The sequence below is a fragment of the Xenopus laevis genome, chromosome 8L (genome assembly GCF_017654675.1).
Source record: "Xenopus laevis strain J_2021 chromosome 8L, Xenopus_laevis_v10.1, whole genome shotgun sequence".
NCBI lineage: Eukaryota > Metazoa > Chordata > Amphibia > Anura > Pipidae > Xenopus > Xenopus laevis.
The window spans coordinates 6,991,186-7,135,364 of record NC_054385.1 but is presented as its reverse complement, the minus strand read 5'-3'; the positions used below and the strand labels follow the sequence as shown (position 1 = coordinate 7,135,364).

At 40.4% G+C, this 144,179-nt stretch overlaps 3 protein-coding genes and 1 pseudogene across 8 annotated transcripts; all 4 read right to left on the bottom strand.

Annotated features, from left to right (window-relative positions):
- Positions 1 to 32,445: 32,445 nt before the first annotated feature.
- abo.4.L (ABO blood group (transferase A, alpha 1-3-N-acetylgalactosaminyltransferase; transferase B, alpha 1-3-galactosyltransferase) gene 4 L homeolog) lies at positions 32,446 to 47,424 on the bottom strand. 4 transcript variants are annotated; one of them, XR_005963220.1, is made up of 8 exons: positions 47,170 to 47,424; positions 43,030 to 43,105; positions 40,542 to 40,595; positions 38,451 to 38,507; positions 36,519 to 36,554; positions 35,853 to 35,987; positions 32,548 to 34,188; positions 32,446 to 32,488 (listed from the first exon to the last, which is right to left on the bottom strand). XR_005963220.1 is itself a non-coding variant. In XM_041572392.1 (7 exons), coding segments are annotated over exons 1-7 (1,050 nt in total). In that variant the 5' UTR covers positions 47,171 to 47,424; the 3' UTR covers positions 32,446 to 33,497. The 4 variants fall into 4 exon arrangements, 2 of the variants coding, with proteins under 2 accessions (XP_041428326.1, XP_041428327.1); XR_005963221.1 differs by having other exon boundaries at positions 33,063 to 34,188; XM_041572392.1 differs by having other exon boundaries at positions 32,446 to 34,188.
- Positions 47,425 to 87,986: 40,562 nt separating this feature from the next.
- On the bottom strand, positions 87,987 to 124,022 carry abo.2.L (ABO blood group (transferase A, alpha 1-3-N-acetylgalactosaminyltransferase; transferase B, alpha 1-3-galactosyltransferase) gene 2 L homeolog). 3 transcript variants are annotated; one of them, XM_018229525.2, is made up of 8 exons: positions 123,934 to 124,022; positions 97,775 to 97,913; positions 94,965 to 95,037; positions 93,477 to 93,545; positions 92,549 to 92,614; positions 91,441 to 91,476; positions 90,361 to 90,495; positions 87,987 to 89,189 (listed from the first exon to the last, which is right to left on the bottom strand). In XM_018229525.2, the coding sequence occupies exons 2-8, from the start codon at positions 97,806 to 97,808 to the stop codon at positions 88,487 to 88,489; spliced, it is 1,116 nt and encodes a 371-aa protein (XP_018085014.1). In that variant the 5' UTR covers positions 97,809 to 97,913; positions 123,934 to 124,022; the 3' UTR covers positions 87,987 to 88,486. The 3 variants fall into 3 exon arrangements, with proteins under 3 accessions (XP_018085014.1, XP_041428324.1, XP_041428325.1); XM_041572390.1 differs by lacking the exon at positions 123,934 to 124,022 and adding an exon at positions 108,009 to 108,200; XM_041572391.1 differs by lacking the exons at positions 97,775 to 97,913; positions 123,934 to 124,022 and having other exon boundaries at positions 93,477 to 93,964; positions 94,965 to 94,984.
- LOC108698212 lies at positions 112,354 to 113,564 on the bottom strand (annotated as a pseudogene).
- An 11,603-nt stretch (positions 124,023 to 135,625) lies between the features above and the next one.
- On the bottom strand, positions 135,626 to 143,910 carry surf6.L (surfeit 6 L homeolog). The gene is made up of 5 exons (NM_001088413.1): positions 143,840 to 143,910; positions 140,746 to 140,848; positions 138,201 to 138,374; positions 136,847 to 136,926; positions 135,626 to 136,328 (listed from the first exon to the last, which is right to left on the bottom strand). The coding sequence occupies exons 2-5, from the start codon at positions 140,837 to 140,839 to the stop codon at positions 135,651 to 135,653; spliced, it is 1,026 nt and encodes a 341-aa protein (NP_001081882.1). The 5' UTR covers positions 140,840 to 140,848; positions 143,840 to 143,910; the 3' UTR covers positions 135,626 to 135,650.
- Between the last annotated feature and the right edge of the window lie 269 nt (positions 143,911 to 144,179).

Genomic DNA, 144,179 nt, shown 5'->3' with positions numbered 1-144,179 from the left:
GGTCAACGTATACACTACTACAGCAGTGGATACGGAATATATTATTGCTGCTTGAAAAACGTCACTCAGGTGGTGTTTCTGGAGACGGTATTATTATTGATATTTAGACAGAATGTGAAAAAGCTCACACAGCTAGATGGCAGTTGTTTGAAAATGAAGAACACACTGGGCAAACAATGCCTACAAGGTCAACGTATACACTACTACAGCAGTGGATACGGAATATATTATTGCTGCTTGAAAAACGTCACTCGGGTGGTGTTTCTGGAGACGGTATTATTATTGATATTTAGACAGAATGTGAAAAAAGCTCACACAGCTAGATGGCCGTTGTTTGAAAATGAAGAACACACTGGGCAAACAAATTGAAACAATGCCTGCAAGGTCAACGTATACACTACTACAGCAGTGGATACGGAATATATTATTGCTGCTTGAAAAACGTCACTCAGGTGGTGGTTCTGGAGACGGTATTGTTATTGATATTTAGACAGAATGTGAAAAAGCTCACACAGCTACAGTTTGAAAATGAAGAACACACTGGGCAAACAATGCCTACAAGGTCAACGTATACACTATTACAGCAGTGGATACGGAATATATTATTGCTGCTTGAAAAACGTCACTCGGGTGGTGTTTCTGGAGACGGTATTATTATTGATATTTAGACAGAATGTGAACAAGCTCACACAGCTAGATGGCAGTTGTTTGAAGAACACACTGGGCAAACAATGCCTATAAGGTCAACGTATACACTACTACAGCAGTGGATACGGAATATATTATTGCTGCTTGAAAAACGTCACTCAGGTGGTGGTTCTGGAGACGGTATTATTATTGATATTTAGACAGAATGTGAACAAGCTCACACAGCTAGATGGCAGTTGTTTGAAGAACACACTGGGCAAATAATGCCTGCAAGTGCACTACTTTGGTGCACTACTATGAAGAACAGCAAACAGCACTGTACACGTTAAAGAACAGTAAGATAAGTAAAATAAAAAATTATATGTATATTAAAAAAAAAAAAATTCTCGGGTTGGTGCTGCTTAACTACTAGGAGCAGCACAGTAGCACACCAGTCCCACTCCCCAACACTGCTAGACTAATAGCACTGGGCTCTTATAGTAGCAACTAGCAAAGTAAAAAAACAAAAAAGAAAATAAAAGCAGTCCTTACAAGGACTATTGGGTTATTACAGCAGTCAGCAGATGAGGTCAGAAGAGATCAGTGCCCACAGCAGGCAGCTACATACAGAGCACTGCAGTAGAAGGTAGATTACTAGCCAGCAAAGCTACCTAACCTAAAATGTCCCTCAAATCCCTGCAGACTTCTGTCCCTCCAATACAGAGCAGTATCAAGTAGATTACTAGCCAGCAAACTTACTATCAACTGTCCCTCAAATCAGTGAAATCACTAACAGCTCTCTCCCTACACTAGCTCTTCCAAGCACACACAGGCAGAATGAAAAAACGCTGCAGGGCTTCAGTTTATATATGGAAGGGGAGTGGTCCAGGGGGTGTGGGGGTGGTCCAGGAGGGAGAGCTTCCTGATTGGCTGCCATGTATCTGCTGGTCTGGGGTGAGAGTTCAAAAAAAAGCGCCAGGTAAGGTGAACCCAAAATGGCGAACATTCGGCGAGCGCGAACAGTCGATGTTCGCGCGAACAAGTTCGCCGGCGAACAGTCCGCGACATCCCTATCTATCATTCCTGAATGATTGGGATCTAGGGTTTTCCAAATAATGGAACTTTCCGTAATATGGAGCCAAATAAGTGAAGGCATAAAACATTTAACCCCTCCCTGCCAGTGGGCCTTTTGGAACCCATGCATTTGAATAGAATGTGCAAGTGTACAGTCTATATTGTTAGCACACTAAGGGTTAAACATAAAAAGAAACAGCATTAGAATATTTTGCCATCAACGTGGATTATTTTACCATCAATTTAAATGTACTGTTTAAAGTTAAAAACTTGGACTAACAGCGTTTTCACCAGTTTAACTGTTACCTCTCTGAATCTGACATTATAAAATAATGAATAATAAAAGTGCCCTTCCTGTACTGGACCCAAAGAAAAATCATTTCTATTTCAATTTTAAAATTTCCGGAAGCGGTGTGAGCCTTCAGCGTTCTTATTAATCCAGAATGCTTTCTGGATAACATATAAACATTAGATAAACCTAACAGGCTGGGAGACTAGAAGACAGATTTATTTTTAATTTGTATTAGAATAGTAGCGGCAGGGCTGAGCTAAGTTACATGAGTGCCCAAGGCAATCCACCTTCGCCGTGATATGCAGGGGATACAGGTGTGGGGAGAATGCAGAGAATTGTGAAAACTAAGCTTCTCCTGGGCTGGACCCTGTACTGGGGTATGTGCCTCTTCTGCCTACTCCTAGTTGTTTGTGGCTAAAGGCACCACCCCATCCAACAATGAAACAGGGGCAGAACTACTGGGGGTGCAATAGTGTGATTGCATCAAGGGTGTGCGGGACCCAGCTGCTCTGACTGCACCCAAGCCCCTGTGGTGATACGTCCGTTACTGCAATGAAATGTTGCATTTTTTGACTAAATCACTTTGTCCCAGGATTTCCATCCTGCCCTGCCAGTTTTGGTCAATGCAGCACCAGTTGGATATCAGTCATTCTGCATGTATTGACATACACGTGGGCCCAACATTCTCAAATGAGCAAAGATGGAACTGCAAAAGGCTTCTTACATTATTAGAGTTAATGAATATAAAAGACTGTGAAATGCAAGATCTATAACAATGTGAAATAATATGTCTACATCCCCAACCAGTAGCTCACAAGCAACATGTTGCTCCACAACCCCATGGATGTTGCTCACAGTGGCTTCAAAGCAGGTGCTTATATTTGAATTCCTGGTTTGGGGCGAGTGTACTGCCAATCAGAGCTTCCTGTAGCTGCCAGTCCACATATGGGCTAGCAATAGCCAATCACAGTCCTTATTTGGCACCTCCCAGGAACATTTTCCATGCTTGTGTTGCTCCCCAACTCTTTATACAATTGAATGTGGCTCATGGGTGAAAAAGGGTGGGGACCCCTGGTCTAGATCATGTGATGAGACAATTACCTGCTCACAGATGATGATGTTGTAAAAAACATTGGGATACCTGGGGCAGGGCTGGAGCCTTAAAAATCTTTTGAACAGTTATATGTGTCCCTTGGGTCAGTCTTTGGATGGGCTTGTTTAGACACATACAACACTGATTGCCAGATGCTTGCTCCATGTTGCAGTCTATAAGCGCTCTCACTGGGGCACTATTTGCAAGGGAAAATTCGAACAAGGATGCCAACTTGACCCATGTCCCTACACAAGAGTTGACAGGTATAAGGAAGTCTTGGATATCTGCCATGGGTTCTGTACTGTGGCCAAAATATGCAATCTGCTGTGTCACATATATGGTTGCCACCAGTCCAGTTTCAATGTTTTAAGTAACCAGGTACTCTCTGTTTATTATGAGCTAAGGAGTCCGGACAAAAGGTTGGACCTCCAAGACACACTTGATTCATTTTGCTTCAACGCTTATGTAGAGGAGTCTTTGCTTTACAATTCTTTTAAGTGATGATAAATAGCCACCCCCCTCTTTTTCAACCAGCTGTAGAGTGTGTTCTGATCACTTTGTTTGGTGCTAACTACCATTATGTAATATTTTGAAATACCTGACAAACATTACCGGATTTAATCTGAGATTTGGTATCAAAACAAGAGTGACTGAAGTTTTAGCTTTGTCCTGAAATTATTAGCCACATGAATATTTAACATTGATCCCATCAAATCTGAATGGATGTGAGGAAGTAGACCTTCCTCTGTAGATACACCACTGGTGAGAAGGACAGCAGATCGCACTCACCTTTGTTCAGATTTGAGGGGATCAATGTGTCTTAATTGGTTGTGTTCCAATGGGATAACGGTTCCCCGACTGTGGTCCATACATAATGTAAAAGAAGCTAGAAAGAATATCAAATAAGCAGTGACATCCATCTTCATATCAGATGATTGCTTTCCATGATTATACCATGTGGGCACCATTTGGTTTAAAGTTATGGTTCCTTATCTTTTTCTCAGGGGTTGGTTGGATTCCACACATGTATGATCTAGAACTCAATAAGCCAACACTTCTATGTAGAGATCCAACTCCTGTCCTTGTCACTCAAGTTGAGAATGACATAAAGTTGCCCTTTTTAGTTAAGGATTACAAACTCCTTGTGCCAAATTGTTATGTATTTGATATACAATAAACCCAAAATAATTTCTGGGCAAAACAAATAAAGAGTTAACGCTTACCTTGAATTGTGATTCTGATTCATGGCAGTTGTTTAGATATATTGTCCATAATACTTCCTTTGTAATGACATGACATGTATTGAAGTGGAGGAGTCTGGAGAAAAGGGTTGTTGAACTGTAAGGTGCTGCCACAGTGGAAACAATGGAGGAAACTGGAGCCAGTAGTTTCTAACAATGAACTGCAGGGTTTTTATTAGCAGAATTTGGGTTTTCCTTGGGGCACTGAACTGGTTGAAGCAGTAAATATGTTTGAAGATGGTAATGTAGTCTCAGCAGAGATATGGATTCTTTCTCGCATAGTGGTTCGTTATAGGTTCCTCAGTGCCTTGCATTTAGAAGAGTTAAAAACTGTGTCCTTCAGCACATGTCTTTATTTTCTCTGAGGTCTGTGTGCAAATTTACATGTTCAAACACTGCCAACTCTCTCTCTCTCAGGGACTGATAAAGGTGCACGTGTCAGTGCTGGGCCGATACATCTCAGTGAGAATGTGTCATTCTGGCTTTATTTTTTCGTTTATCTGCGCTGGTTACCCTTTAATGCTGTTACATGCAGAACTAGGTTTGACTTTTCCTCACCTGCTTTCGCCAGACTTGCCTCTAGTGGTTTTCCAGTTCAGGTCATTGCACTCCTTTCTACATGCTAAAGGGTAATAATGTCATTCTAAGCAACATTCCATTAAATATTAACATGCATATGTTGAATATAATTGTAATTGAAAGCAGTATCCGTCTGGCTATTCTTTGCACTGCTGGTTCCAACTTCAGAAACAATGTAAAAGAGACCAGTTGGACAACACTGGCTTGCTTTCATCTGCAACTTCTGAAATTTTCTCCTTCTTTTGGAAACCAGTCCTGGTTGTTCTATTACAAAGTCCTCTTATTAGAGGTGCTGCCAATGCCAGGGTGGACCATATGTAGACCAGCTCAAAACCCATGGGTCAGGAGAGTTTGGGCCAGCAAAATATTACTTTAGTGGGTAGCAGGCCACACTCTGCCAATGACCCTTCCCAACCACAACATCAGAGTGCTGCTATTCCTCTGACATCTACTGGTTGCTTAATGATATATTTGCACCTACTCGTCCCCTTTGTCGCCCCCTTTGTGCCCTAGTAAACCATAATCATGGCTTGCCGGGTCCAGTTGGTAGAGGGCAAGGTAAGGTAAAATGGTGTTGACATGCACATCACTACCAGTTTGACCCCTGGTTCTTTGGGTAAACTGACAACTTAACTGACACTTCCAGCTAACGCAGTTTGGCAACAAAAGGAATCCACCCAGGAGGCACCTGATTTATTATTTTTATTTTTTTGGCTTAGGGCAGTCTATTGTTGGGTGATTGGCACTGAGTAGAAAGAACTATGCTTATATTAAAGTGGACCCGTCACCCAGACATAAAAATCTATATAATAAAAGTCCTTCTTAAATTAAATATGAAATCCAATTTCTTTTTTTTATTTAAGTATTCATAGCCGTTGTAAACTCATTTAAAAATATCAGCTGTCAATCAAGTATTGCCTACCCCACCTCTATGCCTGGGCATAGAGGCGAGGCAAGCAATTACTTTCACTTTCCATTCAGCACTTCCTAGATGTCACCGCTCTCCCCACATTCCCCCAGCTCTCTTAACGATTTAATTGTGTAACCAGTGCATGGGGGTGGACATTGGGTCCCTGTCCCCTGGTGCACAAACAAGATTCTGAGATGATACAAGGCTTGCCTTAATAACAGTGATGATTTGGTGCTTTAAATAAACCTGGAAAAATTGGATCCAGTTATGTCCTTGTGGGTGGTAACTCCACCTAGAAGAATGCCATACCTGGGTTCTGCTAACTGATGTTAGGCAGCACCCTTAGGGGATGCTGGGAGTTGTAGTCTGTTCTAAATCTAATTCTGTGGAAAAAAACAATGAATAACTAGACTTTATGTTTTTATAATTATTTTTGTATAGTACACTGTATAGGATAATACACCCGTCTCCATGGTTTCCAAGGAAGTGTATTGCATTTGGGAATAGCATACTTTTAATAAACATATTTCGAAACTGCTTATCACTCATTGACCCACTGAACCCCTTTTACCTCTTGGATACACCCCTTTCCACTATATTTCCACTTTATATTAGTGCCAACCTGCATTTCCCTGTGGGCTGTTGTTGGGTGCTGTAAGTTGTTATTTGGCTGCTGTCATCTTGCCCTGCTGTTGTTATCATACCTTATGTGGTGTTTATACAAATGGCCTGCAGGTGTCACGGTCTACACGAGTTGCTGTGCATACCCTCATCCTCGGCTACCCAAAACATAACAAATGGCGACAAGGATGTCTCTTCTACCTCTACAGCAGCCTGCACTTTTTCTTCCAAACCCTGGTGAGTCTACCATACCTTTTAATGCTTGGATTCGTATGTTTGAAAATTACATTATTGCTGCTGACCAAGGGGAGATTTCTGCTGCTAGAAAGCATGCTTTACTTATTCACTGCCTGGGAGCAGAGGGACAGTGTATATTCTATACATTAGCATTCCCTGATGATACTTATGAAACTGCTCTTACTGCTATAAAGAACTTTTTCATGCCAAGAGTTAATGTGGTTGCTGAAAGGTATAAATTCCGCCAACGTGGACAACGTAATGGCGAATCCACAGAACAATTTGTAGCAGCTTTGAGAGAGCTCGTTGTTACCTGTGAGTTTGGGAATCTAACAGATGAAATGCTAAGAGACCAAATAGTGGGAAAAAAACAAACTCACCTCTCATTAGAGAGAGACTGCTCCTAGAGCAGGATTTAAAGGAGAAGGAAACCTAGTCGGCGCAAAAACCCTCCCCCCTCCCATGTGTTGCCCACCCTCCCTCCTCCTCCCTGGCCTACCCCGCTGGGCAAATGCCCCTAACTTGTTACTTACCCTTCTGTGCAGGTCCAGTCTACGGAGTTCACTGATGCCATCTTCTTCCAAGCGATCTTCTTCCTGCTTTGACCGCCGTTTGCGCCGTAGGAGCATTGCGCCAAAAGTCACGAAGTGAAATCGGAAAACTTTGTGACTTTTGGCGCATGCGCAGTAGATCCGTACCGGTGAAATGCTCCTGCTGCGCATGTGCCAAAGCGCCGGTCAAAGCAGGAAGAAGATCGCGTGGAAGAAGATGGTGCCTGTGAACTCCGTGGACTGGACCTGCGCAGAAGGGTAAGTAACAAGTTAGGGGCATTTGCCCAGCGGGACGGGTAGGCCAGGGGGAAGGAGGGAGAGTGGGCAACACACGGGAGAGGGAGAGGGTTTTTGCACCCACTAGGTTTCCATCTCCTTTAACCTTTGCAAAGGCTATTACAGTTGCTAGCCAAATTGAAACAGCAGTGGCAGAGGCTAAAACTCTCAGTCAGGGAACTGCTGGGAATGTACAGACTGTGAATTCAGCACTGTGGCCTAATAATGCACCATCACAGGCAAAGTACAGTGCTAAGGAAAGGGATTCACCTACACTGCAAAACCATACAACAAATACAAATAGAAAATACTGCTTTCGCTGTGGTTCAACACAACACACTGCAAATCATGTTATATGTCCTGCAAAAGCTTTACGGTGCTGCAAATGCACAAAAGTAGGACATTTTGCAAAGATCTGCCATAGTTCTGCTGAAGATGTTCATGAAGTCATTACTACAAATGTCACAGTATTAAGTGTGGATAAAGCTGGTACATTTATTCCAGACAAGTTTATATGCACTGTCAGTGTCAGTACTGCTTCTGCTGACAAGGGACACTCCATTAACCTGATGCTTGATACAGGTTCAGCTGTTTCTATACTACCAAAGGATATTTTCTTGAAATACTTTGCAAAAGATCTGCTTGTTGCACCTGCCCTGAAACTGGTCAGTTACTTAAAGGATCCAATCCCTGTGCTTGGTTGCTTGCCATTAACTGTTCAATTTGTATCAAGTACTGCAAAATGTGACTTTACATTGTGAATAAGGGAACTGCTATACTTGAAAGGGATCTCTTTGCTGCATTAAACCTACAATTAGTTGATGGTCTCATTGCTACAGCACCAGTGCCTGCCACACAGCCAGTGTCTAAAATTTCACCACAAAGCAACACTTCACAAAGCTGTGCAAAGAACTTTGTATACAAAGTTAAGTTGAGACCAGATGTAAACCCAGTACCATGTCTTGATTCAGCATGGGAAAATCTTGCTATTGATATTGTCGGTCCTTTTACAGATGCTCCTATAGACTGCAGATTTGCTATAAACTTGGTGGACTATTACAGTAAATGGACAGACATTGCATTTGTTTCTCATATAACATCAGCTACAGTAGTAACATTTCTGTCTACAGTCTTCAGCAGAGAAGGTAATCCAAAGCAGTTAATATTAGACAACGGACCACAGTTTGTCTCCTTTCTGAGAGAGAGGAGTATTGTGCATAGGAAATCTTCAGTGTATTACCCACAAGCAAATGGAGAAATTGAGCGATTCAACAGAAGTCTGAAAGAAGCACTACAGACAGAAAATCTTACTGGGAAATCTTGGAAAGTATTTATAACACAGTTCCTACATAACTACAGAGCAACGCACCATGCAACAACCCAATCATCTACAGTTGAATTATTACATGGCAGACAGATGCGCACTAAGTTATATGTTGCAGACATCAAACTTCCACAAAATACCGTGCCTACAAAATCATCTACTGCTGACATTGTGAAACGTCAACAAGCCAAATTCAAGGCTTATACTGACAGAAAACTTGGTGCAAGAGAAATGTACTTTCAGCCTGGATCTTTAGTGAGGATTAAGAAACCAGGAAAACTGAAACAAGGACAATCTAAACTTACTACACCACTTGAAGTGAGATGCCAGCGAGGACCATACACATATGAACTGTCTTATGGATGCATATGGAATGCAAGTCATCTTGCTTCTGTTAGATATGACTTTGGAGAAGCTCCATTTGATGAAGGACATTTTCCTACTCCTGTTGCCAACTGCAATAGGCCTGAGGAAAGTGAACCTATAAAGAGTACAGAGAGTATCAGAAAACTACCTGCATGGACCAATGACTATGTGATGTGAATAATGTATATTATTGCTTTAAGATGCATTGTTGATTTTCTTTACATTTGTCCAAATGCTTTCCTATTATAGGGGGAATATGTGGTGTTTATACAAATGGCGTGTAGATGTCACTGTGCTCAAGACATACTGCACATATTTCCTGGAGAGCTTAAAAAGTGAAAGTTACTATTGTGTAATGCTTGCATGACTCTGCTAATAGAGTACTGGGTAGCCTCATCCTCGGCTACCCAAAACATAACATGGTCCTTTGGTCATTCGGCCTGAAGGGGGATGCCTGGAAGGCTCGAAAATGGTGATGGCATTCACCAAACATTACCCTTGACTTGTGTGTTTTTTGAATAAGAGGATGGCCAGCTCTGGTAGCAGGTAAGCAACAGAATCACTGTAGGGTTTACTGTGTATTACATTAATTAAGGCTGCTATAAACATTTCCCATGTATCCCAATTTCCACAGAACTGGGCTAAGGACCAAGTCACGGGCCAAATAAGGAGTTGAAATAATAGGAAATTGGCATGGTTTGGGGCATATTAGCGTCATGTCTTGCTGCAACAAGCGCAGGCCCTGGGCATAGCCAAAATGGGAACTCCCTATGAAATGCAGCTGTTGGAAGATTTGATGACTAATAAATATGTTGGAACAATTAATCTAGAGATTTATAGCCACTGATTAAAGAAAATGACACATACTTATCTGTATATAATCAGTTGAAATAAATGCACATAAACATCAATACATAATTTCTAGCCTGCCTGCATATTGAGCCTATAGATAACCATTGTTACATGGTTAGCAGTGTTAGAAACCACCAATCCTCCATTGCTCTCTCATAGCCCTCCTGTTTGATAATCCCCAAGGGGTGTGACTAAAGCAGCTTCAACTGACATCGATTGAGGGTGCAGTTAGCCCAGATTAGACAATAATAATGTAAACCTGTTCAATGATCATTTCAGTGGGAGAGTATTCCCTATGTATAAGTAGGGCTTAATAATGATGGGCGAATTTGCGCCGTTTTGCAAAACGGCACCGGCATCTCGTTTTTGACGCCGGCGCCCGTTTTTGACGGTTTTTTTTTTTATAGACACGTCTAAATTTTTTTTTGCCGCTGGCAAATTTTTTCTGCGAATTTTCGCGGGCGTCTCGCGAATTTATTCGCTGGCGGCGAATCACGCAAATTCGCGCTTGCCGAATAAATTTGCCCATCACTAGGGCTTAATCCACTTCATGCTTTATATAGTTTATATTAGTAGCAGACTGGAGTCATAAATATATTAACTATACTGCGCGGGGAAACTGCATCTTGTAGAAGATTGTTGTGAAATAAAAGTTTTTTGCAGGTGTGGAAGGGTGCCAGGTGCAAATTGTGCCCCAGGGATTGCGGAGCTGTAGTTACATCTCTTCCCAAAGTGGTGCCTGTAGAAAGGTCATTTATAAACCACTTGCACCAGGACTACTCCATCAGGTCAGTGACCTTGGTTCAGGTGACCACAAGCTAAGGTCCAAGGACTTTACATTTGCCACATACTCTTGAATATTCATTCTCTGCAGGCTGTGCTTCTTACTTCTGGTTTTCTAAACAGGTTCAGTGAGCCACCAAAAACAGTGGTCCCCAACCTTTTTGGTCCTGTGAGCCACATTCAAATGTAGGAAAAAGAGTTGGAGAGTAACAGAAACATGCAAAAAAAGTTCCTGAGGGTGCCAAATAAGGGCTGTGATTGACAATTGGTAGCCCCTTTGTGGACTGGCAGCCTACAGGAGGCTCAGTTTGGCAGTGCACCTGGTTATTATGCAACCAAAACTTGCCTCCAAACCAGGAATCCAAAAATATGCAGCTGCTTTGGGGTGATTGGGAGCAACATTCAAGAGGTTGGTGAGCAAGATATTGCTCATGAGCTACTGGTTGGGGATCACTGCTCTATAATAAGACTGTCCTCCATATCTGTTTGGAGGCCAATATTGTGCAGGACCTGATTCCCCTTAGATGTTGGTGAAAAAATTGATTGCCATGCATTCTTCTGGTTTTATTGCCTGAGCATATCCTGACGAAGGGAGGTTGTACCCCCCGAAACGTTGATATTGGTGGTGAATATAAATATAAATAAAAGAAAGGGGGTTTCCCCACTGCAGAAAAACTGGTGTGTGCGGATCCATAATCGTGGAATTTTTATTGCCTGAGCAACACAGCATTGTGGGACATAAAAAAAATTGTGGAATATGCATTCCCCCCCCCCCCTTTGTACTTTGCCCACTCTTATGATACCAAATGGATACCCTGGTGATTCAGCACAGTAAATGGTACTGAATTCAATCAAACCCACAACTGCTGCAACATTGTACATAAAAGGACAGGTGGTGGGAACACTAACCCGTGCAATGGACCAATGGGGCCACTTGGGGAGGTCAAGTCATAACTTTGTTGGGGACATGGAAAAGTGAGAAAGATAATAGCCGGAGAGCACGTAAATCTTCATTTAAAAAGTCATCTCTTTATTTGCAGACATTTACTGCACAACATGTTTCGTCTACAATGTGAGGTGAGGGGTTAAATAGCTTGTTGTATCACATGCATAAAATACAGTGATACAACAAGCTATTTAACCCCTCACCTCACCAACAACTGCATACCCGCTCCACAGTGTGGCCAGGTAATTACAAACATATTAGAAATTATACTAGTAGATAGCACCAACAAAGAGTTGCAATTGTATTGTAGCAAAGATAGAACATAGTCACAATGTATACAATTGTTTATAATGGTAACAAGGTATTTTCCTACCAGTGCCAAGTCATTCTCAGTATTATTTATATGTGTATGTTATTCCAAAGTATATCTGAAAAGAATGGAATTTCACTTGTAAGCAACAATTACAAAAAGCATTTATAGCTCATAGCTTCGTTCATTCCCCTAGGTTCTACCATGTTCATTCTATCTATCCATCTTGCCTCAGTTTGGAGAAGTAGGTGTTTTCTATCTCCCCCTCTTTGGAGTAACTGAACCTTTCCTAAAACCAGCCACCTTAGTGTTGCAGGATTATGTTTATGCAAATAATAATGTTTACCGACAGGTGTGCGAGTTTTTTTGTTGTCTGGGTTGTAGTTGGAAATTGAGTATTTATGTTCCCTGATCCTGATTTTAATTTATTAAAATTAATTTAGTTTCGATGTTTGCCCAATGTACATTTTCCCACTGGGGCATTTTAGTGCATAGATTACCGAGTCATGGAAAAGTGTCGACATCCTTGGAGAGTGACCAAAACCTCCACCTTTGGGTGTTGACATCTTTGCCTCGGGACAATTAGGGCTCATCCCGTAAATATTTCCAAATTCCACCAGTGCAGTAACCCAAAGCAGCCTTAATCAAGCTAGAGGAATTGGACACCGAAACCAAATATTTAGGCTGAAGGAGAGAATCAGTATGCATCGCTCCACAATTAGTGCAGCTTTGGACCCTAAACCGAAACAGGCAAATTCAAAAGAATCTAAACAAGATAATCCTAAACAACCAGTGGCCCAACATTGACTATTAGCCAAACACCCAGCTTCCGCTTTTATGTGTATGCCTATCGATTGTATTTCAGATCCAACATGAGGTGAAATCTTCCTCCATCTTGCTCCAAAGGGAAGCATCCAAACTCAATTGTGTTACCCCCAGGGGTCTGAATAGCTCATGGTCTTGTGAAGGAAAGATTTTAGCCATAACATCAGTTAGTAACTTTAAGTGACTGCAATAATGAAGCGCAAGAAATGTTGTTTTGATAATTATATTATTATTATTATTATTATTAATAAATATGGGAAGTAAGATGACATAACTTGACACCCCCAGTTACTAGTACGACCTGTAGATTTGTTTTTAAACTAAGGGACGTGTGTAATAAAATATATAGTTTTTAAACTTTCTGAACTAATATTAGCACTTTGATCCCACCAATACAATGGAAGTAAAATAATGCACACTATCATTAAGTATTTGTGGAACTTTTAATACAGCAGGCACTTTCACGTAAATTGAACCTATAGCACACGTCACTTTAATGGTTTTAAAAATCGTAACCATAGTTGCTGATGTCACTGTTCACTCAGGGTAGAAGTATTTGATTGGAGTATCAGCATGTTGCCTTGAGAAAAGTCCCAATAGGGACCAAAACGTCACGTTGATTTTAAAAATGATTAATACAGTACATGTACAAAACCTAAACCCTTTATCTTCGGTTTCTATGGTAGTACAATGTTGTGAGTCAATATTTGTTATTCATCAGGCTATTTATTCAGTTCAGCCATTGAATGGACAACAATGACAGTATAAAACTTCCTCAACATTTCAGTGATCACAAAAGAACATTCACAGATATATTTATAAACCAAATAGAAGAACAGTATAGTCCCTTTTCCATAGTGAAGTCAAATTGTTATTAAAAAGAAAAACCATTGTATGTGTACCTCCACAGAACAGGTATAATGTACACGTGTATAGATGGATAGAGGTAAATGGGGCATCCCAATAAGGAAAGTTCCCTCCTTGGTAATGTAGTGCTACTGGTTGTGTATTTCTGTTAAAATCGAGCTGGAGAGGTTTAAATGTTCTGGTAGTGTGTGTTGGAAAACTCCTGAGATATTTTCCATCTCAAGTCCATCAAGCATGGAAGGTGACCCTGACACAACATGTAACTCCTGAGGTATTTTCCGTCTCAAGTCCATCAAGCATGGACAGTGATCCATCAGGTAACAGGGAGGGCATAGTTTGTTTCATTGGCCCTTCAGGGAGGGTTAAAGATAAAAATGGTTTATAGCACTGGTTAATCACCCCAGAGACCCCAAGTGTTTGAAAATAGAGAGAAGGTAAAAACTTATTTCCAAGATAAAGCTACAAGTTAAGGGAAGGCAAGGCTGAGAGGAAGACTTTGGAATGTCACCATACAATTACGAGAACCACAAAAGATTCTGATTAATTTTGGACCCAAGTTTAGGGTGTATGTATACATAAATATTGCATGAACAGGTAAAGGGAGAGGCACAGGGCAAAGTTTGGAAACAATTTATTTAACCCTCTTGAATTTCCTGTATTTCTAAGTCATGTCGCCATCTTTTATCCGCAAATTGGTTAAATGATGGGGATAAAGTCACTACCCATAAAAATTAAAAGAACAGTGACACCAACAAATGAAAGCATTTAAAGTAATGAAAATATCATGCAGTGTTGCCCTGCACTGGTAAAACTGATCGGTTTGCTTCAGAAACACTACTATAGTAAATATAAAAAAAAAAAAAAGGCTGAGCAATGGCAAAAATTGAAAAAAAGGCTATATGGCACAGGATAATTAGTGGATAACAGATACCATTATGTTCTACAGAGCTTATCTGCTATCTACTGTGTAACTTGAATAGTGTTTCTGAAGCAAACACAACAGTTTTACTAGTACGGGGCAACACTGCATTATATATTTATTATTTTAAAACAAATTAAATTTTAAAGGATACTTATCCTTTAAGACATGTCACATAGGAGTGCCCTAAAGAACCATTAGTTGGTTCAGTAAAGCTTAATTAGTCACACATGTACAAAGAATGGGTAGGAAGTCTTTAAACTTACCCTTCTTAGTCTACTCATTCAGTTTATTATCTCCTACAATTTACGGCATGACTTCAAACAGAACTTTTTGTAAAGGGCAGGCTGGGGCTGGCAGTAGTACTGGAAGAGTTGGAGCGCCAAAGGCTGCCCACTAACCCCTTGTAAAGTACAGCATGCACTATTTGATCATATATATATTTGTAATTTACTGGAGCTGCTTTATGGAGCACATTAACCAGGTATTGAGAAAATGCCATCTTTCTGCTGGGTTCAACTGCAAACTTAATAAAACTTGGGGAGGCTCATTAATTAAAGGTTGAATTTTAGTGGCAGTAGAACTTTTTGAAACCACGATCAAACTAATTTCTTCTAAAACCACAAATGACGTAAAAGTTATTAAAAGATCCAAATAGAAAAAGAACAGATATGAAAACCTCCACTGCTTTTATTCGACATTTTTGTACTAGAGTTTTTCACGCTTTTTACACTTTGAATTTTAGAGCTTTAGAGAAATAAACAATTTTTAGAGAAAAAAAAAGTGATTTGTGAAAAAAATAGAAATCCTAATATTAGTAAATCTGCCCCTTAAATATATAAATCATTTTGCATGTTGTAGCTTTATCCAGCTGCCTTGGTTTCCTTATGCACATACAAAGTATAAGGAAACGAGTTTTTCCTTATCCCCATTTTTATGCTTTACACAGGATTTTTAATTATTAAGCCTACAGTATTTTGTGCCATGATTGGAGGGTTTGAATTTTTATTTTTGTATAATATATTTATGACTCAAGTTATTGTTTTTTTTAACCTTAATCTGTAAGCAATATCTGAAAATTGCATTGCAATTTCTTTTTGTCTTCTAGATTTCCCTCTAGAAGACAAAAATAATAAATAATAAAATATAATAAAGAAAACATAGAAACTTGTGCTATCTAAGGTGTGTCTATTAATCTGTATGGCCTTATAGATATTGCCTGTGTACTTTGTTATGTTTTCTGCACCAGAAGGAGATGAGGGCAAGGTAAATGTTGGAATTTGCAGTTACTGCGTGTTCCTGGTTTTGGCTATATATTGTTGCCATGGCAACCAGATGGTATCATGCGCTTCTCTCTTGTTTTCTCTAGTAGCTGCTATTTCCTCCATTTGTTCATGGGCAGAAATTAATGTGAATAGTTCCCGTAGAGAGTGTTCTGTTTTTAGTTTCCATTTCCTTGCTATAATTGTGATTGCTGCAGTAAATATTTGAAATAATAATTTACGTTGTGGAGGCTTTACATTAGGTGGAAGTACATTTAGTAGTGCTATTTGTGGCTCAAAAAAGGGGTATAATAAATAACTAAATAGGTGTTTTTTTTTCCCCCACTAGAAATTCAGATTTTATAATAACAAAAAAACAACTCAAATTTTTAGAGTTTTTGTATACAGACTTTAATAAACAACCCCCTTAGTGAAAGAGCCGTTATGGCTAAATAAGATTGAGACCTATTTATCAAAGGTCGGATTTTAGAATTTTTTTTTTTTTACAACTCACAAACTCTAAAAACGATGAATGTCCTGACATTTATTAAAAGATCCAAATAAAAAAGGACAAATGGAAAAGAATTCTCTAAAAGAAATATGAATTTTTACAGACAATTCCTGGCAGAAAATGAGTCTAAATTGATTTAAAACAGTCCAGTCCAAACAGAAAACTCTATTTTATGGTGTTATTTTTTTTTTCACATGTCAAGAAACAACTTCAGGCACATCTACCATTGACTTCTACATGACCTCAACAGATTTAAAATGGTGTATTTTCGGATTTTAAGCAATTTCGTGGAGAACTGGCAAATCCACTACTACACTGGTAAGGTTACATCAAATTGTCAGTAGAGGGCGCCGTTCCCTTGGCAGTTGTGCTAGCTCTCCGTAAACAATCTACTAAATCAATTCAGTTTCATGAAACCAAACCCTAGATTCCATGCCTAATTGGAAAGGTGGTGTGTATTATGCCACCCTTGTAGTATTCACAGATTAGGAGCATTTAAAACATAACTTTAATTAAGGCGAATATACTGCAGTGCATTCTGGGATTAATTTAAAATTCTGAACCTGTGCTATTGACCTAAATAACGCCTAGGGATAAATCCTTCAGTGATCATTTTATCGAAAAAGATGAAGCAAATGTTGAAGGTGTGAAACCTTTAGTTACTCGTTGTAGTGAATATGATCTGACACATAAGTATTTCAAATTGATCCCAAAATGTATTGTGTAATTTATTAGCCTTAATAATAGTTACTGTTTAATAGTTTCTGGAAATGGTGCAGAGGGTATGGTTTCCCGAAACCTCTAATCCCTTGATTTGGATAATCCAATTCACTCAAACATGTTACAGGTCTGAAATTTGGGGTGAATGTTACCCTATGTAACCTTGTTATGAGCTAAGGGGGCCAGTCTGAAGGCCAGTTAGGGGGAGATTTGGGGTGAGTGTTTATTTGTGCTCTGGGTACCCCCGGAACTATAGCAGGGTGACTGTTACCCCAATGTTTCTATATATCTGTAACCTTGTTATGAGCTAAGGGGGCCCAGTCTGAAGGTCAGTTAGGGGGAGATTTGGGGTGAGTGCTTATTTGTGTCCTGGGTACCCCTGTAACTATAGCAGGGTGACTGTTACCCCAATGTTTCTATATATCTGTAACCTTGTTATGAGCCAAGGGGGCCCAGCCTGAAGGCCAGTTAGGGGGAGATTTGGGGTGAGTGTTTATTTGTGTCCTGGGTACCCCTGGAACTATAGCAGGGTGACTGTTACCCCAATGTTTCTATATATCTGTAACCTTGTTATGAGCTAAGGGGGCCCAGTCTGAAGGCCAGTTAGGGAGAGATTTGGGGTGAGTGTTCTTTTGCTACTCTCTATGCTACACCATCACATATCCACTGCCCAAACACTGTACAGACCTCTTTATATGACCGTATCATTTTAATATACCTTTGAACATATGGTGTAATGGATAACTGACCCTCTCTCTTTCTTTTAAAATTCTTTATTGAATTTTCATGAAAATACAATAAATTAAAAATATGAACAATCATATAATGGAATAAAAGAAAAATGAATAAAGTTCAAGAAATGTTTTCATGTGAAATAAAACAATAAACATGAAATGACCAAAAAAAAACAAAACGACCCATACTTTTTTTTTAAAAAAAAAAAATTAAGACATGGCAAAGCAGTAGAAATAATTTTGACAAAATTTCATATAATAATGACAAATTAAAATTTATGTGAATGAAAAGAAAATATAAAATTACCAAATTCGTTCATTAGCGAACATCTTGCCCCATCAATTTAAGAATTAATTCTTTTTTTGAAGCATCTAGAGATGAAATATACAGGGACCACCTGCATTTAAGTTTATTTCTCTGAATATAATCATCCATCCTAAATCTAAAAACCTCCTGCATTCATAACTTATGTAAATATGAGAGCACATCTTTCAAAGAAGGGGGTTTATCTTTAATCCAACACAAAAAAAATAGACTTTCGAGTAGCAGCAATAACCAGCCAACTGACCCTCTCTCTAGATAAAAAAACAGAAGGCCTACGTTCCTAGTACATCTCATCCCTTTCATGTTGCACAAAAAGAACAAACACAAAAGGTGGAAAAGAGCTGCCAATGTATGCTGTGCCCTAAAGGTATGATGGTATCCTGAACAAAGATAGAGCACCTGGCATTCACTGCAAAACATTGCCATTCATAGCAAGACAATAAAAGGCAAGATAATATTTTGTATATAGATACATTTCCACCAGCCGGCAGATTTTCCCATGTCCAACTTCGCCCTTGATTATTTTTTTTTTAACCCTACTCCTGCAATTTTCCCCTCCACAGACACACCCATTACACATTTTAAGGTTATTGTACATATTATTTTGTTTATGCTGGTCTGTACTCCGGTTCGGACCCTTGAAACAACGTAGCAGTCAGTTTGTTTTGATCAGCCACTAGTTCTACATTGATTCAGGAGTCACAATCAGGTGTGCAGAGAATTTAAACAAGCATTCAAATGAGGCGATTGCTCCATGCACATTGTCCTTTATAAGTAATTTGGTATCTGTGCAAGTGCATACAGTTTTAAAAAGAGGGTTTTTAATTTAAAGGTTTATGATTATAATATTGCCCAGCCACTGTACTCTCAGCAAAATAAACCCCATATGGTGGTTGTAAGTATTTACCTTCAGTCATATTCATAGCCTGGCAACTCCCTGCTTGCTGTCATTTCTTGGGAAAGCGTTTCCTGGCCAAAGCATTAGATCTCACAGGCAGATCCTTCCCCCCCCCCACCCCCACTTTGGCTTTTTATAGGGCATGTAGGCGCCGAACGCAGGTTGAGACGCAACATGCTGCATTTTTCCTGCGTTCGGCGCCTACACGCGCCTGTGTGAGTACAGCCCCATTTGAAATAATGAAATGCGTCTATTCCTGCGCTCCCCTGCGGCTGAACGCCGAAAAACGGAACGCAGGGGAGCGCAGGTAAAAACCCTCATGAGTAAGAGCCCTTATACAGATAGCTAGAATCTCAGCTGCTATAAAGCAGGACAGGACTGCTGCTTACAATGGGGATCAGATAGGATCTGTGCAGCCACTGGGACAGAATGTTCTGTTATACAGATAGCTAGAATCTCAGCTGCCATAAAGCAGGACAGGACTGTTGCTTACAATGGGGATCAGATAGGATCTGTGCAGCCACTGGGACAGAATGTTCTGTTATACAGATAGCTAGAATCTCAGCTGCCATAAAGCAGGACAGGACTGCTGCTTACAATGGGGATCAGATAGGATCTGTGCAGCCACTGGGACAGAATGTTCTGTTATACAGATAGCTAGAATCTCAGCTGCCATAAAGCAGGACAGGACTGCTGCTTACAATGGGGATCAGATAGGATCTGTGCAGCCACTGGGACAGAATGCTCTGTTATACAGATAGCTAGAATCTCAGCTGCCATAAAGCAGGGCAGGACTGTTGCTTACAATGGGGATCAGATAGGATCTGTGCAGCCACTGGGACAGAATGCTCTGTTATACAGATAGCTAGAATCTCAGCTACCATAAAGCAGGGCAGGACTGCTGATTACAATCATCACAGGATACTCCTGTCTCCTTGTCGCAACTAGGGTTGCCACCCGGCCGGTATTTTACCGGCGTAGCCGGTAAAATACCTGCCATGGCCGGGGCCGGTATTTCAAATTTACCGGCAGCTACAGCCGGTAAATTTGTAATATAATCAAAAGGAGCCCTCGGCCTGCCCCCAATCCCCTGCAACTTACCTTTTCTTTCTCCTCTTCTAGCGTCCGCGGGTCTCCGTTGTGTGGCCCGCCCCTTTTGCCATCACATCCCGCCCATTTGAGGCCCCGCCCCCAGCAGCCGGTAAAATTTTTTATAAAAGGTGGCAACCTCTGGCTGCTCTCTTACATTCTCCTGATCCTGTCTTTGTCATAGAGTGACTAAAATTAAACCATCTAGTGACTAAGTTATGCCCAGGGGGCCAAGAGACCATGGGACCTAAAGGTTGCCAAAACCTTTCCCCTCCTACACATATTAAATGAAGGGCAGAGTCATATTAACAGAAGTTGGTGCACCTTTAAGTCAACTTTAAGCATGTTACAGAATGGCTAATTATAAGCAACTTTTCAATTGGTCTTCGTTAATTATTTTGCTCAGGATTTTGAATTATTTGCCCCCTTTCTTCTGATCCTTTCCAGCTTTCAAATGGAGGCCACTGACCCCATCTAAAAAAACAAATGCTCTTCAAGGCTTCACAATTAGGGGGGTTATTTATTAAAATCCGAATGTTAAAATCTCGAAAATTTTTAGCTTATTCCATTAGAGAACTCACATTTGTAGAGAAAAAAAAGTTTGGTCGTGTTTTATTTTAATAAAATATTAGATAAATTTGGATTTTAGTAAATAACGCACTTATCGTTATCACTCCTTTTTTTATTCAGACCTCTCCTATTCATATTACAGTCTCTTATTCAAAACAATGCATGATTGCTGGGGTAGTTTTGACCCTAGCAACCAGATGGCTGAAACTGCAAACTGGAGAGCTGCTGAATAAAAAGCTAAATAAGTCAAAAACCACATAAAAAATGAAAACCAATTGGAAATTGTCTCAGAATATCACTCTCTACATTATACTAAAGTTCTATTGCCTGTGCTGCTGGCTCTGGTGAATTTTAGAGAGAAATTTAGTTTTTTTTTTTTAGAGGCAACACTAACCAAGGCAGCTTCTGGGAATATCTAGAAGTGAAATGGACAGACCCCCAAATCTTACCTTAATTGGTCTTTAGGTTGGTCCTCCACACCACTACTGTAAGGGGGTTATTTACTAAACTGTGAATGCTAAAATCACAAAGAATTTGCATTTTTTTAAATAAAATCGAACTTTTAAAAAAATCACGAATTTTTCAGAATTTATTAAACCCATAAGTCAATGGGAGAAGTCCCAATGATTTTTTTTATATATATGCGCTGGGTTTTGTGCAATACCCCAGTGTTTTCGGGTGAAAAATGCTAAAAATCGTAAAAAACGGATTTTTTGTTTTCCGCAAAGCAAATTTTCAGGAAAATTTAACAATAAATAAGGGCCAAAAATCAGAGCGGATTTGATTGGAGTTTGTAGCATAAAATATTGAGATAAATTCAGACCTTGATAAACAACCCCTAATTGTAACTCATTTCGCATTATGAAATCAGAAAGTAAAGACCTAAAAGCATTTCACCATGGGCACGTCTGGGCACACAATGAAGACTTGTTAACCCACGCTGTACCATGCCAGCCACAGGTCAGACATAGAAAACACATTTTGAGGTTACGTGATACCATTGCGCTAGCCCATTAGCACAGCATAGACAAGTGGGGTGGTTCTTTAATTCAGAACATAAGCTTTATTTTGTTAATAAAACAAAATTAATAAAAGCTTTTGTTTGTTTTCTAGACAATCCTGAGCAGGCTCAGACACACTCCTCTGTGGTATTTAAGAACACAACTATACATGCATTTGGGCTGTGCGATTGACAATTCAACCAGAACCAAAAGCAGACAAAGGCAACAATGCAGGTGTAGACATGTCAACGGCAACGCATTATTCTTCATAGATTCATCTTTGTTGTTTGTATAAAAGGTTAAAGGGATACTGTCAAGGATTCAAAACGCATCAGTTAATAGAGCTGCTCCAGCAGAATTCTGCACTGAAATCCATTTCTCAAAAGAGCAAACAGATTTTTTTATATAAAATTTTGAAATCTGACATGGGGCTAGACATATTGTCAATTTCCCAGCTGCCTCTCAGATGAATATTTCTATTAATTGGATCAAACAATTTGAATGGATTTGCGTTTTATCTTGATATTTGTGTAACTATCGTCTGGTTCAGCATTTTTTGCATAAAGTTTGCATTATCATGAGTCACAGACACATCTGACCTTTTCACTACTAATTTGCTTTACAAATGTTTAGGTTTCTTTCAGCAACACTATATATTTAACGCATTTATCAATAATTCCTGTCTACAAAAGTTGGTTTGAATAAACAAAAATCCTGCATCAATTAGTATCTAATTTATCGAATTGTTGTCACGAAAACTCACATTTTTCAAATTATCAGACAAAAAACCCCTACAGTCTTTGCACTTTTATACATTCAGGGAGTTATTTATTAAAGCCGATTGCTAAAAACTCAACAAATTGAGTTTTGTTTTACTATAAAATCGGAATCTTTAGTGGAAAAAATCTCAAATGTTTCGAGATTTATTATATCCCAAGGAAGCAAAAGGTCAGAATCTGAAAGTCCACCATCTCAGACCTGCCTTGATTGTATAGAATGGGAGAAGCCGCTATCCTATTTGGAAGTTTCTATGGTCCACCCTGGAAGTAGCCTGAAAATCCGACTATTTTTGAAAAAAATCTGATTTCTCATGGAAAAGGCCCGAAAAAAATCAAGCGATTTGAGAAAAACTTCTGAAAAAAGGATACGTTTTGGGTTTTCGCTTGACTTTTCGAGTTTTCCCCCAATCCAATTAAATTGTGCTTTTTAATAATAAATGAGGTCAAATCGTGGATTTGGTAAGACTTTGTTTTAAAAAAAAAAAAAAATCAGATAAATTCAGATTTTGATAAATAATCCCCTCACTGTTGGGTTCTCTAATACCGTACAAGAAACAGTGTGTAAAATAAATGTATTTTTCAGAGTGCAAGCACAGTCTCCCTAACTACATGCTTGTCTTATTCTGCTGCCCTCTACAGACTATAGTTGAGACCTTGTTTCAGTACTGCCATGAATACCCCTATCTGTCTGTTGCATTTGCGCCCATATGTATACATTTTCCTTTTTTTCAAAGCATTGTACCTTCAATTTAAAAAAAATAGAAAAACATTTGTTTTCATAATTTTTTTTAATGAAAGCATATAATAGACCCTCTTATTTTCCTGCAATGCCCATATGTGGTAACCCTGTTTTCCTGGATTCCCCCATGGCAGCAACTAATGGGTTAATCCCCTATCATGAGAAGGACAGGCTTAACAAGCAACCAACTAATTATCCATAAGAACCCTCTCCCTCCCCCTATTCCTTGTCTTTTTTTTTTCCTGTCTGAGTTGGATAGGCTATTTTTTGTTTTTGGTCTCACCTGGGTCATCTTGGCCTTTTTCCACTTCGGTGAAGCCTCTGCAAAGGGTATCCGCTCGGCGCTCTGCCTGTCAGAGGGTCTCTCCCCCCCCCCCTCTTTCCTCGTTCCTCTGAGGACGCCAGGGTAACTTGCGTGGTTGGGGAGCGACTAGGCGCTGTTGGGAGTGGGGGAAAACCAGTGCTGGTAGCGCTTTGCGTTCCACAGCGCCATTGCGTTCCATCGGCAGGAAGTGACGTCACTTCCGGGATTTTTCGGATCGTGGTGTCCAAGGTATTTAAAGGGACGCCAAGGTAGCGGTGCGGGTTGCTGTTTCTGGCTGTTGCTGTTTGCGGTGTCCTGGTCTGAGTAGCCCTTACCATGGATTCCCCCACTGCCCGTAGCGCTCGTTGCTCTAGTTCTAGGTGGGACCATGAGACATTTTCGTTGTTGTTGTCTCTCTTCTATGCGCTCTTATCATTTTTTCTTGTGCTTTTTCTCTTACAGGCTCTCTGCGAAAAGGTCTCGTTCTGGCAATATAGAAGGTCAGCTTGGCTCCAAGGAAGGTTCAGTACCTATCGCTGGGGAAGATACAGCGACTCCCATATGTAGAGCATGCCCTAATAGGGTTTTGAATGGGAAATATCTGTGCCGGGAGTGCCTTACTGAGGTGGCTGGAGAGACCTCCAATGAATCTTCAGATGTTTTGGAGATGATTAAAAGAGCTGTCACAGAGGGAATGCGCTCTGCGACTCAATCCTCCTCAGCTCAGAAGTCTAGGAAGAGATCGAGAAAGACTTCTCAGGTGGAAGATGGGAGCGATGAGGAGTCAGAAATGGATGAACATTCAGTAATCCTTTCTGAGGAAGAATCAGAGACGGATTCTACACATTTATTTGATTTCAAGATGGTGGATTCATTAGTTAAGGCCATTAAGGAAGCCTTGAACTGTGGGGAAGAAGAAGACAAATCTTCTACCACTAAAAAATTATTCATGTCGAAACCTAAGAGATCCAATTTTTTCCCGATTTTTGAGGAAGTAAAGGAAATGATCGCTTCGGAATGGAGCAAGATGGAGAAGAAACCATCTATCAGAAATAGATTAGCTAAACTTTATCCTTTTTCTCTGGAAGACTCTAAGTTTTGGGATTCTCCTCCAGCTGTTGACGCAGCCTTAGCTCGGTTGGCTAGACGATCCACGCTTCCAGTGGAGGATGCTACCAGCTTCAGGGACCCTATGGAAAGACGGATGGATAAGGAGCTAAAGAAGGCCTACACGGTTTCCGGATCTGCCCTTAAACCAGCGGTAGCTCTCTCTGCCTTGTCTAGAGCTTTCTCTAGAGGCTATGAATGAACTCAAATTGGGAGCAGATTTCATGGCAGAAGCCTCTCTAGACCTTATACGACTTTCAGCTAGGAGTGTGGCCCTTTCGGTCTCGGTTCGACGTGCATTATGGCTTCGTTCATGGCAGGCGGATAATAATTCCAAGTATAATCTCTGTGTGTTTCCCTTTCTGGGTCAGAAGTTGTTTGGAGAGAAGCTGGATGAGGCCATCAAGAAGGTTTCAGGTGGAAAGACTATGTTTCTACCGCAAGAGAGACGCCAGAACCGGTTCTTCTCTTCTACTAATAAAAGATCCTTCAGAGATAACCTCTTCTCCAATAATCAGAGGAATTATAGGCCGGGAAGAGAGTATGGAAGGCCACGTACATGGAAGGAGGGACAATCTTCTGTTAAGTTGGAGAAGGAAAGACCTTCTCCTTCCTTTCGAGGAGGCAAGAATACAAGATTTTTCTGAAGACCTGCCAGCCAAACTCCAGGAAGTAGGAGGTCGCTTAAGGAATTTTGCTGGGGTTTGGGCTGGCTCAATTCAAGACAATTGGATACGCACAGTAGTGAGCGAGGGGTATGTGATAGAGTTCAATCAAAGACCTCAAACCCCTCATTATGTTCCTTCAACCATTCCACCTATTCCAGCCAAGTTACAGGCTATTCATCACTATGTCCAGAAACTTCTTCTCCAGAGGGCAATTCTACCTGTGCAAGAAGAGGAGAGATTTCAAGGTTTCTATTCACCTCTCTTTCTCGTGTTAAGGACCTCAGGAGAATACAGGCCAATTCTGGACTTAAGACAACTCAACAAATTCATCAGTCCTCAACATTTCAAGATGGAATCACTCTCGACAATTGTTCAGATGGTGCAGTTAGGGGATTGGATGATATCTATCGATCTTCAAGATGCCTATTTACACGTCCCGATTGCACAACAGCATCACAAGTTCCTGAGATTTGCAACGATACAGGGTCATTTCCAGTTTGTCTGTCTCCCCTTCGGTCTGTCCACCTCTCCCAGAGTATTCTCGAAGATTCTGGTGGTGTTAATCGCTCTGATAAGAGAACAGGGATTCAGAATTTACCATTACTTGGACGACCTCCTCCTTCTGGCATCCTCCCGGGAGCAGTTACTGACCATTTCGAAACGCGGGTGCTTCGAGTCTTGCAGCAATTCGGCTGGCTAGTGAATTATCAGAAGAGCAGTTTAGTACCAAGACAACAGCTGATCTATCTAGGAGCACTCCTCGATACGCAGAGGAATCGAGTATCGCTTCCCGAATTAAAGGTGAACAGGATACCTTCTTGCGAAGGAATGGTTGTCAGCAAGACAGTGGCTTCGCCTCTTAGGGCTTCTTACGTCGTCCTTTCAGATGGTGAGATGGAGCCGTTGGCATACGAGAGCCATTCAGTTTTTCTTCCTACAGGAGTGGAATCGTTGCTCCATGAACCAGAAGATAGTAATCCCCGAGGGACTCAGGGAACAGTTGGAATGGTGGTTAGTAACAAGGAATCTGCAGGACGGTCTGCCTATCAAAGAGCCAGTCTGGAGTCTGGTGACCACGGATGCGAGTACTTTAGGTTGGGGAGCGCATTACCTACAGTTCAGTGTACAGGGGAAATGGAGTTCTCTAGAGTCGAGAGACTCGTCCAATATTCTGGAACTGAGAGCAGTGAGGATGGCTCTACTTACCTTTCAGGATCACCTAGAGGGAAAGGATGTAAAGTTAAGAATAGACAACTCTACAGCAGTAGCGTACATAAGGAAGCAGGGAGGGACCAAGAGTCGGAAGTTGCTAGAGGAAACTGCATGTATCATGCAGTGGGCGGAGACTCATGTCAAGAGTTTGATGGCAATACATCTACCTGGAGCACAGAATCAGAAGGCGGATTGGCTAAGCAGGAGATTCATAGATCATCACGAGTGGGAGCTGGATCAGAGAGTGTTCTCATGGATAACATCGAAGTTAGGGGTTCCATGGGTGGATATCATGGCCTCCCCTTGGAACACCAAGCTTCCCCGCTTTTATTCCTGGAAACCACATCACAGGGCGCTGGCAGGGGATGCTCTTTCAATACCCTGGATTTTCCCACTGGGATACATCTTTCCTCCAATTCCGTTGATTCATGCAGTGCTGAAGAAGATCTGTCAGGAGAGGGCCAAGGTAATTGCAGTGATCCCATATTGGCCACGCAGGCCATGGTTTCCTCTTCTTCTGAGCTTAGCAGTAAGGCCTCCCCTGAAACTTCCGAGTCGACTAGGTCTCTTGAGGCAGGGCTCAGTCTTCCATCCAGACCCTCAAAGCTTGAATTTAATGGCATGGAAATTGAACGGTCAAGGTTACTATAGGAGGGGATTACCCTTCCAGTAGTGTCTACGCTTTTAAGGGCAAGGAAGCCTTCGACTAATGCTGCATACCATCGTATTTGGGAGAAGTTTATCCAGTTTGCTACCAAGGAGGCTGTGGACCCATATTCTCCACCTATTGGCAGTATCTTATCCTTTCTCCAGACAGGTTTCGAGAAAGGATTGAGCTTGAGTGCACTAAAGGTGCAAATTTCTGCTCTTACAGCCCTTACTAATTTCCATTGGGCAAAGCAAGAATTAATAATTCAGTTTTTCAAAGCAGTCTTAAAGTTAAGACCCCCAAGCAGAAAACCGTCTGCCCCTTGGTGCCTTCCTCTCGTATTGCATGGTGTATCAAAGGCTCCGTTCGAGCCCCTGGAACAAGCCTCTGACTACTTTGTAACGCTCAAGACAGTTTTCCTTATCGCCTTGGCCTCGGCAAGTAGAGTCTCGGATTTATATGCCTTGTCGGCTTCTCCGCCTTTCACAGTGTGTGACAAGGATAAAGCCATTCTGAGACCACTTCCTTCAGTACTCCCAAAGGTGGTTTCCCAGTTTCATCTTAATAGGGAGATAGTCTTACCAGCATTATCAAACATGGAGAACAGAGGAATGGAGACTCTTCACCTTCTGGATCCTGTAAGAAGCTTGAGTGTATATTTGGAGAGATCTTCTCCTTGGAGGAGTTCGGAGAGTCTCTTCGTCATTCCAGCCGGAATAAGGAAGGGTCAGCCTGCTACGAAGGCGACTTTGGCCAGATGGTTAATCTCGGTGATTAAGAGAGCCTATGTAGAGCAGAAGATGGAGATTCCAGTGGGAATCACAGCACATTCTGTGAGGGCAGTGGCTACATCCTGGACAGCAGAGAGGAAGGTTCCTACTGACATAATTTGCAAGACAGAACCTTCCTGAGGCATTATAAGTTGGAAGTCAATCCTTCAGACGCCTTTCAGTTTGCTTCTGCAGTTCTTGATTTAGTTCCTCATCAGTAAAGTTTTCTTTTGAATTGCAGATGGCGTTTTGTGATTATTGCCCACCCTGTTAGCTTTTTATTTCCCATTAGTTGCTGCCATGGGGGAATCCAGGAAAAATGAGAATTCCTATCATACTTACCGTAATTCTCTTTTCCTGGAGTTCCCCCATGGCAGCGCTCGCTCCCACCCTCGTGGCTTGGACAAAGACAAGGAATAGGGGGATGGAGAGGGTTCTTATGGATAATTAATTGGTTGCTTGTTAAGCCTGTCCTTCTCATGATAGGGGATTAACCCATTAGTTGCTGCCAGGGGGAACTCCAGGAAAAGAGAATTACGGTAAGTATGATAGGAATTCTCATTTTTCCCCCCGGTTTACAGCGATGTGATTTTGAATGGTGGCAGGATCATAACATGAGATTTATATACCAATTTATAGGACTTCAAGGTATTAAAAATTGGGACTCACTTAAGGAACATTCCCGAACATTAATATTTTCGCTACATGCAAATTTACCATTACTTATGTGTTTAGAAACTCTACCAATATAGGAACTTTAACCCCTTGGGAACATATTTGTTTGAAGTTCCCATGTTGTAATGGAGTGATTTCACTATTATATAAGGAGATAGTCAAAATGTCCAATTCTTTCCCTCCTTTCTATACCAAACAATGGGAAAAAGACTTAAATGCCACTATAGATGAGGAAACATGGCAGCAAATCTGGGTGAACACAGCCAAGAGTTCTATTAACATTTTGGCACAGGAAACTTTATATAAAGTAGTGAGTAGATGTATTTGGTCCCTACCAAATTGAATGCATATTATCCAAACTGTAGCCCTCTCTGTTTCAGGAATTGTGGGAATAGAGGGACAATGTTACATACCTGGTGGGAATGTAGGGAAGCTATGGACTTTGGTCCAGAATATTTACCTTAATAGACTCAATTACAGGACTTGGACTTCGGAAAGATCCCTTCCAGGTACTTCTTAATAAAACAATTCCAGTATCTGATAAATATCTACGTAAATTGATTCAGTTTATTTTTATTGCAGCAAAGCAAACTATAGCTTCTTCCTGGAAAAAGCGTTCACTCCCCATATCTATGTTCCGTACCAAAATGAACTGGATTATGGCGAATAAACGACTGTTAAGTATTGATTCAGACAATTATAATATCTATATGAAATTCTGGACCCCTTGGATTAGGTATACCAGTCAGTGATGGATGTATCTGTTAATTGGGAAAGTTGGGAGAGCCCTTAATTAGAACAAGGTTGGAACCCTGGGACGACATGACCAAATGTAAGGAGACGTTTATTATTGCATGACAAAATATACACGGAGACGAATACAAAGGAATAAATGACATTTCATGTTGTTAAACGAGTTTATTTGTTTGTTGATATGCATATTTCATTATGTTTATTTACATCTCAATGTGACAATGTAGCTTTATGTAATATGTTTTTATGCTATGTAATAGTTCTCCTCTGTGTAGGGGAACACATTTATTTTATAAAAATAAAAAAAAATTGAAATGGCTTGTCAATATTGATGGATAATAAAAAAAGTTTTGAAAGAAAGCATATAATAGACAACACATTATGGGGGTTATTTATCCACAGTCGAGTTGTGTTTTCCCCAAAAAAAATTAAATTTTTCAGGGGTCAAAAAATCGGGTTAAAAAAAAACTAGGATTTTTCAAGCTTTTGCAAAAAAACTAGAGTTTTTCAAGATTTATTATGCCCCGAAGCTAGAAATAGCTTGAATCTGAAAATACTCCAGCTGAAAAAAAAAACTCAATATTTTTAAATAGATGACGGCTGCCAATCTTTTGTTTTTTTAAACGGTTTTCTGAGCATAGTGTTGATTAAAAAAATACAAATGGATTTGATAACAAATACATCAGATAAATGTTTAAACAAACACAGATAACAAATATTTCAGTTTGCATTGTCAGTGCTGTTTTAGAGATTTATACAAGGACGTTTTTGAACGCTCTACTGCACGTGTTTTTTTACTTTCTGTACAGTCTAGTTCCGAATTCAAATAGTTATGTTCTTTGTATGTATTTACACTTTCTATGTGTATAGACGTCCCCTGTTTAACTTTATTTTATACTTTAAATAAATTACAGATGATAAAAAAGCAAGGTAAAATAAGAAAATACATAACATAGCACTAGAAAGCAACTAAATGCTTTCAGAAGTAAAACATATTTGTGTAAAAAAAAATGTGTGTGTGTGTTTGTATATATATTATATTTATATTATATATTTTTTAATATATACATATATATATATATAAAACATTTAAAAAAATGTGAAAATAATATACAATGTTTTGCTGCTTTCTTGTGTGATATTATAAGCTGATTTACTAAAATTCGAATTAATCAATTTTTTTTAATGGAATAAAAATCAGGCAAACGCCCTTCCCGCAAATTTACCTTATATATCAATTATTTGTCTACTTTTTCATATTATCAGACAAAAATCCCAACTTTTTATAAAATTAATATATAATTTTCGGTTCTGTATTTCTAGCAGCTTTGAAGTATGATAAATCTCCAAGAATTCAAGTTTTTATTTTTCCGTGAAAAATTCGAGTTCTCCCCCTAAAAACCACGATGAGAAAAAAATCGAGGTTTATTAAATGGGCCCCTTAGTATTTTCCTATTTTATTCTTTGTATTTTCTAAATACTGATATATATATATATATATTCTTCTTTATGTGTTTTTTCCTCAGAAAACGTCTACATCATAATGCCAAATCATCTCATAGCATTCAGGTTTGCAATGAAAAAATGAAAAAAACAAACACCCCCCAAAAAAATATATCTATCTATCTATCTATCTATATATAATATTTGAGCCCTCAAAAAAAAAAAATATAAAGCTACAGTACTAAGAAAATTTTGGATGGAAAAGATTTAATCCAAATAGAATAAAAATGTTATTGCAAATTAATGAAAAAACAAAAACATCCTAAGAAATATACCCACCCAAATACCAAAAGCATTTTGTACTTGTGCACATGTCTTCATATTTAATCCTAGGAGTCTATGTGGATTGCAGAAATGATATGCTATTGCTTTAGGGGTAATGTCACAGTACAGATGAAAGCACTCTGACAGATGACAGACTGGAAAATGTAATAAAGGTATTTGGATAAAAAGTCGCACAACACAAAATATTTTACAGAGTGACATGTGCGTAGGTCAAAAGTAAGGACTTCCCAGTATGAAGTCTATTTACATCCACTGGTGCAAACTATAAAGTACACAATTTACTCCCCTTGTTCTGGAGTACGGGACGATAAATACTTTCATGGGTTTGCAAAAGCTATAAAACAAAGGAGAAATGATTCTCTTTGCGCATAAGAAACATCAAGCAACATTACCGCACATCAGCCAATGAGAACAAAGGACAGAATTCTATAAAAATAGTTGAATGCAGGAATACACCTATGATTTGATTAACCAAATATAACAAATGTTTGGCAATCCTTTTCTCAGAAGTTCACCTGGCCGTTATAATTGTTTTTATTGTGTTACTGTTTGGAGCTGATAATATTTTATTGATGGGCTGGGTTGAGTTTCAGGTGTGTGCTTACTGAAAAAGGGTTCCACTGCCAGATAAAAACACGAGCCCTACACAGTATGTAACTATAGAAGCAGAACCCGCAGCTATGGAAGGGCCCAGCCAATGGAGTCTGCTTCCTCTATAGAAATACCCTCCTCCCCAACCAAAAAAAAAAGACCAAAAAAAAACTCATGGACGAGATTCATTTCAATTTGAGATGCAATTCAATTCTGAAAAGTTTCTCACTTTTATTTCACTCTATTGAAGTCTATGGGAAAGATACTGGAACTGAATTTGGAGAGTTTTCCCGGGATAAACAATGAGATCACTTTTTTCACTGAACTGAATCTGGCCCGTAGAATTTATATGAAAATAAATTTGTCCACATTTGTGAAAATAAAAGGAAGCAGATCTGGGGCATCATCATGATGAATTATGATACATGAAACAGTAATGAATGGAATCAAATTACACCATTTACCATGGCAGAACTTTTTGCTTGTGCAAATGTAACCCTCTCTTTCTGTCACACCGACCCACGTGGCCCTCTGTTCCACACACTCCACCAGTGTAGGGGTTGTTACTGCAACAGGTATAAGGACTCGAACACAGGCAGAGATATCATAACTTTACAATGCTTTATTGATTGGCACTGTCTGCTGGGGACCTGTAAAACAGTAAGGAGAACACTGCCAATTTCAGGTACATCACAGGCCACCAGCCCACCTCTTCTGTGGAACTAAAGCACTGAGGAGCAGAACAGTGATCGTATAGTGGATTTTACATAACAGAGGAAGTTTAACATAAAGTATAAACATACCTGTAAAACAGTAAGGAGAACACTGCCAATTTCAGGTACATCACAGGCCACCAGCCCACCTACATTACAACAGGCAGTTAATTCAATACACCCCCACTGACATATTACAGGAAAATGTAAGGAAAAGCAACATAGCTAATATACATAGCACATTAGTACATAACAACCTCAGCATAGTACAATAAGCAGTTTATAACTGTGAGGATTACAGCATACAGGTTTTCTCATGGCAGACATTTTAGATCCCATGTGCTCTGCCTGTCTCCATTAATCACTTTGGGAATATGCTACACACTACTAACCTGATAAAAGCATAAGGCTGCTATAGCTGGAGGTAAGACAAGTTGATTCAGCAAAAGAATAACTCTTTAAATCAACCATAAAACTTTTGAGGTGATTAGAGCAGTAACAGACATCTTACCTCTTCTGTGGAACTAAAGCACTGAGGAGGGACCAGACCAAATGGTAGGATATAGACAGGGGGTAAGGGAAAGTCCATTAAGGATTATGGTCTGGTAAAGATTCTGTTTAGAGTGTGGCTATGATCTTTCCCACAGAAGTTAGCTGCTCTGTTAGAACTATTTATTTCTTAACTAGAACATAATTAACAGTAAAACATTCAAAGGTATATTCTGCACTTTTGGTCAGTATTTTGGTACAGTCCAAGTGATTCTTCCTGTCAGGAATTTAACCTCTTGCAGATCTGAGATATTTGGCGAACATTTATATATTTAAGTTAACTGTGTTAACCGTGTTACACAAAACATGGTATGAGGGCAGGGGAAATAAGAAATAGGAAGTAGCAATATTGGAAGAATTGTCTGACTTCCTTCTTCCTGTTTTGAGGGTCCCGTAGTTATCTTCTAAATCTAACTTCATCGTAATTCTTATCAACGCCGACAAACCTCTTTATCTGTACGGCAGCCGGTGAGCCGTAATAATTATTCCACACATACTCCGGAGAAAGGATTTTGGTCGGCTTATAATAAAGGAAGTATTTGTTGAGGTAGCTTTCGTCATGCCATAGTGCCTCGATTCCAATGGCTTTATCTGTCATCATGGCGCTATGGCAGAAATTAGTCAGTTTGTAAACTTCCTCAATTTTACCCCCAAAATAACCTCCCGCATAATAGAAATCGCCCTCATCTACAGGAATGCAAGCAACAGATTTTGGATTACGGTCATAGGTAAACTGCTGCCGTGAGGCTCCAAAGAAACCAGGATGCAAAGTTCCAAACACATCACCTAAGATTTCAACTCCGACGCTGCCATAGAACCTCATGTCCACGTCGACGCACACTAAATAATCGACTTCGTTGATAAAACGGGAATATGTTTCATCGCGAATCATCTGCATGCGTCTCATGGTGACATCCTGCCATCTCTGGTAGCCGGTAACGTTTATAATATGGATGTGCCGCCCTTCACCGATTGTGATATTGGGAATTTCATGGGCTCGATCAGTGAAGATGTAATAGTTGACCTTGTGCCCCACCATGAAAAACTTTTCGGCTGTTTCAAGAAAATCTTTCATGAATCTTACATACCTGGAGAGAAAGGAACAAGTAGGGAGAACATTGAACGGATACAAAATAGTATATTTTAGGGATCATTTGGAAGGTTGCTGGTAGAGACCTGCAGCGGGTCAGATAGGCATGGGTACCCACGGAATACCCAGAAAGCAGTTGGGTTTTGGGTAGAAAGTACCTGATTTACCAACCGGGCAGGCAGTCTACAGGTACCTTGCCTAGGCATTTGGTTCAGCTGCAGGTCTTGAAACTTACCCCCACCCTCGACTAGCTAGCAAAATTTTTCCTTTCCTTTCCACTCCACTTTGCAGACCCCTGGAAACGGTAAGTAACCCATTGAGGTTGCAGAGTAAACCTGGGGCATCTGGGGCGATGACTTCAGGGGCTTTACCGTTACCCTTTACCTCCCTCTACCTTAAAGGTGCATTGATCCTTTTTATGGGAAAGAAGAACCCCGGCTATCGATCTTTAATGCCCTCTAATGTACTTGTCTCTTCGCAATCTTCTTTTTTCCAGTGAAAACAACCCCAATGGACTACTGACCAAGACAACAACATGTGAAGAAGAAACGTGTTATGCCTTTAAAATTAAAACATAAGCTATAGTCTGCAAGCGAGTCCCTGTTCCACATCTCTATAGGTTCCTAAACTGTGGAGCTAGCTACAGTGAATGGGAAAGAGTCACTATTTACATAGGAAAAGCTAATAAAGCAAATTAGCAGTCCACAGATTAGCGCTATGTATAAGGAGCTTCTCCTTATCTCATAGCCATAGATAGGCTGCAGCTGGGGATTGTTTATACAAAGTTCGATATCTCCTTTTTTAACAAATGACCCAAGGGGAGTGAGTTCAGTTAAAACCTTTAATGCTTTCTTCTCCATATGCAAGAAAAGGCTCAGGTGCTGTAACCCATAGCTACCAATCAGATATTTGCTTTGAAATATATGACCAGTAAATTCTTCCTGCTGATTGGTTGCTATGAGTGATTAGACCTGTAGCAAATTGTGCACCTTTTATTACACACACTCGATAAAAATAGATTTTTGTCAATGAAAAGACTAGGCTTATTTACAAAGCTCACATTTAGCAAAGCTGTTTCTAGTTGTACACTGACCCTTTAAAAGCATAATGACATTTAATATGTAACCGAAAATCTTTACATTGCACATTTTCAGGAGAACTGTTCCTTTGTTCAATAAATAAACGCCTGCTAATAAACTATAGCCCCAAACCAAGTGAGTTACCAAAACAACTCTCAAACATTCACATTTTTGCTGCTTTTCATAGCTCCCAAGCATCTGTACTTATATATACTTATATATTCACTAACCCATTCTAATATTAATAGAGACATTAAAAAAGATGATGCATATTTATAATCCTCTTTCTGGACTTGCCCTCGCAAACATCGTTATTCATTCTATTTCACATTCTGACTTGTCTATAACAATGGCATCTCTCCAATAATACTCCCTTCTAGCAGCCTTCAGTTTCACAAACACTGGGATAAAGGAGATCAGGTGTGGTTTAGACTTATTCATATAGTCAAATTGCCCCTGGGTTGGAAAGAGACAGCTGAGAACTAAGAAATAATACACTGGCCTGTTTTTTTAACATAACAATGTTGGGAATTGAGATGTTGCAATAGAACTGAATAGGCTCCAACGGATCTTTATGACTTACTTTTTAATGGCAAATGTTGTAAGACCAATGCGTACACCTCTTTTGTGAAACTGGGCATTTAGTATGTCAGAGTTGAATATGCCGTTCCAGATAATGGGCGCCAGCCATGGAGCTATAGTCAGTACATCGGTCCTCCTGAATTTACAAAAAAAATATATATATAGTTCTAGACAGCAAAGTTTTAAGATGACCTGGCAGTACCTACGTAGGGCATCCTATGACACTTGCTATTGATGGCAATTGGAAAAGGTCAGTAGCAGGTAGAGGACCTCTTGCTGACTTGAGATCAGAAGAAACAAGGTTTCATAATGTTGTGAGGTCTTTTGCTGTTAGTGAACAGGCAGATAAAATAGCTCCAAGAAAGAGTGGGGTACTTCAACTGAGAAAGGACATGGCTATTGGTACAGCTATTCAGAGTTCAATTTAGATCTAGGGATTGGTCAGATTGCTCTTATGAGTTCAAGAAAAAATCATTTTATTCCTGCCTGAAGCAAACTAGAGGCAGTTTTAGATGGTATCTTGAACCCCCACCTTCACCAAGAATAATTTGAGCTTAAGGTTGAAGTTGATGAGTACATTTTTAAAAATTGGGAATGAATCAAACTGCAGAACCCAGCAGTGCCTCCTAATCCTCTTCCACAAATAGCTACCACAAGAACTACTTACGGAGGTTTAAGGGTCTCTGGCTTTGGGTACAGTATTCTGCAAACAAAGAGAGATTTAGTTACAAAGTACCAGGATATTAGTTCTCAGCCTTGTGCCTTGATATGGTCACAGAACCCCTCAGTGACTTCTAATATCATTTACAGTAGGGGGTACATTATTCCTTATAATACATGAGTAATACTCAGAGTTCCCTGTATAACTCAGCCTGCAGCCTTGTGCCTTTATATGGTCACATAACAACCCCTCAGTGACTTCTAATATCCTTATCATTTACAGTAGGGGTTACATTATCCCTTATAATACATGAGTAATACTCAGAGTTCCCTGTAGAACTCAGCCTGCAGCCTTGTGCCTTTATATGGTCACAGAACAACCTCTCAGTGACTTCTAATATCCTTATCATTTACAGTAGGGGGTACATTATCCCTTATAATACATGAGTGATACTCAGAGTTCCCTGTAGAACTCAGCCTGCAGCCTTGTGCCTTTATATGGTCACAGAACCCCTCAGTGACTTCTAATATCATTTACAGTAGGGGGTACATTATTCCTTATAATACATGAGTAATACTCAGAGTTCCCTGTATAACTCAGCCTGCAGCCTTGTGCCTTTATATGGTCACAGAACAACCTCTCAGTGACTTCTAATATCCTTATCATTTACAGTAGGGGGTACATTATCCCTTATAATACATGAGTGATACTCAGAGTTCCCTGTAGAACTCAGCCTGCAGCCTTGTGCCTTTATATGGTCACAGAACAACCTCTCAGTGACTTCTAATATCCTTATCATTTACAGTAGGGGGTACATTATCCCTTATAATACATGAGTGATACTCAGAGTTCCCTGTAGAACTCAGCCTGCAGCCGTGTGCCTTTATATGGTCACAGAACAACCCCTCAGTGACTTCTAATATCCTTATCATTTATAGTTGGGGGTACATTATCCCTTATAATACGTGAGTGATACTCAGAGTTCCCTGTATAACTCAGCCTGCAGCCTTGTGCCTTTATATGGTCACAGAACAACCCCTCAGTGACTTCTAATATCCTTATCATTTACAGTAGGGGGTACATTATCCCTTATAATACATGAGTGATACTCAGAGTTCCCTGTAGAACTCAGCCTGCAGCCTTGTGCCTTTATATGGTCACAGAACAACCTCTCAGTGACTTCTAATATCCTTATCATTTACAGTAGGGGGTACATTATCCCTTATAATACATGAGTGATACTCAGAGTTCCCTGTAGAACTCAGCCTGCAGCCGTGTGCCTTTATATGGTCACAGAACAACCCCTCAGTGACTTCTTATATCCTTATCATTTATAGTTGGGGGTACATTATCCCTTATAATACGTGAGTGATACTCAGAGTTCCCTGTATAACTCAGCCTGCAGCCTTGAGTCTTTATATGGTCACAGAACCCCTCAGTGACTTCTAATATCCTTATCATTTACAGTAGGGGGTACATTATCCCTTATAATACATGAGTGATACTCAGAGTTCCCTGTATAACTCAGCCTGCAGCCTTGTGTCTTTATATGGTCACAGAACAACCCCTCAGTGACTTCTAATATCCTTATCATTTACAGTAGGGGGTACATTATCCCTTATAATACATGAGTGATACTCAGAGTTCCCTGTATAACTCAGCCTGCAGCCTTGTGCCTTTATATGGTCACAGAACAACCCCTCAGTGACTTCTAATATCCTTATCATTTATAGTTGGGGGTACATTATCCCTTATAATACATGAGTGATACTCAGAGTTCCCTGTATAACTCAGCCTGCAGCCTTGAGTCTTTATATGGTCACAGAACCCCTCAGTGACTTGTAATATCCTTATCATTTATAGTAGGGGGTACATTATCCCTTATAATACATGAGGCTGGAGCCTTTATAACATATATTATTATTATTTATACATTACCTATCCAGTCTGACATTGTTCTCAATCAAGGAGGAAATTGTGCTCTCAACTGGATGTCTGTGAAAAGAAAACAAGTAATTCAGCTGTAGAATGGCAGGAACACCGTCACTTGTGAATGCACTGGTCAATTATTCAATAGCTAACACATTCAGAGCATTATAGGATAATTATGGGGTCATGCAGTTGTCTATGTCTATGTGTTCTGACTGGTGGCCACCAAAATTAATCAGAGGCTGTTGGCCTCCAATTGGACAGCCCTGTAAAAAGTGAATTGTTTTAAAAAGGCAGGTTTGAGCAATTGTTCTTGAACTAAAATTCCCAGAGGCCAGTGACCGGTTCTGAGCCATATTTAGTATATATTTTTATTCCACAAAAAATAGGATAGGCCTCATTTTGTCTACCATTTTTACATGTTATATACAGTCCAACAAAACTTGTGAGGTCCTGTAATGAATTTCTCTTTCAAAGCAGCAGCTTCAGCCAATTAAATGACTAGCTTTAACACAAATTGTTTTTAAATTGGATTATAGAACTTGATGTTTCAACCAGTACGATTGGGTGCTTTAAAAGTGAATCGCGCTGAGGGTACAAATCGAAGTGTACCTATTATTTGCAAAATATATTCATAATGAACAGGGTTGTTTTTCCTGTACAGTTACTTAAAGAATCATTCTGGCAGGAAGAAGAAAAAGCCACATTGTTTTCTAATGCAATTTGTGGATTTGGCAGTGCCTTGTGCACATAAAGAAATAAGATATCCACAGGTCGTGACATTTACTCTTAATGACATTGAACGGGTATGCTGAAGATAAGAGCAAACACAGAGGAACAGAACAGAATCAGGGAGTTGCTGAGCATGTTGTTGAGCAAGACGATTTGGGGTAGAATGGAAACATAGATTATTGAAATAGAGAATATGTTTGAGAAGGCAAGAATAAAGGCTACAAATATTACAATACTGGATACAGTAAATACATGGCTTTGGCAATTTGGTAGCCTCAATGTGGACTGGCAGCCTACAGGAGGGTCTGTTTGGCAGTACAACTGGTTTTCATGCAATCAAAAGTTGCCTCTAAGCTGTAATTCAAAAGTAAACACCTGCTTTGAGGCAACTGAGACCAATATCAAAGTGGTTGGTGAGCAACCACTTGGATGGTTGGGGAACATAGTTTTAGGGGGTTAATTATCAAGGTCTGAATTCATCTCAGTATTTCTAATATCAAACTTCGAGCAACTCAGAATTCCTGAATGGACCTTATTTATGTAGAAAAAAGCCTGAAAAAATAGGGTCGGGCAAACTTCGGAGCTTTCCTCGAAAACTTCAGATTTTTTCCCCAAAAACTAAGATTTTTCCGGAGTTTTTTGCGCTGAGACCCCCAAATCATCGGATGTCGGTACGGACATCAGCGCAGACACTGGAACCTTCCCCATTCACTTATACAGGACCTCAAGAGCTTTTAGATGCCGGGGTTTCAGATTCTGAGTTTTTAGCCCATCAGACTTTAAATAATCTGAAAAAATGTATATTTTTTTTTTTTGCTCTGAAAACTACGAATTATTAGAGGTTCGGATATACAGAGCTTGATAAATAACCCCCTTAGACTATAATAGGGGCATGTAGGCAGAGGGTTGCATCAACAAGCCAATGTCATCTTCTTCCAATGAGATTTTTAAACCTGCCCAACACATATTTGGCTAATTATCGACCAGACATTGGTGTGGCACTCAAAATCTGAGCAATTTGAGAGCAATTTTTATCGACATTTCATTGAGATGGAAAACAAGGGAACATAACAGCATAATTTTTTCATCAACGCAGATGTTCTATGTAAATGAAGGAAACAGAAGTTGGAAATATTTCAAAATGAACACTTGTCGAAATATTAAAAAAACTAATTTGAGAATTTTACAAGATTTGATTAATTTTGCTTAATTGAGAGTTTATATTTATAACACAAAGGACCCTGTATGTATTAGTTCTTAATCCACAGCAATGGTTTATTTGCTAGATAAAGGAGGTTGGGTGTGATTATGAAAGATTATAAAGCAAAGGTGAAAAACATGGATTCAAATCAGTACTTTAGTACTCACTGATCACAGGAAAACATGGCACGGAGGTGCCATCTACTCTCCTTCATATTGTACCTGTTACAGAAATGAAATACAGGATCATTAGGTCTGATCTGTGACCCTACAGCACGGATACTGAGAATTTTTGTAATACAACTTTTTGGGCTTACAAAAAAAATGCTTAGATCACTAAATCATAATTAAAAAAATAAAAATTGGAGTCTAAGCTTGTCTTGAAGTAGACACATGAAGAATCTGTCAATTTGTGGCCACATTGTCCACACACATGTCTAATAATTTGATAGAACACATTGTTTTGTTACTTGGTCAGAGTAAAGTCGGGCTCAGGTTGAAACCAGTACCTAAAAAACCTGAAATGCTGGCAGGTTACATTGTATGGTTTAATTGTTTTAGTTGTCTTAACCAAGGAAGGGGGTTCTTGTCTCACAGAGACCATCTACAGAGGTGGGAGACTTATAGACAAACTAAAATACAATTCCTACAGTGTAAAGCTTAAAAACATTTCTCACCCACCCCAATGACATGCAGTCCTTCCACTAAACGTACCTAGCTTTTGTCACTAAATAAGCGGGATGACCAAAAAACAAAACAGTCAAATGCAGAACAGAACTACGGTAGTGGATCAGTATAAAACACACAGGGGGTCATTTATAAAGTTCGCACAGCGCATATTTTTTCAAAAACGGTTGAATTGCCCATGCATTTTCTGCACACTAATATATTGCACTGTTCTGCCCGTCTTTCCAGTTTTTGCGAATTCCCATTGTGAATAAACTTTCGCAAATGAGACGGCGTTTGCGTGAGCGCACCCAATGTGCGAGGTTGTTGTGTGTGATGTGCACCAAAGTTGTGGCGTAATTCAGCCGCAGAGTGTGTGCATAAATATTCGTAATTTGCGATTTTTGACATATTTAAAAAGCTCTTATAGACATTCGCATTGTGAAAAAACTCTGTTTGCACCACACTAAATTAGCTTTATAAATATAACCATGTACAGGGCAAATATATTCACTTTGTGAACTAATCATCCTTGCGCAAAGTTAATAAATGAGCCCCACAGTCTCTTGATTTCACAAAATGGGATTACTCTGCATGAAGCTCGAGTAGCTGTAGAAAAAAAGGCCCACCTCTATATACGAACAGCTACCTTCAATAAACCTAGACTTTAAAGGGCAAAATGCTAAAAACTATACCACCAATGTCAGGGGTTTTAAGTTTTTAAGTCTTCAAACAAGCATCAGTCAGCTACAAATTCCATCAATAATATGACAGGTACGCTCAACATTTACTGTGATGCAAATGGTCACATTCCCTGCAAAGAAAGGTTGTTCTCCAAACAAATTATCCATCCGTGGATCCATCCTACGACACACAGTCCATTATTCCTCTATGAGTGAAGGGTGGCAGCAGAGAAACTGACAGGAGTGGGGTGGTTTCATTAGCTAGCCTCTGACTTTTATCACATTCATGTTTATATGAAATCTCACTCTTGTCCCACATTTATATCTAGTCCACATTCATTTTAAGTCATTTTAGTAATTTCATTAATAAATCACCAGGTTTTTGCTTTTAGGGTGCCACTCCCTAACATATATAAACAATAACATTCCTTTCATTGTCATACCATAACCATGTCTTGTGTTTTATGACATTTTGTACTCTACTAATCCTGTTTGTCAGTTGCAAAATATACTAATCCACATAGAACATAGAACAAGACTAACTAGACCTACTGGTAGCATGCCTGATTGTATCTTGTTTTTTTACAAGGGCCAATAAGTCAAAAGATCTGTAAGTTTTTCATAAAGAGAAGGACCTTTGTACCTTACAACCGCCTTATATTAAATAATTATGCACTACGTAGGCCTTTATGGATCACATGGGGTAAATAAAATTGGGGTGTTCTCCTGTTTAAACTCCATCATACCCCCAGGACCCAGAAGGTCCACGCAGAATGGATTTGCTGAGATTTTTAGGGGAGTAACTTAAATGGCCTGCACAGAGCCCTGACCTCAAATCAACGGAACGCCTGTGGGATGAATGTTGGCCAACAGTGCTCAACCTTAATAATGTTATTAAGGCTAAATTGAAGCAAACAATGTTCCAACATCTATTGGAAACCACCACAGAACAATAGAAGTTGTCACAGGAGCAAGACCCTTGGTTTTGGAAGTGACCATGGACAATCTTGTGTCCTATATTGTAGACTGTACTGATAATTAACTACTGACTGCAACAGACTTGTATCACAAGCAGCTCAAACAGATCAGTTCCTGAATAAATGAAATTAAGCAGCATTTTCCCCAGCACTGTAGCAGCATCTTGTGTACTTGGGAGTGGTGGATCTTGACTGAACAACCTCACTAAGAGTGGACTTTGTGTTGGAAAACTCTCACTACCTCTGCCTCAAGAACACACATGACAGTGTATTGAAGGTGGCAGAGAATCGTGCTAACAGTGGCTGTATATGCCTCCCCTTCAAACTTACCAACTCAGTGAACAGAAGAAAACCAGGATACAACAGAAAACTACAAAAAAGCATCTGCTTGGTCGTAACCTCTCCACTGTAAGAGAGAAGCAAAAAAAAAATTAAAAGTAATTAGACATTAATCTTTAATATTTGTTGTTCTCTTAATGAGGCCACCAATGGCAAATCCCATTAAAAATATGGTCATTTCATGGTCATTTTATAAAATTAAATTGGCCTGGAAAGGCTCCATGGTAAACCATGCTGAGTGAGAATATAATGGAGGTGCTCACCTTCAGGGAAATGTGAAGTAACTAATCTAGGTATGTGCCTTGTGCCATGGGATGCCCCCTTTCAGTGCAGGGAAGTGACATTCTAGCCTGTTGGTTGGGGAGGCTTAGCCTTTATTATAATCCACCAATGAATTGAAGTCTGGTGGCAACGGCAGTTACCCTTTAAATATCGACCACTTATAAAATAGCAAAACAGAATACATAGGGGCAGATTCACTAAAGTGGGAAGCTGCTGACGCTAGCAACAATTCTACAGGAATTCCATCCGCAGGGACATCGGCAATTCCCTAACAGTCGTAGAGGGCAATTAACGAGACAGTCGCTAGCGTTCAATCACACGCTCTTGCAACCGGTCTTGCAATTTTTACTGAACGTTACCTCTTTCACCGCCTCAGACCAGGCAAATGGATAAAATGAAGCTACATCTTCCTCAGTCTTATGTCAGTGACATCATATCCTGTATGCAGGAAATGCATTAAAATAGTAGAAAACTCTGGCGACTTTTCTTTTTTTAAAGTGTTATTGCCTTCAAAAGTCCTAACTATTTTATGAACAATTTTTTTAAACTAATTTGAGGGGCATGCCACATTTGTGGGTTCATGTCTAGGGCATTAGAGAATATATTCTGTCTATATTATGGCTCGTTGGACATGTGTTTGCAAAAGATGCCACATCAAGCATTTGCACTAACATTACTAATAAAGACATCCATGCGACTTTAAGGGCAGGACTCGATGATGCGTTTTGACCCGACACGTTGCAATGCGAATAAACACATGCGACGTGTCAGATGGTTTACTGAAAACGGAAGTGAAGGAAAAATCGCATGTTACAACTAAATTGATTAGACTGTCGGATAAAATTTAAGCGCTGCGACGTGTCGGGTCAAAACGCATCATCGAGTCCTGCCCTAAATTATCCAATCTATTAAAATTAACAAAAGTGTGTGAGTGCTAGCAAAGTTTTGCTAGGCAGAAATGAACGCTAGCAAAAATTCGCTGTGAAATGCTCGCCTAAAAAATTCACCAGTGCTTGGCTGCTGAGACGCAACTTCCCATTATAGTGAATTAGTGTAGTGTTAACGGCACAGAGAAAATTCGCCCTTTAATGAATTTGCCCCATAGAATTCTGGGAAAGGATTCCTGGCAGGCCAAGGGAAATAAGAACAACACAAGATTTTACAGATTATTAGGATTATCTCTATAGTAATTAATCCTTAAACCTGCTGGTGACCATAGCAGCTGTAGCAGCAAAAAGTATGTTGCAACAATTGTAACAATTAAAGGGGATGTAAACTCCAAAATAATATTTTGGCCAATGAAAAAAAGTCATTCTAAGCAACTTCCCTATATGTATTGATTACACATTCAATAGAGTTTTATAGTTGTGTGCAAATATAAATGCTATTGATAGCAGTGTCTGTCTGGCCATTTCTCTACTCCTAGCTTTGACTATTGAAACAATGTTGCAAACAGGGGCGTAACTATAGAGGAAGCAGACCCTGCGGCTGCAGGGGGGCCCAGGAGGTATAGGGGCCCCATGAGGCCCTAATTCATATACAATTTCAATAAATATTGGAGAAACAAGTCAACCTCTAAACATTTTGGGGGCATGAAAAATAATTTGCTGTGGGGCCCAGTGATTTCTAGTTACGCCACTGGTTGCAAAGACAGCTCTGTTCATCATCTGGCATCTGTTACAATGCTTCAAAAGTTAACAGGGGCCAGAAATGGCAGAAAAAACACTACTTTCAATTGCAATTATATTTATACACAAGTAGAAAATCAGCAGAAATGTGTAATCATTGTATATTGGGAAATTATTTAGAATTACATTTTCTATCATTAGACAAAAATGTTATTTTTAGGTTGACATCACCTTTAACATATTCACAATAGGAAAGGATATTTTCAGGGTGAACGATGGCCTCCCCCGTTCATCTTCCAGACTGGCTTCCAAATAAATTGTGTGCAGTGTGTAAAAAGAGTTAAAATTTAAGCTTATCTAACCCTCTAATTCTAATCAACCAAGAACTCTAAGCCAAGTTTCGGATCGGTTGTTGACTATAGCTTAGTCATGTACAATGTTGTTTTTGAATAGTTGCTAAAAACAAAGTGCAGGAATATACACAAGGGTGGATCTATGGGGCACCAGGCATTAAAAAAGAACTGTGGGAAACAGGTTTACGGGTTATTTGGGGATTTTTAGTAAAACTTGGGGCAATAGGTAAAGCACCGTGCAGCATGTAAACCATGGATCTATCATTCCTGAATGATTGGGATCTAGGGTTTTCCAGATAATGGAACTTCCGTGATATGGAGCCAAATAAGTGAAGGCATAAAACATTTAACCCCTCCCTGCCAGTGGGCCTTTTGGAACCCATGCATTTGAATAGAATGTGCAAGTGTTAGTTAGCACACTAAGGGGCAGATTTCCTAAGCATCGAATTTTTAATAAATTTTTGAGTACTTCTACCATCGAATAGGCAACTTCGACCATCAAATTGGACTTCGACCATTCGACCATTCGATAGTCGAAGTACTGTCTCTTCACCAAGTTAAACCTTCTGAATTGCATTATAAGGCTATGGGGACCTTCTAAAAGCATTTTCTAAGTTTTTGGCATAGAATAAAAATCCTTTGATCGATTGAATGCTTATTTTAGCACTTAATCCTTCAAATTCGATATTCGAATTCGAAGGATTTCAACAAGGGTTTTAACCCCTCGAAATTCGACCCTTGATAAATACATAAAAAGAAACAGCATTAGAATATTTTGCCATCAATGTGGATTATTTTACCATCAATTTAAATGTACTGTTTTATTATCACACATCAAAAAAGCAAATCAAAATTCTTTAAAGGAGTAGCTTTAATTAACTTCTAGTATGATGAGGAGGGTGATATTCTGAGACAAATTGCAGTTGCTTTACACGTTTTATTTTTGACAGTATTAAGTGCTTTGTTCAGCAGCTCTCCAGTTTGTGGCTATCTGGTTGCTAGGGTTTCTGGTACCCTAGCAACCAGAGAGGTTTAAATGAATAGAAAGATCAGCAATAAAATGTAACAGCAACAATAAAATTGCAGCATTACAGGGCATAGTTTTTTAAGTTGCTGGGGTCAATAACCCTCATTTTAAAGCTGGAAAGCAGCAGCAGAGGAAGGCAAATAATTATATAACTGTAACTAATATAAAAGAAGACCAATGGAAAAGTAGTTAAGAATAGGAAATTATTTAACATGCTAAGAGTTAACTTAGACCCTTTAAGCAAGTGGTAACAAGTCCTAACACTGAACTTTCCTTTTTTTTTTTTAACGTTAAAAACTTGGACTAACAGCATTTTCACCACTTTTACTGTTACCTCTCTGAATCTGACATTATCACAAACAAAAAAAACCCGTAATTGACTCCGAACTGTCATCCTAAATAATGTGCCCTTCCTGTACTGGACCCAAATAAAAATCATTTCTATTTCAATTTTAAAATTTCCAAAAGCGGAGTGAGCCTTCAGCGTTCTTATTAATCCAGGAATGCTTTCCGGATAACATATAAACATTAAATAAACCCAATTGGCTGGTTTTGCCTCCAATAAGGATTAATTATATTTTAGTAGGGATCAAGTACAGGCTACTATTTTATTATTACAGAGAAAAAGAAAATCATTTACTTTTACACCTTTGTAAATGAATGGGGACACAGTGGGACCTTTTTTGATAACTAGATTTCCTTTGCTTGTAAAAAATAAAAATAAAAAATTATATATCAATATCAATATATATATATATATATATATATATATATATTTATATATATATTTATATCTATATATATAAAAGAATAAAAAACAAAAAAGTCTCATGTTACTTACTTACGGTAGCTGCTGAGCTGTTGGCTTGTATCAGCCTGTAGATGTATATTCTCCTATTTGGCTCAGACAAGGGCGATTTCACTTAATTCTCCCACTCATGGGTGCAGCAAAAATATCCCCCTGACCTAGTTGAGCAGGAACAGATACAAATAGAAAATATTTTAAAGCTGAAGCCTTAAGGGGTTGGCTGAGTTTGACTTGAGCTCGCTGAAAGAAGGGATTCAGTTATGTGTAGATGCAGAGGACTGTACTGAAAGGCTGGGTTAGGGTTAGATAAGGTGTGGCCGCCTGCTGTTCATATTTGTAGAAACATTTAGAGACAGAGACATAAAGGGGTTATTTATTAATATCCAATTTTTTTCTCATTGGCCTTTTAAAGGAAAAACACAATTTTTTCATGGAAAAAAAAGCTCGGATTTTTCGTGATTTATTAAACCCAGACAATGTTAAAAGTCCTGATAAAAAAGTACTCCAACTCAGACCTGGCGAGTTCATAAAAAAGTCAATGGAAGATATCCTGATCTGCGCTGTGTTTCGTGCAATAATCTGAAGATTTTGTGGTTTTCGACAACAAATACAAATATGAAAAATTCATACGATTTGAATGTTTTTTTCACGATTTTATTGAGTTTTTTCCAGCACAAGAAATTTTCGGGAACATGTATTGAAAAATAAGGGGGGAAAATCAGCGAGGACTTGGTCAGAGTAGTTTTCAGAAAATTTTGAAACATTTTCAGATTGTGATACGCTCCTTAGACTGATATTTTCCAGTTACAGATGCAACTGCTACAGCCCTCATCCTTCTCTGGGGTGGGGTTGAACAAAGCAGACAAAAGAAATGGTCTGTCAATGAATATATCTGCTGCTCCCAAAAGGATTAAGTCAGCTGAAAAACACAAGGTTGGTTCTGTTGTCTTAAATAACAGAGGAAAAGTAAATAAGATTACCTTAGTTACGGAACTGGGAATCATTGGCATGAAACACATATAGGGAGTACGGTGATGATTAAAGTGATGTCATAAATAAACATTTTTGTGACCCTTGTGGAGTCCTTGTGGAGTCCTTGTTGTAGACATAGAAGTGGCTAGGTTTATAGGTAGCTCACCCCCATTTATGTAGGTAGCAGATTAATGACATTTGGGGCCCCTAGATAGGTTGGGTCTGGATGCATGCAGATCCAGGCATGAGTTCTCTATGCTGGGTCGGGTTCAGATCGCCAGTGATGTCGCTGGATCGGCGTGTATCCGGCCGCATGTACATGCCTCGCCTGTTTTCTCCCAGCTGGTGCACTCGACCAGACCAAGCAGCACAAGTAAAAATAAATATTAAAAGAAAATAGAAACAATATTTGGAAAAAAAGCTAGATGGGCCCCTAGGCTTAATTTTCCGTCAGCATAAAGATTGGTTTTAAAAGAGTGAAACTCCAAATCCAATAAAGCTTCGGAAAGGCAAATACAGTAGGTGTAAGTGAACTAAAAGCAGACTGTGATCATTTGCTTCATGCTCTGTCAGCAGCCTCTTATTCTTTGTTTACCATAATTATATTTTCAGGGGAATTGATGCCAGGGAGACTAGAAGACAGATTTATTTTTAATTTGTTTTATAATAATAGCGGCAGGGCTGAGCTAAGTTACATGAGTGCCCAAGGCAATCCACATTCGCCGTGATATGCAGGGGATACAGGTGCGGGGAGAATGCAGAGAATTGTGAAAACTGAGCTTCTCCTGGACCCTGAACTGGGGTATGTGCCTCTTCTGCCTACTCCTAGTTGTTTGTGGCTAAAGGCACCACCCCATCCAACAATGAAACAGGGGCAGAACTACTGGGGGTGCAGGAGTGTGATTGCACCAAGGGGGTGCGGGACCCAGCTGCTCTGACTGCACCCAAGCCCCTGTGGTGATACATCCGTTACTGCAATGAAATGTTGCATTTTTTGACTAAATCACTTTGTTCCAGGATTTCCATCCTGCCCTGCCAGTTTTGGTCAATGCGGCACCAGTTGGATATCAGTCATTCTGCGTGTATTGACATAAACGTGGGCCCAACATTCTCAAATGAGCAAAGATGGAACTGCAAAAGGCTTCTTACATCATTAGAGTTAATTAATATAAAAGACTGTGAGATGCAATATCTATATCAATGTGAAATAATATGTCTAGATCAGTGATCCCCAACCAGTTGCTCACGAGCAACATGTTGCTCCACAACCCCATGGATGTTGCTCACAGTGGCTTCAAAGCAGGTGCTTATATTTGAATTCCTGGTTTGGGGCGAGTGTACTGCCAATCAGAGCTTCCTGTAGCTGCCAGTCCACATATGGGCTACCAATAGCCAATCACAGTCCTTATTTGGCACCTCCCAGGAACATTTTCCATGCTTGTGTTGCTCCCCAACTCTTTTTACAATTGAATGTGGCTCACGGGTGAAAAAGGGTGGGGACCCCTGGTCTAGATCATGTGATGAGACAATTACCCCCTCACAGATGATGATGTTGTAAAAAAAACGTAGGGATTCCTGGGGCAGGTCTGGAGCCTTAAAAATCTTTTGAACAGTTATATGTGTCCCTTGGGTCAGTCTTTGGATGGGCTTGTTTAGACACATACAACACTGATTGCCAGATGCTTGCTCCATGTTGCAGTCTATAAGCGCTCTAACTGGAGCACTATTTGCAAGGGAAAATTCTAACAAGGATGCCAACTTGACCCATGTCCCTACACAAGAGTTGACAGGTATAAGGAAGTCTTGGATATCTGCCTTTAAAATGGAGTATGGGTTCTGTACTGTGGCCAAAATATGCAATCTGCTGTGTCACATATATGGTTGCCACCAGTCCAGTTTCAATGTTTTAAGTAACCAGGTGCTCTACTTGTTTGTTTATTATGAGCTAAGGAGTCCGGATAAAAGGTTGGACCTCCAAGACACGCTTGATTCGTTTTGCTTCAACGCTTATATAGAGGAGTCTTTGCTTTCCAATCCTTTTAATCGATGACAAATAGCCACCCCCTTTTTTTTCAACCAGCTGTAGAGTGTGTTCTGATTACTTTGTAAACCATGATGTAATATTTTGAAATACCTGACAAACATTACCGGATTTAATCTGAGATTTGGTATCAAACAAGGGTGACTGAAGTTTTAGCTTTGTCCTGAAATGATTAGCCACATGAACATTTAACATTGATCCCATCAAATCTGAACGGATGTGAGGAAGTAGACCTTCCTCTGTTTAAAGTTATGGTTCCTTATCTTTTTCTCAGGGGTTGGTTGGATTCCACACATGTATGATCTAGAACTCAATAAGCCAACACTTCTATGTAGAGATCCAACTCCTGTCCTTGTCACTCAAGTTGAGAATGACATAAAGTTGCCCTTTTTAGTTAAGGATTACAAACTCCTTGTGCCAAATGGTTATGTATTTGATATACAATAAACCCAAAATAATTCCTGGGTAAAACAAATAAAGAGTTGACGCTTACCTTGAATTGTGATTCTGATTCATGGCAGTTGTCCATAATACTTCCTTTGTAATGACATGTATTGAAGTGGAGGAGTCTGGAGAAAAGGTTTGTTGAACTGTAAGGTGCTGCCACAGTGGAAACAATGGAGGAAACTGGAGCCAGTAGTTTCTAACAATGAACTGCAGGGTTTTTTTTTTTAGAGAATTTGGGTTTTCCTTTGGGCACTGAACTGGTTGAAGCAGTAAATATGTTTGAAGATGGTAATGTAGTCTCAGCAGAGATATGGGGGTATATTTATCAAAGAGTGAAGTTAATAGTGAAGTTCCGCCACTAGAGTGAAATTCCACCACTCTCCATTCATTTCTATGGGATTTTTATAGGCAAATTTATCAAAGGGTCAACTTTCACTTTCACCCATTGATAAATACGCCTTTCAAAATTCCGTAGAAATGAATTGATAGCTGCGGAATTTCTCTCTAGTGGCGGAACTTCACTCTTTGATAAATTTACCCCATGGATTTTCTCGCGCATTGTGGTTCGTTATAGTTTCCTCAGTGCCTTGCATTTAAAGAGTTAAAAACTGTGTCCTTCACCACATGTCTTTATTTTCTCTGAGGTCTGTGCGCAAATTTACATGTTCAAACACTGGCAACTCTCTCTCAGGGACTGATAAATGTGCACGTGTCAGTGCTGGGCCGATACATCTCAGTGAGAATGTGTCATTCTGGCTTTATTTTTTCGTTTATCTGTGCTGGTTACCCTTTAATGCTGTTACATGCAGAACTAGGTTTGACTTTTCCTTCACCTGCTTTCGCCAGACTTGCCTCTACTTTCCAGTTCAGATCATTGCACTCCTTTCTGCATGCTAAAGGGTAATAATGTCATTCTAAGCAACATTCCATCAAATATTAACATGCATACGTTGAATATAATTGTAATTGAAAGCAATATCCGTCTGGCTATTCTTTGCACTGCTGGTTCCAACTTCAGAAACAATGTAAAAGAGACCAGATGGTGGACAACCCTGGAGGAGAACTGGCTTTCTTTCACCTGCAACTTCTGAAATTTTCTCCTTCTTTTGGAAACAAGTCCTGGTTGTTATATTACAAAGTCCTCTTATTAGAGGTGCTGCCAATGCCAGGGTGGACCATATGTAGACCAGCTCAAAACCCATGGGTCAGGAGAGTTTGGGCCAGCAAAATATTACTTTAGTGGGTAGCAGGCCACACTCTGCCAATGACCCTTCCCAACCACAACATCAGAGTGCTTCTATTCCTCTGACATCTACTGGTTGCTTATATTTGCACCTACTCGTCCCCTTTGTCACCCCCTTTGTGCCCTAGTAAACCATAATCATGGCTTGCCGGGTCCAGTTGATAGAGGGCAAGGTAAGGTAAAATAGTGTTGACATGCACATCACTACCAGTTTGACCCCTGGTTCTTTGGGTAAACTGATTGTTTGCAACTCTACTAGGTGCAATCACATCTTCTACTGTTATCCTGAAATCAACAGTGAATCCATCATTGCTTATTTGTCAGCATAGTTATCATCTTAACTGACACTTCCACCTACTTCCAGATACCCCACTTCCAGATAACATTTTAAAAGGAAAATAGAATAGTACAGGTTTTTATGCCTCTGAGGAAGCCGAGACCATCGGCGAAACGCGTTAGGCGATCAAGGACTACAAGATCAAGGTCGCAGCATTCCCAAAGAGTGGACAAAGATACACACAATCTGGCAGCACCACAGAATTGGGACACAGCACCTTGTATGGACTAATTGCGATGATTTTAACAAACACATGTGAGTGCAATATTGGTTTTATTATGTTTTTTTAAAAATAAAAGCAGGACTATACTATTTTCCTTTTTAATCCTTTACTCCTCGCACCAAAACAACGGAGGGACGTGTGTAACAGGAGGAGGATCTATGTACGGTTAAGATTATATGCTGAATTAACCCTTGGGTCTGTGAGTAGGCAATTTTACTATTCGGTGAGGGGACGGCTGCTGATAATCTTACATCCACATGTGGTTATGTGCTATATTGAAATTTTAAGTCTGTAAGTAGGCACTTTAGCTATTGGTGGATCCAATCCCTTAAAGGTGAAGGAGTTTTAAAAAGAAACATACTTACCAGTTTCCCTTCTCATCTGAGTCATGGAGCAAATAAGAAAGGTGGAGGAATAGACACCCATTATAGTCTACTATCACTGGGTGATGCCACTTGAATCAAAAATACTGCACCATATTGGTTTTTAACTCTTTATTGCCACAGGCGCTGGTCCTACTATATTGGTGGATTGTTTTGGAGCAGTTTGGAGAGACTGTAAAGAGACCGGCTTTTAAAGAGAATCCAAAGGACTGACTATTTCCTTCTTTTTTATTGTTTTCACTTCCACCTAAGGCAGTTTGGCAACAAAAGGAATCCACCCAGGAAGCACCTGATTTATTATTTTTATTTTTTTGGCTTAGGGCAGTCTATTGTTGGGTGATTGGCACTGAGTAGGAAGAACTATGCTTATATTAAGGGTAAGGCCACACAAGGAAATTCGGGGATATTTTGTCACCTGGCGACTAATCGCTCATCTTCTGAGCGACAATCTCCCCGAACTGCCTCAGCGTGTTTTCCCATAGGCTACAATGAAAAGTCGCCTCTACTAAAGCACACGTGGTGATGCGTTTTCTTTAGTCGCCCAAAGTTGCCTCACTGATAGAATGTATGCTCTTTATGGAGAACTAACCCATAAAAATGAATAAGACTAAAAATATCACATTTAATTTACTGAATGTATTGCACGAGGCTAAAGTTTCAGCTTGCCAATAACAGCAATGATCCAGGACTTCAAACTTGTCACAGGGGGTCACCATCTTGGAAAGTGTCTGTGACACTCACATGCTCAGTGGGCTCTGATTGGCTGTTGAGAAGCTAAGCTTAGGGCTCTTCACTAATTATCCAGCAGAAAATGAGCTTCCCCTGTAATATAAGCTGATGCTACAGGTTTGCTGATTATTAAATTCTGATGCTAATTGCACTGGTTTCTGTGCTGCCATGTAGTAATTATCTGTATTAATTGCTAATCAGCTTTATATTGTGATATTTCTATTCTATGTGTACTGTATATTGTGAGTGGGTCCCTAAACTCAGTAAGTGACAGCAGTACAGAGCATGTGCAGTGAATCAGCAGAAAAGAAGATGGGGAGCTACTGGGGCATCTTTGGAGACACAGATCTTTACTGCTAAAGGGCTGTGGTTGCCTTGGGCTGGTACAGAAGCCCAAAACACAATGTACAACATTTCTACCTACTTCTTTAGTTAGGCTTTAGTTTTCCTTTAAAGTGACCAAAGATTGCTTTTATTTCCACACCTGGCCCTGATAACATGGGACACTTCTGTCCCATCAGCTGATAGCAGACCTGATGCCACCCCATTACCTCCTGCTCTATAAGGATCACTACTGACTGCATTTGTGCCCTCTACTCTCAGATTGAAAGTAAAACAAGCAGATGTGCCCCCTAGGTGACAGTGGAAGTTTCTAGATTCTTGAGCTCTAGGAAAAGAATGTGTACAAAATAAACCTGCGTAAATATGACTACCTGGAAACCATTTAAATAATGTGACTTTGTATGCAGTTGCAGTTTGTACAGTTTGAACTTTCCATGAGTCATATGAGCTACCCCAAATACCTGCCTTTGGGGTAGCTCATATGACTCATGGAAAGTTCCATCAGTATAATGGTTTTGGCTTTGCTTGAATAACACGCAAACAGTAAGGGGGACATTATCCCTTATAATACATGAGTGATACTCAGAATTTCCTGTATAACTCAGTCTGCAGCCTTGTGCCTTTATATGGTCACAGAACAACCCCTCAGTGACTTCTAATATCCTTATCATTTACAGTAGGGGGGAAATTATCCCTTATAATACATGAGTGATACTCAAGAGTTCCCTGTATAACTCAGCCTGCAGCCTTGTGCCTTTATATGGTCACAGAACCCTTCAGTGACTTCTAATATCCTTATTATTTACAGTAGGGGGTACATTATCCCTTATAATACATGAGTGATACTCAGAATTCCCTGTATAATTCAGCCTGCAGCCTTGTGCCTTTATATGGTCACAGAACAACCCCTCAGTGACTTCTAATATCCTTATCATTTACAGTAGGGGGTACATTATCCCTTATAATCCATGAGTGATACTCAGAGTTCCCTGTATAACTCAGCCTGCAGCTTTGTGCCTTTATATGGTCACAAAACAACCCCTCAGTGACTTCTAATATCCTTATCATTTACAGTAGGGGGTACATTATCCCTTATAATACATGAGTGATACTCAGAGTTCCCTGTATAACTCAGCCTGCAGCTTTGTGCCTTTATATGGTCACAAAACCCCTCAGTGACTTCTAATATCACAATATAGGGGTAATCCTTTATAAAAGAAGGAAACTATTGTAATAAGTAATAATAATAATAAAAAGTCTTAATTATAATTATTACCACTACTACAATATAACTTATAATTTAATGGTATTACAGTATCAACCACAAGACAATAGCGTATCTCATTTTCTGAATGTTGTACTTACCTTTCTAGTCTAACTTCCTGTTGCTCATTGAAATAGGGTGCAGTTTGATAGACATAAAAGAAAACAATAGTTATGATTCAGGCAGCAGTGTAATCAATGCAGTTGTACGTGTGCATGTAGCAGGCCACCTATCTAATACATTTGGTCTGATTATATTATAATGGTAATACAGTTGTCTATGCCCACCAGTGACGGAACTACCGGGGGAGCAGGGGGTGCGATTGGGCCAGGGACCGCACCCCCTCAGGGCTCACACACCAATGATTCCGGGGCACAAAATCACATATGGAGGGGGGTGGGAGGCTGTACATCCCGCACCAGGGCCTGCCCCCCTTTAGTTACGTTACTAATGCCCATGGTCTTCCGGGAGTCCATATCTGGCCTGTTGGCCTCCATTTGGACAGTCCTGTGATAAGAGAATTGCTTTGAAAGGCAATTTTTACCAAATATAAAACTCCCAGATGTTGACAGCTTGTAGTAATGGTCAGACTAAACATTGCCTTAAGACTCCTAGACAACAGTAACATTTTGTACCTTACCTTTCTGGTCTAACTCCCAGTTGCACATTGAGACGGGCTGCAGATTGACATTTCTTTGAAAAGACAACAGTAATTTTAAAAGGCAAGTTTACCAACTATGTTTTCACTAAAACTTCCAGATGTTGTCTCACAGTGACAGGTGGTAGTAATGGTCAGGCTAGATCAGGGCTCCCCAAACTTTTTTTTACACCTGAACTACATTCAAATGTTAAAAAAGTTGGAAAGCAACACAAGCATGCAAAAAGGTCCTGGGGGTGCCAATTATAAACTGTGGTTGACTACTGGTGGCTCCCATGTGGACTGGCAACCTACAGTGAACTTTGATTTTTATGGAATTAAAACATGTTTACAAGCCAGGAATTGAAAAATAAACACCTGCTTTGAGGCCACTGGGAGCAACATCCAAGGGGTTGGTGAGCAACATGTTGCTCGCGAGTCACTGGTTGGGCATCACTGGGCTAGATGTTGCCTTTAGACAGGGCCGCTCCAGCCATCAGGCAAGGTGAGAATCTTGCCTCAGGCGGCACGGAGCGGCCAGTTACCAAGGGCGGCAAAAAGCCGCCTCTGGTAATTAAAAGAGACGAATTTCCGTTTTTTAAAATGGAAATTCGGCTCTTCTAGTGCAGCGAGCGCAATAGCGCTCACTGCACTAGCGATGCGGCCCAGCAGCCCCTGGAACGTGCCTGCCTTTAGACTCTGCTGTAGGAGATCCAGTTAACTAACAAAAACTCATGAAATAAGATAAGACTAAAAGCAGCAATGCTTAGGGCTATGCTTAAGAATAATAGGCAACAAAATCCAAAGGCACTGTACCACACTATTCGTTTTAGTGAATGCAAAAAGTGATTTTATTGGCTCACTGTAGACTTCAAAAGCAAAGCAACGTTTCGGGCCACACAGGGCTCTTTATCAAATCAAGAATAATTGGCAGGCCCAATTGAGAAAGAGAGATAGGTCATCGTTGGCCATCGGTTAAGAGGATGTTGCCTGTGAAGTCTACTGGAAATGTATCTTTCATGTCTATGTAGTGGTGTCATATGAAGAAACACAAGGTCTGAATAAGTGGGACAAAAGTCAATGTAAGGTTTTGGTTAGAGATGTATGTATGTATATATATGTATATTTTTATTTGTATAGTGCTTCTTGAGGGCAAAGCACTGTACAGCAAAACAATAAATTAGAAGTAACAAACAAGGGGTCATTAAAATAAAAAGTAACAATAAGTGCATTATTAAAAATACAATTCACGTAAATATAAAATATAATTACAATACAGATTAAGTGCTCAGTGTCAAGGAGACAAAGGGCTGGAGGACCCTACCCCGTAGGGCTTACAGTCTAAATGAGAGGGTAACAGACAGACACAATTCGGAGGGGTATTAGGCTAAGGCCACACTAGGCGATAGCGCCGCGATTTGACTCGCGGCGACTTTTCGCCGCGACTTTTAAGCCGCAATCGCTGGGGAAACTTTTGCGCTGGCGTCTATGGGGAATCGCGAAAAATCGCCAGCGTAAAAACACATGTGGCGATCTTTTCTCTACTGTCGCTCGAAATTGCCTCGCTAGGCACTAAAACTAAAACATAGTTTTTCGAAACTCTGTTCATGAAAGTTGTTAAAAGATCTGAATATTAAACGTACGAATGGAATAAAGTGCTGAACGATATCTTTAAAATCTCTGGACAATTGGACAATTACAAGCCAAAAAAAGTCTGAATGGTTAAAAAAAAAGGTCCATTAAAATCGACGCAGCTTCCTTCAACTTCTATGGGACCTTGACTGTTTTTACATGGAGAAGTTTTGTATAAGAGTTTTTTGTAGTTTTAACACTTTATCAAGGGTTGAATTTGACCAACCGAAATGAAATCGAAGTTTTTTTTTGTCCAAATAGGTCCATTTTTGATTGAATAAGTCCGTATTTGGCCAAATTCGAATCGTACGAATCAAGGAATAGCACATTTGATCGAATTCGATTCAAAGTTTTTCCCCCAAAAAAACTTTGATTTTTCAAAGTTCAAATGGGTTCTAGGAGGTCCCCCAAAGGCTAAAACAGCAATTTGGCAAGTTTTAGATGGTGAATGGTTGAAGTCAAATTTTTAAAGAGACAATACATAATAAATTTTGATATTCGAATTTTAGATTTTTTTTTCAAATTCGAATTGAATTTGGAATATTCCCTGGTCGAAGTACACACAAAAATAGATCAAAATTCAAATTTTTTTAATTGCGGTTTAGGCAGGGGGGCTTTGTGGCTTCGGTGGGGGGGCCCAAGGAGTGTGGGGTCCAGAGGCAGCAGCCCTAGTGGGCTCTGGACTACCCAGTGCAACATTGAGCAGGTTAATTACGGTTTAGGAAGAAGAAGACAAATCAGCCAGAAATTATTGGAACTGTGTACGTTAAATAGACTGTTTTTCAATTAACTGCTTGAGATTTCAAGAAGCCATACACCAAGATCCACCCAACCTTATACACAGACAAATGCATCATCTTGATTTTCCTCCCCAATACCTTAGCCAAATAAAAATTCAAGTTATCCAACCACAGCTAATCAGCCAGAAGCCACCCACTTTGACTCATTCATTTCTCCGGTAAACCAAATGCAAGCATGGGTGTAAGCAGGGGTGGATGAGGTATCTCCAAACTGGGACTATACAAACAAAGTGTAATCTAATTACAGGACTGTGAGACAAAATCACCTTCATTAATAATACATCAGAATGTTTTCTAAGCTAAGTTGCTAGTTGCTTCTATAACAGGGTGGTGCAGTGTATAACTTACATAGCAACCCCTTTCTGTTGCTGACCTGAGAAATGACACTGGTATGTACAGCAGAGTGCACACCCATCAAAGACAATAGATCTTAAAGGGATACTGTCATGGAAAAACATGTTTTTTCCAAAACACCTCAGTTAATAGTGCTGCTCCAGCAGCACATTTCTCAAAAGAGCAAACAGATTTTTTTATATTCAATTTTGAAATTTGACATGGGGCTAGACATTTTGTCAGTTTCCCAGCTGCCCCAGTCATGTGACTTGTGCCTGCACTTCAGGATGGAATTTCTTTCTGGCAGGCTATTATTTCTCCTACTTAATGTAACTGAATAAGTCTCAGTGGGACTTGGTTTTTACTGGGACATTGGTAAAAAAAAAAAAAGGTCCATTAAAATGGACGCAGCTACTTTCAACTTCTATGGGACCTTGACTCTTTTTACATGGAGAAGTTTTGTATAAGAGTTTTTTGTAGTTTTAACACTTTATCAAGGGTTGAAGTTTTTTTGGCCGAATAGGTCCGTTTTCGATCGAATAGGTTCGTATTCGGCCGAATTCGATTCGTACAAATCAAAGGAATAGCACATTTGATCGAATTCAATTCAAAGTTTTTCCCCCAAAAAAACTTTGATTTTTCAAATTCCAAATAGGTTCTAGGAGGTCCCCCATAGGCTAAAACAGCAATTCGGAGGTTTTAGATGGCGAATGGTCGAACTCGAATTTTTAAAGAGACAGTACATAATGCATTTTGTTATTTTTTTTCAAATTCGAATTGAATTTGGAATATTCCCTGGTCAAAGTACACACAAAAATAGATCAAAATTCTAAATTTTTTAATTCGAAAATTCACCTCGACCTTTGATAAATCTGCCCCTTAATAACATTGCACAGGAATGGTTAAATAAGAGCAAACACATAGGAGTAATAGAATCAGGGGGTTGTTGAGCAGCTTCAGGGTTGGACTGGGGCAGCGGGACATCAGTAAGAAACCCATGAGCCCTGCTGGCCCAGACCCATTACCTGCACGACAACTTCTTTGCTGTCTCTGGCCTCCCTACCTGGCACTGGTGCGGCCTCAAGAGGAAACAGGTACGAGGGAGGGCCAGAGGGGGGTTGCGGTTTAGGCAGGGGGGCTTTGTGGCTTCGGTGGGGGGGCCCAAGGAGTGTGGGGTCATGAGGCAGCAGCCCTAGTGGGCTCTGGACTACCCAGTGCAACATTAAGCAGGTTAATTACGGTTTAGGAAGAAGAAGACAAATCAGCCAGAAATTATTGGAACTGTGTACGTTAAATAGACTGTTTTTCAATTAACTGCTTGAGATTTCAAGAAGCCATACACCAAGATCCACCCAACCTTATACACAGACAAATGCATCATCTCGATTTTCCTCCCCAATACCTTAGCCAAATAAAAATTCAAGTTATCCAACCACAGCTAATCAGCCAGAAGCCAACCACTTTGACTCATTCATTTCTCCGGTAAACCAAATGCAAGCATGGGTGTAAGCAGGGGTGGATGAGGTATCTCCAAACTGGGACTATACAAACAAAGTGTAATCTAATTACAGGACTGTGAGACAAAATCACCTTCATTAATAATACATCAGAATGTTTTCTAAGCTACGTGTAAGTTGCTAGTTGCTTCTATAACAGGGTGGTGCAGTGTATAACTTACATAGCAACCCCTTTCTGTTGCTGACCTGAGAAATGACACTGGTATGTACAGCAGAGTGCACACCCATCAAAGACAATAGATCTTAAAGGGATGCTGTCATGGAAAAACATGTTTTTTCCAAAACACATCAGTTAATACTGCTGCTCCAGCAGCACATTTCTCAAAAGAGCAAACAGATTTTTTTATATTCAATTTTGAAATTTGACATGGGGCTAGACATTTTGTCAGTTTCCCAGCTGCCCCAGTCATGTGACTTGTGCCTGCACTTCAGGATGGAATTTCTTTCTGGCAGGCTATTATTTCTCCTACTTAATGTAACTGAATAAGTCTCAACGGGACTTGGTTTTTACTGGGACATTGGTAAAAAAAAAAAGGTCCATTAAAATGGACGCAGCTACTTTCAACTTCTATGGGACCTTGACTCTTTTTACATGGAGAAGTTTTGTATAAGAGTTTTTTGTAGTTTTAACACTTTATCAAGGGTTGAAGTTTTTTTTGGCCGAATAGGTCCGTTTTCGATCGAATAGGTTCGTATTCGGCCGAATTCGATTCGTACAAATCAAAGGAATAGCACATTTGATCGAATTCAATTCAAAGTTTTTCCCCAAAAAAACTTTGATTTTTCAAAGTCCAAATAGGTTCTAGGAGGTCCCCCATAGGCTAAAACAGCAATTCGGAGGTTTTAGATGGCGAATAGTCGAACTCGAATTTTTAAAGAGACAGTACATAATACATTTTGTTATTTTTTTTCAAATTCGAATTGAATTTGGAATATTCCCTGGTCGAAGTACACACAAAAATAGATCAAAATTCAAATTTTTTTAATTCGAAAATTCACCTTGACCTTTGATAAATCTGCCCCTTAATAACATTGCACAGGAATGGTTAGATAAGAGCAAACACATAGGAGTAATAGAATCAGGGGGTTGTTGAGCAGCTTCACGGTTGGACTGGGGCAGTGGGACACCAGTAAGAAACTGGGACTATACAAACAAAGTGTAATCTGATCACAGGACTGTGAGACGAAATCCCCTTCATTAATAATACATCAGAATGTTTTCTAAGCTAATTGTATGTTGCTTCTATAACAGGGCAGTGCAGTGTATAACTTACATAGCAATCCCTTTCTGTTGCTGACATGAGAAATGACACTGGTATGTAGAGCAGAGTGCACACCCATCAAAGACAATAGATCTTAAATGGATACTGTCATGGAAAAATATGTTTTTTCCAAAACACATCAGTTAATAGTGCTGCTCCAGCAGCACATTTCTCAAAAGAGCAAACAGATTTTTTTATATTCAATTGTGAAATCTGACATGGGGCTAGACATTTTGTTTCCCAGCTGCCCCAGTCATGTGACTTGTGCCTGCACTTCAGGATGGAATTACTTTCTGGCAGGCTGTTATTTCTCCTACTTAATGTAACTGAATCAGTCTCAGTGAAACTTGGTTTTTACTATTAAGTGCTGATCTTAGATCTTCCAGGGAGCTGTTATCTTGTGTTAGGGAGCTGTTATCTTGTTACCTTCCCATTGTTCGGTTGTTAGGCTGCTGGGGGGGGGGGAGGGGTGATATCACTCCAACTTGCACTACAGCAGTAAAGAGTGACTGAAGTTTATCAGAGCACAAGTCACATGACTGGGGGCAGCTGGAAAATTGACAATATGTCTAGCCCCATGTCAGATTTCAAAATTAAATATAACAAAATCTGTTTGCTCTTTTGATGGATTTCAGTGCAGAATTCTGCTGGAGCAGCACTATAAACTAATGCATTTTGAAAAAAACATGTTTTCCTATGACAGTATCCCTTTAATCTGTAAGATGAACAGAGGCACAATGATTGATTGGGCCACCCACATGATGGGCCAAATCAGGCTGAACTGGACTCAGGGTCAACAATCAAATAACAATAGGGGCCTACTGTAAGGGCACCATAACATCAAAAGGCCAATGTGGTCTTAGCCCAATTGGGCTTTTAACTTGACCGATACATATCACACACATGATATCGGCTCCACTATACATGGACCAATAAAATATTGATTTGGTCTAAAGTGGGGCAGGATTGACCAGTGGATATATTGCTGTACTGTACTTTTAAATGCCCTGGGATATGCAAAGGGGTCCTAGGAAAGGGACAGCAGAAAGAAGTTTATGAGATATTCACTCCACAGGAAATCACGCCACGGGAATATCGTTTAAGCTCCTTTATAGCATGCCTGTAAAATGCAGAAATCAGTCCAGTTAGTTAGGTTTGCTCTTTGACCCAACAGCTTTTTTGGGTCAGCCAAGCCCCAATGAAATGAATTTAAACAATAATGACAATTTTGCATAAATGGATGAAAACAAAATTCCAAACAACTCTCCAATATACATAGAGGGGTTTATTTACTAAACCTCAATTTTTTCTGGTTTATTTTTTTTTTGGGAAATATTTTAGAGGGTAAAAAAAAGGCAAAATTTTTTTTTAGATTTATTATACCCCGATGCTGCCGAGAGTCCGCCACATCTCAAACCTGTTGAGGTCATGTAGAAGTCGATGGCAGATGTCACTTTTACAATTTGAAAATATTGTGATCTGCGCTGGGTTTAATAATAATCCAAATAAATGTGGGGTTTCTGCTATAACTAAAAAAAATAAGCCATCGGACCAGTTTTATCGAGTCTTTTCCTGCACTGAATTTTTCAGTTATTTTATTTTATATATATGTTAAAATCATCGATGAGAGTTTGGTTGAGCTTGGTTTTATAAAAAGATTAGATAAATTTAAGTTTTAGTAAATAATCCTGTAAATATCTGAACCTTTTTGGAATTGTACTGCAATCTACCTTGGACACAATCAGGGCCGGAACTAGGGGTAGGCAGAGCAGGCACGTGCCTAGGGCGCAAAGCTGGGAGGGCGCCAAGCTGGGAGGGCGCCAGGCACGTACCTCCTCTGTCGCCTACCCCATGTCCGGTTCCCTTCTCTGCCAGTTTCTTCACGCTTATTGCGCTTCTACGCATGCACGCAAACTTCACGCATGCGCACTATATCACAAATGCGCGCATGAGAGTAAATTCACGCATGTGCACGTGACCGTAAATTTTTCGCATGCGCACACCAAACAGGCGCAGTGAATGCCCGGCCTGCCTTGGGTGCCTGCCCAGTGTGGCCCGGCACTGGACACAATACAGGAGTAGCCAACGCTCCTTCAGCCAAGAAAAGTCCCACAATGCCTTGCAGGCTTTGTCCTTGAACCATATTGGCAGTGCACTTTGTTTGAGCTATAACCATTTATGCAGCTCCCATTTGTGCTGCCTTTGGGGATGGGATGGTGGCAGCTGTTTGGAGTAAAATGTCATTTGTTTATGTTATATATGGCCTTTTTCGACGCAGATTTTCAACTGCTTAGACTTTTTAGACTGCTTTACTGCTTTAAGGCTATGAACTGTAACTGCCAGTTGCTATAAAGACCCATTTTGCATGACACTTTATTTAATTTATTCACCAGCAGAGAAGTCATGGGGCAAAAGACAATCCCTTTTTATGTGAACTTCTAAGGATACAAGTGTAAAAACCATGAAAGAAGTCAATGGGAGGATTGTGATGTCCCTATCAGCCATGAACTGGTAACCAGTAGATCACAGACTTGACCCAGAAGCAACTCAAGGTGCTCATGTTCGTTGGTGCTAATGAAAATTCACATTTTTACAAAAAATGTCTTAAGGCATGGGCCTCAAAAGCGGACCTTGTATCAGCAATGTCTCTGCCTCAAGAACATACAAGTAGCGTATTTAAGGTGGTAGAGAACAGTGCAAATGGTGGTCCTATATGACTCTCCTTCCAACTCACCAGCTCACTGAACAGAAGAAAACCAGGATAAAACAGCTTGACAAAATGAAGAACCTGCTTCGTTGGAGCCTTTTCACTGTAACAGAGAGAAAATATTGATAAGTTCTACTAGAAACATGGGTTTTAACAATAAATCTAAATATATTGTTATTATCTCAAACGGCTATGTAGAGCCAGGCCCCATTGGGCATTATATATTTTTTTTTAAAAAATTGTCGCAGTTGTCAAAACAATGGCCTTGCTTTCAGGGTTTTTTTCTTCTTAGATCACCCGCCCAAATAAAAAGGCATAAACTGCAAACTAAGCCACACTGAAACTATAGAGCAGTGGAGGCAAATGTAAAATATAAGTGGAAAGTATAAATCAAAGAGAAGGGTATACTGGCCTTTGGGAAATGTTGAAAGCAGGGGTGTAGCTACAGAGGAATCAAACAAGGCAACTGCTAGTGAGGGTCTAGCTGATAAGGAATTCAGTATATACCGTATTTCTGAAAATCTTATGTCCAAAGTTTAGGAGGACACCAAATTTTCCTCTGGGGCTCAGCAACCTATGGCAGTGGTTGGGAGGTATGTTGTCCTATCTTTTAAAGCTCCATCATATTCCACAATTTTAGAGGAGGAACATGTCAATTTTTTTTACAGGTCTTACAGCACACAGTGACACATGCATTGTCACCGGCAACCCCACCGCAGGCACCAGGTGAAGCAATTAATTGCTCTACAGATTTGAAGCGATGCAGGGTTCCTGCCGGGCCGGGTTGGGCCAGTCCCCTCTCCCGATCGGATTCGGAGAAAAAAAGCCATCTGGCATGCGCGTGGCACCAATTGATTTAGGAGCGGCGCCTCCACGCAGGCACGCCAAGCAGCGGCTTCATCCATGCGTGCTCGGCGCATCATAGTAGGTGGGCGAGGGGGTGGAGGGGGCCCTGGACATTAGTCCCGGTGGGCCATGGGCCCCCCAGTCCAACCCTGCTTGTGACATAGTAATACCAAATAGATCAGTTCTCTGAACTTAAACGTGCCATTTAATAGAATACAAAGGAGAAGTTACTTTACAAAATAATCCAGAAATATGTGAGATGGTGCTAGCTCAGTGCCAAGCCCTTGTATAGAATTGGAAAAGTCAGTTGATAGATTTTACACCGTCAAGCTTGAAAATATTCAGCCACTTCAATAATATCCAGGAGAGCTCTTTGCCTGTAACTGGCCACTCACTGCCACCTGAGGCAAGGTTCTCATCTTTCCTCATGGCAAGAACAGCCCTGTACCTTAACTGATCTTCAAGTTGAGCTATCAGGTGTATTTGCAGTCAGTCTTACAGCTTGGGAACTTGAAAAAGGATACATGTGATCCGAAACATGTTGTGATAGAATAAAAGTTTGTTGCAGCAGAACCTGTGTTTGGAGTGCTTCATCCTACTTTATTGCTTATGGATTTAATCTGGTCTGCTGGTGTGACCAATTTGGAGAGAGAGCACATTAACAGGGGTGTGGAGGTGAACAACATGTTGCATTTTACAGTTTGGGAACCACTGTCTTCAGCTGGCCACAGATGCATAGATCCGATCATACGAATCAAGGTACAATCGGACTTCCCCATCTCCCGACCTGCCACTAACCATTCAGTTCAAATAAAGTACAAAAGAACAGATCGGCCGATGTTCTGCCCCTGACAGTTTCACAAATTTTTCGGGACAAATTCGCTCATCACTAAATGTGACCAAAAAAAGAATGTGGCCAGTCCAGCAGGTCCAGCTCTGAAGCTCTCCACAGCAAGGGCAACAAACAATACTTGAGTTTTCTTAAAACCTTTATGTGTTCTACTTGCAGAACAACCTTCTGCTACACATTTTGTTGTATGTGTGTGGTGACATAACCTCTGCTCACAGGCCCAGCTTGGAGAAGCAGACTTTTTATGGTCAGCATTTGAGCGGCCCCAAACTTTATAACAAGATAAAAAATCTATGAAAACATGGACATAACAGTCACCATGCCATAGTGGTATAAATTCGCAACAAAGCCTTTTCCTTTCAAATTATTAATTTATTTTTTTTAATCACAAATTTAGAATAAAGCAATTTTGCCAGTTAAACTTTATCTTTCTGAATATGGCATTAACTCCAGAAAAATGGAGTACTTCATAGCTAACTTCCAAATTTTTTCTTATCTAGATTTGTGAAACAAGTGGCTTTCTGGAGCAACACTATAAAGTTTTGTGAATTCTTTTAACTCCAGTCCGATAATATTTCTTTTTTCAATTTCACTTGTGAAATTTGTGAATTTTCCCAATGGGTTCCAATAAAAATCTTTATGTTGCTGTTACATTTATAAAATATAACATTCTAGCATTCTATTTCTCCAATTTTCATTTTAAAAGTATATATATATATAGATATATATATATATATATATATATAATATCAAACAGGGGGGTTATGGGAGCACTCTAAAGGCTTTAAAGTATATATATATATAAGTATAATAAATGCTATTGCATATGCACCCAAATAGGGGTTATTTTGTTATCTTGTAGTAGTTATATATATATAACTACTACAAGAAGGTCCACACTCTCAGGACTTATAAAAATCATAATATTTATTATAAATGACTAACGTTTCGGCTAGGTTCCTAGCCGAATCGTTAGTCATTTATAATAAATATTACGATTTTTATAAGTCCTGAGAGTGCGGACCTTCTTGTAGTAGTTATGGATAATTTATTGGCACTGCACCCAGGCAAATTTAAGTAACTTTATCGACAGTGCTGGCAACCCTTGGACTTATATATATATATATATATAATCCAGTAAATGGACCCGCACTCGTTCATATTAGTGAAATAAATGTGTCTTTATTCTTGAAAAAGGTCCCAGAGAGGACCGAAACGTTGGAAATGAACCTGTGAATAAAGACACATTTATTTCACTAATATGAACGAGTGCGGGTCCATTTACTGGATTGTATTATCAAACTTTGACCAACGCACCACCATCGACAGAAATATATCCGGGAGGAGTGCGTTCACTGTACCGACATAATATATATATATATATATATATATATATATAGAACAACACTGCACAAAATGACAGCACTCCAAGGAAGTTCACAGCGAGTCGATGTTGCTAAAGTGGAGGTTTTTATTGAAGATCCAACGTTTCGGTTCCTTACTGGAACCTTCGTCAGGGATAATAAAGGTTATTATCCCTGACGACACTGGGGATGCGCAAATCTCCATTGCTCCAATCCAGACAATGAAAATTTACACAAATTAAAGGGAGGGGACGGGGCGACAAACATCAGCAGGCGTAGGGGTGCCAGCTATGTAAATCCAGACCTGAAGGCATCAGGGAATGTGCATTGATTGACTGGCCAGATCAGCAGCACTTCCATTGTATTTAAATGTATTAAAATGTAACCTTAGGTGTGCACCCACAACCTCCTGTAGGCTGTCAGTCCACATCATAGGGCTACCAAATAGCCAACCACAGTTGTATTTGGTATGCCCCAGGAACATTTTTCATGCTTGTGTTGCTCCCCAACTCTGTCTACATTTAAATGTGGCTCATGGGTAAAAAAGGTTGGGGACCCCTGCCCTATCTGATGTAGTTAGCTTTGGGGCTATACCTCAAGACACAGGGTTTCTTGAGTTATGTGAAGGCATCACAGCAACTTTCAGAGCAGAGCTTTTACTGGTTGGTTGACATTGGAATAATAACTGCTGACTGATTGCTGTGATAATAGGACCAAGGTAAACATTACTTACAAAAATTACCTAACTTGCCAGTCCAGATCTACCAGACGAAACTTAGGCAACTCTGAAATATTTTCCAGCTTTGTCTATAGAAGAGGAAATTCTTGTGCATTGTTGTCTATCCCATGGAATCAGTCTATACTTTTATAATTATGTTGGAATTCATTTTATTTTCGAAAAAACACAGTTTAAAATGTGATGGTCGGGGTGACTGTTCATCTTCCTATCTAACTACCAATCTGCTACCTGGCTGATGGGGTAACTTATTTAACCTATTATCTGACCAAGATTATTGCCAGAGCTTGAAAAATACATGTACAAGAATATGCTTCCCAAAGTACAGAAAAAACTCCAGGACAGCCACTAATTTCTGGAAATGATAATTTATGTCATTATACTGACACAAAAAGACATCCAGGCTCTGGTATATGATTGAAGAGCCAAGTAGAAGGGGAGAGAGTGGTGGTGGTGATAGTAATTGAAGAGTAGCACTTAAGAGGTGGGCATAGATGAATCACAAATATCGCAAGAACCTTTTGTATGTGAAATGCGTCAGGCTTCACTTGCAAAAAATATAGAGGCTAATAATGTTGATTGGAGCCATCTGATGCATAGTCACATATACACATATTTAGAACATGATTATAAATCTGGGTTACAGGGAGTTCCCCTGTGTATGTGTACGTGTCTATGTGAGTGTCACGATCGCCGCCCGGAGCAGGTCCAGGAGCTCCGGGCGGCGCGTCCTTCCCTGCCGGCGTCGCTTCCAAAATGGCGGCGCCCATGGCCGCCATGTGGGTAGCGGCGCCGGCGCGATGATGTCAGCGCGCCGACGTCGGCGCAAGGACGCCAATGACGTCACTATGGCGCCAAATTTGAAAATAAAAACGCTACCTAGACGCCAGAATGGCGCCCAAGTATAGGAATCATTTCCTGTGTGTATCCTGGGTTCCCTGTGAGCTTCTATAGCTTAATCTTGTTCCTGATTGTTATTCTGACCCTTTGCCTGGACTTTGGACTTTGTTGTTATCTGCCTGCCCGTGAACTCTTGCCTGGATCCTGACTACCCCTTTGATTAACCCTTTGGACACCACGACCTTGCACCCTCAAGAGGGCTTCCTCCTTGATCCTGACTAGCTCCCGGCTCCCTGACATTATACTTGGGCCATGGATCCTACTGAGGACGTCGGACGAGCACTCCGCGGTCTGGCATCCCGCATGGAGGAATATGAAGCCCAGCAGTACCGCATAGGTGAGGATACCCTTCTCTCCCGAGTGCCTCCAGCGTCTCCTGCTTCCCAAGCGGCTGTAAATCCTCCCATGGCGGACGTCTCGTTTAGCTCAGGTCTCTCGTCTGGTGAGCCTCGTATTCCGCCTCCTCCTCGCTTCAGTGGGGACCCACAGGCCTGCAGAGGTTTCGCTACACAGTGCCAGATCCAGTTCGAGTTTCAACCCTCGCACTTCCCCAATGAACATTCCAAGGTGGGGTATGTGATGTCTCGTTTGGTGGGCAAACCGCTTGAGTGGGCAACATCTCTTTGGGAGAAGAATTCTCCACTGACTTTTGATGCCAAGGATTTTCTTCAAGCATTTCGTACTGTGTTTGATGCCCCGGGTCGGGTCACAAATGCCCCTTCACGTCTTCTGCAACTCTGTCAGGGAAACCGCAGTGTCAGTGACTATGCTATTGACTTTAGAACTTTGATGGCTGAGACTTCCTGGAATGACGATGCCTATAAGGCCGTATTCTATCAAGGTCTGTCTATTCGCATTAAAGATGATCTTGTCTCCAGGGAGTTCCCTGATCTGCTGGAAGATCTAATTGCACTATCCATTAAGGTGGACACTCGTCTCAGAGAGCATCAAGCAGAGAGGGAGCGTTGTAAACGATTTCAACCCTTGTTGGCACCTCGCTTCCAGAGACCTCTCTTGCAAACTCCAGCTGCTCAAGCTTCTCCTTCTCCTCCGGAGGAACCGATGCAAGTTGGAAGGGCTCGTCTCTCCGAACAAGAAAGACTCCGTAGACGAATGGCTGGCTTATGTCTGTACTGTGGCGGACAGTCTCATTTTGCGAACTCTTGTCCGGTGAAGCCCACGAGTTCTGTTCCCCGAGGTATATCTAGGGTAACTCATGTAGGGGGCACTACTCTGAAGTCTCAAGAGAACACTCACAGGTTTCTCCTTCCTTTACAGATTCGCCTAGCCACTAAGACCATTGTCGGCTCAGCTTTCATTGACTCTGGAGCTGCTGGGAACTTCATGGACGCTCTTTTCGCCAAACACATGGAAGTTCCCTTATTCCCATTGTCCACTCCGCTTCGTGTCACTGCCATTGACGACAGACCCCTGGAGGCTGAATTTATCTCCATGACGACTGGTGAATTGCCTGTGCAGGTTGGGACGCTGCATAAAGAAAGACTTTCGTTCCTAATTATTTCCTGCCCATCCGTTCCAGTCGTTTTGGGTCTCCCTTGGCTGCGCCTGCATAATCCCACCATTGATTGGTCCGCAGGACAGATTTCCCGTTGGAGCCCATTTTGCCAGAAGCATTGTCTTCCTGCTGAACCCCTCCAGAGGGTGAATATCTCTATATCTGATCTGAAGACTCTACCCCTAAGCACTAAGGCAATCCAGAGATTCATTGGTTTTGCTAACTACTATCGGCAATTCATTAAGGGATTCTCTTCTCGTATTGCTCCAATCCTTGCCCTCATCCGAAAAGGGGGTAAACCCAGCTCATGGCCCCCGCCTGCTGTTGAAGCTTTTCAATCCTTGAAGGATGCCTTCACTTCTGCTTCGGTTCTCTGCCATCCTGATCCAGAGTTACCTTTCTTCATCGAGGTGGATGCTTCTGAAGTTGGAGCTGGAGCTATCTTGTCCCAAAGACATCCCTCTGATGGGAAGCTGCATCCATGTGGGTATTTCTCTAAGAAGTTCTCTCCTGCGGAGCAAAATTATGATGTAGGAAATCGAGAACTCCTGGCGGTTAAGCTTGCCTTAGAAGAGTGGCGTCACCTCCTTGAAGGTTCCTTGATCCCAGTCACGATCTACACAGATCATAAGAATCTTGAATTCATTCAATCTCTCAAGAGGCTGAATCCCAGACAAGCAAGGTGGTCTCTCTTCTTCTCTCGATTTAACTTCGTCTTGACTTTTCGCCCTGGCTCCAAGAATCGGAAGGCCGATGCTCTGTCTCGAAGTTTCACTCCGGTGGATCGTACTCCTGAAAGACTTGAACCTATTATTCCTCCTGTCAAGATCATCGCTTCCTTGTACCCTCAATTCGCTGATCAAATTCTGGCTGGTCAATCTTCTGCTCCTTCTGATACCCACATTGGGATGGCGTTTGTTCCCTCCGAGTTACGTCTGCCCATTCTTCAACAGACCCACTGTTCCAAGCAAGCTGGACATCCCGGTCCAGAAAAGACTCTTGAACTCCTTCAACGTTTAGTCTGGTGGCCGACTATCCGAAAAGATGTCAAAGACTTCGTTGCTGCTTGTACCGTTTGTGCCACATCCAAGTCTAGCCATTCCCGCCCCAGTGGCTTATTGCAACCTTTGCCTATTTCCTCTTGTCCATGGACTCATTTAGCAATGGACTTCATAGTTGAGCTTCCTCCCTCTTGTGGGAACACGGTGATCTGGGTTGTGATTGACCGCTTTAGCAAGATGGCCCATTTCATTCCTCTGAGGAAGCTTCCCTCTGCTGTGGAGTTGTCTCAGCTCTTCATCCAGTATGTTTTCCGCTTGCATGGTTTCCCTGTGCAAGTTGTCTCCGACAGAGGTTCTCAGTTTACAGCAAAGTTTTGGCGTTCCCTGTGTAAAGATCTGGGTATTACTCTCCAGTTCTCCTCTGCTTATCATCCCCAGACAAATGGAGCAGCTGAACGAGTAAACCAAGCTTTGGAACAGTTCTTGAGGAACCACGTCTCCCTTTGTCAAGATGACTGGTCTGATCTTCTCCCATGGGCGGAATTTGCCCATAACAATGCATGCCACTCTTCCACTGGAAGGTCTCCATTCATGATGGTGTATGGTCAGCATCCTCAAGCCTTTCCTCAGGACTTTGTGTTGTCTGACGTCCCGGCTGCTGATGACCATGCAGCCCACATGTCTGCTATTTGGGCTGCAACCAAGTCGAACTTGGAGAAGAGCGCTCTGGTTCACAAGACGTTTGCTGATCGTAGACGTAGACCCTCTCCTCCCTACAAGGTTGGTGATAAAGTCTGGTTGTCTTCCAGGAACATTCGGTTGAAGGTGCCTTCTCCTAAGTTGGGTCCGAAGTTTGTGGGTCCATTCTCCATTTCGGAAGTGATTAATCCTGTGGCTGTCAGACTTCAGCTTCCCCCTGAGATGCGAATTCCCAACGTATTTCATGTCTCTTTGGTGAAACCCGCTACCTCCAACCGCTTTTCTGTAAACCAGTCTCCTCCTCCTACTATCTCTGTGGATGGTCAACAAGAATATGAGGTGGAAAAGATACTTGACTCCAGAATCTCCAGGGGCTCCCTTCAGTACCTCATCAAGTGGAAAGGCTTTGGCCCTGAAGAATGCTCCTGGGAAGGACACTCTGATGTTCATGCTCCTCGTCTTGTGAGGGATTTCCACTCCAAATTTCCCCAGAAGCCAAGTCCTGGTGGTCCTGAGGCCCCCCGTGAGGGGGGGGTACTGTCACGATCGCCGCCCGGAGCAGGTCCAGGAGCTCCGGGCGGCGCGTCCTTCCCTGCCGGCGTCACTTCCAAAATGGCGGCGCCCATGGCCGACACGTGGGTAGCGGTGCCGGCGCGATGACGTCAGCGCGCCGACGTCGCCGCAAGGACGCCAATGACGTCACTATGGCGCCAAATTTGAAAATAAAAACGCTACCTAGACGCCAGAATGGCGCCCAAGTATAGGAATCATTTCCTGTGTGTATCCTGGGTTCCCTGTGAGCTTCTATAGCTTAATCTTGTTCCTGATTGTTATTCTGACCCTTTGCCTGGACTTTGGACTTTGTTGTTATCTGCCTGCCCGTGAACTCTTGCCTGGATCCTGACTACCCCTTTGATTAACCCTTTGGACACCACGACCTTGCACCCTCAAGAGGGCTTCCTCCTCGATCCTGACTACCTCCCTGGAGGGAGCTCCCGGCTCCCTGACAGTGAGCCTCTATATGCTATGTTATCTTAAAGACTGATATGCATCAGAATTTCAGTTGTTTTTACTTTCCACACAGATACCTTGTTTGCAGTGAAGCATAAGCCTATGAAGTAAATATAGTAACACAGAATGTTTTGTTGGTACCACCTTTATAACCAGGTAGGGGTAACCCCAGATTTGTTAAAATGTCTTTCAATACATACTATTGCAGTCGATTCGTTGATAGTGTCCCTTTTGTGATGTCACTGCAGTATGGGTTGGGCACATGTCTATAAATAGAAGGGGAACGTCAGGCCGGGCCAGGTGCGGGTTGGGAGGGGCGGGTTAGAGTCAGGTACTGGTTGAGAATTTCTTGACCCGCACACCACTAGTAGACGAACTAGCTCTTTAAAACAAAACTAGAACACAGTCACTCCTTTGAATACTGTGCTTCTATGCCAAAAACCCGGTAACAATTAAGTGGATGAGCCCACAGACACTATTCGCCAATGGGTACAGCCAGTGAATAGCAAGCTCCCAGTTATAAAACTAACTTGCAGTGTCCCCAAAAATTCGACAAAGTGTGGGACCCATGGCTGGAGGCCTGCCCAAAGGCAGACCCTCTAGTGGAAATGTACTAACTGGGAATTGAAGTAGTAACTTCTGTTGCTTACCCTACTTAATGTTGAGCTACTCTGTGCTTTTGACCAGTGGCATAGCGAGATATTACTGGGCCCCACAGCAAATTATTTCTCAGGCCCCCAAAATGTCTAGAGATTAACATGTTTACTTGAAATTGTATATGAATACAATATATGTAGGGCCTCATGGACCCCCCTGCTTCCTCTATTATTACACCCCTGTTTTTGACCCATATAATGTAATGTGAAGTTGTAGTAATCTCAACTCCAAAGTCAGAGCAATGCCTGTTTCTGTTAAATGTTTTATGTTGGGGTTTTTTAAAATACACAAATAAAACCTTTTGTTTAAAAAAACAGCCACTTTTTCAGTACCTTGTGTCACCTACTGTGCAGCTTTGAAGGGGCCAGGTACGAACAACCAACCCTACCTGGACCCACTCCCCCACCCTCTAAGCTCACGTCTCCAGCTTAGAAGGTAGAAGGGCAGCTGGTAAGGTGGGATTTCTATAGTGCATAGGAAGGTCTGCTTACTCTATTGTTACGCAACTGCTTCTCTGAATTTTACACCTGACATCCAAGGTTTTGACTAGCACAGGAGCATGTGGTAAATTGGGACAGCTAATGCTGAAACACTTTTTTTAAAATGTCTAAAAATGTGTCAGCCTTTTAGTTCTAAAAACAACATTGGAAAAACCAACAAACATCTGACAGTCAACAGTTCTTGCCTTAGGCAAACGTCTTACAATGTTGCTAAAATAAATGGGATTTAAATGTAAGCAGTAGACTAACAATAAGTGGCACTGGTGCCTTGGCAGCAGAGTGAGCTAAAGATCAGTGATGACTTGTATTTATCGCCCCTGTTTAATGCTCCAGACTGTGACTCAGTCGCTATATGTATATGGTGTAATTATGCAGTGGATTGCCAGATATGGTGCAGATCATAGAGCAACATGAAAATCTAAATCAAACAGCATTGGCAGTGGGGTCCTAATTAATTCTACTTTGGTCACCTGCAATACCACTTCTCACCAGCTTTGTTTTAGCAGAACATCAGGTTGTGGAGGTCATGCTCTCTTGACTAGACTGCATGGGGCCCCATGTGGTCAATATCATTTGGACATCGGAGATGGAGACTCACCTTTTGGTATGACCAGCCTTAACCTAAAATCCAAGGCTTTGTGTTGCACAGGAGCATGCAGTGAATGGCAACAGTTGATCAATACAATTCTTTTGTAGTAATGAAGGAAATACACACATTTACAGTGTACTCTTTAGAACATCAGAAAAATCAACAACGCAAGTCTTCCGGCACTCTCTGGTCCTTCCTTGTGATAATCGAGAGTCACTGGGGATTTCCTAAGTGTGGGAACCAAGTTGGAGCTCAAGCTTGTCCTTAAAGTGCTACTGACTCTAAAAAAAACAAACATATTTATGTACATTAAAAGTTACCTATAGGTAATGTTGATAATTTTTTGCTGCTTTTATCATTTTCATTGTTACTTGAAGTTCCTAAACCTGACTGTTTTGGCAACCTGACTGTCCCTATTCAACCTGTCAGTTAAAGTTTCAAATGCTAAAGGTCTACTGCACAAATATGGCAGCCCCCTCATTGAGGAACACTGGGGGATCAGATAGTTAATGTAAAAGCATCAGGCAAACACTTATATGACATTATAAGTAGCATGCAATTCCCCCAGGAGGGGGTCGGGAGGGGTTGGGGGATCAGCGGCAACTGTGCGTCCAATCTGGCATGCCAGCATCCAATTAAGCACGCTGCACTTCCAATCCGGAGTGCCGGCGTCCAATTCGTCCAGTTGTGGGCTTTGTCCAGTGGCCCAGCACAGGACTGTCCATGGTGGTTGAGGACCCCTAGGTTACATTGTTGGCTTTCATCCAGTCACAAGAGCATCATTGAGGTTGCATGCTGAAGTTTCAGTTAATCTCACAAAGCTTCAGTTGGGATGAGATCAGGGCTCTTCCATCTCAGCAAACCAATTGTGTACATGCACTTTGTGCATGGGGTCATTATTGGGTCAAAATAGGAAAAAGCCTTTGCCAAACCGTTCCACAAAGTCGGAGACACAGAATTGTCAAGAATGTCATTGTGCACATTGGTGTTCCCCAGGTATCTCCTAAACCTAGACTCGTACCCCAGATTTCCAGAGATTTTTTTTAAACTGCTCCATAGGGGTTTTTGTTACTTCACCCCAGTCAATGCTTGGCATTGCACTTGATGTTAAGCTTTGTGTAGCTCTATGCATGTAAGAAAAACACCAAGACAAAATACATGCTCCTAATGAATACAGTAGAACCCCCATTTTACGTTTTTTAGGGGATCAGAAAAAAATTGTGTAAAATCCAGGAAAATGTAAAATCAGGGAAATGTATTATGCATAATATATAGGTGGGACCACAAAAGAACAATGTAAAATGAGGGAAAACTTAAAATCAGGGGATGTAAAATTGAGGTTCCACTGTAGTTCCTGTGCTGATTTTACTTCCAGAGCCAAAAACCACATGTTATTTTTTGATTTTCCTTATTTTGAAATGCAGTATTTGTAGGAGCAAGAAAAGTGTTCCGGGCAGTTGAATGGATAATGGGTTATCAACATAATTCATCTGATGTTCCCCCCTCCAAACAATCATGTCGCCCATGCTTTAAACTGTAGACAAAACAACTGGAATTTCAGGTTTTTGAAAGAGCTAGCTGATGCACTTAGCTCTTAGTGATATTCCCATTGTCTTTGCCACCTTGGCAATCTCCAAGTTATCTTCTGTCTCCCCATGCTGCAAATGCCTTTTGAATTTTACTCCAGAGCTTGTCAAGTAAAATAATTTACTGGCTTTCTAAGTATGTTTCGTAATCCTTCCGAATTCCACATTTTTATTAAATGGTAAATCTGCTTTTTGTTTAGTTTGGCACCATTGCTCTTCATTGGTAATCTGGTTTAGACAGTAAACACCTATATGCAAATACTTGCAGCTGTTTTCTGACTTGTTTTTGTGACCTTCACAGTTTTGTGTGCATATATTAAAGCTAATTTAATTTCCTACACTTGATAACAAACATTCCATCTTTGTCTCTGATAGTTGATCATTACTTCTTCTTCTCTCAGCTTTTCATCTTATGCTTCAAGTCATTTAACTTGATTTTGACTGGACACGTGTCTTTGGTGCTTCTTCATGACAATCACCTATTATCTGTTGTATAAACACCACCACTCAGAATCCGTCTCCATTCCCAAAGGCTGCTGGAAGCCTGGAATGGAGTTAATAAATTTGTCATTATTAATACTAAGGATAAAGAACTACCAGTGCCAAGACTGCTATTTATAAAAGATATAATGTTCATTCAGGTTTGGGCAAAACAAACTTCGAGATGATCACATATCTTGAATTGTGAAATACTTTCATACATCTGTTTAATTGATTGTTTCAGATACATTGGCCATGAGCCTAGATTTGCAATGATATTGGTTTTTTTCTTTTAAGCCTTCCTGCTTTCCAAGTTTGTCTTGTTGACATAATGATGAAATATGACTGTTATTTATATACCATGGCAAAAAAATGTTGACTGTACAATAGTTAGGAAACAACTCAGCTTATATCCAATGCAAGTACCTCAGTGGACACTCACCACTAGACCCCTAATTCTATGTTTTAATAATAATGTTTTAATACACATAACACACTTTAAAGGCTCAAAATACTCAGGTATATTCTTGCTGAATTTTTCTTAAAGGAGAACTAAAGCCTAACTAAAGAAGTAGCTAGAAATGTTGTACATTATGCTTTGTGCTTCTGTGCCTGAGCTCTTTAGCAGTAAAGATCTGGGTCTCCAAAGATGCCCCAGTAGCTCCCCATCTTCTGCTGATTCTCTGCACATGCTTTGTGCTGCTGTCACTTACTGAGCTTAGGGACCCACTCACAAAATACAGTACACATAGAATAGAAATGTCACAATATAAGGCTGATTAGTAATTAATACAGATAATTATTACATGGCAGCACAGAAACCAGTGCAATTAGCATCACAAACCTGTAGCATCAGCTTATATTACAGGGGAAGCTCATTTTCTGCTGGATAATTAGTGACGAGCCCTAAGCTTAGCTTCTCAACAGCTGCTCAGAGCCCACTGAGCATGTGAATGTCACAGACACTTTCCAAGATGGTGACCCCCTGTGACAAGTTTGAAGTCCTGGATCATTGCTGCTATTGAGAAGATGAAACTTTAGGCTGGTACAATACATTCAGTATATAAAATATGGCATTTTTAACCATATTCAGGTTTAGGGTTTAGTTCTCCATTAACAGGCAAACATGCACTTATGTTTAACATGAAACAAAGAGGAGTTTGCAATGAACACGTGTTTTGCCTATTCTTTTCATTAAAAAAGCCTCTGTCTGAAACATACAGGTGGATAAATGTAACAGGTAGTTGTCATTTCTCCACTGGCCAAAATACACAGGTGGTTAAATATTACAGGAAAATGGAGCTTCTCTGTTGGCCAATGGAATTCCAGGCCCCAAACTGCAGTGCTATATTTCCTCACCTGATAGAAGGCATTTGTACGGAACTCTCAACAATTATTCTTGTCTTCACTCCTTTCTGCATATTAAAGCGGATTTCCACCCAAAAATGGATTTTTCATGTTTTTTGTAATGAAAGTAAAGAAAAGTAACTTTTATAGATGAAAGGAATGGCACATAAATACCTAATACCCCAATGTTGCAGTATTTGTATATAAATGCTGTTTGACCATTGCTCTCTTGTGTTACATGCAAAACACTGTTGCCTTGTGATTGTGTTAAATAAAATAGAAATAAATCTTTAAAAAAGTTGGCACAGCATTTATACTGCTGTGTGTTTTAGGGCATTACATCCAAAGTTGGCACAGCATTTATACTGCTGTGTGTTTTGGGGCATTACATTCAAAGATGGCACATCATTTATACTGCGGTGTGTTTTTGGGGCAATAACTATAGTTTAGTTGGTGCTAAACTTCAGTTGCTATGCTATGTGTTGTGGGGGCCAAAAATATAAACTTGATATTGCATTTATACTTCTATGTGCTTCTGGAACATTTAACATGATGTTGGCAGTGTGTATTGACTGCTTTAAGAATTTTCATATTCATTTCCTATTTCAGTGCTTCCCATTGGCTTTAAGAATTCAGTTATGCTGCAAGGAGGCACCATATCAAACAGTGGTAGAAGGAGTGACTAAATGTCAATCCCTTCATTACAGAATTATTATACATAACTAGGATGGTGGTGGTGGAAAAGAAGGGTGGTTTGGAAGGGTGTGGTTTAAAGTGGTAAAGAAATGGAGTTGTATATTATAGGTATCATTTGCTAGGGATGTGGCTTAAGGCACTTTTTTGGCCCAGGGACCAGTGTAAAGCCCTAATTCTTTTCAAGGACCTGGGGGCGTCAACTGCGTGCAACGATTACATTTCGGGAGCGTTGCGTCAAATTTGGACACGCAGCATCAAATTTGGGTGTGCCATGTCTAATTTGGGCGTGTCGTGTCAAATTCGGATTCGGCTCAGAGGCCCAGTTTGAGTATGTCCGCGGCCCAGCGGTTGGGGACCCTGGTTTAAGGCACCTGTGCCTACAGGCTCCTGAGAATCCCAACTTGGGGGCAGATTAACTAAAGTGCGAAGTGGCCATCGCTAGCAAAAATTTGCCAGAAATCACATCCACAGGGATATCGCCAGTTTATTAACAGACATGGAGGACAATTCAGTAGCGCAGTTTCGTGCCCTACGGCCAGGCGAATTTACATTCAGGCAAACGAATGTTACTCCGAAAATTCACTAAATGCAAATTTTACAGAATGTTACTACTTTCACCAGAGTTTCCTTCAACACCTTAGACATGGCAAACTGATAAGATGAAGCTACATCCTTCTCAATCTTGTGTCAGTGGCATCATATCCTGTTTGCCGAAAACTTCTAAAAAACTGGTGTTTTTTTCATATTTTAAAGCGGGATTGCCTTTAAAAGTTCTAACTATTAAAGATTTTTAAGTTAACATTTTTTTTTCCAACCATTTGAGGGGCTTGCCACATTTGTTTTACGGTGGTCTCATGTCTAGGGCATTAGAGGATCTCGTTTGTCTTTATTTTGCTTCCTTGGACATTTGTAATAATAATTGGTCACTTCAAGCATTTGCACCAACATATCTAATAAAGACATATACTGTTTATATACAGTATGACCTATATGTACCCACCCTATTCAAACGGACCTAAGCGTAAAAGTACTAAAAACACACGCAGCGATCTTTTTTCTATTGTCGCTCGAAATCGCCTAGCGAGGCAATTTCGAGCGACAGTAGAGAAAAGATCGCCGCGTGTGTTTTTACGCTGGCGATTTTTCGCGATTCCCCATAGACGCCAGCGCAAAAGTTTCCCCAGCGATTGCGGCTTAAACGTCGCGGCGAAAAGTCGCCGCGAGTCAAATCGCGGCGCTATCGCCTAGTGTGGCCTTAGCCTTAAGGATGCATGTAAAACCATTGAACAGAATGAATTAATGAATGAACTTGCTGAAGTTCCCCATTAATTTATTATATAAATCCAGCACTTCATTATTCCTCTTAGAGATAATTAATCTTAAACAACTAGAAATAGTCCTAATTATGATATTACAAAGTCCTCTACTGGGGGAGCAAGCTATGAGCATTTTACACTACCCAGTCTGATCTTGTTTCCTGGATTTCCTTCATTTTAATTTAATTAGTAAAAGTTATGTTTTAAGTTGGTTCACTGAGCAATCGGATTGTGGGATGGGGAGGTGCAACTTTATGGGTCAGTTCTTTTCCTTTTTCCTCATTTTTTCTAAACCGACATTTCCCCCTTTGGCAGTTTGACTTCAAAAGGAGCCCTATGCGAAAAGTGTCATTTTTTTCCCCATCGGGGAATATTTTGTTGGGTGTAAGCTATGTTGTTATTAGAAAATGTTTTATCACGTAGAAATATAACATTTTCTAAATATAGCCAGTTCTGAAATAATATGTTTCTATCCTCCTCTTAGAAATGTTTCTCTGTACAGGCATTTTGTTGGAGTTGTTTATTGTAAAAGACAGTTGGCTCTAATAAATTGTTTAGGTAAAGGGAGCCCAGGCCTATGATGCCTCTGACCTAACTCAAAATCTGACTCCAAATCCTGTATTGAAGGGGATAGTAAAGAGTAACTTATTTTCAAAACAGTACAAAAAATGTTATTAATGTGTTTGGAAAGTTTCTTACTCCCAAGAGGCAAAGGTCTCTTTAAATGTTAATCATCACAATAGTTCACCTTTAAGGATACATGTAAAACCATTGAACAGAATGAATTAATGAATGAACTTGCTGAACTTCCTCATTAATTTATTATATAAATCCACCACTTCATTATTCCTCTTAGAGATAATTAACCTTAAACAACTAGAACCAGTCCTGATTATGATATTACAAAGTCCTCTACTGTACTGTAAAGTACTCTACCCAGTCTGATCTTGTTGGCTTGGTTTTCCTTCACTATGTTTGTGTTTCAGTTTATTATTAATTTTATTTTTACTAAGGGCAACCACACCTTCATCAACCTGAACTCTACAGTGAAACCATCAAATCTGATGTGTCAGTATATTTTCTCAACTGTATAGAAAAGTGTAGATTAGGGAGCACAAGTTAAATGAGTTCTTGGGTGCATTCTAAATTGCTCTTTATTGACTGGTCTTCTGGTTACTGACTCTTATGGCTTTTGACTCTAAACCCTTTAGCTACTGTGTATTGGACTTCATCTGCTTGCCTGAATTCTGCTTCCTCCTTGGTCCTGACTTCAACCACAGAAAGTGACGAGCTTGTAACCATTTAGGTTGCAGTCTTTTATACAACAGCACTTCAATCTTTTGGCACAAATTAAAGTGAACCCTAGAAACCCAGAATCTATTGGGTTTATAGAATGAGCCTTTTGTGTCAGCGCCATACATTCAACATTGTCCAGCACCTAAAAGTTTAAAAGCATTACTTGTGTTTTTCCTCTCTTTGCTGTCTGCCTGCAAATTCACCTGATTATGCACTGCCACCTTTCTCTCTTGGATTGACTGACTTTAAATAAAGAGAGGTGGACACATGTTTGCAGAACCGAAACATCTGACTAAAACTGTCATTTTGGCTTTCAGCGTGTTCTTTAGCAATACTTTTTCAATACACACAGGATTAGATTTGTCTCTGCACCTGTTTCCACCTGACGTCGCTACAGGACATTTTCGTCTTTGCTCCTTTCTACATAATGATTGATAAATGTTTTGGACACAACGAAAACAAAACTAAATAAATATGAAGTTGGTACTGAACCTGAACTGCTATTCTGGGGGCATAAATCATGACTTTGGTACTGTATGTATACTTCTTTGTTCATATGGAGCATTAAACCTGATGTTAGCACTATATATACTACATATTATATACTATATATACTATATATGTATAGTATATACATACTATACTATATACTACTTAAAAAAAACATCCTATTACAGTGCTTCCCATTGTTTTTGTAAAGGGTATCAAATAGTGGTAGAAGGAGTGACTAAATATCAATCTGTAATAGCTTACCGTGGTGGTCTAGTGGGAGGGGGTAGGCAGGGACACCTGCCATCAAAAATCTTTATCCCCTTCCGCTGATTTCTGAACTATTTGATCAGGTCAAGAATGCTACTATTTATTCCAAACTTGACCTTAGAGGTGCATATAACCTCATTCGTATCAGGGAAGGGGATGAGTGGAAAACGGCCTTTAACACCAGGGATGACCACTACAAATATTTAGTGATGACATTGGGTCTTTGCAACGCCCCTGCAGTGTTCCAGGAATTTGTCAATGACATCTTCCGGGACCTGCTGGGGTTATTCGTAGTGGTATATCTTGACGATATTCTAATTTTTTCCTCTAACTTGAGTGACCATCAAAAACATGTCAGGGAGGTGTTGCTCAGGTTAAGAAAGAATAATTTATTTGCAAGCTTAAAAAATGCACCTTTGAGGTTTCTTCTGTCCAATTTTTGGGGTTCAATATCTCCAGTAAGGGTCTTTAAATGGATCCTGGGAAGGTTAAGGTCGTACTGGCCGTAGGACTGGCCAGATATGGGATGACTTTGACGTAGTTGGCCAGCTTAAATATAAAGGGTAAGGCATTTTTTAGTAGCAGTATGCACAAAATGTCTCTGTCTTAAATATATTGATAATGGGTTGAGTGCAGAGGACCTCTTGTAGTTGACTATATGTATTTTGTGGTCACACCCTCATTGCACCCCCGCCTCCCCGCCTAATGGTTTTAAAAAATAGTGGTGAGCACAACTTTCCCTTGTTAGTACTGGATTGGGCTCAGCCTCTTTCTTCACGTGCAACTCAAAGATTCTTAGGCTTTGCTAATTATTATTGTCTATTCATTTAAAACTTTTCTTTGGTGGTGTTTCCAATCATGGATCTAACCAAAAAGGGTGCAGATCCAAGTAAGTGGCCTCCCGAGGCTATTCAAGCTTTTGAATTTCTTAAAAAAGAATTTGTGTCTGCCCCCATTCTCCGTCACCCTGATACTACTCTTCCTTTTATTGTAGAGGTTGATGCCTCAGAGGTTGGGGCAAGGCGGTCCTGTCTCAAAGGCATCCGATAACCAACAAGGTGCATCCATGTGCATTCTTCTCTAGGAAATTTTCATCTGCCGAAGCCAATTATGACATTGGAAATAGAGAATTGTTGGGCCTTTGAGGAATGGCGACACTTGTTGGAGGGGGCTAAACATGCTATAACAGTCTTTACTGACCACAAGAATCTGTTATACATCGAGTCTGCCAAACGGTTGAATCCTAGGCAGGCTAGATGGGCTTTATTTTTTACCCGGTTTAATTTCTCTCTCAATTACAGGCCTGGTTCCAAAAACACTAAGGCCGGTGCACTCTCTAGGAGTTTTGAGTCTAACCTGTCTGAACCTAGTGAGTGTGTTCCCATCATCCCGGGTGAGTTGATTGTGGCAGCTCTGGGATCAGACCTTGCCACACTATTGTCCTCAGTTCAATCTTCTGCCCCTGTAGGACTTAAAGGGATCCTGTCATCAGAAAACATGTTTTTTCAAAACACATCAGTTAATAGTGCTACTCCAGCAGACTTCTGCACTGAAATCCATTTCTCAAAAGAGCAAACTGATTTTTTTATATTCAATTTTGAAATATGACATGGGGCTAGACATTTTGTCAATTTCCCAGCTGCCCCATGTCATGTGACTTGTGCCTGCACTTTAGGAGAGAAATGCTTTCTGGCAGGCTGCTGATTTTCCTTCTCAATGTAACTGAATGTGTCTCAGTGGGACATAGGTTTTTACTATTGAGTGTTGTTCTTAGATCTATCAGGCAGCTGTTATCTTGTGGTAGGGAGCTGTTATCTGGTTACCTTCCCATTGCTCTTTCGTTTGACTGCTGTGGGGGAAAAGGGAGGGGGGTTGATATCACTCTGACTTGCAGTACAGCAGTAAAGAGTGATTGAAGTTTATCAGTGCATAAGTCACATGACTTGGGGCAGCTGGGAAATTGACAATATGTCTAGCCCCATGTCAGATTTCAAAATTGAATATAAAAAAATCTGTTTGCTCTTTTGAGAAATGGATTTCAGTGCAGAATACTGCTGGAGCAGCACTATTAACTGATTCATTTTGAAAGTTTTTTTTTTTCCCATGACAGTATCCCTTTAAGGGAACAGTGTCTTTATTGTCTCGTAATTTGTGGTGGCCTTCATTTAAACAAGCTGTCAAAAATGGTGTTAATTCTTGCCCTGTTTGTCAGTGATCAAAGTCTTTTAGAAACCTGTCACAGGGATTGCTAAGGCCTTTACCTATTCCTGACAGATCCTGGACCCATCTGTCTATTGATTTTATTGTTGACCTCCCTTCATCTCAAGGGAAAACTGTGATTTTGGTGGTGGTGGATAGGTTCAGCAAAATGAGTCATTTAATTTCCCTCCCACACCTCCCATCTGCTAAGACGTTGGCTGAATTATTCATTTCTAATATTTTCAAATTGCATGGGTTTCCGGTAGTGATGTATAGGCAGACCCGATACCTGCAGGACCCGCGGGTCGGGCAGGTCCAGGTCGACCTCGCAGTGCTCCTCGCGGGTGGCCACCTTCAAATGCCGGCATCCGACTTCTGGGTTCCGGTTTTGTAGTGTCGCGTCTGCTCGTCCTGCCTCTTATATGATGTCATTGTGACGTGGGGCGGGTCGACGCGGGTCTATAAAAGGACCCCTGGAAGCAGGTGCGGGCAAGCGGTTATCAGCAGGGAAACCCTGACCCGCACATCACTAGTTTCCGGTCAATATTGTTTCTGATAGAGGGGCACAGTTCGTTTCTAAATTTTGGTGAACATTCTGCTCTTTGGTTGGGATTGATTTGTCATTCTCTACCGCATACCACCCTCAAACCAATGGTCAAACTGAAAGGGTTAATCAGTCCCTTGAACAATTCTTAAGGTGTTATATGTCAACCAATCCTCATGGGCTGAACTATTACCTTGGGCAGAATTTGCTTACAATAATGCTACTCATGCTTCTACTGGCCAATCTCCATTTTTTATTGTTAATGGTTTACATCCCAAAGCATTTTGGGGGTCCGGTGGGGGGGTAATGTAATAGCTTACCATGGTGGTCTAGTGGGAGGGGGTTGGCAGGGACGTCCTCTTCCTCTGGTGTTGCCGGTCCTTAGGGTGTGCGCGTGGTGCGCCTCTGCTCCCTTTATAATAAAAAACACAATAAACTGCAGCTCATCCCTTTTTTATTGGGTGCACGTGGGTGAGGCTTGATAAACAAATTACACAAAGTTTGACCCCAGCACTCCAATATAAAATCCCAAGAGAAACCTATTTTTGCACAGCTGAACTGTAACTAGTAAAAAAGACACTTTTAGTTACAAAGTTTGTACAAAATATGCATAAGCTGACGCGCCCCATCAAGGCAGTGTCCATGCGTCAGTCCTACCTAAGTGAAAAAAGTGTTCTGCTCCCTTTATAGGCGCATTTGCGCTGGCGTGCTTGCGTCAGCGCGCAATGGCACAGAGTTCAAAATGATTAAATAGTGCATTAGGGCTTTAGATCATTTCCCATATAGGATCATTCTTCGTGAGTTCCTGGTGCTCTGTATTTGTATTCCTGCCTGTTATCTGATATCTGACTCCTGTTTTTGATCCCTGTCTGCCTGACTAATCTGACTTCTGGTATCCTGACCCCTACCTGGTGATTTGACTATTCTACTCTCTGTAATCCGATCTGTGCCTGTCTTGACTCCTCTCGATTGATTTCCAGGCTTGACCCTTGCCTGTCTGACTTTGTTTGTATTCTGCCTGCACCGACCCGGCCTGATTTGACAACGCTTTCCATCTACGCCTTGTACTTTGACCTTCTGCCCAAAAGACTCTGCTTTATCGTCGTGCCCCTCGTGCTTGTCCAGAACCCTTCGCTTGGCACCTCTCTTAATAAGACCTGGCGGCATCCGAATAGCCGAGGGCTCCTCCCGAGGTGAAAGGCGGCTGGTAAAGGCAGAAGCAAGAGCCGAGAACAGGGTGCTTAGAATCGGTTCTGGATTTAGGGTGTCGACCATGACACAATCTCTTCATATTGAATTATTATGCATAACTAGTACAATGCTGGTGCAGAAATAGAGTGATTTGATAGGGTATGGCTTAGAAATGATGGACAAGACAAGTTGTATATTATTGGTATGATTTACTAGGGGCGTGGCTTAAGGCACCAAAGAACCTGTGCCTTGGGGAGAACTGATATTTGCTACCTTATTAAAGATATTTGTTGCATTATTAAAAATTTGGGACTGTGACATATTTAAGTTTCTCTTTTCTTGAATGAATATGGGTAGTACAGCCTCTACTACACCTGCCCACTGCACCCTTTAGCTGCAGTCTGTCTTGCCCAACGTCAGCAGCCACCAGATCCAGTTGTATTTGAGCAGCTGTACCACTGCAGATAGTTTTTGAAAAGGTGTCAGTAAGTGATGTATTTATTTTGTCAATGCTCTGATCTTCCCCTCTTAGCTATTTATGATACAAGGAAGTGGGATTTTCAGAGAATAAGGAATGAATGGATATTGGGCCATTGATTAGAGTTACATTGTTTCATGAGTCCGAGCCAGCAGTGCAGAGAATAAAAAAAAACCCAGACAGACAATAGCAATGACAGCTCCACATAACTATGAACCCAGTGAGAATGAGGAACAAATGAATATTGGGAAGTTGCTTAGAATTAGATTTTCTTTCATTAGGCAACATGGAAGTAACAAATAAAACAATATTTGTCTGTTTCTCAATTTCTGATTATTTTTTGGCCTGCTGGATGGTAGCCTATTTATCACGATTTATACTGTAGTCACATACAGTTTTCAACATACCCTGCATAGTGCAATTGATTCATCCAGCCAAATTGTACATGCCTGATTCGATACTTAGAGTTTGAATGCCATTGCCATCCAACTGCATGCCATTTTTTATGGAAGAATGTAAATCACTTGTCAGTTATTCTAGTCGTTGCTAGGCCCGTGTTGCTCTTTTTTAAAAAAATGTATAGCCTAGGGATCTGTACTTCCAAGCAGGGCCAGAACTAGGGTTAGGCAGAAGAGGCAGCTGCCTAGGATGCAATGAAAGTGGGGCGCTGGGCAGCTACTTCTAAAATTGTCTTCTGCCTACACCTAGTCCGTGTTCGCACCCCTCAGTCTTAGCCCCCATTCCTTCCCTCTGTCACCCACCACTCCGTCGTTCTCCCCACACTTAGTCTGGGTTCACACCCCTCCGTCCTAGTCCTCTTCCTTCCCTCTGTCACCCACCCCTCCGTCGTTCTCCCCTCCCTCCTGTCACCATCCCCTTCCTCATCCAAAATTTTACAGCCTAGGGTTCTGTACTTCCAAGCAGGGCAGGAAGTAGGGGTAGGCAGAAGAGGCAGCTGCCTAAGGTGCAATGAAAGGGGGGCGCTGGGCAGCTACTTCTAAATTGTCTTCTGCCTACACCTAGTGCGTTTTTGCACTCCTCAGTCTTAGTCCCCCTTCCTTCCCTCTGTCACCCACCACTCCGTCGTTCTCCCCTCCCTCCTGTCACTATCCCCTCCCTCATTCACCCCTCCATCCTGTCACCCACCCCTCCGTTGCTCACCCTCCTGTAACCTTCCCCTCGATCGCTCTCCCCTCCCTCCTGTCACCCTCCCCTCCATCACTCTCCCATACCGCCTCTCCCCTCCGTCCCTCACCCCTACCTCCCCTCCGTTGCGCTCTCCACCCTCCCTCATGAAAGGTCTTCATAAAATGTGAATGAAAAACAACTTAAAATGTCATTGGCAAAAACAGTACAACCTATAATAATTATGCCACCTAGAATTATTAACTCGTATAATAAAGTTACCCAACACAAATGAAATAATTTAGTAATTTATTAATCAAAATAGACCCGTTTCTGGTCCTACTATAAAACAATATAAAGTATAACTGATAATGGAGGTATTAGAGTAAACAAACCAGAGAATTGCTTGGTCTCGGTTCAGATTCAGTTACACATTATACTTGAGTAATCTGTGCCTCTCCCTCTATTTGTTTCATGCAGATTGGAAGCACTGGAATTGTTCCTTTCACCTAGTCCATAAATGTCAGCTGGAAATTCTGTGCAATTTCTTTTTTTAAAAAATGCAAAAATAAATATTTTCTTATTGAAGCAAAATGATTATAGTCATAAATTGTCCCTCCAAAAATGTAAATATATATTAACTACTGCCTTAGATAACCACAATTCTTTCTTAAATAATCAATAGTAAAGTCCAGTTCTTTTCTTATCCAACCCTATTGCCCAAGTTCAGGAAAGCAGAGAAACCATGTGCCACACTACAGGCATGAATATTTTTTTCTATCTCCAAGCGTTCCACTATCTCCTTATGGACCGTTTGTTTCGGATGGCATTATGGTTTTTTGGAACGGCAACAAATCTCCTCCTTTTTAGAATATCTGGGACTCCAAAACCATTGTCCCACAGATACTCAATGGAAAGGATTTTGGTTGGTTTATGGTATACAAAGTATTTGTTGAGATAACTCTCATCATGCCAAACTGCTTCTAATTTATTTTCTCTGTCCGTCATCATGGCATTATGGCAGAAGTTAGTCAGTTTGTAGACCTCCTCTATAGTGCCTCCAAAATATCCTCCTGCATAATAAAAGTCCCCCTCATCAGAAGGTATATAGGCCTGGGATTGTGGTCGACGCTCATAGGTAAAAGCTTGGCGTCCAGCTCCATAGAAGCCAGGATGTAGGGTCCCAAAAACATCACTTAGGATTTCCACACCAACTTCATCACTAAATTGCATATCTACATCCACACAAACCAAGTAGTCCACCTCGTTGATGAAATGTTGACGACTGAAGTCCCGAATCATCTCCATCCGTCTCATGGAGACCTCCTGCCATCTTTGGTAACTGGGTACATTCAGAATGACCATCTGTCTCCCTTCAGCAACAGTTATATTGGGAATATCGTTGGCTCGATCCGTGAACACATAATAGTTGACTTTGTGTCCTAACATGAAGAACTTCTCAGCCGTTTCAATAAAGGTTTTTACAAAAACTGTATATCTGAAAAGGTAAAATAATAAAGAAGATCTGACATATTGGGGAAATTATAGTTTATTTTGGGAAAGGTAAGAATAAGATTTTTTTAAGGTCTTACATGGTGCAATAAAATACATTTTTAGTCTATTCCTGGGTTTCTTGGAGTCTGCATAAAGAATATTATGACGGGGTCTTAGCAAGATCCATCCAATTGAGCACCAGGTGAGATTTTATTGCTGAGTGCCATATAGAATTAAAACAAGAATAAGACTTTAGCATCCCTGTCAAGATACTGTAATTAGAAACTTTGCACATTCTCAAAAGCAAAGCAAGTGTCTGCTATCTGTACATGGAAAAATCTTGTTTTCATCATAGAAACCTTCAAGTTAATGATTGTTCTCTTATAAATGTCAGTAATGATATTTCAGAGCCAGTACCATATACTCATTGAAGCACAATTGGCAAACAGGGAAAATACATTTCCTTTCTGAACAGGTATAGACTGGGGCAGTGAGACACCGGGAAAAAACCCCGCTGGCCCATATTAGCTTTTACCTCAGCCCGACCATCTTTCCTGGCCCTGGTCGCGGCCGTAAGCAGGAAAAAGGTATGTGCGGTGGGGCCAGAGGGGGGTTGCAGCTGTGGTTCAGGGGGCGACCCTGTTTCTGAGACAACAAAACTTCTAAAAAACGCTTTTTTCAGAGTGGTATAAATTCTTTTTCCTTCTGTTTCATATACACACCATCCACAGTGTATTAGTATTTATAAGCATGAAGAGTCGAAACAGACTGGAACATAGGCAGTACTTTTCTCTGCAATCACCCTTTATTGGTGTTTAATCACGACATGTTTCAGGAAGAAATCCCTTTTTCAAGTGATACAAAAAAAGCCAATTGAAAATAAATTTATAACACTATGGATTGCCCTACAACAAAAGGTGCTGGATACATGGACTTAAGGGTTAAATTTACCAGCAATTAATGTGCGTCACATGGTGTAGTTGGGTGGAGGCTTAGGCCTGCAGGGTATTTATTGTATATTCAATTGGATTTTTTTGTATCACTTGAAAAAGGGATTTTTTCCTGAAACATGTTGTGATTAAACACCAAAAAAGGGTGATTGCAGACAACAGAACTTCTCTATTTCTAATTGTCTACATGCAAAGTATATTTACCAAACAGTAAAATGTACTTACTTTTTAATGGCAAATACCGTAAGACCTATGCGAACTCCCCTTTGATGGAACTGGGCATTCAGTATATCAATGTTGTACGTCCCGTTCCAAACAATCGGGGCTAACCAAGGTGTTATTGTAAGTACATCCTTTCTTCTATAAACAGAAGAATATTTATTGGATCAAACAATAAGATATTAAAATATCATTGCCCTATACTAAATAAAAATTACAGACGATAAAAATGGAAGAGATAATAAAGGCCCACTACATTTGATGAAAAAAAAATGCTGGCAAAGTTTTGGCCATGCCTATGCAGCCTTTGTTTCCCTCACATGTTGGTCACAAGCTCCTTATTGCTTTTCAAAGGCTTTTCATTGTGTTTTTAATATGGTTGCAAACAGCCAGAAGGGTGTGTTGTCAAATAACCAAGAGCTTATGGGATCTGAGATGAAGGTGTAGGCACAACCTCCTGTATAGAGAGACATCAGAAGTCTATGGCAACATAGACATTCCCATGTTCTAAATCCACTTTTCCAAGTACCATTCTGGACTTTAATAGATAAAGATAAGAATAAAAGATGCATTGGTAGGATAGGAGATGATAGAAGCAAGAGAACATAAAAAAAACAAAAGCAAAACAGAGGACTGTGATGTCTATATGAAGCTAAAATAAAGTGAATGAAATGCATTTCTGTGCAGGACAAAGCCCATAAAATCAACATGATCCTTCACCGAGTAGAATGCTGAACACAATCTAATTTATGAATTTAAGAGAAATTCCAAAAGTCCTGTCAAGGTGCAACCCTATAATCTGTAACTGGTCTGAAAATTACTCTACACTGACAGATAAAATCCATAGTACATAGATTTTGTTCAGGGTCGGAGGGTATGGTATGTATAGTGGCACTCAAATCCGGTCCTAAATTTGTATTCTGTGGATGTTAGTCAGTTCAGGGATCAGGCAGATTTGAAAATGTTATCACAGTGTTGGTCAGTGTATTGTGCATCAGCAGATGAGAAAGTAATGAGGAGCCACCTATTTGGTCTCACCTCTAACTCAAACACATCTAAGCAATGTTTTACATAAATTAAACTCACGGGGGGTTCAATGTCTCAGGCTTAGGGTACAACATCCTGTAAAGGAAAAAAAAGGTTAAAATGACAAAATTGCCTGTTATTAGTAATAATCAGGCGGAATCACGAGTTTTTGAAACAGCTGGATTACTATTAGTATGATATGGTCAGTACAGGATAGAACAGAGAAATGTATGAAGTTGAAGTAGCCAGAAAGAGGTAACACATTGAGACTGAAAGCCTGGGGATACCTCTCCACTCTTAACAGCGTACAGAGTAATTTTCCTATTCACAGCAGACAAAACACATTGGGCTGCTGAGGAGTTCATTGCTTCAAACCGTTCCATAAATCTGCTTAACTTGCTAGGTAACAGGTACCAAGGTGATGGTTCTGCAGGGCATTGGCTCTAGGGGTTTATAATTTCTGTCATATAAGCTATGTCTAAGCCATTTCTAATTTGATACATGATCCTTATTTGTAGGATGGGTTTTATGGAATGTCACACCTGTTAGTGTTCCCCACCATTTGGAGGTGGAGGTATTTGGACTCATTGTGCTTTTCTTGTATTGCTTTGTACTGAAATTAGCCTATTGTTATTTCCTATCTGGCTGACCAAGATATGCTGTTGTTAAAGAAGGTCTGAAATCCAGAAAGAACTTTGAATTGATGTACATGGAACTGCATGGTCCTGCCTCTGATGTCACTAGCTCCACTCCCAACATCCCCGTCTGAACTTTCGAGGGAGCAAAGGAAGTGATCATGCCTGAGACACTGACTTCTCTGGCATGTGTTAACAATGAACAGACTACATGGCACCCCAAGGAATTCAGCTGTTCAGAAGACCTAAACTGGAAATGGTATTGGCCAATGATCTCAGATATGAGCTTAGATATGATTAAAGCTTTAGTTCCACTTTTCTACAGGTTCCAAAATAAGTTAGGCTTTACTGTGCATCTTTTTATTAGACTTTGAGTACAACTTTCTTATGTGTTCAACATCATACATGCCTCTGTATTGCAAGACAGATGATTTGCAATGGATCATGTAACTTCCCATCTCTTCATTCCAAAAAGAAAGCAGCCATTTTCAAGTTGATTTCACACCACACCATTCAAATGAATACTACATTACCTCTCAAGTTTCACTTCAGTTAGCTGATCCAAACTTGAAGCAATGGCACTAGTAGTAGTGTTGAGGCTGTTGAAAAAACAGTGAAGAGTATATACCCTGCTATGAAATCACTAGCCCATTATAAGTGGCAGACAAATTCCACTGAAGAGAGTCTGACAAACCATATTCGGGCTCTCAGAGCCCATGGGTCAAAGGGAACCAGCTGAAACACAGGCATGAACAATGGGCTTGGGTTGGAAATAGGTCAGCATGGTCCACAGCAGCATAGAGTACCTGTCATGTATGCCCTGAGGTTGGTCCTTCCTCAACCTCAGGCTGGATTGGACACAGGTTAGGAGGGTGTGACCTGAATACCTGACACATGCATCACTAGGATCACTACAACAGGCTTTAAAATGGTTGTATATTATAGGTCTAAATCTACGGCTATTAGTTCCCTAAGAGGGGTGACATAAAGAAATATATAACTTGTGTTTGTTACTTTGTTTAGAAAAATTTCCAGTTATAAAAAAAATGGAAAGATTTGGCCATTTTCTGTGTTCAAAATGTTACTTCCAGACTCCCCAAACTGTGCTCTCAATGTTAATTATACCAAACCTCTGCATGGGCAATTTCAACCCGAATGTCACAATTGTGCAACTCTTTTTGAATATGGGAAAATGTTAAATGACCCACATTTGCTCTTAGGTCAAGTTATAAAAAGTTCCATTATTCTCATCATGAATCCTATGAACATCTAAAAGAAAAACATTATATGCCTACTACCATTACTACTAATAATAATAATTCATAATTTGACATATTTACAACAGTATTACAAATACTTATAACAAAATATGTTTTACCCTACAGTTTTGTGCATTTTTAAAAATAACACTTAAAATAAATTGTCGGCAATCAGTCTTGAATTAAAAATTTTGCAACTCACCTATTTTGTTCCCCACAGAACATGATATACCTATATTTAGGATACAAGTCTTGCAACCTCCAGCCATATCTAAAAATTGAAAAACGTAGTATTGCAAATTTAACATGGCAAATGTTATACATCACAGAGCTTTTAAATCTGTGCTCCCACTAGAGAGGTGACATTTGGCCAGGGACCACAAACCCCATTACAAGACAATAGATATAGAAACATACAGTATATGAAATTATTATTTTAGCAGTTACCTTGTTATTATAACTTGATACTATACAGTAGTCCCAAAAATTTTTAAAAAAAGGAGAAACTCCAACTCTTACCCTAACTGGCCTCCAGGTTTGGTGCCTTAGCCCATTACAAGGTTACAGATATATCGAAACATTGGAGTAACAGTCACCCTGCTATAGTTCCAGGGGTACCCAGGGCACACATAAGCATTATTTAAGGGTAATGCCAACTTAATAGAGAGTACTGGACCATTGTAGCTGAACCTGTTTGAGAATTAAGCAGAGAGAGAGACTGAATGACTTAATCTGGGCAAAGCCAGGCGGGATATGAGCCCTGTACCAAATACTAGTTATAGTGTTCACAGAACTCTGCACTGCTACTATTGTAATAGCTGCCAGCAGGATTAAGGGCAGATACTGTGGGCAGATAGAAGTGGTGGCTCACTACTGAAAAGAGCTGCTTACCACTTTTGTTACACATGTGACAATGAGTAAGCGGTCGTGGTGACACCGAAGGAAGCAGCCCAAGGTCATGCCCACAATAGGAGTGCAGCACCAGGGATTGCCGGTTCAGGTGATAGAATTGGAACATGGGAGGTCTGAATATGCTGTACCAACAGATCAACATTGGCCAGGCCACCAGAGCACCCTGACGAACACAGGAACACCCTAACTACAAAAGACCTGCTTTGGGGCAGGGGTATACAAATATCATATAAGATTCCATTCAACACTAGGGATGTCGCGGACTGTTCGCCGGCGAACTTGTTCGCGCGAACATCGGCTGTTCGCGTCCGCCGCAAGTTCGCGAACGTCGCGCGACGTTCGCCAATAGGCGTTCGCGTCAAAATCGTTCGACCATTCGACCATTCGATCGCTAAAATCGAACGATTTTCGTTCGATTCGAACGAAAATCGTTCGATCGAACGATTAAAATCCTTCGATCGTTCGAATCGAACGATTTTCGGATGTTCGAAGTTCGCGAACTGTTCGCGAACTGTTCGCAATTTTTGCCGGTGTTCGCGAACGGCGTTCGCGAACACATTATCGGCGGTTCGCTACATCCCTATTCAACACAATAGACCGGCTTTGTTTAGACAGAGACAGACTGATGACTTAAATGAAAACATGTTTACGTGGAAGGTATAGAAATCAAAATAAGTCACTCTGATAGGATGTCTGCCTCACAGGCTTCACACCCCTAATACAGTACATGATTGTTTGTCTTAAATTTATATCTCTTGTGTTGTCTTGATGCCCTTACCTACTAAATGAAAAGAACCCAAGAATCCCACAAATGAGGAAGAAGCTCAGTATCTTAAGAGAGATCTTCTGACCTGTAACAAAAAGAGATAAAAATTAGTGCTTTAACTTTAACATAACCCAAAAAATACATTTAATCCAAGAAAGAAACTATGCCAACCAAGCAAATATCCACTTCCAGTTACAATAACAGTTTTACATAATTTCCTTGTAGGTGAAGATACAGCCCCTACATGGACTATATGGCACTTTTCATATTTCCAGATACCATTTTATAGTCAACTGGTAATCTGCTGGTGCAACTTATGTCTTTTACATGCCCATAGCTTGTCAGACATTGGTTGCTGTCTTGGTCACCTCAGTTACTTGGTATAAAGAAACCCAATGCGCTGCATGATTGGGGACAGGGGTGCTTCGCCAATGAGGCAAGTTGAGGCTGTCGCCTCAGGCGGCAGCGCCCCACTAGGTACCAGGGGCAGCAAAAATGCTGCGCCTGGTACTTTAAGAGCATATTTCTGGGGGGGGGGGCAGCAGCAAATGCTGCTGCCTCAGGCGGCGGAGGGGCCAAGATCGCCCCTGATTGGGGCCTGTCAGCCCAGGAACATATTATACAGTGGATGTGGTGTGTGGCTGATGCCTCTGCAAAGGTTCTTCCAAGGCCTAGGAAGACCCACTGGATCAGCTCACTTTAGCTTACAACATACTGTAGATGCCCAACTTGGGCAAAGATCCTCTAGGCTCTGAGAGTGCAGCGCATGAAATGTTTAGCTAGAACTCTATTACTAAGTATGGCTTGTTTTCCAGTCATTCTTCTAAACTCTTCTCAGACCAAGACATGGTTTTTGAAACTAACGACCATGTCCAAAATACATCAACATTGCTGAAATACAGTACATCAGTGCTCAAAACTAACTACAAATTATCCTGGGTTCAGATATTTTATATTGATTTATGTTGGTACTTTGTTAGCTTTCTTCTAGAAGCCCCAAACATGTCTCCAAGGTGAAGAGACTTACATGATGGCTTATAGATGACTGCTGTGGTGATCACAGAAATCAAAATGCAATGGTTCCTGAATGTTCCTTGTGTGTTTTATTTTTTTACTTGAATAGGAAGCAATGACAGGTCAGGTTCTGTAACACTGTAGTTCTCCATGACAGCAATCGGTGATGAATCCACCAGTGACTCAACATTGGGTTTGACTTGTGACCCTCATGCAGTTAGCCACCTGAAAGGCTATTATACCAAAGTTGTGTAGAAAAAAATAAACACCAACCTGTATTGCACCATCACTCTTCATTCAACAGCTATGGAGATGATGGAAACATACTTACAACACCCCATCCTGAAGCTGTCAACAGACTGGATTTGATGACCCTGCCTACACATAAACACTGCAGTATGTTTGCAGTTTACTGTTCCAGAGTTCCTAATCTGCACTGACAGAAGGGGCAAAGAGGAAGAATTTGCAGTTGCTTTTTGTTTGTTGGTGCCTTTCCCTCAAGCTTCCATAATAAAATCCTCTGTTACATCAGCACTGTAAGAGTATGGCAGCATGGCACTGAGAAGAAAAGTGCCCAAGGCAATTGACTCCTTGACAAATGTCTAAGAGCTCGAAACATGTTGTGCTAACTAATAAACCATTTTGAGCAGTTTATCTGCCTACAGGCCATTCCTTGCTCTCCATAATCATCTTTTTCATAAGCAACTAGACTCACTGGATGCTACCTAAGAGCCTGGTACTCAGCCAGGAATTTTACCTTTCCTCTTCCTTTAAATTTGGGTTCTGCCACTTAGGCAGGGAAGGGTATGTTCTTTAAGGCTAGGCTTACTCAAACCTACATCAATGAATTCCCCTACAATAAATAGTATGGGTATATTATACATGAAATCAGAACTGCATTTGTCCTACCATTTTATCAGGGGTCGGATTGTTATACTGTACATGAAAATGACACTATTTATACTACCATGTGTTCTGGGGCCATTGTATTTTCAAGTGGCACTATATTTATTTGGCTATGTAGTGTACATGAAACTGGTGCTACATTTATCCTGCTAGGTGTTGTGGGTAGTATGTTACATGACATTGCTGCTGCATTTATACAGTTAACAGTGTTTTGGGATAATTGACATGGAATTGGCCCATCGATGTAGAAAATGTGATTAATTATCCTCCTCAAACCAAAAATAAAATCACTCTTTGCCTATGCAAACTATTTGAAATATTCCAAGTGCAACTCATCATGTCAAAATTGTAACCTTTAAGCAAACCCTATTTGTTGACATCTGGCCCAGAACACAGTCATCTACTTGTAGACAGAAGGTACAGCGCCTTATTAGTGTGTTAGGTCATCTGCAATTCCAACCAAGCAGGCAACATATACTCACCTCCTATGAAACGGGGTAACAAAAGAAAAAACAGACCCAGACTCAGAATTTACCAAAGGATTCTAGATCTACAGTAAGTATGGAAGCTTTCATCTGAAACCCATTCAAAACTAATGCCAAAAAGAAATTCTTGAGCATCCTCAGCTTCTCTTGAGAAACTATAGTGGAAATTGATTTCAAAACCCACCAAGTTATCCTAAAGTCACCTGAATATATATATCAGGACATGTGGTCAGAGCATAACTGGGCATGACCATGGCCTCTAGAAGGTTGATGACTGGACCAATAAAAGTCCATAGGTTAATGGATGGATAGTTTAGTTTGTCTATGTGACCACACACCATGCATTACATGCACATTTATGTATTTTTTATGTGCTAGTTTTGATATGTAACAGACACCACAGACAGGCAAGCTCACCACAATCCCGGCCATTAAGGATGGTGATCCTCATGTTGCTTCCAGAAGTGCCTATTGTAGGCTGCCCAAGGCACAAACGCTCAGAGTTCCTTCAACGATCAAGTCTCTGCATTCAGCACCTTGCTTTCCCTGATTAAGACTTGACATGAAGAATGGACACAAAAGAATAAAGTATAGATTAGGAGCAATAGGGAAGAATACATATAAGCGATGAGTATTTGAGTATTAACAATAAAATACATCCCACTGAAAATCTAGGACAACATATTATATCATGTCCTCGATGAATTGGTTTCTTGCTCAGCCTAATTTCTCCCCTATAGACTATTTCAGTCGGATCTCTCAGCAAGGGCCCCAAAACACACACAGGCAATCACACAATGGGTTAGAAGTGCTACAGGGGTTATTGTTATTTGTTACTACCGATACTTAGATCTTCAAGGTTTCTACCTACTCTAATGCTCTTGGGGCACATTCTCTGAACATTTTTACAGCAGGTGGAGAAATGTCTGAGAAGTCTATCATTAGTTTTAATAGAAACTGCCTACTCCGCCCCCCCCCCCCCAACCGGCTATGCTACTGGATTTTTCTGCAAGTCTTTGGCAGCAAGTTGAGGCTGCAGAAAATAAAAATAAAAATGTTGTTCTATGTGAGGACCCATGCATCACCACATGTGTATTTATATAATATATGTGTCTTTAATACTGTATACAGCCCTGTCAATGCCTTCTGTAGGGTCACCTTACTAAAAACGAGTGCTTAATTGGACCAGTGCCACTATTTATAACTAACTCCATTTAGATTGGTCAGCTACAAGTTTTAAAAGCAAACTTCTAATTGATGAAATGTATCTTTATACTATGCAACTAAGTCATATCTACAGAAATAATAAACCCATAAACCAAGTTACACTACATAGAATGTATAACAAATATTTACAAACTGTATGCTACATAGGGTGTCTTTGAAGCTTGTCTTTGTTATGTCCTGATACTATCTAATTTATAAATTACACAACATTCTTAGATACAAATCACAATGTATATACTGTATACAATATACACATATTGCATATAATAAAGATATAACACAAGCAAGTCTCCCTGAGGTAACAAAGCCTCTTCTGTATCTATAGCTATAATTGTTATTTACACAAGTGTGATTATATATGCTGCCACCATACAGCTGAGTATACACTCTAAAAGTATGCTAACACCAAGCACAATGAGAGACCTGCCCTTTCAGCTTTAGCCATCAAATGACCGATGACTGATTATAATCAGTTCCTGCTTTGTGCTTCCATAAGGAATGAAAGAAATGAATTTAGACAGGCATGCTTTTGCTCATGTGTAAATAATAAGTTACTTTGACTTGGTGGAAGCAATTTCCACTGGCTTCATTAGACAAACACCATACAGTAGATGGAGAAGGTACACATTGCTCTATGAACTGGTGCCATTGCCAAAGCAAGCTTAAACTCTCCCAATAGCTATAGCAATATTATAGGGGTGTTCTTGTGTACACGACAAGACAAATATAAGGGGCTGTGTGTAAAAAGTGGAAAATTCGGACCCTTTCTGCACCTTGAGGACCTGCACCCAACAATACTTTACTCCTATGCTATGGCTACATAGCTCATCTATGGCAATATCCATATGTTAATTTCTGCTGCTTTCACCAGAAAGTCATCCTCTACTCAATTGAAGTTCCTAGATAACCAATTTCCAACCTTTCTACCTAGCAAACAGTTATCTGGCTAGGAAGCAAGCTAATCTTTCAGTTGGAGGATGTTGAGGCATTAGTCTTTACATTGGAATCTAAATGGAGGATGTTAAGACATTAGCTAGTGTTTGACCTATGACTACATATTTAAATACTAATTAATGTATAAACCCAAGATGCTTTTGAGACCTTCACTCAGAGGAGGGCAGCAAAGGAAGCTGGAAGAAGTTAACTACTGTTAAGGCCTTCAAGTTAGACAGTGGCATCTTTGAATGCTAAATACATTTTAAGAAGGTATAAACATCTACTTCTGACATCATTAGTAGGAATTTATATGTTTACACTGTACAGAGGTGCACTCATTTCATAAGCTAAGTGGGGCCCTGGCCAAGGGATGAACGTTCAACTCAAAAACTTTGACAACCACTGCCTATCACGTGACGTCAAAGTATGAATGCACTGAATCCACTTTGGATGTGGCACAATACCAAATCCAACACAAAGGGGGAAAATTTACTTAGGGTTGAATATCGAGGGTTAATTAACCCTCGATATTCGACTGTCGAAGTTAAATCCTTCGAATATCGAAGTCGAAGGATTTACCACAATTCGTTCGAAGGAACGAATCCATCGATCGAACGAAATTCCTTCGATCAAAAAAAGCTTAGAAATCCTATGGGGACCTTCCCCATAGGCTAACATTGAAGTTCGGTAGGTTTTACTTGGCGAAGTAGGGGGTCGAAGTTTTTTTAAAGAGACAGTACTTCGACTATCGAATGGTCAAACAGTTGAACGATTTTTAGTTTGAATCATTCGATTCGAAGTCGTAGTCGAAGGTCGAAGTAGCCAATTCGATGGTCGAAGTAGCCTAAGAAAACATTCAAAATTCAAAGTATTTTTTATTCTATTCCTTCACTCGAGCTCAGTCAAATCTGAATAAGAGTCAGGTTCGGTTTGGCCAGGAACTCTGGGTTAAACCAAGTTAAGCAGTGCTTGCTTCATCTATTGTCTCCAGTAACTTGCAAATGATGTTGGCCCTGATCGTAGCCTTGACTACATCTTAAATTCACTAATCCATAATCTGTCATTTAGATGTTTCTGCAGCCTTTGGCACAGTTGATCACCCACTCCTAGATATTTTGCACTGTCCTGGTTTTGTTTCTGGTCCAGCTTGTAAAGCTGGTTTTTATGGTTTCACCGCCTCCTCTCTCCCTTTCTTTTTGACCATCCCTCCAAATTCTATTTTCGATCTATACCACAACTCAAAAAATAGTATTTCATTCTTTGGATTCCAATGTCATCTTGATTCAAGTGACAGATCTACCTGTCTGCTCAAGGAATGTCCCCCTCTGTCATAATTCACAGATCGGCCTTCTAGCATTTAAAGCGGAATTGGTCATGCGATTCAGTTCTATATGGTACAAGAAGACAGGCACAAAGCCTATGTAACACAGAGATACAATGTCCTTCTACTTGTAATTGGAGAACATTTTCTTGTTTCTTGTGGGGAAAGTTGCCATTTGCCCTTGTGGGTAACAATAAAATGCAATTGATGGTGGGCAACAAGTATTATTCTTCATCACTTCTACAAGTAGTACCAACAGCCAAGATTTAACCTGTGGACCTTCAACATAGGTGATTGTAACATGACGGAAATAGTAATAGGTTAACATCTTATAGCCTGTAAGGAGAGATACAATCAAACTATGGCAGCATAGGTATTCCTCTATACTAAGCACAATTCAGCAAGAACAGCCCACTAAGTTTGCTCATAGCCTGTACAGCGAGATACCATAAAACTATGGCAGAAAAGGCATTCCCCAATACTAAGCACAATTCAGCAGGAAAACACCCCTAAGTTTGCATGTAGCCCATACAGAGACATCCCATAAAGTAATGGCAGCATAGGTATTCCCCTGTACTAAGCACAATTCATAGCCAGTACAATCAAAAACACAATGCACATAACTTTGCCAAGTTAGCCTCAGAGACAGCAGTTGCTAATTACCAGGACAAAGAGAACAAAGGCTTGAATGGCAGGTGGAAACACAAAATCAAACACTAGCATCCCCTTCTCCAACTGAATTCATAGCCATTGTAGCCAGTTCCAACCCTACTTAAGGAAAACTGGGCATTAGGGCATTGTATATGGGGATACCTTCTAGCTCAGCAGGATTCTGGTGAAATAGTGTAGACTTACAGAATGCTAAATGACAACTATTGGAGGGATTTTCACCCTAGATACGGGGTGGCTCTAACTCACTTCTGTGGGCAAGATTGGGTCATAGTAGAAGCCAAAAGGGATATAACCATGAACCTTTTATCCTGTTCCACAGAACTGAAGGACACAGGAGAGATACCATAAAACTATGCCAGCATAAGAATTCTTCAGGAAATTTTGGGGGTCCTTCAAAACAAACATCTGTAGTCTTTGAAAAACAACAAGCTCTGCAGAGCTACTTAAATGGACATGCTGAGGTCAGATTATTCTACCTGAGCCGAAGTGCGTTACAGTGACAAAACCTTCTTGTTTGAAGAAAGGATTAGTGGCAAGCCTAGAGATGACACACTGAACAGCTGAAGGCAAGGCATGAAAACCATCAGGTTTTGATTCTTTCACCACCGGCAGAAGTGTAACATTTCCAGAAGAATATTTATACACACCGTATAGATCTATGTAATTTACCTGATTAATTAAAGCTAGGCATTCAGTCCCGTAGCTTACAGTAGCATTTATTTATCATTGCAGGAATGCATAGAACATTGAGACCCCTGATTTCGTCCCATACATCACAAACCAACCTTCTCAATGTAACCAAAAATTAGAATTCCTATTCCGCTATCTGTTTGTGAGGGTTGGTCATACACATAACGACCCGCTTGTTTGGCCTTGATCTTGCCTGGTTTTGTCACATACGTGTTGGGATAAATAGGACTGATCTGATCGTTGGGACAGGGGCCAATGCTAACCCACCAGAGGACCACAGCAGCAGGCTGAGGCGGTTATCTCCTGATGGATGCATATGAGATACAGTATCTTGCTGATTTTCAGCCAGATATTGGTTGGCCCATGTGGAGAATGCCAATCAAATGTCAACTGGGTTTGGAGGGGTAGGATTATATCAGTACATCTATGGCAATTTTTAGCTCTGTGGACCAGGCCCGGACTGGCAATCTGTGGGTTCTGGCAAATGCCAGAGGGGCTGCTATAAGGTCCCATAGAAAGTCAGTATTTAGTGGGCTGGTGGGGGCTGTTTGGGCCTCTATGTGGGCTGATTGGGCCTCTGTGTACCTGAAATGCCTATTTTAATTCTCAGTCCGGACCTGCATTGGACCAAGGTAAAGAAGAGTTTAAAATGTTAGAACAGCGGTTCTTTGGATTAGGAACCCCCTTAGCTCATAATAATCTGTGTATCAGTGATTCAACCATAGTACAAAGAATATCTAGGAGAGCAAATACGCCCAAGTCCAAAATTTCTAATCTAAATTATTATAGTTATAGTAGATGAAAGACCCAGTGCTTTCTTTCGCCATTAGGCAGATAGATGAAGAAGACTCGCACTAGCAAAAGGGACCACAGCTTTATCTTAATCACTTTCCCACAACTCTAACCAATAAAAACTGTGCAAAGGTACAAATATACACATTGCGTATTTGAATAAGACCACCTGTTTAGCCCTTTTCAGGCCGATTCTTTTGACCCATCTGCACCATTGGGTTGCCAATAAACAAGGGGCAGAAGAGAAACCCCAAAAAAGGAATAGTCTACACTCTTATCAGAACTGTAGATTTTATTCTGTGTGTAAAGGGTTAAACCCTTGTAACAAGCAGTGACATTTTACCCAGAATATCTGATTCATCCCATTCAGTTAATCTAGAGAGACCTGCCCCCAGGACCTGCGCACAAGAATGCATCACACCCTCTTAAACTTGTGAGGGAAGGGGTGAAACCTCCCACCCACCTTTCTGTGTAGCCGTTAATTACCCATACCATGTGTGACATCAGCACAGTCCTCCACTGAGAAGACTCTCTTCTGGATTGATACATGGTTCAGAGCACAAAAACACTGGTTAGAGACATACAGCATTTCTGAGGATTAGCTGCCTATTGTCAGTGTACAAGCCCCAGTTTTAAGTTGTTTAAAGTGCTGGTTCAGACACGCAACTCATAACTGCTCATGGGGCACAAACGTGTAAGGCAATAGAGATGTTGATCAAATAAAGTTTTTTTGTTTTTTTTAATTTATTTTTGGTGACCTTTCTGGTTTGTTTGAGTACCTGACCCCCTTTTTTCTGTGGTTGTACATGTTATACAAGTGCCCAAATTGAAATGGACTGAAAAGTGCTTGTGTCCCATTTGCAAGCCATGGTTTCCAAAAAAAAAGACTTATGAAGCTCCTGTCATGCCCAGTAGAAAAAACCCCACATAAGAATGACCAGCAGGGCCACAGGGCTTATGTTTAAAGTATAGACTAGGTGGGAGTAGACTGGCAAGGATACTTGCCCACAAAACAGTTTATTAAGCCAACATAAAGTGAAAAACTACCAAAACAGGCAGGATAATAAGATAATAAATAAAGTAACTGGCTCAGGATGAATAGTTCAACAGGGTGCCCAACCCAGCAGGGTGACTAGCAGGTACAGAGACCTAGGAACTGGCAAAGAGAGAAGCCAGGTCAGGGTTTAAAGAAGGGCTCTCTGCTTGGAGCTTATTAGGGAAATGCTGCACTTGGCAGTTAATGCAGACAAGCTGAGTATACAATACATATATTAACTGCACTAGGGATAACCATAGGAACCTCAGAACAGGGTAAGCCTATACCTCTAACCTGCCTTAATAGGCAACAGGATGCAAAATACAAGGTATCTTGTTAAAGGCATGCTGTCATAATGAATCAGTTAATAGTGCTGCTCCAGTAGAATTCTGCACTGAAATCCATTTCTCAAAAGAGCAAACAGTTTTTTTTATATTCAATTTTGAAATCTGACATGGGGCTGGACATATTGTCAATTTCACAGCTGCCCCAAGTCATGTGACTTGTGCTCTGATAAACTTCAATCACTCTTTACTGCTGTACTGCAAGTTGGAGTGATATCACCCACCTCCCTTTTCCCCCCCAGCAGCCAAACAAAAGAACAATGGGAAGGTAACCAGATAACAGCTGCCTGGTAGATCTAAGAAAATAACACTCAATAGTAAAAACCCATGTCCCACTGAGACTCTTTCAGTTACATTGAGAAGGAAAAACAGCAGCCTGCCAGAAAGCATTTCTCTCCTAAAGTGCAGGCACAAGTCACATGACCTGGGGCAGCTGGGAAATTGACAAAATGTCTAGCCCCATGTCAGATTTCAAAATTGAATATAAAAAAAAACTGTTTGCTCTTTTGAGAAATGGATTTCAGTGCAGAATTTTGCTGGAGTAGCACTATTAACTGATGCATTTTGAAAAAAAACATGTTTTCCGATGACAGGATCCCTTTAAATCCCAGCAGAGGAATGATACCTTACAGCTCCAGGTGGGATACAAACAACATTTATAGGTGTCCTTTGGAGAGATGTGGCATAACATCAGTTGGACTGGGATTCCAAGAAACCTCTAGAGAAACTGACTTGAACAATTCGATGTAGCCAGTGCTAAATGTAATAGGCTACAGTGGAAATAAGAAAGGCCTCATGAGAACAGCTAGAGCCCACAGGGAGGTCCCCTGGCATTCTGGCAGGTCAGTCCAGCCCTTTATGTAAACTTTAATCCCAATCCCCCAGACAGGAATGCCCAGGGGAGCAGGTGGCCTATTAAGAAGTTAGGTCCAAGTCCCAAATTAGGGCAATTTATTAGGTTATGTAAGGGTTTACCCTGGGGGACACCCGCAGCCCTAGTCCTCTGCGCCGGGTTCTCTATGACGCGAGGCTGCGCACCTCCGGGTTTACGTGCCGGCATGTGACGTCTTCATGCCAAGTGGCGCGAAATTCAAATATTTAAAGGGGCTTCTGACTCAAACTCATTGCCCATTGTTAGGCTCTACTAGCTAGTATCCTGGGTGTGTTTGATTCCTGGTTTTGATCCCTGCCTGTCTGATTGCTCTGAACTCTGCGAATATTGACACTTGCCTGCCTGACTATTCTGAACTCTGTTAATCCTGATGCCTGCCTGCCTATTCTACCAGTATTGACCCTTGCCTGTCTGACCTCGCTTGAACTCTGCCCGCACCAACCCGGCCTGTCTGTCCTCGCTTAAACTCTGCCTGCATCGACGCAGCCTGTCTGACCTTGCTAGTACACTGCCGACACTGACCCCGGCCTGCCTGACTACATTTTGTCTATTCTAAGAACTGTGCCCTCCGTCCAAAAACCTTGATAACGAACGCGCCCCTTTGCTCGTCCGGAACCCTTTGCTTGGCTCCTCTCTTATTAAGACCTCGCGGCATCCAATTAGCTGAGGGCTCCTCCCGAAGTGAAAGGCAGCTGTTAAAGGCAGAAGCAAGAGCCGACACAAGGGAGCCTAGCACCGGTTCTGGATTTAAGGTGCCGATCGTGACAGTTAACTTTAGTTTTAGGGCCTTAAATTAAATTTTCTATGGGACCCATTCTATGGGACCAATGGTATAACTACTTACACCTTTGCCCCCAGAGCTTTTGTTTGTTCATCAAGCTGATTGCATTTGACTTTATAAAAATGTATTATAAAAACTCTATGCATATCTAACCCTCAAGAGCCAGGCTAAGTATTAGAGGTGCCTGGGGCAGGTTCCCGCACAAGGCAATACTTCTTGGCACAGTGCCAGCCAAGGCTAGGTGTAAGTGTATGTAAATGTATAAGTGTACTTATTCCAAGAAGGAATGATCAGCGTGCACAATACTTAAGGGAGGAGGTGGGGGGAGAGGTGACAGACAGGGTTCCAGTGCAGAAGTGGGAAAAGCAGAGTGAGGAGGGGGCGTGAGCAGCAAGCAGGACAAAAGAAAAGAAAACATAATGAGAATGACAGGTTGAGGCAGATAGAGGAGGAGGGGGCAGAGGGTGAATAAGTAAGTAGTTGGATATAATGGACTCTATGGTAGACTTTTCTGTAATTCGGAGCTTTCTAGATAAAAGAAAATCAGTATGCCCCCTTGTAAGTCTTACCCTGCCTTCTGTTGGCGGGTATCTCTATGGCAGCCATTGGGAAGGTACACTACTTGTCAACACCTGCTCTAGAACACACCAGAGCGACCACAACCCTCCAGGGGTTACATTTGGAGCAGCAAAGGAACGGAATAAAAACAGGCAACTGTGTAGATCACAGTGGCAATTTATGTAGAAAAAGTGAGCCTATTTATGAAGATTAAACACTTGTAATGTATTTCATAATACAAGGTGTAGTAGCAAGTGAGAACACGGCTTACGGCTAAGGATGACTATATACCTAAATTTTATATATATATATGTATTTGTTTATATATATATATAGACACACACAGGGGGATGATGAAATAATAATAAATAGTCATCAACTGTCATACCTTAAAGGGCCAAATTCATACCCAACACATGTATTCAGTCCCGTCTGCCTATATATTATATGTTTATACACACGCAGATAATATACTTTATAATACACTATATAAAATACTTTACTTTTGGAATGTTACATTTTATAAATAGCTGCATTAAAATATATAATATAATTACATACCCTCTGCATATATAAGATAAATAAGAAGATACATAACAGACTTTATAATACAGTTTATAAAATATTACACTATTGCAACATTACATATTCTCTATAACTGCACAGAGAAGATAAATAAAATAAATAATAGACTTTATAATATAGTACAGGCATGGAATCCATTATCCAGCAAGCTCCGAATTACTTAGATATAAATATACTTAGATTTTATCCAAATAATCAAATTTTTTTTAAAATGATTTCCTTTTTCGCTGTAATAATAAAACAGCCGCTTGCACTTGATCCCAACTAAGATATTATTAATCTTTATTGGAAGCAAAACCAGCCTATTGGCTTTATTTAATGTTTACATGATTTTCTAGTAGACTTAAGGTATGAAGATCCTAATTACAGAAAAATCCATTATCCGTAAAACCCCAGGTCCTGAGCCTTCTGGATAACAGGTCACGTACCTGTATAGTTTATAACAGGGCACTATTGGCAATTCATATGCACTAAATGCATAAAAAAGATTCAGTAGATAAGAAATATATATATATATATATATATATATATAGATATATAGATATATATATATATATAGATATATATATATATATAGATATATATATATATATATATATATATATATATATATATATATATATATATATATATATAAATATATATATATATATTTCTTGTAATCATGCTGGCTCGAATATAATTTACCAAAACCGAGAAATATGGTATATATACATTTATTTATTTATTTTTGAGTTTTTTCAATTTCAGGATTTCTTCTATAAATCATGTATTTCTGATTAATTTCTTTAAAAAAAGAGAAAGAATAGGTACTCACATATCAGTGGAGTGGCAGGAAAGGCTCAGTCATACGGGGCTCTTGCAGTGCTAAAGGGAAGGGGCCACACGGTAGAATTCACTGCAGGTATGAGGTTATTTTGTTCTGCCTCTGGGAGAAGCTTATTACATGTGGCTGCCCACAGTTGTCATGCCTTCCACTCCCAGCCCACTAGCAACCCTCCCTGTCTCCCAAGAGGAAGGTCCTTTTCTGTGTGTGTGTATATCTATATAATAAATACGATATATATATATATATATATATATATATATATATATATATATATATATATATATTTATCATTCTTTTATTTTTTTAAATAATATATATTTTATAAATAGGGCTAAACTTGGCAGAAGTAGAAAGATAAGGAAAGAACAGCTGTTACAATTGCCAGTTTTCCTCCTGTGGCTACGGGAGTTCTCAGGGTGTTATCGGTAGTACAAGAGAATGGGGTGGGGCTGATTGATTAAGTAGGTGCTTTAAGTAAACCTGAAAAAATTGGATCCAGTTATGTCCTTGTGGGTGGCAACTCCGCCAAGAAGAATGCCATACCTGGGTTCTGCTAGCTTTCAGGGGATGCTGGGAGTTGTAGTTTGTTCTAAATCAAATTCTGGGGGAAAAAAATGAATAACTAGACTTTATGTTTTTATAATTATTTTTGTATAGTACACTGTATAGGATAATACACCCGTCACCATGGTTTCCAAGGAAGTGTATTGCATTTGGGAATAGCATACTTTTAATAAACATGTTTTGAAACTGCCTTTCTACTGCCATCTTGCCCTGCTGAAGTCATCATCTCTACTGCTGCCATCTTACCCTGCTGATGTCATCTTGCATTACAGCTTCCAACTTGCCCTGCTGACATCATCATGCATTACTGATGCCATCTTGACCTGCAGAAACCCCTTCTATCTAGACCCCCTAAAGATAGCTCAATACTACATAATGGAAACTCCCTGCAAGCAAAGATAGTCTTGTCTAAAACAATACAACTGCTAAAAGGCATGCGACTTAGGCACATATGTGCTGGGGAAAATGGGAATTAATCATTTACGTAAATGGAAATGCTCTGTTATGTAAGAAGAAGCAGGTACTCCCCCCAGTGGCTGCATGTTCTCGTTTTTCAAGAAGGAAATTATAATTGCTTATGCCGACAATAATAAAAAAAGCACAGGAGAATCAAAGCAACAAGGTACTGTGACAAACTGCACACATAACCACCTTAAACCGGATAGAGCAAGCACAATACAATTTGAAATCATTGTCATTATTCAAGCTTTAATAAGGCGGAGGCTCCAGTTTCATCTATTCATGAAGACAAGAGTTCAGTGAATTTCTTTGTTCAGTCTCTGCACATATTTCTTTCCTGCTCACAGCTTAGTAAGGCGCAACATGCTTTCAAGCTTTTGCAATGGCTCAGTTGGTTTAGAGTATTTATGCAGTGGTCTGGTCCTTTTAAAGAACAGCGCTGAAAAAACGCATGTGTGTCCATGCCCATAAGCCTTGTGGACTGCAAGCTGTATGGGTTAGTGGTTGGTATGGGCACTTTATCTTTGATGTAATACTTAATATAGATATAAATCTAGAGGGGCACTGGAGCCTGTGTGATTTTCAGTCAAGGGCAAATGGCTGAATTGTAGATGGACTGATAATATTCTACCTGGCACACACAGATTTGCAGTCTTTCTACCATCCAGACAACAGTCACTCCTTTATTTAAAGATCCGAATCCCATGGTTACAAGGTTTACAATTGAGTGCTACTGCATCTAAATGTGTCTATACCCCAAGGGTAAAAGGTGCCCCCCCAGATAACACAAAGCCAAAATACAAGGCTTCAAAGCCAGTTTCTGAGGAGCCACTAATTTTTCTCATGGTTTGGATGCTGATACTCCTTGAAACTATAACATTTGCTTGGAAGTACCAATGTGATTTGTGTAATTGGATCAGTTTAATTTTTCTACCATTATCCTATGTCTGAAGGGACCTTTCTCAGATTTCTTCACTTGGAACCCACAGTGCATTCACAGCTAAAAATACTAAAATACTTAAGATTACCCTTAATAAACATGTTTCCCTGGAAGGAGAGGCAGGAATTTTCATACACAGGATCGGACTGGGCCGGCTGGGCACCAGGAAGAAATTCAGAGCCGCTCCCTACTTCAAACACTGCAACTCCCTACTTCCCTCCCTGGCCCTGGTCGCTGCTGTGTGTGAAGCAATAGGTAAGCACAGGGGGACAGAGGGGGGTCACAGCTGAGTCTGACACTGGTCACGCAACTTGCCGTTTGTGTCCTAAGGGTAAGGCCAGACGAGGAGATTCGGGGAGATTTTGTCACCTGGTGAGGCGACAGTGAGGCAACTTTGGGCGACTATTGAAAACGCATCGCCGCGTGTGCATTAGCGCAGGCGATCTTGCGCTGTAGCCTATGGGGAAAAGAAGCTGAGGCAGTTCGGGGAGATAGTCGCGCAAAAGATGTGGCGATAACTCGCCAGGCGACAAAATCTCCCCGAATCTCCTTGTCTGGCCTTACCCTAAGGCTTTCTTCCATATCACCCCATAACAAGACAAACATAGGCTCTTCCTCATTGTGGGCAGATTATTGTCTATTTTTAAAGCTATTTATATGATCCCAGAACAAAGGCCAATTTAACTTTAGATCCAAGAACAATAAGGTTAGAATCTTACAATAGCCCAGTCACAGGCAACTAAGATCTTGAGGTTCACAAACATAACCCACTTCCCCTGAACAATCTGTAAAGGAAAATTGCAAAGGATGGGCTTTTAAAGGAGAAGGAAAGCTATGGAGGCATTTTATTGCCAATTGATTAGCTTCAATAGTGCAAGCTAGAATGCTATATTTATTCTTTAGAATGTTTTACTATACCAGTGTAAAAAGCTCTAGAAGCTCTCTGTTTGTTTAGGATAGCAGCTGCATTATTAGCTTGGTCTGACATCACTTCCTGCCTGGGTCTCTCCCTGCTCACTTATAGCTCTGGGCTCAGATTACAGCAGAGAATGGGGGGGAGAGGAGCAAACTGAGCATGCTCACGCCCGGGGCAAGGAGGTTTAAGCTGAAGGCAGGAAGTCTGATACAGAAGCCCACGAGTACACAATAGAAGGAAAGAAATGCAGTGTTTCTTTTGACAGAGGACTCAGAGCACCATTACTTTGAGGATTTACTGGTATATTTAGGTGGACCTTTCTGATAAGTCTTACTTAGTTTTAACCTTTCCTTCTCCTTTAACTTAGATACCGCAGTTGCTAAATGAATCATCACCAGTTTTTCTGTATGCTAAAGGTGATGTTGTCATGGTGTTTTAAGGATTTTTAAGCCTTTTCAGATAGAGAGTGGCTTGTTCCAGGGGCGTAACTACAAAGGAAGCAGACCCTGCGACTGCAGGGGGCCCAGGAGGTATAGGGGCTACATGAAGATCTAACTCAAGTAAAATTTCAATAAATATTGGTTAAACAGGTCAACCTCTAGACTTTTTTTCAGGGCTGAAAAATAATTTGCTGTGGGACCAAGTAATATCTAGGTACACCACTGGCTTGTTAATCTTTGGGTTATACACTGTCCGCACCTACACCAAACACATCTATTAAAGTAGTTACTGCATTGCCTTGGATGTGCACATTCTTGTTTACATGCGCAGGAGCATAATTAAGCATATAATCTCAAAATCTCAGAACAAAAACAGGATGAACATTTATTCATCAAAAAAGCTCTGCAAACAATTGCAAAACAAAGTATTAGCGATATACAGCGCATAAAATTATAACGCTCAAGAGCCTGTTAGCTTCCATCCCCTCATATTTACACAGTGCCATATCTGTTTGTCCTGAATCTCTTTGTCCCCTGAGCATTTAAATTTTCTGAAGACAAGCTAAATGGCTGGTAAGTTGATAGAGTATCTAACAAACAATTTACACTGTATGAAATGTTGCTCACATTTAGGTGTGTTTTGACGTCTTTCCTTATGATGGATATGTGGGACGAACCTTATTGAAAAGTTTATATGACGTTTTTCAAATGTGGGTTTGTTTGGCCTTCACTGAAATACAATATAGTGGTGTAAGTCCGGCCAAATGCCGAATGAATGGATCATTCTGTTGCTTGGCAGACTCGAGTCATATTAAAATCCTAGGTATCAAACAAAAATACCTGTAGTATGGGAGGTATGGGATCCGTTATCTGGAAACCCATTATCCAGAAAGCTCTGAATTACGAAAAGGCTGTCTCCCATAGACTCCGTTTTAAAAATGATTTCCTTTTTCTCTTTAATAATAAAACAATACCTTGTACTCGATCCAAACTAAGATATAAATAAAACAGCCTATTGGGTTTATTTAATGAGTTTCTAGTATGAAGAACCAAATTACAGAAAGATCCATTATCCAGAAAACCACAGGTCCCGAGCATTCTGGATAACAGGTCCCATAACTGTATGTTAATAACATAAGAGAAAAAGTTTTGGCAGTCTTGGAACTGTTCTTTAGGCAACAAAATATAAACTGGTGCCATAAACTCCCTCCTCCCCAGAGAAAATTAAAGCTGAATATTTAAAAAATATATATATATTGTAATATCTCAAGTCCCATCAGCTTATATCGGTCGTCAGATCCAGTTTACCGAGATTCAAATATATTACTCAACTGCAGACACCTATTAACTTTAGGGTTTTTTTTCCTTTTTCCTTTTTTTGTTCTGAATGGACTGTTAGTTTCGGATTTCATCATGGACTTTTGGAACAGCCACAAATCTCCTCCTTTTTAGAACATCCAGGTCTGCAAAACTGTTGTCCCACAGATACTCAATGGAAAGGATTTTGGTCGGCTTATGATACAGGAAATATTTGTTGAGATAAATCTCATCATGCCAGACTGCTTCCAGGTTGTGTTCTTTGTCCGTCATCATTGTATTATGGCAGAAGTTAGTCAGTTTGTAGACCTCCTCTACAGTGCCTCCAAAAAATCCTCCTGCATAATAAAAGTCTCCCTCGTCTTCAGGTATAAAGGCCTGGGATTCTGGCCACGCTCATAGGAAAACTCTTTGCGATCAGCTGCAGGGAAGCTAGGATGCAAAGTGCCAAAAACATCACTTAAAATTTCCACGCCAACTTCATAAATGAATTCCATATCTATGTCCACACAGACCAAGTAGTCCACCTCGTTGACGAAACGTTTATGGCTGAGGTCCCGAATCATCTCCATCTGTCTCATGGAGACCTCCTGCCATCTTTGGTAACTGGGGACGTTTAGAATGACCAACCGTCTCCCTTCAGCAACAATTATATTAGGAATCTCACTGGCACGATCCATGTAGATATAGTAGTTGACTTTGTGCCCCACCATGAAGAACTTTTCAGCTGATTCAATAAAGGTTTTTGCAAACACTGTACTGAAGGAATCAAAATATACAATTAAAACACGCCTACTGCGGAACTGGAAAACACTGGAATGTACACTCATTTTTTTCTACAGTGAATGTGTTATTGCACTACCTATATAAAGCAAGTTAAAAGTGTCTGAAAACAAGGAAAACAAGTTACCGAGGAGTTTCATGACCATATAAAAACACGAGGCCGAAGGCCGAGTGTTTTTATACAGGTCATGGAACTCCGAGGTAACTTATAATATCCTCATATTTTACAACTGGGGGTACTTTATTAATTATAATACACAAATTTTAGTGAGTCATGTGACAGAAATTACATCACTACTCACCGTTTATAACTGATGACATCACTACTCACCGTTTATAAGGATATAATTTACAAGATATTCACAGCTTTTGTGTATTATAAGGATATAATTTACAGGATATTCATGGCTCTTGTGTATTATATATGTATATATATAACAGCAGCACAGAGCATGTGCAGTGAATCAGCAGAAAAGAAGATGGGGAGCTAATGGGGCATCTTGGAGACACAGATCTTTACTGCTAAAGGGCTGTGGTTGACCTTGGGCTGGTACAGAAGCCCAAAACATAATGTGCAACATTTTTAGCTACTTTAGTTTAACTTTCCTTGTACTTTAAAGAAAAAAAACACTTTCCTTACAGGTGCTGTTCTTTTTGTAAACAAAGCAAAGTAAAACAAGATCTTATCTCTTTTTCAATGCAACAGAAATATTTCATCTTGACAATAACAAATGTTAGTGTGTTCACAGTACAGCAGAGCTTGATTAGACAATGTAGTCCCCTGCAATATGACTGTCCCCAGTATATAATATGTTAGCAGAGTTACCCATACTAAGTAACAGGAACAGAGGTTACCTGCTATCCTACAGTCACAGTCCCTTCCCAGAGACTCTTATCCCACTGCTACTATAGACACCATCTCTCCCTACTATACCTGCTATCACACAGTCACACTCCCTTCCCAGAGACTATTATCCCACTGTTACTATAGGCACCATCTCTCCATACCATATCTGCTATTCCACAGCCGTAGTCCCTTCTCAGAGAAGACTATACGATAACCTGTACATTTTCCACACTCCAGGCAGATTAACTGACTCGTTATTAAAATATATTGTGAGCTCCACTGAAGCATGATTGATGATCAATCTGGAAAGCTTGTTTGCATGTCAGCATTATATTGCTGCTGTTGACTTAGTCATTTACTTTCTGCTCTTTCATGATAAAGTATTAGTAAACCTGAGTTGCGACATTTGTTACAATAGAATGACCTGCCCTTTGAAAATAAAATGCTCATTAGAACATACTTTATGTCCTGTAACATTCTGTGAAGTAAAGCCAAAAGCATTATAGATTATTTTATAGCTCTGAAGGAGGTTAAGAACAAGAACCAAGTCACTTTGCCACCCAAGGCAGCAAGGAATAAAAGAAAGTCTGTTCAGAATAGGGTTAATGGCAATGATATGGCTAATGTAAGGCAATCACACACGTATTTAATGTGTATCTTTAAAGAAACAATTGACTGAGAAAGGCACCATTAAATGTAGTATAAGAAGTAGGACTGCTGCTTCTAGTGGGGATCAGAAAGGATCTGTGCAGCTACTGGGACAGAATGATTTGTTATACAGATAGCTAGAATCTCAGCTGCCATAAAGCAGGACAGTCAAAGTAAATTGGGTTCAAAACACTCACGATTAGTTTTTCTTGGCGGTGCTATCTTCCAGTCACGTGACTCAACGCGAAAATCGACAGGGGAAAAAAGAAGATGCACTCATCCAGTTCAAAGCGGGGTACTCAAGGTATCTCCAGTGCTTTATTGGTGCGGAAAATCAAACGTTTCTGGGGCTTCTTCACTGATGAAGGGGGCGGGAAGCCCCAGAAACGTTTGATTTTTCCGCACCAATAAAGCACTGGAGGTACCTTGAATAAAGCAGGACAGGACTGCAGCTTACAATGGGGATCAGATAAGATCTGTGCAGCCACTGGGACAAAATGCTCTGTTATACAGATAGCTAGAATCTCAGCTGCCATAAAGCAGGGCAGGACTGCTGCTTACAATGGTGATCAGATAGGATCTGTGCAGCTAGTGGGATAGAATGCTCTGTTAAACAGATAGCTAGAATCTCAGCTGCCATAAAGCAGGGCAGGACTGCTGCTTCCAATGGGGATCAGATAGGGATTTTTATTAAATAATTTAAATAAAAACATTAGCAAAAACAAAATACACTAACGTTCAAATTTTCAAATCATAGACAGATTATGAATGAACAATTTTTACATAAAGCAAATTAAATATCATCAAAAGAAATTTCCCATGTAAAGTTAATTCCCCTCCACCAATTTATATTTTCTTTATTTTTACTAATTTCTTTAAATCTGATAAAATACAAATCCTTGAGAATTTTCTTAACAGTCAAATCCATGGTTCCTTCCTCCCTCCCAAAGGTTTTGCCACACCTACTCATCCATAAGTGATACCGAATTACAGAAAAAATAATAAAAAGTGTTTCTTTCTCCAATGAATGTTTTCTGCTAATGATACCATAGGCCCTTTCCTCATAAGTTCCCCTACAAAGGCCCTTAATACCCAGTATTGTCAGGACATGGTCATAAAGATTACGGGAAACGGAGCAGTTTATCAAAAAATGGTCTGTAGTTTCTTCTTCTCCACATCCCCAAGGACAGAATCTTTCAACAATATTGAGAAAGCTCACGTTTCCTCTCAAGAAAAGTTTTCCCTGTAACGCCAGCCATGCATTGTCGAAAAGCTTCCCAGGTAGCCTGTGGCCATTCAAAAATTTAATGCAATCCCCCATACTTATCGTAGGGCAATCTTTCAAAATCGGTGCAGAAGTAAAAAAGGAATTAAGCACCAATCTATATAATTCCTTTCTAGGGAGATTTTCCATGTCCCTAAAACTCAAGTTCCATTTCTTAAGAAGTTTTAACCCCAGAAGAATGTGCTGCGGAAACCCACCCTCCCTTATCCGGACCCCCTTCACTCTACCGCCCTCCATCCAGTCTCTGATAAAAGGCGAAACCCAGGACCTGACACAGTTTTCCCACAGAGAACACGTCCTTTGACCCAGGTTACCAAAGTTGAATTTCAGGAAAATGGTGCCAAAGAAAGCGATTGGACAAACCATCCCTAAACCTCCTTCTTTCCTCTGCAGGAATGTTACCCCTCTTTTTACTGGGTTCAGTCTGCTCCCCCAAAGCATCTGGAAGAACAGACTGTAGACCCGAGCATAGAGAGATTCTGGCAAGGGATACACATAAGCAATAAAAAGAAACAACGGGATCAAAAAGGTCTTGATCAGATTAACCCTTTCTCTATAGGTCAGCTTCCAAGATCTCCAACGCTGAACTTTTGCCAAACCAACATCCACTTTCTCTTCCCAATTTAATCTGCTATTATCATCCCTTCCAAATTTCACTCCCAAGATTTTAACCTGCTCTGGGGCCACTGGGAAATTTCCGGCCTGAAAATCCGGTTCCCCTCCTAGAGTCCAAAAAGCTTCTGACTTTTCATGATTAACTGAGGATCCAGAGGCCCTTGAGTAGCTTCTGATACAATCAGTGATCACCTCAACCTCCGCCTGCTTAGAAATGACCACTGACACATCATCCGCGTAGGCTACAAACCTGAGTGGCTGCCCGCCGGGCACACAGACCCCCTCCATGCCCTTCTCCTCCAGCATCCTCAGGAAGGGATCCAGAGCAAATACATAGAGAAGAGGACTCAGAGGGCAGCCCTGCCGCACCCCGGCCCCAACATCAAAGCTTTCACCTTGCCAGCCATTAATCAGTGGGAAGCTTTTTGCCCCTTCATACAAATTCCTTAACCATCTAATAAATTTACCCGGGATGCCGTATTTAGACAAAACAGCCCATAGATAGTCATGGTTAACCTTATCAAAAGCTTTAGTTTGATCCAAAGACAACAGGTATTTGCCCCACCCATGAGCTTTGCATGACTCCAAGGCTTCCCTTAAAGTAAGGAGGGCCCCAAAGATGCTCCGCCCCTTCACCGTGCAGAACTGACAGGACGATAATAAAGTGCCAGAAAACAAAATCAAACGTGAAAAAAGAATCCTTGCCAGAATCTTTCTGTCAGAATTGAGAAGGGCAATCGGCCTCCAGTTCTCAACCTTCTCATCATCCTTCCCCTTTGACAGCAAAATTAAAGAAGAACACCTCATTGACTCAGGCATACCCCTCTCCAAACATTCATTAAAGATCTTAACTAACACCGGGACTAACAGCGATTTAAAGGTCTTATAAAACTCTGCTGTTAGCCCATCAGGCCCAGGAGCTTTCTTGTTGTGCATTTTATCAATCGCACCCGCCACCTCTTCTTCCTCAATATTTGCTGTCAATGGGGAAAAGTCCAAATTTACTGTATCAGGTCCTGTGGTCGCTTTTAAGAAATTCTCAGTCCTTTCCCTCTCCAAAGTTTTACTTCTGAACAGATCAGCATAGTACGACCTTACAACCCCGAGGATACCCTCCCTGGATTTCTGCATAACTCCCTCGGAGTCAATAAGGCCAGTCACCTGCTTTTTCTTAAAGGTCTCTCTACAATTCTGAAAAGGATCAGGGGAGTTTTTTGCCCCAAAATCTCTCTCCAGAATCATAGAGTCCTTGCGACTGTACTGATGCTGTCTAATCAGATATTTCAACCGGGCAATTTTCTCCCCCACCACCCCGGCCGAAATTAAGGTTTCCAACTTCTTCCTCAGAGACTGGTATGTTTTAGATCTTAAACCCTCCCGTTTAACAGATAGTTTTGTGAAGAAGGTTCGGATTTCTTTTTTTGCTTCCTCCCACCAGTGTACAACAGAATCAAAAAAATCCAACTTAGACCATTGGGCCTCAAAAAATCTTTTGAAGGAACCATTCTCAGCTGCATCTTTTAAGGAATTAATTCCTAGTCTCCACAAACCCCTCCCCCTCCTAGGAAGGTTTGACAGTCCCAATTTACAAGAAACCATGAGATGATCTGAAAATTCTACTACAGATTCTTTAACTTCAGAAAAAGTCTCTTTTTCTTTAACAAAAATTAAATCTATACGGCTGCTCCTATTTGCACAGAAATATGTATGTATGCCCTTCCTTCCTCCCCACACTGCTACATCGATTAATCCAGCCTGTTTAATCATGTTTGATAAAAAGACTCCTTCATATTTATTAAATTTCCCAGTCCTATCACCTGGATTTAATGTCTGGTGAAGTCTCCAGCTAACACCACTGGGTAAGAAACATAAAGGTACTGCTTTACCTCTTCTAACAAATCTTTTCTTTCTGCAATTGTGTGAGGGGCATAAACATTTATGAATCTGAAAATTTCCCCTTTAATATCCACATCAAGTAGAATACACCTCCCAAAACTAATGTCCAAACGTCTCTTTATCTTAAGATTAGAAAAGCCTTTAAAAAGGATTCCTATTCCCCCTGCTGATTCCTCTGCAATTGACCAAAAAGATGGTCCTAATTGCCAGTCCCTTTTGCATTAAATACATCCACATTGTTTGATAATCTGGTTTCTTGTAAAAAATAAATGTCTGATTCTGTTTTACTTAAGAAATCATAAACCTCCCTTCTCTTATTTACATTCTTTATGCTGCACACATTAATGGTGCTTATTGAAATTATTTGTTCAGGCATCTTGGGGATTTAGACAGCCTTCCCATTTTAACTTCTCCGTGCCTTTTGGATTGAGGCTTCTCTGAAGCACCCAAAAAATTGTCCTCAACAAACAAATCCTCTTCATCCACTGACTCCCACTCCTCCTCACTATCATTCCTTCCTTTCCTCTTTTTCCCTTGTTCTTCCATTATCTCTGTCTCCATAGGGGAAGGATTTAAAATTTCTGAGACCTTTCCTTTTTCTCTTCCTTCTTTTGATTTTTTAATGGTAATGGTTCATTCTTTTTTAAAATACTTTTCCCTTTTTTTTTAACCTCCTTTTTATTTTTATCATTCTTACCATCTTCCTTTCTTATCCTTCTCACTTCCTCTTCTTCCTCTGCCAAATCTCCCCAAGACTTCCCAGAAGGTAATTCAAACCTATTTGAAATTGTTATGTTACTTCCCACAACCATTTTCCCCACAGCCTTACCGGACCTTTTTCCCACCACCTTCCAATCCTCCTTCCTTCCTTTTGAAGTCCCTTCATCATTTCCCCCATTCCCATGTGCAGCCTGAGAAGCACAGTCCTCTCCACCTCCTTCTCCCACCTGCTTTTTCCTATATCCTGGCCCACCTCTATAGTCATGTCTTCTTGCAAAAACTCCTGCTCCACCCTAGGACAACTTCTGACAATATTATGCCAGGCCTCAGGACAGTCACGATGTGTATGGCCCAGTTCTGCACAAAGGTTACATCTTACTTTATCACATTCTTTGCTAAGATGCCCCTGGGCCCCACACAACGCACACAGTTTCACTGTACAGTCTCCTGCCAAATGTCTTCTTGAGCCGCACTTGTAACACTGACGGGGCTGCCCTGGATAAAAACAAACCCCCCTCTCTTTCCCAATGAAAAAGGAATTTGGGAGATGCTGAGTCACATTGTTATCAACATTCAATTTAACTTGAACCTTCCATCCCACCACCCAAAATCCCTCCTCATTATAAATTGGTTTTAAAGGTGTTTGGACAGTGCATTGTCTTCTTAACCAAACCAGAACATCCTCAGGAGGTATAGATTCATTTTTAAAAAATATAGTCACCGTCTTAACATCAGGTTTTGAAACTGGGATTGCTATGAAACCTTCCCACACTGAGGATGTTCTCTTTTCCTGATATAGATTCCAAAATCTGTCCAAACCTTGCGACAACTTGAAACTGAACTCAAATTCCACATCTGAAACCCCAATAAAGGCATTCACATCAACAGGAGTAAACCCCATAGATTCCTTTATCAGATTTCTACAGACAAATCTACTGCCTGGGCACTTTTCCTTTCTCCTTCCCATTTAATTTTAACAACATTCCTTCGTTTAAACACAGTGCCATCATACATGGGTTCCTCCTGCCTCACAAAAAATCTTCTCTTCTCCCAAAAACTTTTGCTTCCCTGTTGCACATCACCTGCATCATTTACCTGTGCAGCCCTTTGATTTTGCTCAGCAGAATTAACTCCCGCACCTCCCCCACTCACTGCATTAACCATTCCATTGCCAGAAGGTATAAGCTGAGCAATCCCACCAGTAGCAGAAACATTAGAATTTAAGTTGGAAAAGTTGGTGTTTTTAGCAATAGAATTAGAAGCACCTTGATTAGAAGCAACAAGGTTAGAGTCAGAGCAATTAGGGTTGGAAACAGAAGGGACAGGTGTAGAAACAACAACAACAGTTTGTGTTTTCTCTGCTCCCTCCCCCTCCCCCATATGCACAGAGTCCAAATGCGCAGCTGCAACAGATTTCACTTTTTCTGCAGTTCTTTTCATTTCATCAAAACGATCTTTATTTTGAAAAGTCTCTTCCCAGGGTTTAATAATTGGCATAATTTTTCCTATTTCTTCATTAATCTCCTCCAACTCTTTATTTTTCTCTGCCAGCTTTCTTATTCGTAATGTCCTTAACAATCCTTTAGTAAATGCAAGGTTTGCAATTTCCAGCTCAATGTCTTTTTCTAGTTTACTTTTTCTCTTTCTAAGCGAGTCCATAGCTTTTAAAGCTGCAACAATCCGTGTGGAATCAACACAAGAATCAATGTCTTTACTCTCTGCAGTAACACAGTCTCCATGTATTTGCACAGCACCCTTTGCCCCTACCTTAACTCTGGGCTCCTCTGCACAGTCCAAGGCCCCCTCAGCCATTTGCACAGCAAGGCTTCCACAGGCACAATCCGCAGCATTCTCTGCAGCCACTTCCGCATCACGTGTTCCCTTCTCCGGGTCTCTCTCCCAGCATGCACTGCTAGCCTTGCAATGCTTTAGGGACTCACTGGTAAGCGCCGCACTCACATCACAGGTCTGCTCTGTCTCACCTGCCGCCATTACTGCCGCCTTCTCCACACCAACACTGAAAGTCCCGCTCCTCTCATGGCTCTCACATTCTCCACTGTCGCCCACCAACGCTGTCTCAGAGGAAACTTCCACAGGGACATCAGTAACAGGCATCAAACTGTTAGGGGCATTCTGAGAGGTTCCGGAGCCAGATAAAAGTAAAGGGGGCATGCTTAAAGGGATACTTGTGCTTGTTTGTGAAACATCCATATCAGACAATAAAACTGGAGTTCTTTCCAAATCATCTGACATGGCTTGAGAGTTTGTTTCCATCAGTTCCTCTTCCCCACTACTTTCACTGTCTCTCTTGTATTCCACCTTATTCCTGCTGCTTTTAGCTTTGCTTGTACTTTTCTCCACCTCCATTTTCTGTCTCAATCCTTTCCTTCTTTCTGCAACTACTTTTTCTTTCTTCACACGGAATGAAACTCTTCTTTCCATTTTATAAAAAAGTAAGAAAGGGCTGGAAATAAGTTCCCAAAAACAGGGAAAAAGCTGCCCCCCAGACCCTTAGAGGGCCAGGGGAAATTGCACCACACAGGAGCTCCACAAAACACGTCTGCTCACTTTGTGGACCAGATAGGATCTGTGCAGCCACTGGGACAGAATGCTCTGTTAAACAGATAGCTAGAATCTCAGCTGCCACAAAGCACGACAGAACTGCTGCTTACAATGGGGATCAGATAGGATCTGTCCAGCCACTGGAACTGAATGGTCTGTTATACAGATAGCTAGAATAAGCTATACCCATTTAATGTACTGACTAAGGGAAACAATAAAGCATACAAATAAAAAGGTGCCTTGTACATAAATACCATAATTAGTTTTTACACATTGCAAAGTAGTTAGCGGATACTTTACAGAGAGGGTGCCCAGAGAAGGAGTGGGAAAAGCAAAAGAGGAGGGTGTGAGCAGGAAGCGACACAAAGATAATAGATAATGTCAGGGAGACATACGTAAAAGGTGCAAACAGGTGGAATATCCAAGACAGACAAGAAATTACACCGGCTAGTATTTCCTGAAACAGGTATGGGGGTATATTATCTGGTATATTTGGGACCTGGGGATTTTCAAAATAAGGAGACTCAAACATTTTAAAGGAACAGTTCAGTGTGAAAATAAAAACTGTGTAAATTGGCTGGGGAGCTTTTTAATTTAAAAAGAAAAAACCTTTTCCCCAGCAACAAATATAATTTACAATGTAATCATTTAAAAAGTATTTAAAAAGTAAAAAGATTAAAAAGTAACCCTGTATATGAATAATGAAGCTTTTTTAAAATTACTTTTGTCAAAAACAATATCTTTGGTTATATAGCAGCCTGAAATTACGACAAAAAACATATAAATTTAAATTTGCATATAAATTTAAAATTGAAACCGGCAATGTATAATACCTGTTATCCAGAATGCTCGGGATCTGGGGTTTTCCAGAAAATAAGTCTTTCTGTAATTTGTGTCTTCATACCATAAGTCTACTAGAAAGTCATATAAATATTAAATAAAACCAATAGGCTGATTTTGCTTTCAATAAGGATTAATTATATTATAGTTGGGAACAAGTACAAGCTACTGCTTTATCGGAAAAAAATGAAATTTGTATTATTTGGGCCTTTCTTAATTCAGAGCTTTCTGGATGATGGATCCCATACAGTGGCGGAACTACTGGGGGAGCAGGGGGTGCGATTGGGCCAGGCCACGCACCCCCTCAGGGCCCCACGGCAGCTCGTGCACTGCTGTTTCCATACAGAAAATTGCATACGGAGGGGGGGGGCGGCTGCACATCCTGCACCAGGGCTCACCCCCCTCTAGTTACCTTACTGATCCCATACCTGTATTTCTAAAAACTTTGCATTTTTTTGTTGTTTCTACATTATCAATGAAATTTTGAGCACAATAAATTTTTTGCTTCCAATAAGGATTAATTATATCTTAGTTGGGATCAAGTACAAGCTACTGTTTTATCATTACAGAGAAAAAGGAAATTTAGATTATTTGGGAGATTACCTTTCTGGATAATGGATCTTTGTTATTTTCTGTTATACATACAGGTTTGGGACCTGTTATCCAGACTGCTCGGGATCTGGGGTTTTCCAGATAATGAATCTTTCAGTAATTTGGGTCTTCATACCTTAAGTCTACCTGAAAATCATGTAAATATTAAATAAATCCAATAGGCTGGTTTTGCTCCCAATAAGGATTAATTATATCTTAGTTTGGACCAAGTACAAGCTACTGTCTGTTATTACAGAGAAATAGGAAATTTGGATTATTTGGGAAACGGCCTTTACTTAATTCTGAGCTTTCTGGATAGTGGATCCCATACCTGTATTTATTTGTAAATATTTTGCCTTTTTTTGTTGTTTCTACACTATCAATTATTTCTAAAAACAATAAATATTTGTACTTCTTGGTTATCTTCTCTTTTTTTCTGTTTTTTTTTTACTAAGCTGGGGCTTTTATAAAGGTGGCAAAAGGTACTCACAGTTTTCAGAAGCGGAGACAATCGGTGTGTCTAGTCGGAAGATGTTCTAATGTTCTTCCCCGGTCTCTGAGGTATTCAACAGGTTTCGTCAGTTCACATGTGGTATCATTTCCTCCCCCACCCATTTTTTTTCTTAAAAAAAGGGATTTTATTGGTTGTCCTAGGGAAAATGCAGAGAATTATCATTAAATCCAAAAGCTCCACCTTGATTCTCATTTTTTAAATTGCAGATTACTTGTTTATTACAAATTGCAATATGTATGGAAAATAATCTGAATGTGGTTTGTGTATAAACCCAATGCTTTCCCCATCCCCCCATCCAAGTAGGACCTCAAGCAGCACCAAAGGGGACTCAGCCATAAGATGAGATTTTCGGATAATGTATATTTGATCTGTGGCTGATTCACCAATGTTACCCAATATTTGTAAACCTGATAGAACAGATATATATATATATATATAGACACACACCTGTGAATTGGGAATTGGTTAGTGTTACACAGAGATAACAAGCACGTAATCTAGTGGTCATGTGTTGTTTGTTCTAATATTCAAAATACAATTTGATACAATACCCATATACAATATTTTAGGTAATACCCATATCCAGTTTAAACTGGAGAAGTCCTAATGGTTTTCAGTAAGTATTACAAAGCTGACTACTTTCTTATTAACGTTCCTATAATGTTATAAAACCCATATAAGGAGTTACCTTATAGATGCCAAGTTTGTAAAGAATACTAAGAACTTGAATTAGCAGTAACAATTCCACATGTTTACTCATAGCCTATACACAATTATACCAAAAAACTATACCAGCATAGGAGGTATTTCAATGTACTAAGCACAATTCAGCAGGAACAAGTTTTCTTATAGTCTGTACAGAGAGACACAATAAAATTAAGGTAACATAGGTATCCGCCTGTACTTAGCACAATTCAGCAGGAACAGCCCCTAAGTTTTCTCATAGCCTGTATAGAAACATACCATAAAACTATGGCAGCATAGACATTCCCCTGTACTAAGCACAATTGAACAGGAACAGCCCCTAAGTTTGCTCATAGCCTGTATAGAGACACACCATAAAACTATGGCATCATAGGTATTCCGTATTCCCCTGTATTAAGCACAATTCAACAGGAACAACCCCTAAGTTTGCTCATAGTCTGTACAGAGAGATCCCATAAAACTATGGCAGCATATGTATGCTGGCATACCCTTGTCCCTTTAACTGTTTGGCTCGGAAAGGCAGGGTTTCTTTTGTAACACTCTATATGTAACATATACAGCAGCAGGAGCCACATATTTTGTATCTCAAACTGTTTGCCTGACTGTGCTAAATGTACGGATGTTATTGCAGTCCTGCTTGCATTTAAGTAAACCTTATTATTATCGCTATCTATTTGTCTATATAGAAACATTGGGGTAACAGTCACCCTCCTATAGTTCCAGGGGTACCCAGAGTACAAATAAACACTCACCCCAAATCTCCCCCTAACAGGCCTTCAGGCTGGGCCCCCTTAGCTCAAGGTTGTATTTGAGAATATTCTAGACACACAGCCTAGGCACTCTTACATTTGTGTTAGCCTGAAATCTGCAAACACTTTTTGACCATAATGATCCCTGTAACAGAATGCTGGGGAGTTTTGCTTTTCATACTTTTTGGGAGGGTAATACGACTGACCAGTTTCAACCCATCTCCCAGTATGCCACAGAACAGAAATGAAGATTTTCTCCACAGCACTTGGGAGGGCTTGGCTACTGCATCAGAGCTTTACTTTTACTGGATAATCTGCCGTGCACTCTGCAGCAAGCTCTTCGCTGATTGGTTGTTTTGGTGTGGGCTGACACAAAGACAAAACTGTGAGAAAGGGCAGCAAAAATATACATTAAGGGATAGTTTGGAAACATTATTTTGATGTAAAAAAGAATTGTTCTGTGCTCACAAAGCAATACCCTTATATAGGGTTCCCACATAGCTGATATTGCAACAGCCTAAATAATAAAATATTGTATTACAAATGTAGTGGCAATGTACTTTGTGATATGTAACACTCTCTTGTTTTGGCCAATTCCTTCATAGTCTTAATTTATTCTGTCCCAATTGTCCAGTATCCACCCCTCTTACATCATCAGGCAAACACCTCCAAGCACAGCAAGCCAGTATTCTTCTATTAAAAAGGTCATAACCCTACTCTCATACTGCCTATGGGAAATTATATGGCAGCTTCCACCAATATGTATGAATAAAACGTATAGACAAATACAAGGGGTCCTCTGCACTCAACCCATTATCAATATATTTAAGACATTGAGACATTTTATGCATACATCTACTAAAAATGCCTTACCCTTTAAACAAAACAGGGATTGTTTGTCCATATATTGCAATATATTTAAGTTGGCCAACTACTTCAAAGTCATACCGTATCTTGCCAGTCCTACACTCAAATTCCATCTGATTCATTAAGAATTCTATTGCTTAAATGATGACCCAAAACAGTCCTAAGCCCTCGCCGTATACCCCACTATGGAGGAACTCAAACTTTCAGCACCTATTGCCACTACTGGCCTAAACTGAGGATCCGGCACTTAAAGGGATACTGTCATGGGAAAAAATTTTTTTTCCAAAATGAATCAGTTAATAGTGCTGCTCCAGCAGAATTCTGCACTGAAATCCATTTCTCAAAAGAGCAAACAGATTTTTTTATATTCAATTTTGAAATCTGACATGGGGCTAGACATTTTGTCAATTTCCCAGCTGCCCCATGTCATGTGACTTGTGCTCTGATAAACTTCAATCACTCTTTACTGCTGTACTGCAAGTTAGAGTAATATCACCCCCTCCCTTTCCCCCCCCCCCCAGCAGCCAAACAAAAGAACAATGGGAAGGTAACCAGATAGCAGCTCCCTAACACAAGATAACAGCTGCCTGGTAGATCTAAGAACAACACTCAATAGTAAAAACCCATGTCCCACTGGGACACATTCAGTTACATTGAGAAGGAAAAACAGCAGCCTGCCAGAAAGCATTTCTCTCCTGAAGTGCAGGCACAAGTCACATGACATGGGGCAGCTGGGAAATGGACAAAATGTCTAGCCCCATGTCAGATTTCAAAATTGAATATAAAAAAATCTGTTTGCTCTTTTGAGAAATGGATTTCAATGCAGAATTCTGCTGGAGCAGCACTATTAACTGATTCATTTTGAAATTTTTTTTTTTTCCCATGACAGTATCCCTTTAAGTGATTTGTTAGTCAATGACACCTTCCCTACATTGGCCCAACTCAAAGAGAAACTGAATCAACCCACGATCCAGCTATATCGCTATCTCCGACATGCATTTATATCCCAATTTGGTTCACAGTCAGCCGCTACTTTGATTCCCCAGTATGAAGGAAGACTATGGGACCCTAGCTCCATCTGACCTCTACAAATCCCTGATCCCTGCTTTGGGAGATCCATTCAAAAAGGTAAAGAGCAAGTGGGTAGTGGATATACCTTATTTAGATAAGGCAATGTGGGATGATACTATAGAGGTATATGAGTATATGACTTCCTGATCTCTACCAGGGATAAGATGGTTCAATATAGAATAATGCATAGGACCTATATTACCCCACTGAGACTAAAAGTGATGGGCAGGCCCCGGATGCTGAGTTCTTCCACCTGTTGTGGACCTGCCCGCCAGTCCGAGAGTATTGGACCAAAGTGATAAAATATCTTACAGACCAGCTCCTCCTACTGGGAGTACTAACCCCGGAGATGTGCCTCTTAGGGCTAGTGGATGAGTTTGTCCCCCTGAATAAAACTAGAATTCTGTTAAAACAGTGTATTTTTATGCAAAGAAGCTTGTATCAATGAAGTGGATGAGCCCTCAAGCACCAACAATTCAACAATGGGTACAGATGGTAAATAATAAACTGCCTGTCATTAAACTCACATATATAGCCAGACGTTGTCCCCAAAAATTAGAAAAGGTCTGGGACCCCTGGCTGGATGCCAACCCAGAGTCAGCTCCTTAGATTTGATAATTCCTAACAATTTCAGTTAGTCCGGAGTGCCCCCCCCTCGCCCACCTGTTGATCTATGAGATGTATTTATACTATTTGATGACCTGCTTTGATGTATAACTGCTATTGGATTGTCATAGTAATTCTTGTGCATGTTAATGTGTGTGTTGTGTTGTGAAAAGCAAACATAAAAACCAGGTGATCCCACTGGTGGCTAATAAAAGGCCACAACTATGAGCACAACTTTCACTTGTTTGGTATGAATAAAACGTGAAAGCTTGCAGGATCCACAACACACACTTTCTTCTCTTTAAGGCAGTTTATTTACACACAGGGGGTGACCATATCAGGATATAAAACACAAATCATAAAAGTAAATCCCGCCCACTGGGCACTACCTTCACACATTTGATAAGTTCCTATGCTAAAGTGGGCCCCTTGTGGATTACCAGCAAAAATGCATACATTAGGGTCACCACTGTTCTGAAGATACTTTATTTTGGGGGATTTCTCAGCCTCCAGGCTTTTCCTCAATGTCTCAGATAGACTCTGTCACGGATTCCCTCTGCTCCTTGCAGTGGCAGGCAGCACCCCCAGCCCCTCTGGGAGTTCCTCACAAAGGCAGGTATCCTTCCTGCTCTGTGCCCTGCTTTGAAAGACCTTATTAACAGTCTCATTAGAAAGGACAGCTTTCCTGTGGAAAGAGAGTTCCAATAAAGAGAGTTCCCCCCCCCCCCGCTGCAGGTGTGCGCAGCCTAGGACGCGCGCGCATTCACACGCAACCGAGGGCATGCGCAACTGATGGAGAGTGAGGAAACACTTGCCGGAATACGGGTAGGTTGCACCCTAGGCACGTGCCTCTTCTGCCTCCTCCTAGTTCCGGCCATGGATTGGAGTACCCGGCTACTAAAGTCTTTAAACAGAGAAACCATTCTCTGCTTATCAACACCCTTCCTGAAGCTTACATTGACTACTGGGGAGAAATAAATACACCACAAACTATACAGAGATTATGCAGTCAATGATCTATACATTTAATCGCTGCCTCAATGACATAGGTAAGATGTCACGTGCGGAAGCCACTACGATTCCACATGTGCACGATGACACAAGATTCCCCCTTGGTCCATCATCCACTGATGCCAATGATCTTGCTTAGCCAAGCAGCCTCCCCCTAGGTCTCTAGTCAAAATGCAAGTCACTATTGCCCGTTAGGCATGACAATATCATCATAACGTACTGTACTAAGTGGAACAATAAGTCCGATTTAATGCCCAGTGCCTTATTTCTCTAGCATGCTGAGGTAGTGGCACGGGTCAACTAACTGCTTGCTGTGTGCTCTAAATGACAATCCAACCCAAAAATCAGTCTTGCATAAAAAACACCACAGATGGCATCAATGATGTTTATTTTCAGTTCATTTTCACAGTGAATATAGTGAAACACTGACAGAAATAACTGTAACTATCTTCCAAAGTAAAACTGTGCCCCACTGAGAAAAGACTGGAGGAAACCATTTAGCAGAGAGAGAGCACTTCCTGGTGTATACTGTATGTGTTGCTACGGCAGCAGATCACACTGTTTACTTCCTGCATATTAAAATGGCAGCCTGGTACATATATCTTTGTATGTAATATAATTACAAGATGGCTTAGTGACTTAGTGCTAGTCAGCAGCCTTCCTACAAGTGAATTATCCTGCATCTGTGACTAAAAAGAAAACTTTAGGGTACATCGGGCGGTTTTATAGAGTGTTTCGGTCCCCTTTAAAATTAAATTACACCCTGTTCACAAATAGGGCTTATCTTTTAGGCCAGGACTGGGATTCAACATATGCCCTGAGAGTTCAAGTACACAAACAGCCCCCACCGACCCCCTAAATAGTGACTGTCTATGGCATCTTACAACAGCCCCTCTGTCATTGGCTAAAATCCAGACTGCCAGTTTGTGCCTGTTACTTTTTATTTGTTTCCTGTTGGAACCCCAAGAGTTTCTGTGTTTCTCCTTAAAGGGAATGTTCACCTTTAAATGAACTTTTTGTATGATGCAGAGAGTGATATTCTGAGACAATTAGCAATTAGATTTAATTTTTTATATGTGATTTTTTAATTATTTAGCTTTTTATTCAGCAGCTTTGCAATTTCAGTCCAAATTACCCTAGCATCATGCACTGATTTGAGTAAGAGACTAGAATATGAATAGTAGAGGGCCTGAATAGAAAGCTAAACATTTGTCTGTTTGTTTTTTTAGATGGGGTCAGTGAGAGTTATAAGAAAGCAAAATATTTCAAAAACTATAAAAAACTGAAAGAAAATGAAAGCCAGTTGAAAGGTTGCTTAGCCATTCTATAACATACAAATTCACTAAAGCGCGAAGTGGCTAACGCTAGCGCAAATTCGCCAGCGTGATGTCATTTCGTTACTTCACCGATTTACTAATTCGCTAGCGAAGTGGACCTAATCTAGCGCTACTTCGCACCCTTACGCCAGGCGAAGTTGCGCTATGTCGAAGGGACGTAACTACGCTAATTCACTAACTTGCGGATTTTCATGAACGTTAACTCTTGCGCCAGACTTGCCTTTGCCAACTGAGACCAGACGAAGTGCAATAGAGTAGATAGGGTCCCTAAGACCCTTTTTAAGGGTGATAGGCTGAAAAAGATCGTACATTTTTTTGGGGGTACCCTCCTTCCTCCCTACATTTCCTAACATATGGCACCTAAACTATACAGTGGGCACATGTATTGGGCAAAATAACAACTCTATTTTATTTTCCCAGGCTTGTGTAGTATAATGTATTTGCTGCTACATATACGTCCATTCAACTTTAACTTGGCGCCGTATGCAAATTAGGCATCGCTAGGGTAACTTTGCTTTGCTTGACGAATTAACGCTAGCGCAAATTCACTACTGTTCGCCTCCCTGAGCGCAACTTCGGATTTTAGTGAATTAGCGGCGCCCTGGCGAAACTTCGCCTGGCGAAGTGCGGCTTAGTACGGCGAAGGCGTCGCTAGCGCATTTTCGCTGCTTAGTGAATTTTCCCCTAAAGGTTAGCTCAAAGGTGAAACCACCCCTTTCAGGCTGATGGCATATATGGCTGTTTTTATTGTGGGCATAAGGCCAATTTGAATCACATCTGTTCCGTGCATGTAGTGACATGAACAGATAAGATACACTTGTCACAGTGCACACAGCAGTATTATAACTAGTATACAGTAGTGGTGGGACTGTCCCGGGTTCCCAGGCAGCTGCGGGGCCTGCTGTATAATTCCTCATCCACAAACTGTTTAGAACCCCTTAAGAATGAACAAGTCTATTAGGACATGTTTGCAGCAGTTGTTGTGGTAAAAATAACAGTTCCCAAGAGGCTACTGATACACATAACCATAGTAATTAGGCAGTGACATGAAAGTAGGGGACAAATATAGTGGGGAAAAAATTAACTAAAAACCCAGATGTGCAATCAAATGTAATGTTGGAAAAAAGGCAGAAAGAAGGTGAAATAGTATAAAAATGTATTTATTCATTTATTTTACATCCACGTTTATTTGAAATTAGATTTCGCCAAGTCTTCTGGCAAGATATGACCTTTCATCTCCCCTTTAACTGGCCTTCAGGCTGGACCCCCTTATTTCATAACAAGGTTACAGATATATAGAAACATTGGGGTGTCACCCTGTTATAGTTCCAGGGGTACCCAGGGTACAAATAAACACTCACCCCAAATCTCCCCCTAACTGGCCTTCAGGCTGGACCCCCTTATTTCATAACAAGGTTACAGATATATAGAAACATTGGGGTGTCACCCTGCTATAGTTCCAGGGGTACCCAGGGTACAAATAAACACTCACCCCAAATCTCCCCCTAACAGGCCTTCAGGCTGGGCCCCCTAAGATCATAGCAAGGTTATATTTGAGAATATTCTATACACACAGCCTAGGCACTCTTACAGTTGTGTTATTCTGAAATCTGCAAACACTCTTTAACAGATTTTCATTCCATATTTTTGGGAGGGTAATAACACTGATCAGTTTCAACCCCTCTACCAGTATGCCACAGAACTGAAATGAAGGGTTTCTCCACAGCACTTGGGAGGGCTTGGCTATTGCATCACAGCTTTACTTTCATTGGCTAATCTGCAGTGCACTCTGCAGTAAGATCATTGCTGATTGGTTGCTTGCGTGTGGGCTGACACAAAGACAAAGCTGTGCGAAAGCACAGCATAAATATACATTAAGGCAGGCATGTCCAAACTGCGGCCAGTTTTCAAATTTACACCGGCCCTCATCCTCCATCATGAAATTAATAATAATGAGGCCCCCCAGAACAGTACGATTAGGAATCCTATAGCAGTAATATTTGGGCACATTAGTGAAATGATCTGCCTCTTGGTCTATACTGCTGGTCTATAGAGACGCGCTGTTTTCACATACTTCTTTAGGGCTCAAGGTGTTAATAGACGTACTGACGTGCCAGTACAGTAAACTAAAGAAGTATGGCGTCACTACGTTCCAGTACATGTCTATTGCTAACCTCTTCAGCACACAGGCAGCAGTATAGACCAAGTGGCAGATAATTTCTCTAATGTGCCCAAATATTACTGCTACGATTACTTGATTCCTGTAATTTAATGTTAATGGTTCAAAGAATGTCAGGCTGAATGACATTTTCACCTCACCAAATCTGGCCCTCGTTGCAAAAAGTTTGGGCAACCCTGCATTAAGGGATAGTTTGGAAACATTATTTTCATGTAAAAAAGAATTGTTCTGCCCTCACAAAAAGCAATACCCTCATATAGGGTTCCCACCTAGCTGTAATAGTGATAGCCTAAATACCCGTTTTCACTATACTTCTTTATGGGGGATTGCTCAGCCATCTGGCTTTTCCTCAATGTCTCACTCAGATAGAATGTCACTTGGTCACGGGCTCCCTCTGTCCCTTACAGTGACAGGCAGCACCCCCATCCCCTCTGCGAGTTTCTCACACAGGCAGGTAATCTTCTTGCTCTGTGCCCTACTTTGAGAGAACTTTCTAACAGTCTCATTAGAATTAAATACGTTTCCACAGGACAGCTTTCATGTGGAAAGTGAGCTTTAACATGTGAGCTGGACCACTGGATTGGAGTACCCGGCTATTAAAGTCTTTAAACAGAGAAATCATTCTCTGCTTATCAACACCTTTCCTGGAGCTTACATTGAACACTGAGGAGAAATTAAAGGCCAAACACCTTTTTACAAATTTATTACAAACTATACAGAAGACAGGATATTTTCTGCAGTCATTAATCTATACGTTTGATCGCTGCCTCAATGATTGAGGTGTGAAGTCACGTCCGGAAGCCACTACAATTCCACATGTGCAGGATGACACAAGAGTGCCCTTTGGTCCATCATTAACGGATTCCAATTTTCTTGCTTCCCTAAGCAGCCTCCTCCTAGGCCTCTAGTCAAAATGCTAGTGACTACTGCACAAACTGCCCATTAGTCGTGACAATATCATCATAATGTATTGTACTTAGGGGAACAATATGACCGATTTGACGCCCAGTGCCTTATTTCTCTAGCATGCTTAGGTAGTGTGACGGGTCAACTAACTACTTGCTGTGTACTTGCTGTGTGCTCTAAATGACAATCCAAAAATCAGTATTCAATAATAAAACACAACAAATATAAAGAAACACTGACAGGAATAACTATCTTCCAAAGTAAAACTGTGGCCCGTTGACACCATTTAACAGACAGAGAGTGTGTGTGTGTGTGTGTGTGTGTGTGTATGCGTTCGCGTGTGTGTTGCTATGGCTGCAGATCACAGTTTACTTCCTGGTTAATGTACCCTCAAGTTTTCTAGAGTGTTTAGGTCCCCTTCAAAATTAAATTACACCCCGTTTACACTGAGGGCTTATTTTTTAGGACTGGACTGGGATTCAACATATGCCCTGACAGTCCAAGTGGACAAACAGCCGCCCCATACCCACTAAATATTGACTGTCTATGGCAGGCATGTCCAAAGTGCGGCCCGGGGGCCAATTGCGGCTCATTTTCAAATTTACACCGGCCCTCAGCCTCCATTATGAAATTAATAATAATGAGGGCCCCCCAGCACAGTGCGATCAGGAATCCCATAGCATTAATATTAAGGCACATGATCTGCCACTTGGTCTATACTGCTACCTGTGTGCTGAAGGTGTTACTAATAGCCACGTGCTGGCACGTCAAGATGCACTGTTTTCGCATATTTCTTTAGGGCTGAAGGTGTCAATAGGTGTACTGACGTGCCAGTACAGTAAACTAAATTAGTATGGCGTCACTACATTCCAGTACGTGTCTATTGCTAACACCTTCAGCACACAGGCAGCAATATAGACCAAGTGGCAGATCATTTCACTAATGTGCCCAAATATTACTGCTACGCAATTCCTGTAATTTAATGTTAATGGTTCAAAGAATGTCGGGCTGAATGGTCAGCCCCCACACATTTTCACCTCACCAAATCTGACCCTCATTGCAAAAAGTTTGGGCACCCCTGGTCTATGGCATCTTACAGCAGCACCTCTGCCATTTGCTAAAAATCCAAACTGCTATTCTGGGCCGGTAACTTTTCATTTGTTACCTGTTGGAACTCCAAGTGATTCTACGATTCTCCTTAAAGGGGTTGTTTACCTTTAAATAAACTTGTATTATGATGTAGAGAGGGTTATTCTGAGAAAATTTGCAATTGGTTTTCATTTTTTTATTATTTGTGTTTTTTTACTTACTTAGCTTTTTATTCAGCTGCTCTCCAGTTTGCAATTTCAAGGGTGCTAGGGTGCAAATTCCTCTATCAACCATGCACTGATTTGAATAAGAGACTGGAATGTGAATAGGAATATGAATAGGAGAGGGCCTGAATAGAAATATAAGCATTTGTTTGTTTTTTATAGATGGGGGTTAGTGACCACCTTTCTACAGTAGGAAGGAGTTATAGGAATGCAAATATTTAAAAAAAAATGAAGGTCAGTTGAAAAGTTGCTTAGAATTAGCCATTCTATAACATATTAAGGGTTAGCTTAAAGGAATTCGGTCATGGTTTTTATGGTGTAGTTTTTATTTCTAAATTACACTGCTTATAATTCACTCTACCATGTAAAATTTCAGACAGAGCCAGCATTTCAGGATGGAACTGCTTTCGGACAGGCTACTGTTTCTGAGTCACAGTGGTGAAAACCATCCCTTTAAGGCTGATGGTATATATGGCTGTTTTTTATTGTGGGCATAAGGCCAATTTGAATCACACCTGTTCAGTGCATGTAGTGACATGAACAGATAAGATACCACTTACAGTGCACACAGCAGTGTTATAACTAGTATACAGTAAGTGGGACTGTGCCAGGTTCCCAAGTAGTTGCAGGGCCTGCTGTATAATTCCTGCTCCGCAAACTGTTTATAACCCCTTACAAATGAACAAGTCTACTAGGACATGTGTGTGGCAGTTGCTTGGAGTAAAAATAACAGTTCCCAAGAGGCTACTGATTAACTCATAACCATAGTATCTAGGCAGTGACATGGAAACAAGTCCATAATAAGTAGGGGTCAAAAAATTTGAGAAAAAAAAGCCCATTAAATAAGAATCCAGCTTTGCAATCAAATTCAATGTTGAAAACAAGCAAAATGAGGTTTAATAGTATAAAAATTATTAAATTCAGTTTTTTTTTTTTTTTACATACACGTTTATTTGAAATTAGCTTTGGCCAAATCTTCAGGCAAGATGCGACCTTTCTTCCTCGCTCTGTTTTTCTTTTTGTCCACCTTGGCCTGCTTCTTTTTCATGATATTACGGCGCCGCTTATCCTGTCTCTGTTGCATTCGATCTGCAGTCAGCTCAGTGCGCTTGTCCCAGCGTTTCTCCCTTTGTTTTTGCTTCTTCTCTTTTCGCTTCAGGGCAGCTTTCAGCATTCCCTCGTCATCTTTGATTTTCACACCTTCAGCCTTGTACAGGACGTTGGTCCACTTAATCTTTGATTCAAACTCCTTGGCTTTGCCTTCATCTTTTGCCCTTAATTCTTCCAGCTTGCATTTCCTGGCCTCTAGGCGGCTGAGCAACTGTTTGTAATTCTTCCCGGTCATTGGGGTGATGTTTCCTTTCACCCTTTCTTTCTTTGCTTTCTTTTGCATCACTTTATTGGGCAGTTCATCACTAACTTCTACATTGTTAAACACTATTGGTACTGGGTCCTTCTCCTTGGTGGTTTCTGGACTTTCCTTAGTGTCCTTAACCTCATTCCCTTCTGGTTCTTGTGCTGCTTTCTTCTTTAGCTCCTTTCTCTTCCTCTTCTTCCTTTCTCGTTCTTGCTTTCTGCGCTGCCTCCGCTTCTCAGCATCCTCCGGGGTAAGAGATTTATTGGACAACTACATTAAATACAAAAACAATACTTGGTGAATGCGATACCAAATAATATTTTCTGTAAATAATAAGGGGAAGTCAAAGGTTCCCACTGACCAAAATGTCAAAAAGCATATTGCATTATGGCAATTGATGAATGACTTAAAATAAAATAGAATCTGTTGGTATAATGAAAAAAATATCACTAGCCAGGGTCAGCCCACAAGACACAACTTTACCTATAGTGGAAAATTATCAAAATACAAAAAAAAAAAAATTAACAGCTTATAGGGTTATTCCGTCATAAGTTTAAATGATTTACTTTCACGTGACATATTAAAAAAAAAAAAAGTAACAGCTAATATGGTTATTCAGTCATAGGTTTTAATGATTTACCCTCACCTGACATGCTAAAAAAAAAAAAGTAACCGCTTATATGGTTATTCAGTCATAAGTTTTAATGATTTACCCTCACCTGACATGCTAAAAAAAAGTAACAGCTTATACGGTTATTCAGTCATAAGATTTAATGATTTACCCTCACCTGACTACGAGACTCCTGTATCTTTTCCTGTAGTCGCTTCCTCAAAATATCCACAGTGGAGAAGGAACTTGCAGCAGTGCCTGATTAAGAAAAAGATTAAGATTTTTTTCTCCAAAAGAGGACCCAAGTTAAACTAAAGAATGGCTTGAAAAACTGGTTTGAAACCCCATTCAACTTGTTTTAATTATTATAATCAGTTGTAGGAGAAATTTGGTTAATTTATGCAACTGGGCAGTAACCCATAGCAACCAATGATTAGATTTTCTTTGCCAGCAAGTAGTACAATTAAGGCAAACATTTGTTAATTGCCGTAAGTTACCGCCAGGTTCTAATTTAACATATAAAAACCCAGGTCCTGAGCAATCTGGATAACAAGTCTCATACCTGTATACTAAATAAAAGTGGGAACAAAATCAAGTCACAAAGCTTTAACTAATCAGTCAACAGATAACTTTTGTGACGTTGTGGTGGAACAGGAACCTACATATATCTCACCATCCCCATGACTGGACAAACTGCAGTGCCTCAAATCAAAATAGAAGAGGGGGTGGTGGTTAGCACAGCTTTTCCAAATGGTATGCGTCCAATTCCTTAAAAGTTGCTCTGTGCTGCAACTGCTGCAAATGATCCAAGTATAGGAGAAGGAAGAGGAACTCCAGCAGTATTACTGCAAAACAACTTTTTATTCCAGGCAGTGGTAAACACAACATGTTTCGGGTTCAATACCCTTTATCAAGTGAATCATTCACTTGATAAAGGGTATTGAACCCGAAACATGTTGTGTTTACAACTGCCTGGAATAAAAAGTTGTTTGCAGTAATACTGCTGGAGTTCCTCTTCCTTCTCCTATACTTGGATCATTTGCAGTGCCTCAAATCAAAATGATTAGATTGGTCCCCAATCACTGTATCCAGCACAATCAGGTTTTACAAGTTATGTTTGGATGAGACATTTTTCAATACTTGAGGTTGTTACTTGTATACATTAGATGCAGAGAACATGGTAGTGTCTGATTTCAGCAGTTAAGTGAAGTAAATCTCAGAAGAATACCCAAATTTGAATTATATGCAACAGATTTCAGCCAGTCAGTCTGTGCTTTGACTTCCTATATAGATGCAACAAATAAGGCAAACACAATAATTTCTCTTAAAAGTGATGAAAGGTATACTCTTTGAATACAGCATCTATCATTCCCAGCAGGCTTTGAGCTGTACATATATAAGCTGTAAATTGTTTTCTAACTGTACAGAGAACCTGCATCCAACCTGCCACATCAGTAAGTACAGAACAACATGCTATAGGTTTACCCTGATATCAGTATGGCAAGATCTGTCCTAATCTACAGCCATGTTACCTGTACTGGAGGGGGTTTGTCCATTCTTGGCTAGTTTTTGAGGATTGGATGTTATTTGCGGGACATTCCAAGTTCTTTTATCTGATTGAGCCTTCATTTTTTTATTACGGGGCTTCTTTTTCTTCTTTTTATTTGGCTGTCCAGGCTCTTCAGATCCATCTCTCTTTATAAATTCTGCAAAAGAACCATTGAATTAAGCACCAGAGAAGTGATATTACTAGTAGAATGGAATATTAAGAGTTAGAACAAATTGTACCACTTCAAAAGAATACAGATAGCCATATGCAGATTTTAATGAAGGCTAAGGAGGCCTTAAGGATTAAAGTATTACAGTGAAACCTCAATTTTACATCACCTGATTTTAAGTTTTCCCTCATTTTATATTGTTGTTTTGTGGTCCCACCTATATATTATGCATAACACATTTCCCTAATTTTACATTTTTTTCTGGTCCCTTGAAAAACGTAAAATGGGGGTTCTACTGTATACATTAAATTAGCACTAAAAATATTTTGCAGTGTGTTCTGTGTGTTATACATGCAATTGGCACTGTATTTATCCTGCCATGTTCTGGGGTATACCATATGGAATTGGCACTATATTTATCTTGCTGTGGTTTCTTTGGTATTATACATTAAATAGGCACCATGTCTTCTGGGTGTATAGAATTGTCACTGTATTTACCCTGCCATGTGTTCTGGGTAGTGATGTGCTGGTCAGGTTATACCCGACCCACCCAATAGCCTCCCTCCACCTGCGCCCGACATCTGGGATCCTTTTATAGACCCATACTGCCCCGCTGATGACATAACAAAAGGGGAGGGGTGAGCAGGCGTGCGGCTATAATGGGAAACCAGCAGTGCAAGGTGGTAGGCGGGGAGAGCAGGAAGAAGAGCATGACCCGGACTCGCCCGCCACTTGCAAATGGGGGTACCCCCCCCATCACTAGTTCTGTGGTATAATACATTAATTAGGCACCATGTCTTATAGGTGTATGGAATTGGAACTGTATTTATCCTGCCATTTGTTCTGGGGTATTATACATTAATTAGGCACCATATCTTCTGGGTGTATGGAATTTGCACTGTATTTATCCTGCCATGTGTTCTGGGGTATTATTATTTGAAACTGCCACTACATTTATCCCGCAAGGTATTTTAGAATGGATTTTACATAAAGTTCCTAATGCATTTATCCTGCCATGCATTCTGGGTTATAGTACATGCAACTGACCCTGGGGTACTATCAAGAAATCTTTGTAGAATCTTTCTTTAATTAGCCTTTGCCAGCACAAAAATCAGCCTCTGCCTATTTACAAAGCATTCACCCTACCTTCAAATAACATATATTAACAGCATAGCGTACTTAATTTCTTGGGCCACACTTCCACTAAGCTGTTCGGACCTTCTGTAGTGTTTTACTGAATCAGTCTGTTTACAGTTATGCAACACAAACCTATCCATTAATAGAAGGAGGAACGGTTCTTATGCAGGGTCAAATTCATGCACCAATGACGTGATGCAAACAATTTCTGTGCTAGTTTCAGACCATCAATCGGTGCATGAAAGTCAGTGAGGAGGTTTTTAAATATGTAATGTAAGGATTTTGCACATGTAAGAGGCTAGAGTTGCTTTTGTCTCAAACCAAACAACATAGTTGGGTTAGAATGACCAGTATATGGTCACATCAAACAATATTAAAGGATATGTAAACTCAAACACAATGTGCAAAATGTTATATAGGTATGGGACCTGTTATCCAGAATGCTCGGGACCTGGGGTTTTACGGATAACAGATCTTTCTGTAGTTTGGATCTTCATACCTTAAGTTTACTAGAAAATCATGTAAACATTAAATACACCCAATAGGCTGGTTTTGCTTCCAATAAAGATTCATTATATCTTTAGTAGGGATCAAGTACAATTTACTGTTCTATTATTACAGAGAAAAGGGAACCATTTTTAGAAGTTGGATTATTTGATTATAATGGAGTCTATGGGAGATGGCCTTTCCAAAATTCAGAGCTTTCTGTATAGCGGGTTTCTAAATAACAGATCCTATACCTTTATCACATTTCCAATATAAATGTCATAAAGAAATTAATTAGTTTAAAAGTTATTTGTAAATGTAATTTGCCATGGGAAGCAGTATTTGTCCGTCCTTTCCTAATCTCTGCACTGGCGGTCTTGACTACTGAAAGGATGTGGCAGAAGCCATGGCACTGTCAACGGACCAGTGAGTTCTGGTTACAGAGTTGCCTATTATGTGCAATAGGGAAAATAACCTATCGTGAATAAAACACAAGCATTTGCCTGTTTGAAGTTACTTTGCCGGCACTAATGTGTTTATTGTCATCTGGGCCTTAAGTTGAAATAAAGGTTATTTTATTGGAGAGACTGGTGCTTCTGCTTATGATTCATTTTTCCATAACATTGACACAAAAGATCCCTTCCCTCCAGTTTCCGGAAATCCAGAAACAGTGAATATTCTTCAGCAAAAAAACTGGCAAAGACTATAGAAAAGCACAGTAATGCTCATTGCTTACCGTTCTTTCTTTTCCGCGGCTCCTGACTTGGCTGTGTGCAGACTTTCTTGGCAAGTTTTTGCAGATAAGAATCCTTGCTAGCCAAAGAAGCCATTATATTCACCTATAGACAAAGAAAATACAAAGGGCATTTACAGGGCTCTAAATTTACATAGTGCAAATTTAATTCACCGAAATATAAATAGATAACGATAGTCACAATGATTCGGGGTTGTCCAATTAGAGGCCAATAGATTTTGAGTTTCCGGAAAACTCAAAAAATAGAGGTTATATATTTTCCTGGCAAAATCCTTTGAAAATGTTTGAATTCTTTTTTAATATTGTAAAATTATAGGTAGGCCCTCTATTTATTTATATGGTTTTTAAAGGGGTGGTTCACCTTTAAGTTAGCTTTTAGTATGCAACTTTTCAATTGGTCTTCATTTTTTTTTTTAATGGTGTTGTTATTATTTTCCTCTTTTCAGCTTTCATATTGTTATTGCTACTTTTTATTACTCATCTTGCTATTCAGTCCTGCCCTATTTCATATGGTAATTTGGACCCTAGCAACCAGATGGTTGAAAATGCAAACTGGAGAGCTTCTGAATAAACAGCTAAATAACTTTAAACTCACAAATAAAAACCATATGCATATTGTCTCAGAATATTACGCTCTACATCATTCTAAAAGTTAATTGAAAGGAGAACAACCCTTTTAATTATATATTGCTTTTATATCTTGCATTTTGGGGGCTTATGCGAGATGGAAATCCAGTACACTCTAACAATTATATAGCTGTATTGACAATGTTTTCTTGATGATTATTCATATATTTGCTCGCTTTTGTTTTTTTATAGGTTTTTTTTTTAATTATTTGCCTCTCTCGTCTGCCTCTTTCCAGCTTTAAAATGGGGGTCACTGACCCCGACAGCCAAAAATGATTGCTCCAAAAGGCTAGAATTCCATTGATACTTTTTATCGCATTTTATCTTCCTATGTAGGCCCTCTACTATTTATATTCCTCTCTCTCGTGTTCAAACAACTTCCTGGTTGCTAGGCTAAATAAGACCCTAGCAACCAGAGAGCTGCTAAAATACCAAATGATGAGTCACTGAACAAGAATCAGAATAACAGAAAAAAATCAAGTATAAAAAGTGAAGATCAACTGATTCAATCAAATTCTATCAGAATATCAACATGTTCGTCATATTAAAAGTTAGTATAAAGACAGTAACACTGTAGTTACAATGCCTATGGCTGGTTGAAGAACAAACGTGATTGAGAAAAGCAGACTGAGCAAAAAGAAAATCCATCCACCAAAGCTAAAATACAGCAGGGCTTCTTGTGCTTTATCTGACAATGAGCCTTAGAAATGTCACAACATTAAAGGGGACCTGTCGTCTGAAAAAATTATTCCAAATCCTATTTTATCACTTTACTCAAGCAAAATACACTTTAATTGCATTATATGAATAATATGAATCTTGTTTCCTTAGGTCTGGGAAATAATAATTATAGCAAGCAGGCAGGAGCCATTTTGTGGACACTGTTATTGAGGCAAGCCTTAAATCATCTCAAAATCTTGTTTGTGCACCAGAATGGGGGACCTGATGTACATCCGCATGCACTGGTTAGGTTACACAATTTAATGGTGAAGAAAGCTGGGGGGATGTGGGGAGTGCAGTGACATCCAGTAAGTGCTAAATGGGTGAAAGTAATTGCCTGAGTTTACAACAGCTATGAATACTTTAATATACAGCTTTTTTATGTCTGGGTGACAGGTCCACTTTAAAGGGGAATATGGGGACTCATTATTAAGAGCAGGAGTTAAAGTGAATCATGGGGACAAATAATAAAGAGCAGGAGTTAAATGGGATCATGGGGACATATTATAAAGAGCAGGAGTTAAAGGGGATCATGTGGACACATTATAAAGGGCAGAGCAGTTAAAGAGGGTCATGGGGACCAATTATAAAGAGCAGGAGTTAAAGGGGATCAAGAAGACTAATTATAAAGAGCAGAAGAGTAAAGAACTGAAAGTGTAATCTAAATCTATAAACTGTGAACCTTTCATGCGGTGGTCATTTCACAATGCCTATATATACAGACACGGACAATATCTATATATGACCTAGGGGCTGAGCCTGTGCATGAAACAATGCAGTAACAAAGAAGATGGGGGCAAAATAATGGGGATCATGCGGACACATTATAAAGAGCAGGACAGTTACATGCTCTCATGCATGGGATATTGGGGACAAATTATAAAGAGCAGGAGTTAAATGGGATCATGGGGACCAATTATATAGAGCAGATGTTAAAGGGGATCATGGGGACACATTATAAAGAGCAGGAGTTACATGGATTCATGGGGACATATTATAAAGTGCAGGACAGTTAAATGGGATCATGGGGACCAAATATAAAGTGCATGCTGTTAAAGGGGATCATGGGGACACATTAGAAAGAGCAGGAGTTAAAGGGGATCATGGGGACACATTATAAAGGGCAGAGCAGTTAAAGGGGATCATGGGGACACATTATAAAGAGCAGGAGTTAAAGGGGATCATGTGGACATATTATAAAGGGCAAAGCAGTTAAAGGGGATAATGGGGACCAATTATAATGAGCAGGAGTTAAATGGGATTGTGTGGACACATTATAAAGGGCAGAACAGTTAAAGGGGATCATGGGGACCAATTATAAAGAACAGGAGTTAAAGGGACACATTATAAAGGGCAGAGCAGTTAAAGGGGATCATGGGGACCAATTATAAAGAGCAGGAGTTAAAGGGGATCGTGTGGACACATCATAAAGGGCAGAGCAGTTAAATGGGATCATGGGGACCAATTATAAAGAGCAGGAGTTAAAGGGGATCATGAAGACAAATTATAAAGAGCAGAAGAGTAAAGAACTGGAAGTGTAATCTAAATATAGAAATTGTGAACATTTCATGCGCTGGTCATTTCACAATGCCTATATATACGGACACGGACAATAATATCTATATTTGACCTAGGGGCTGAGCCTGTGCATGAAACAATAAATAATAAAGAGGATGGGGACAAAATAATGGAAAATGACAATTTATATACAGTATAAAGATATATTTACACTCAAGTGCCGAATAGAAGCAGGCCCCTTCCCTGGAGAGCTTACAACCTACACACCACCCCGCAATCACGCTTTAAAAAGTCTCGCTGTACAGTTCACGCGTTACTCCTATATTCCTTCCGGGCTGCTAACCTCCCGACGTCACGATTCTCATCTCGCGAGACCACGACTCCAAGGGATATAAAGCGCGCTGCCGTTGCGCGTAGCGCCTCAGTGTGAGGGACGAGCGGGCACTGTCTGTTAGTGCTCATAGATCCTAATTTTTTTTCCAGTGGAGAAACAAACAAAAAATACTTTTTCTGTGGTATTTGCCAGACAAGTCTAATACTAAGTCATTCTA

What these genes read in the sequence shown, in the direction of transcription:
- abo.4.L (XM_041572392.1), bottom strand. An exon ending in GCCATGTTTTCCTGTGATCA is followed by an intron (nt 38,508 to 40,541) that starts GTGAGTACTAAA and finishes TTCTTTTCACAG; the next exon opens with ACATCCAGTTGAGAGCACAA. An exon ending in AACAATGTCAGACTGGATAG is followed by an intron (nt 36,555 to 38,450) that starts GTAATGTATAAA and finishes CTTTGTTTGCAG; the next exon opens with AATACTGTACCCAAAGCCAG.
- surf6.L (NM_001088413.1), bottom strand. Translation starts at nt 140,839, where the DNA reads ATGGCTTCTTTGGCTAGCAAGGATTCTTATCTGCAAAAACTTGCCAAG. An exon ending in GCCGCGGAAAAGAAAGAACG is followed by an intron (nt 138,375 to 140,745) that starts GTAAGCAATGAG and finishes GTTCTTTTGCAG; the next exon opens with AATTTATAAAGAGAGATGGA. An exon ending in ACAAACCCCCTCCAGTACAG is followed by an intron (nt 136,927 to 138,200) that starts GTAACATGGCTG and finishes TTTCTTAATCAG; the next exon opens with GCACTGCTGCAAGTTCCTTC.
- abo.2.L (XM_018229525.2), bottom strand. Translation starts at nt 97,808, where the DNA reads ATGAGGATCACCATCCTTAATGGCCGGGATTGTG. An exon ending in GGGTTCTTTTCATTTAGTAG is followed by an intron (nt 93,546 to 94,964) that starts GTAAGGGCATCA and finishes TTCAATTTTTAG; the next exon opens with ATATGGCTGGAGGTTGCAAG. An exon ending in TTCTGTGGGGAACAAAATAG is followed by an intron (nt 92,615 to 93,476) that starts GTGAGTTGCAAA and finishes TTTTTTCAACAG; the next exon opens with CCTCAACACTACTACTAGTG.